This window comes from Chiroxiphia lanceolata, chromosome 15 (genome assembly GCF_009829145.1).
Source record: "Chiroxiphia lanceolata isolate bChiLan1 chromosome 15, bChiLan1.pri, whole genome shotgun sequence".
Taxonomy (NCBI): Eukaryota; Metazoa; Chordata; class Aves; order Passeriformes; family Pipridae; genus Chiroxiphia; species Chiroxiphia lanceolata.
The window spans coordinates 7230243-7350160 of record NC_045651.1 but is presented as its reverse complement, the minus strand read 5'-3'; the positions used below and the strand labels follow the sequence as shown (position 1 = coordinate 7350160).

General features: G+C 50.9%; 3 protein-coding genes across 9 annotated transcripts; 2 read left to right on the top strand and 1 right to left on the bottom strand.

The window, feature by feature from the left end:
* Positions 1 to 6644: 6644 nt before the first annotated feature.
* On the top strand, positions 6645 to 7995 carry POU4F3 (POU class 4 homeobox 3). Its single transcript, XM_032703045.1, has 2 exons — positions 6645 to 6800; positions 7069 to 7995. Exons 1-2 carry the CDS (start codon positions 6681 to 6683, stop codon positions 7927 to 7929), a joined length of 981 nt encoding a protein of 326 aa, XP_032558936.1. The 5' UTR covers positions 6645 to 6680; the 3' UTR covers positions 7930 to 7995.
* An 11793-nt stretch (positions 7996 to 19788) lies between these two features.
* On the top strand, positions 19789 to 49605 carry TCERG1 (transcription elongation regulator 1). Of its 6 annotated transcripts, none has more exons than XM_032702642.1 (21): positions 19789 to 20028; positions 20774 to 20806; positions 22696 to 22848; positions 23004 to 23247; positions 25802 to 26044; positions 29620 to 29682; positions 30918 to 31118; positions 32388 to 32503; positions 33636 to 33721; positions 34714 to 34874; positions 35692 to 35758; positions 36719 to 36854; positions 37641 to 37730; positions 38453 to 38571; positions 40550 to 40700; positions 45000 to 45164; positions 45865 to 46047; positions 46524 to 46703; positions 47585 to 47668; positions 47927 to 48027; positions 48408 to 49605. In XM_032702642.1, exons 1-21 carry the CDS (start codon positions 19804 to 19806, stop codon positions 48607 to 48609), a joined length of 3003 nt encoding a protein of 1000 aa, XP_032558533.1. In that variant the 5' UTR covers positions 19789 to 19803; the 3' UTR covers positions 48610 to 49605. The 6 variants fall into 6 exon arrangements, with proteins under 6 accessions (XP_032558533.1, XP_032558532.1, XP_032558534.1 ...); XM_032702641.1 differs by having other exon boundaries at positions 33633 to 33721; XM_032702643.1 differs by lacking the exon at positions 20774 to 20806 and having other exon boundaries at positions 33633 to 33721.
* Positions 49606 to 51018: 1413 nt separating this feature from the next.
* On the bottom strand, positions 51019 to 117299 carry PPP2R2B (protein phosphatase 2 regulatory subunit Bbeta). Of its 2 annotated transcripts, XM_032702648.1 has the most exons (10): positions 117181 to 117299; positions 116972 to 117049; positions 68751 to 68848; positions 67066 to 67231; positions 65767 to 65879; positions 58807 to 58984; positions 57531 to 57695; positions 54184 to 54353; positions 53551 to 53642; positions 51019 to 53021 (listed from the first exon to the last, which is right to left on the bottom strand). In XM_032702648.1, the coding sequence occupies exons 1-10, from the start codon at positions 117188 to 117190 to the stop codon at positions 52742 to 52744; spliced, it is 1350 nt and encodes a 449-aa protein (XP_032558539.1). In that variant the 5' UTR covers positions 117191 to 117299; the 3' UTR covers positions 51019 to 52741. The 2 variants fall into 2 exon arrangements, with proteins under 2 accessions (XP_032558539.1, XP_032558540.1); XM_032702649.1 differs by lacking the exons at positions 116972 to 117049; positions 117181 to 117299 and adding an exon at positions 96907 to 97134.
* Positions 117300 to 119918: the final 2619 nt, after the last annotated feature.

Here is a 119918-nt window from a genome sequence, read left to right as displayed (position 1 = left end):
CCAGCTGCTGGGGATGATTTAAAAGCCAACCTGGCTCTTCTGTGCTGCTGAAGAGCCCCTCCATGACAAACCTGTGGCTTTGGGACATTTTCTCAGTGCCAGGAGTTGAACTTCAGAGTTTTCCCCAGCTCCCTTCTCAGTCCACAGCCACCAACCAGCCTCATTCTGCAGGAGGCAACCACGTCCTTCCAGAGATGGGTCCTGACACAGAGCAGGAAAGGTTTGGCATCCACTTCAAAGCACTTGCTGCATCCTACATGATCAAAATTCATTTTAATGGAAAAAGGGAATATAAAGAATGTGGAAGGGGAGTAGCATCTGTCTGTCTTTGGATGTATTTTTCCCCCTGGCCACTCCGAATATTATCTGAGAGTTCCCCAAGCCCAGCAGGGTGGGACAGTTCTTCCCACAGCCATGGGCTGGAATCCTACCAGGAGCCTGTTGGAAAGAAGCAAATGTCTACAGGAACTATTTGAAGTGAACAGACACATGAAGGTAAGTTGTTGGTGTATTCGTCGGGCCAAGAATGTCTTTATTGTCTCCAGTCGAGGCTCTGTGGAATACAGCATTGACTGTCTGGAGAGGGTTCCTGAAGGTGGGAATCTAATTTTAACTCGTCTCTGGAAATGTGGGACCCAGTTCTGTCCTGTGGAGCAGGTTGTGTAACATGCCTGGGCCCTTACTGTCAATATCACTGACACAAGGGGGGTTGAAAAGGGAAAAGTAATTTGATGTTTCTCTGGAGGTTTTTATGTGCTGCCACTGCTTTGTTCCATGACAGATTTACAACTGTGATGATCAAAACCTAAATGGATAAACTAGAACTCCTAAATGGATAAACTTCTCTCTCCTTCCCCAGGATCATTCCACAGACAATTTCCAATGGCTGCTTGGTAATTATCAGGTAGACTGATCCCTATGGGATCCTGGGCATGTGGAGCTGGACAGGGTGGGGGTAAGGCCTTGTGTGGAGTGTCCCCAGATGCCTCCTTCTTCTTCACCTGGAGCTTCCTCCTTCTTCCCACAAAAGAAAACCAAGTTTCTTTCACTACTACTTAATGGCATCCGGCCATTTCACTTTTTTGTCAGAAACAGCTTTTGGATTTGAACTTCAAAAAAACCCATTTTATTTGGTCAATAAGCTGCAGCCCAAATGGAGCTGTCACTGCTCAGTGCCTCCCGCTGGGGTGGAGGTGAGTGACCAGGGCCAGAGGAGAACTCCCCAGCAGGAATAGTGGCAGACACCCTGTCAGTGCAGCAGGGACCCCCAGCAGCACGTCAGGGACCCTCTGCCAGCTGTGGGTGATCAGGGACAGGCGCCCCAGTCCAGGTCACATCTCCCTGCAGAGCCAGGCTCGGTCGGGCGCTGCCACAGCTACCGGGAGCTGTGCAGTGGCACTGCCGGGATCACCAGCGCTCCCAAGTGGAAAACAAGCACCCTGGACCCCAGGGAAAAGCCCCGGAGCACCAGGGGGTGGGGAGGAGCCCAGGGCCGGCAGGGGGGACACCTGCATTGCCCCCAGCTCAGGGCTGTGACTGCTGTGGTGCCATTCATCCTATTTTTAGGAGCCGAACCCCTTTTGTACTCCCTGTCGCTGAGCCCTGGTGGTGTCTCGTGGCGCCGCTGGAGCAGCTCCGCACTCCCTGACGTGGGAGTTAATTATAGCCCGGCCCGCGCATCCTGCGCCCGTAACCTTAAAGCACTTCTGCCAGTGATTTATTTAAACGCTGATAAATTATACATTTCTGGCACTTTAGTAATTCATGTGAAAATTATTTGGAGTCAACTCAACATAACATACCTCTGTGTGCTCTCTGGTGGAGAAAGCTCTGTCAGACAACACTCAGACAACACTTCCATCTGCTCTTCCTTTTCACTTTTTCACGTGACTTTGGGTTACCTGTGGGTCGCAGAATAGTGAGGGGGACTCCTGTAAGAAGCTCACTCTCAGCTGTTGGGAGTGTTAAGGGAGTTAACTCTGACTTTAAAAAGCCTGAGCTCTCTCTGGCTTTGGGAACAGGTGGCACCTTCCCTCAGTGTCTGCACTTCCTGGATCATCCCTGGCCAAACCCACCTGTCAGTGTCCCTGGATGCAGGAGCAGGGTGTGAGGATGAAGGGATGCTCTTATGGCACCGCCAGGAAGTGCAGGGCTGGGACTGCTCTCACTCCCACGCTCTGGGTTCCTTTGGCTGGGCTGGAGACAAACACACCTCAGTGAGTTAGAGGGTGAGACTTTGGGGATAGTCCATGTCAGCATTGTTCTTCTGTCCCCCCAAAGATTGCCCTGACAGAGATGCAGCTGTTTCACTTGTTGATTAGCAAAAACATTAGCAGACCTACTGTTTCAGGGCATGAATAATTAATGTTTGTTCCTCATTAATTTCTTGTGGCACAGAGTCCTTGCATATAGATGTATTTCTAGAACTAGGAGCAAATGTAACAAGGAAGAGATGCCTGGCAGCTGAGTGCTCTGTTCCACCCCTGGAAAGCATTATCCCATTGCTCCCACCCTCTCCAGCAGGAGGGGAAGGGGTTTGTTCTGAACAAGCACTGATGTGTCCTATATTACAATTTTAATTTCAGGGAATGAGACTAGAAACAAGTTGTATAATTCATACACGTTACAAGTGAGTACAAGGGGCACTGTAGCCAAGGGAGAATGTGTTCCTGGGACCTCAAATCAAAACCTTGTTTCCTGAAAAATTAAAAAATGAGATTGATCAGCTTTCCACCTGCTGCTGCTGGACAAGGCTGTTTGTCCTGCCCCCATTATCCAGCACGGCAATGCTGCAGGGCAGCTTCAGGTGCTAATGCCAAAGGCTTTTGGTTTGGGTCTGGGATTAACACCCCCAAACACCTGGTCAGCCCTTGGAGCCCCCTGTGGCCAGGGACGTGTCCAAGGCTTTGCTTGACTAGAGCCCCTCTGCAGCTGGCAAAGCTCTGCTTGGATTTTAATTACAGAAGAGGAGAGGAGAGCGAGTGCTTCTGGTTTAATCACAGAAGCAATGCACAGAACCCAGGCGCTTCCCCTTCCCTCTCTTTGGAAGGAAGTTCAGCAGCTGGCCCAGTACTCAGTCCCTCTGGAGCTCTCTTGCATTGGGTGTCCCTCACTGCTGGACACGCAGAGGAAGCCTGTCCTGGACGAGAAGCCACTGGCAGCTTTTTTCTCCGAAACAGTTCCCATCCCGCCCCCACCTGTACTAAAAACTTCCCAAAGTGATGGGCATCCCGCCCTCGCCCCTCACTTTAACCCTCCAAGTTCTTCTTCAAAGCTCCATTTCAGGCCTTGCCCACAGTCCCACACAAGTCACGGGCAGAACTCAGCACATCCTGCTGCTCTCCATAACCCTGTTGCTCCCAACCCTGTGTAGGAATGGGCTCTGCAAACCCGAGAGCTCTGGGGGACACTGTGGCCTCGGGAAGTTTCTCACTGCCAGACTCCTTCCTTTGAAATCCTGACTTGGCCCTGCCACCCAGCAGCTCCTGTAACTTAGCAACTTTTTCCTTTGTTTAGGTGCGTTCTTCAATCTCCTTAATGAATAAGAGAATCAGGCCAGGTAATTGATGCTTGGCTGTTTAGCTGATGAATAATTGACTGTCTGGGTAACCCTAGATATTTCCTCAATCAGATTGTGCTGTGCAATAGCCATATCATCCAGGGTGCAGCACAGCCCATGCTTTTGGGGTGCTGGAAATGTGCTGTGCAAACCCAGGGTCTGCAGGAACCTTCCAGAGTCAGTGCTCGTCCTCTTCGCCACACGGATCAGGCACATGAGCTCGAGCAGTGGGCCCATGGGAACCTCATGAGGTTCAGCAAAGCCAAGTGATGATCTTTAAAGATCCCTTCCAACCCAAACCACCCCCCCTTGATTCTATGATTTTGATAACTGGCTGCATCTCAACATGTCATGTGAATCTTGACTCAGGTCTGGAAACACGATTTCTTTTCCAGATCCACAGTGAAGACAAACACGGGGGCTCCACAATGAGATCTGGCCAGGCCTTGTGGTGGGCTGGGGAAGGGAGTGAAGGCTCAGAGCTGGGGCAGAGGGGGGTGCAGGTACTGAGTGCCCCGGGAAAGGGGAAGTGTCCCAGTGTGAGCTCTGTGTGCTTTAGCTGCCTCACGAGTCTCAACTGCAGTGGCCTCTTCCAGAGGAGCTGAGCATGCAGGACATTGTGTAGTTATTTTAAACGGCAACTGAAGAACACTTAGTGGGGCACATTCAACACTTAATGGGGCACATTCTGCTGGCTTTGTGATTGTAAAAGACAGTGCTGCTCCCAGTCCGTGGCAGAGAGGATATCAGCATGGATTGGGGGTTAAATAACTCGTGGTTTTGTTTCAAACTTCCCATCAGTCAGCCCTTCCCTGTGTCAGCCTGTACTGTATATTTTTTAAACTAGATTGAGTTAATACAATGAAACCAAGAGCCTATCAACACCACTCTGTGATGGGCTTTGAATTAAAATCTAAATAAGGACAGAGTATTTTGATGTATTAGGAAAATGGATAACAATCTCTGAACTGTGACAGAGGATAAAATAGCACACGCTTTTAATCTGACTTTTGCCTCCAGATTTCCAATGAGTCACCAGCGATGTTTCATCAGGGTATGGGTTTGGTGTTTTTTTTTCTTCCAGAAATGCCATTAATTATTTACCAGTAGGTGAATGATCTCTGAAATCTATTGCACTGACACCTTTGAGTCTGCAGACAGTTTCTGATGGCAAACCATCTGGGCTCCTTTAACTTGTTATTGTTTATCCTTTGGACTCCTCTCCCCTGGCTGTAAGGTGTAATGGCAGCAGACAGGGCCAGGAGCATCAATATTTTACAGCTTTAATTAAAGGGAGATCAGCAGCTGCATTGCCCAGCTCGGCTGCCTTCGGGAGGGGAGGGAAGGACCGTGCTTAAAGAAGGCGGCCAAGAGAGGTGTCCTGTGGTGGGCTGGGACAGGGACCCTCTGAGCTGTGACAGCAGCCCCGAGCCCAGCGCTGCGGTCACACAGATGATGCTCGGCTGTGGCAGTGAACGGTCCGCGCAGTGACGGCGGGACCGGGGGAAGGAGGGTGCGGGGTCCCCGGCAAGGAAGTGTGAGGGGTCCGGCAGCCCCTCCTCTCTTGGAAGGGAATGAAGCAACAGCAGAGAGGCGGGGAAAAGCTGCCAGCCCTGTGCGAACGCCATCGGAGTCGGGGCGGGGGAGCCGTGCTCGGACGAGCAGGCGCTAATCGAGCTCTGCATCCAGCCTTTGCATCCTCTTATTTACTGGAGTTAACCAGACAGCGCTAAATAAAATTTAAACCCAAAACCAAAAGAAAGACCTGAAATTTATCCCTCTATTAATTACTTCCAGCAATCAGGGCCGCCTATAAAGCGGTGCCACTTCAGATAAAACTTTCATGCAGCTATTTAGGGCCTCTGAAATATAAATGATTTCCTTTAAATGTTTCATCATAAATCAGGGCACGGAGCTTCTCCACAACGCGCCGGTTTCCCCCCGGTGGGAGGGAGCTGTTCGCCCGGCCCGGAGGGGGACCCCGGGGGGCGGTGTGGGAGCGGGATGGGAGCGGGGTGGGATCGGAGCGAGTGCGAGACAGGAACGGGACGGGGGCGGGGGGCAGCGGGATGGGAAGGGGCGGGAGTGGGAGCGGGAACAGGACGGCCGCATCTCCCTGCCCTGCGCGCCCCGGCGCGGGCGCTGTCCGCGGTGCTGCTCCGCGCCGCTGCCCCCGCAGCCCCCCGAGCCCCCTCCCGCCGCAGCCGCCACCCGTCCGGGCCGGGAAGACCCGAGGTGCGAGCGGGGAGAGAGAAATGATCTTTAAGGTCCCTTCCAACCCAACCCTTCCCTTGATTCTATGATCTTTGCTCTGTGTGTGTTTCCCCAAACGAAGCCGTTTCACCACAGCGGTGCCGTTTCTTTTCTCTGCCCACTATCTGAATCAGTACATTTGTCAGGAAACCAGAGAGCAGCTCCTTCGGCTCTCGGTCCGTATTTATCGAGGCTCACAAAAGTCTTGGGAACTTTAAAGCTCGAAGTAGAATTTATTTTTGTTTAAGAACTTCGCATTTTTCAAAATGTTTGCATCCCTAGTGCCTCAAAACCCAAAAGTGTCTGAAGATGGGTCAAGACTGGGAGAGCAAAAATTAAACGGCCGCTCAACTGTAGAACGTCGCCAACTTCAGGGCTGTTTTCCCTTGGGGCGGGTGTGTGGACATCTGTCCATCTGGTCCAAACTTCAGCCCGTGGGTTTTACGCACGGAGAAATGCCCGCTCTCCCTTATTCCCGACGGGGAAGGGCGGAATTCGAGCGGGAGTGGCGCGGGGGTTGCGAGTCGCTCCCTGCCCCGCGCGGCAGCCGGACCCCGCGACGGCGCGTCCCGGCCCCGGGTCCCGGGCGGGGGCTGCGGGCGGCGGGGCTGGGGGGGTCGGGGGACCGAGGGGTGGGTCGAGGCGTCCAGCTGCCCGTGCCCTGCCCGTGCCCTGCCCGTCCTGCCCGGGCGCATCACGCGTGCGCGGCCCGTGTGCGGGCGGGCAGCTTGTAAGATGAGTGAGGGAGCGGTGGGGGGGCGGGCGCCGGGGGAGCTCTGCCATCGAACACCGCTCACTCGGGCAGTGCCGAGGGCAGAGGCAGCCCCGCGCCCATGCCCGGGGCCTCCCGCCCGCGGGCCGCGCGGAGATGATGTCCATGGACGCCAAGCAGCCCTTCGCCGTGCCCGCCGCCCTCCAGGAGCCCAAGTTCCCCAGCCTGCACGCCGGCGCCGACGCGATGCGCAGAGTTTGCCTCCCGGCCCCGCAGGTACGTTCGATGCAGCGCAAATACCGCTCTAAGGCACATTTTCTGACAGGCACCGGGTTAATGTTTTTTTTATGTCGGCAGCACCATCGCGCGTCGCGGCCCCCCCCTCGCCCGCCCCTGAATCCGCACGATGCGGAGCGGGGCCGCTGCCTCCCTATTAATTTTTATGACCCGAGCTCCGGGGAGGACCCGCGGTGCCGGGGCCGGTTTTTCAGGAGGAGATGACAGAATTCCCCACTGACCCCGCCATGCGCGCTCTTGCTCGCAGCTGCAGGGCAATATATTCGGGAGCTTCGATGAGAGCCTGCTGGCCCGCGCCGAGGCGCTGGCGGCCGCGGACATCGCCCCCCACGCCAAGGGCCACCACCTCCACGCCCCGTTCAAGCCGGACGCCGCCTTCCACGCCATGAGCGGCGTCCCCTGCGCCGCCGCCGCCCTCCCGCACCCCGCCGCGCTCGCCGCCCATCCGCACCCGCTCCCGCACCCGGCGCTGGACGGCGGCGACCTGCTGGAGCACCTCTCGCCCTCGCTGGCCGTGGCGGGGCTGGCCGAGCCCCCGGCGCTGCCCGCCCCGCTGCCGCCGCCGCCGCTGCCCGCCGCCGCCGCGGGACCCCTGCCCGTGCCCGTGGGCGCCCCGGGGGGCCCCGCGCCCGCCGCGGACCCGCGGGAGCTGGAGGCGTTCGCCGAGCGGTTCAAGCAGCGGCGGGTGCGGCTGGGGGTGACCCAGGCCGACGTGGGGGCGGCGCTGGCGGCGCTGAAGCTGCCGGGCGTGGGCTCGCTCAGCCAGAGCACGATCTGCCGCTTCGAGTCGCTGACGCTGTCGCACAACAACATGTCGGCGCTGCGGCCGGTGCTCCAGGCCTGGCTGGAGGGCGCCGAGGCCGCCCGGCGCGCCCGCCCCGCCGGCCCCGACCCACCGCCCGGCGCCGAGCGCAAGCGCCGGCGGACCTCGATCGCCGCGCCCGAGCGGCGCTCGCTGGAGGCGTATTTCGCGCTGCAGCCCCGGCCCTCGGCCGAGAAGATCGCAGCCATCGCCGAGAAGCTGGACCTCAAGAAGAACGTGGTGCGCGTCTGGTTCTGCAACCAGCGCCAGAAGCAGAAGCGCATGAAGTATTCGGCGGTGCACTGACGGCCCGGCCCCGAGCGCCCCGACGGCGCGGCCCTACGGACCCCGGAACGGGACAGACGGACTGCCCCGAGCGCCCCCCGCCCCGCCGAGCCAGCCCGGTCCCGGGACCGGAGCCCGGCGGGGAGCGGAGCCGGGGAGGGACGCGGCGGGGTTTCCGCGGGTTCCCCCGAGCTCCGTTGGCGGCGGGCGGTGCCGCGGGGAGCGCCTCGGGCACAGCCACCCCCTCCGCGCTCCGCCATCCCGCCCCATCCCTCCGCGCCGGGCGAGCCCCGCGCTCCCCCAATAAAGCTTTATTTTTCAACCCGCCGGGACGTGTCGTTCCTCGTCGCCCCGCGCCGCAGCGCCGACGGGGATACCCGAAATACCCGCGATCGCCACGAACGCCCCTCGGCGGAGCGACCCCCTGCACACGGGACTGAGCCCCTGCTGCCCCCGGCCCCCACCCGGCCCCGGCGAAACGCAAACATCCCCCCACCAAACCTAATGGCGGGTTCGTTTCTGTAGCTATTCAGGAGGGGGGGGAAAGGGTTTTTATTTACGATTCCCAGAGGCACCTTAACGATTAAAGATTAATGCTCGAAGCGCGAGCCTCCTCTGAATATTCCACTTTAGCATTTCAATGAGTGACAAACACCGAACCCGAGAACCGGGTCGCATCCTTTTCCCCCATCAGGGAAGTATCTCACGAATCCAGCTTCTCCTCTAGGGTCCCCGGGAACGCTCCCTCGAGCGGCGTTTTTCCAATCAGCCCCAGTGATTTTTCCCCAATCAAATGTCCTTTAATAATAAATGCCCTTATGCCATTACATCGTATTGTGGGCTCAGAAAATTAAGAATAAGGGCGATGCAGTATTAATGGCCTTCCGCGGTATAAGGAAGGCAGCTCCGACGGCATCTTTCCCCGTACCTGCTCTCCATCGCACGGCCCCGGAGCCGTCGGGTTTTTTCACAGGTAAGAGGCTGAAGAGGCTGGGCCGGGGAGCGGCGGGAGAGGAACGCGGGGCCGGGGGCTGGGGGCATTTCCTGGCACAGGAATGGGGATCCACCCCGGATCCCTGGTGGTGCCGCTGCCGCGGGGCACCGCAGGCTCAAGCCTTTTGTATTCCAGCATCCAGCAGAAACAACCTAAAGCTCCTAACGCTGCCCTCCGATGGGATTAGTGTCCTGCCCGATTTGGGTTAACCCAGCCTGCGTCCTGCCGAGCTCCCGCTCCTGCCCGACAGTGCAGGACTCCCTCACAGCTCCGGAGCCGTCACCTCTATCCCCGTTCGCCTTTGGAAGGGAGATGGGACAAGGCTTGTTCCTACAATGGCAAAAGGGCCCCTGCGGTTTTATTTGTGGTTGTTCTGATGTTACCTAGATCTGTCGTTTTGTGACAGTTCTGCGTTTGTCCCTCTTGCTCAGCCCCGGAGAGTGGCTTAAAGATGTAAAAAAATCCTGAACGAACTTTTCCAAACCTGGAGTTACTGTCCCTGGAGTTACCGTCCCAGAAAACAGCTCCTGTGGGCTCCTCCTCCCCTCCAATATGTTCACCAGGGAGATCTGAAGTCCCTGGACATTTCTGCTCATCCTCCCTTGCTCCTTGATCCTTTTCTCCCAGCAGCGCTGCAGGGGCTCTTCCCAGATTTCACTTTCCCAGTGAAAATACCGGGTTTATTTTCACTGTACATGTGCAGGTTCGTGCCTTGGTCTGCCCAGATGTCACATACAGGACCTGACCCCTTCATTTGAGTTTTACTTTGGAGATCAGGTACGTCCTGTTTGGTCCTCACTGGTGCCTTAGTCTGTTCCTGGGTTTGGCTCCCCAAGATCTGATGCCAGATAAACCCACTGTGATACAGGAAACTCATCTGGTGTTCCTGGAGCTGGGGATTAACTTCCTTCGATTTCAGTGGGAATAATTCAGAATTGGTATTTACTGCTGAGGAGGCACAAAGAAGCTGCCCACGTTTTCCCCTTGGAATAATGAGCAGCGCCCTGGAGTCAGACGGCATCGCCAAGGGGTGGTGGGAAGCAGGATGAAGCCAGTGCTTGGGATACCGAATTTGTGATATCCTGCCACCACAGCACAGCCCCACATTCCCTCCTGCCCCCTCAATCTCTCCAGGTGCCTCAGGATCAGGACTCCCATTTGTCATCAAGGTCTGGGGCTCCTTGTCCTGGGCAGTAGTTCTGTAGGTCCCACCCTGAAACAATTAATTCTTCAAAACACACCTTCTGCACAAACCCACTTCCCACAGGTAAAATGAAAAATGCAGGTGAAATTCGCTGAGAAAGGGAATTCCCTTTCAGTGACAACCCAGGTAAAGTGGAAAGGGAAACCTGCTGAACTAGGAAATGCCCAGTACATGCATGAAAGGCTCAGCAGGCAAATCCCTTTCTGTGGTTTCTGAACGACTAAAAATTGATTTATTATTTTTTTCTCCATTCCATGCTTGTTCCTTAATATCCTGCTCTCTGTCTCCCGGGCCCTGCACACAGAAGATGAAAGCAGAGAAAACCAAACAAGCCATTGGCGCTGCTCACTCAATTGATTTTTACACAAAATTTGCCTTCGTGCACTAAGGATGGAAAAATGATCCCATTAATAATGAATAACAAAAACAAATGCAGAGAGGAAATCAATAGCAGCACATCTGATATCACGGGGGGACCTGGGGCAGCCCCCAGATGTACAGAAGCATGTGTGTGGGAGAGGCCTCAGGATGGGGCACACGGGGACACCCGGCACGGGTGGGTTTGGGGGTGCAGGAGGGAGGTAGCAGGTGCTGCAGTGCAGACAGGAAGGGTTGATGGCCTGGGAGGAGCCTGTGTGTGTGTGTGCATCCCCATCAGGGCATGTCCCATGTCCCACGGGAGCAGCGGGACCCCCTGAGGGTCCCTGGTGGTGCTCACCCACACCTGTGGTGGCACCGGGGGCTGGTCCAAGGAGCAGCCACTGGCAAGGGGAGCACAGGCTGGAGCAGGGTCCATGCCACTTCCCCAGAGAAAACGGGGTGTTTTCAGCTGCAAAAATCCCAACGTCCAGTCTCTTTTTTTCTCCATACTTTCCACACTCAAGGTTTCCCTTCTGAGTTTTCAAGGATGTTCGCCCACCCCAGGAGACACATTCAGTTTGGGATGAAAAACCTTCCTTAGGACAGTGGCTTCTGCTGGACCCCAGGCTTTGCTCCAGGCCCTGGGCTGGGGGCTGTGGTCACTATGGTTGGAGTGAAGACTGGCCTCTGCATCCGGAGATGTGGGACTCTGGGATGAGGGACTGCCAGGGGCTGGGAGCCTCAGCGCTCCAGCACCCAGCCCAGCCCAACCCAGCCCAGCTCAGCAAGGAGCAGTGGTCAGAGCCACTCCAGGACAGTCAGACACCTTCGAGCAGGGCTCCAGGGTGAGAGAAGAACACTGAGAAGGGACCCCAAGGAGCTCAGCACTCAGCCCTGCACAGAAATGGTGCTGCACCCTCCACCACCCACCGGCTTGTGACCAGCCCAAGGGTGCTGAGAGCACGTGGCCGTGGGCTTTGGGTGGGCATCCACAGCCAGGAGCTCTGTGGAGACCCACCGAGGCACAGAAAGTCCCACTTTGCACTGGTACAAAGCAGAGGGAGCTCACTCTGGTCATATAGCCTCAAGAGTTATTTTCAGAATAGTGTTTTAAAGCCATTAAGCAAATTTGTCTCGAATGACACTCGCTGTGCTTTGCAGTTTGCCTGGAAAAGTTAGATACAAATTTATTCCATCAAGATCACTTAGACTTTGTTTCTTTAAGCAAATTTAGAACTATGTATGCAGAAACATGTCACAACAGTTGCAGTAGAATTTTATATAGGGGAGTAAAACAATGCTCAGAGGAAAATGAAATGCTGTGTTTTTAAATCCAAATAGAATTAAGAATATACAATAACTCTAAACAAATCTAGATTAGTTGCTGCCAAATTGTACTGACACTTGGTAATTACCTTCAACCTGCCAGGTGGAAATAGCATTCCCAAATGCTGAGTGCAAAGCAGAGAAAGTGTCAGAACTGCTGGACCTGCACAGGACCCCTCAGGCAGCCAAGTCTGTGGATGCTCAGGGTTGGCTCAGTGCCTGACTGTGTTTTTCACTGTCCATGGATTGGGAAGGGCAGTGCTGGAGTCACCACGGGGGTAGGGCAGGCCACGGGCGAGGGGGGCAGCCCTCAGGAGGGCGGGGAACAGCCTTGCCAGCTCCTGAGCACATCCAGCGCTGTGCTGGTCCCAGGACCAGCCCCCTGGCACCACCAGCTGGATCCCAGTGTGGGTCATTATTTTGAAGTGTTGGAGGAGTGTGATCTCTCTCAATTTACTCACTGTCATAAGAGACGAGCCAGGAGTGAAACCAAGGTATCATCCTCCAACAGAGCTCAGCATTCAGAGCTCAGTGAGGGCAGTGAATAGCCCAGAGCCTGTTTTGAGTGGAGAGGTTTGTGCTTTCAGTGGAATCATCTTGGAATCATGAGTGGATCAATCAGTGGAATCATCACTCCCCATATCCTTGTCCTTGGAGGAGATGCTCCCACCAGGCAGGTGAGCAGAGCTTCTCTTTCCAGGACTGAAAGGAGGAGGGAGCAGATGGGGAGGTGAATCACAATGCCAACATTTACTTGCTTTTAAACTTGCATGAGTGTGGAGCTGAAGTGGAGAGAGTCAGAGGGCAGGTGGATGGGCAGGGAAACCTCTGGTTTTCCTCCTCCTGAGGCTGGTGTGTCTAACGCCCACCTGTGGGCTTACCAGGGCCCTCAGTCACCCCAAGAGAGCCCTGACACTGGATCCCAAGGCCTTGGGGATGTCATAGGGGAAGGGACCGTGGCACAAGGGAAAAATCCTCCCCTGGGTGCTCCCCTGGGCAGGGCCAAGGGGCAGTGCCTGTGCTGCCCTGGGGGAGACACACCATCCAGGCTCCTCTGAGAGCTGCAGCTGTGGAAAGAGCACACCCAAACACTGCAGTCCACACCAACACCAACACATGCAGGAGGTTAGAGGACAAACGCACCAAAAATCAGGACATTATTTGGGTAGAGGGACTACATTTTCAAGACGTGTGTGATGCAAAGTAACGAAGGTTCAGCTGGGCCCATTTGCCCAGAGCCTCAAGTATTGTTCAGGTGCCCGAGCAGGTCTCCCCCATTGCATGTGGTGTCTCCACAGCTCCCCACAGCCCTCCCCTGGGCCCTGCAGCCCCCTCTCAGCCCCCCACAGCTCCCTGCAACCTACGGGCTCTGCCGCCAGGAACAAAACACACCAAGGATCTGAGTCAGAGATGTAGTTAAAGTTTGATATCTCAGTTGTCTCAGAATACATTTGTTTTTCCCCAAATGTCAAAACAAATTAGTCTGCAGCCACTGCCACATCCTGGTCTGAGTGTGGATCTCTGCTAGGAAAACTAGCACAGCTCAGGGATCCTCCTTCAGGTACTGCAGTGAGAACATGTAACAGCCTCTGGAAAACATCTGAGCGTCTGTTCTTTGCTTGGTTGGTTTTACACCCTGTGACTCCCCGGTTGACAGACACAGCTCCAGGCACTCTCGAGGGAATGGGACACACAGGCCCCTTCCTGGGGAGCAGAGGAATGAGCATGTGGGTCTCCTTGGAGTAGAACAGAGCAGGAGGTTTAGGGATGGGGATTCTGGGCAGGTAAGAAGGGTGGATTCCTGGATCCCTTGCTGGTGGAGGAACCTCCAAGGCAGTTGCAGGGGTAGCTGGGGCCAGCTCTGAGAAGGTCACATGGGGAATGAGTTGACTAAGTTCTGTTGCTGCCAACAGGCTGAAATGCCTCACAACACAAAATAACTCTCATCTAAAGACAGAAGAAAATATTTAGGAAAAATTTTGATAATCCTTTTAAAGGTGGACTTTTCAAACAGAGATTTTCTGCTTTTTTCAGTATTTTTTTAGTGGGGAGGCAGAGGAGGGGTAGTGAAGGAACCTGAAATATTTTAAATAGAGCAAGTGTCTTCTTTGTCAAAGACACTGGGGTAAGAGGAGTTGTTTGCTTCCTCCTTTAATGAGGAAACCCGAAATATCATAAATTTGGGGTCAGCCCAGGCCAAAGCCGGGTGGAGAAGCGCAGCAGCGGCGACACGCGCAGCCCTGTCCCCTGCCAACGGGGCACGTGAGCCAGTCATGTAGTATTAGTGGCTCCATGTTGCAGTCAGGTTGGATGCCACGTGCAGGCACATTAACATGGAAAACACATTAGCCCCCGCCGAGGAAACCTGAGCAAATTGGCCATGAGATGCAGCGTCCTGGGATTTCACACCAGTGCCATTCCCGGGACAGGGTGGCACAGCAGAGCTGGGGCAGAGAAGGAGTGGGTTGGCTCCAGTTCAACACAGTCCCAATCAGCCAAAGGAGCACCGGATTGGAGGAGCCCTCTGGAACGGCACAGATCCATCACCTGACGCAGCCTCCCCCGTCCCTGGCTTGAGCCCCCGCACAGGGATAGCGGGGGGTGGCTGCGGGTACCACCGCGACCCTCCCGCACCCTGCGGGAGAGCACGTCTGTCCCGTGCCTCGGAGCCAGCTTCTGTCCCAGCACCTCATGAAATATTAACCCCAGAGCCGGAGCATTCCCGGTCTCTCTGGGGAAAGAGGCACATTTGCAACGCTCCGAGGATGATCTCCTCTCCCGGACGCCCCGTCACGCACACTTGCACCGGGCTGGCACGTGGCCGCCGGGAAGGGACACGGAGCCCCGCCGGGAGGGGACACGGAGCCCCGCCGGGAGGGGACACGGAGCCCCGCCGGGCTGTCCCCTCAGCTGACCCTGCCGCGATCCCCGACGGCCGCCCCGACCCCGCTCCTGGGGCACTTCTGGGGGTGACCCCGCTCAGTCCCCTCTGCCAGACCGCGTGTGCTCCGAGCGAGGGAGCCGGGGGAGAAGCCTGCGGCAGTGTGGGCTGGAGAAGGGACCCGGGGGGAGCACAAGCCGTGGTCAGAGACTCGCAGGAGCAGGGAAGCACACGGGGCATCACCACACTCGCGTGAAGCCCCCGATGCGCCGTTTAGGAACCTCGGTCTGTGCCCCAGCACCGGCACCGAGGTGTTCGGCTCTGCCCTGGGGACACGCCAGGACCGAGACCCTCCCGGGCATCCCCTCCTGGCAGCCCAGCCCCGGCCCGACCCAGCTGCGGCAGTGGGAGCAGCGTGGAGGAAACGGGAGAGCAGTAGCACCTTGGCACATCAATAATTCATAAAATGCCAGCAGCAATGAAGGGAGAGAGGGACCGGGAGCAGAACACAATATCACACAGCTTTTTAGTGGTCTTTTTCTATTAGTGTCAGCTCTGTAGCTGGTTTCAGTGAGGAGAACTTTCCCTGGATGCCCCCAGAATTTCGGGATGGGGCCTCCTGGCCAGGGCCTCCTCCCAGCTCTGTGGTGGCTGATGCAGTTACAGGACTCTGATAATTTCAGAAGGACTCACAGGGCACTATCCTGGCCAAGGAGCTGCAAGAGATGACACACTGCAGGCAGCCAGGCTGGGCTCGGCTCTGCTGTCGCCTCTCCAGCCATCACCTCCAACGAGCCCTAGTTTGGGTGACCCCCTGCTCTGGCTGACTCAGGACACCTCCCAGACTTCCCACCTGTCTGCTGCCCTTGCCACAGCTGAGCCTGCACCTGCTTCCCTGTGTCAAGGGGAATCTGCTGACTCCACATGTACAGAGAAAATGGGATTTTTTCATGTAAAATACAGGGAAAACCTTGGGCCAGACTGGGGAGCTCCGTGACTGGGGCCTGCATGAACCATACTGTGCCATGCCATGCCAACAGATGGGGACATGCCCTGTTAAATTCCAACAATACCCAGACCCACCTGCTCCCCACAATGCCTGGATGATGCCTCCCATGGCCTTGGAACGGGCTGGCCCAGCCCCACCACTGAGCTGGGCCACGGCACCCATGGCCCCCACGGCACCCAGAGCACCCACGGCACTCACAGCACTCAGAGCACCCACGGCACTCACAGCAGGAGGGGGCAGGGGTTCACTCCCCCAATTTGAGCAGTGAACTGCAAGGCTGAGGGGAAAAGGGGGAGACTGGGGAAGCAGACGCATCACTGTGCCAGCAGGAGCCTCCCCCCCCTCTGACACGGGACCTGGGGGTCTCCCCGGCAGATGCTGGCACTGCAGCAGCCCAGAGGCCCTGCAGACAGCTCAGGGCAAAATTTTTAATTTGGCATCACACTTCAACCTGAAATCTGAAAAAAAAAATTAAAACAGGATGACAAGATGTCAGCGTCTCTGAGGCAGCACAGCCCCACTGCTGCCGCAGCTCCACGGCAGGGGCCAGTCCCAGCAGCTCCAGGGCTGCCACACTGTGCCAGAGGGAACCTCGGTGCTGAAACCAGCTCCTGGCACAGAGCTGCAATGAGGATGGAAAAGGCCACTCGCCTTGGACCGAGGAAACATGAGAATGTGGGCAGGAGCATCCAAACTACAGGATTTCCGGATTACTCCCTGTATGTCTGGCAGAGAAGTCAGATCGCGTCAGAAATAGTCTTTTAAAAACTACAGAAATCCAAACTTCTGAAAAGGTTCACAGTTCAAAAACCTCCCTGGGAACACTCTCTGGAGCAGCAGCAGCAGCAGCAGCAGCAGCAGCAGCAGCAGCAGCAGCAGCAGCAGCAGCCCCGTGCTGGTGCCTGGCACAGCATAGCCAGCAGCTTTCCAGCCATGGAAAAAAGGCCTGGAAAGGATCGGTGAGAGCGAGAGGGGAACCAAGGCTGCAGTGGGGGCCCCAGCCACAGACTTCTCTGGAAAAGTGCCTGGATACCCTGTGTGCCCCAAAGGCGTTCCATTTACCCGATCCCATCAGCAGATCCAACAGCCCTGGATCTGTTTGGGATTCCCATGGGTGTGGGTTTGGACCTGCACCCTTGTCCCTGCACCCCCAGAGCCCACTCTGCTGGTAATCGGGGAGGGTATCCAGGCAAACAGCGAGTTGAGCTGTTGGAATTCTGTGTTTTAATGAAATCCAGGGAAGCGTGTATCAGTCACAGTAAACTGTACTGTTGCCAAGAGCCACGTCCTGCGGCACAGGGAGCTGCCAGCAGATTCGTCGAAATGACTCCTGTTTTGCAGCTCACCATTAACTGCTCCTGAAGGAGCTGCAGTCAGAGCATTCCTGGCTGGAATGTTTTAAGAAAACAAAGGTGAGGGCGAGGGGGGCTGGGGTGCAGCAGCAGTGCCAGCCCCCCTCCCCAAACCCAGGAGAGGGCCCTGCAGCTGCTCTTGCCTGCCAGCCTGACATCAATAAAACATGGAGACAAGCCTGGAACAGGGAGATGAAAAGGGGATGAAAGATGTGTGGAAGACAGACAGCCCCACTGTGTGGGGAGGATCTGAGCCACAGTGGCCAAAACCTGATTCAATCTCTGCCGTAGGAAAGCGCTGGTGAAGAGGTATGTGGGGGGCACACCTGGCTCCTTCTCTTCTCCCCTGGCAGAGTGGAGCAGGTGCTGTGCCCCTCACCCCAGGGGAAGAGCCAGGCACCAATCTCCATCTCAGAGGCCATGGAACAGGGAGGGCCACAGCTCCCCAGGCTGCTGCCACCCAGGTTTGGGGCTAGAACAGGCTGGGGACATGCTGGGATGGAGTGGGACACACTGGGATGGAGCTGGGGACACACTGGGATGGAGTGGGACATGCTGGAATGGAGTGGGACACACTGGGATGGAGCGGGACATGCTGGAATGGAGTGGGACACACTGGGATGGAGTGGGACATGCTGGGATGGAGTGGGACACACTGGGATGGAGCGGGACATGCTGGAATGGAGTGAGACACACTGGGATAGAGCCGGAAATGCTGGGATGGACAGGACATGCTGGAATGGAGCAGGATATGCTAAGATTGAGACAGGGACACACTGGGATGGAGTGGGACACGTTTGGATGGAGCAGGACATGCTGGGATGGAGTGGTACACGCAGGCTCCTGGGGGAGCCCCAGCACCCACTGACCTGCCCCAAATCCTCACAGTGGCAGCGACTTCAAGCAAAACCCACGAATAAAAACCCAGAGCAGCAAACTCACAAAGTGTGTGAGGGTCTCTGTGGCTCACCACCGACAAAGGGCCCCTTAGCACTCCCCTTATTTTCATAATTTAATAAAAGACAGATGTTTTTATTGAGAGCCGGAGAGGAACGGGAAATGCGGGATCACAAATCCAAGCCCGTTAGACACGGAAGAGCGCGGCGGCCCAGCGAGGCCGGTGCAGGACCCGCGGGGGATGGAGCTGCTCCAGCCGTCCGGGCTGTTCCTTTGCCAGGACGCCGGCGGGATCCAGGCAGTGTTCGATCCGCTGCCCCCGCCCTCGAGCTTCCCGTGCGGTGCGGCCGGCGCTGACTCCGGCGGGAGAGGGGTCCCTTCCCCGCCGCGGGGTCCCTTCCCCGCCGCGGGGTCCCTTCCCCGCCGCGGGGTCCCTTCCCCGCCGCGGGGTCCCTTCCCCGCCGCGGGGTCCCTTCCCCGCCGCGGGGTCCCTTCCCCGCCGCGGGGTCCCTTCCCCGCCGCGGGGTCCCTTCCCCGCCGCGGGGTCGCTCAGGACTCGCCCCCGCTCACAGCGCCCCCTAGTGGACTCCTGACTCCCCGCTGTAGGCCCGCTCATTGGCTGCGAGACCCTGTGACGTCACGGGGTGGGACGTCCCCCCGTTCGTCTCCCCTGGCCGGGCGCGCGCCACCGCCCCGGGCCCTGATTGGCTCGCGCCGTCCCGCCCGCTGATTGGGCACCGCGCCCCGTCCCTTCTCCCCCCCATCCCCTTTACGACCGAAAATCACTTCCGGGTTCTCCCCCGCGGGGTGTCGCGCCCCACGTGACGCCACCGTCCGCGAGCGGCGCGCGCCGCCCGCGCGCAGCCAATGAGGGCGCGCCCGGCTCCCCCCATTCAAAGCCGGCGGGCGCGGCGGCCAATCGCGGGGCGCGCCCGCCTCCGCTCGAGCTGACGGGCGTGCGGCGCGGCCAATGGGACGCGTCGGGGGCCGCGCGCGGGGGCGGGGCGGGTGCGCGCGGCGGCGGCGGCGGCCATGGCGGAGCGGGGCGGCGGCGGCGGAGACGGGGAGGCGGCGGCGGCGGCCGGGGAGCGCTTCGGCACCGACCTGCGGTACCGCGGGGCCGCGGGGCGGGCCGCACCGGGCCCGGGCAGGGTGGGGATGGGGTTGGGGCGCGCAGGGGCCGGCGGGAGCGCTCCCGCCTCCATTTCCCGGCCCCGCGTGCTGCGGGACGGGCCCTGTCCCCGGTCCGCGGGCCGGGGCCGCCCCCGGGCGCGTGTGCCGCGGGGGCTCCTCGCAGTGCGGACAGACCGTGTGTGTCGCCGGTCACCGTCTCGTAGCCCATGTTGTTCCCGGTCCCGGGGCGTGCCCGCACTGCTTTCGGGCAGTGGGAGCGCTCCCGCGGGGCAGCGCTGGCCGGTCCCTGAGGTGACGGTGTTTCCTGTCTCGGGTGCTCAGGGGCCGGGCCCTGCCGCGGGTCCCGTCCGCGGGGGACACGGGAGCCCCTGGAGCGGCAGAAGCGACCCCGCCCCGGGCACGGCCGGAGGGCCCCGGGACGGACCAGAGCAGCAGAGCGTGTTGAAGGAGCTCTGGCAGGTCAGGATGCGCTTCCCTGCTCCTGCCCGCCCCATCCCACCTCTGGGTGTCGGTTCCCGCTAACAGTTGGGGACTAATAACCTTGAATTGCGAAGGAGAGGAATCTCTTAAAGTAGTTGCAAGCTTAGCTTTACGCGCTCAAACTTGGCGGTTTTTTCACACCCATTTTTGTGTCTGTCGGTGTTTATCGCTGTTCACGGTCGCCACTGGTTTTCCCGCAGCCCAGCAGCGATCGGCGGTGACCCGTGTTCCCTGTATCCCTCTCTGTCTCTCCCCAGGATGGCTCAGCAGCAGGCGCTGCGGTTCCGCGGCCCCGCGCCCCCGCCCAGCGCGGTGCTGCGGGGCCCCCCGCCCCTCCTGCGGCCGCCTCCCCCCTTCGGGATGATGCGGGGACCCCCTCCGCCCCCCCGACCCCCCTTCGGCCGCCCCCCCTTCGACCCCAGCATGCCCCCGATGCCTCCCCCGGGGGGGATCCCCCCACCCATGGGGCCTCCGCATCTACAGGTAAGGAACGGGGGTTCTCCCGGATGGGTTAAGTGGGATTTAGGGATTATTCCTGTTTGTTTTCACACGTGGAAATGTCTAATTCTGGGCCACTGAATTCGGGAAGGACATTGAGGGACTGAAGTGTATCCAGAGAAGGGAATGGAGCTGGGGAAGGGTCTGTAGCACCAGGAGCATCTGAGGGAGCTGGGGGGGCTCATCCTGGAGAAAAGGAGACTCGAGGGGGGACCTTCTCTCTCTCTCTAACCCCCTGACAGGAGGGGGGAGCCAGGTGGGGGTCGGGCTCTGGTCCCAGGGAACAAGGGACAAGAGGAAATGGCCTCAAGTTGTGCCAGGGAAATTCAGGTTGGACATCAGGAAGAATTTCTTCATGGAAAGGGCTGTCAGACATTGGAAAGGCCTGCCCAGGGAGGTGGTGGAGTCACTGTCCCTGGAGGTGTTCAGGGAACAACTGGACGTGGCACTCAGTGCTCTGCTCTGGGTGACAAGGTGGGGATCGGTCACAGGTTGGACTTGATGATCTTGGAGTTCTTTTCCAACCTCAGTGATTGTGTGATTCTGTGGCAATTGTACAAAAAGGGACATTAAAATGGGTGATGGAAGCAGCGGGGCAGGACAGAGCACAAGGCTCAGATGTGGTGTTATTTACCACTGCATACCTGTGGTATGCAAATGAGCTGCTGCACAGCTCCTCGAGGCAGTGCTAAACCGATGGATGGTTTAAGGTCTTTTGTCTACTTTTCAGAGACCTGGACATTTTGGAAGGGACAAGACCTTTGTGAGTGAAAAATGGATTATTTTAATTGCCTTGTGGGGTGCAGTGCTGTTGTTTATTTGCCTTGTGGGGGTGTGGTGCCATTAGGGCAGTGTAAGTGCTCCGTGGGCTGAGGAGCTCAGTGCTACCACGTGCTGTAAATAATGGATTAAATCCACTACTTGTAATTGCAGTTTGAAGAACCAGCCAGAGATACTTTGGATCCCAGGCCCGGCTGCTGGTATCTCTGGGATTTCTGTGTTTCATTTACATCCTGAGGGTGCTGCTGCTCCCGGTGTCACACAGGGCTGGTTGGTTGTGCCAGGCTGGGAGCTCCACAGCTCCTCACCAGTGCCAGGCACAGCTGGGTGTCCCAGGCTGTGCCAGCACCGTGCTCTGCTCCGCCCTGAGGTGAGGGGTTCATGGTGGGAATGGGGAAGCTGTGCTCGGAGCAGGGCTCAGGATGTGCTGGGGCCCTGGCTATGCACCGGGCACCAACTGCCCTCATGGTGTGACTCCTGCTTTGGGGAAGGCAGCAGCAGTAGGTGAAAAGTGAGCTTCACTGTATCCTTCACACAGGTTGTAGAGCAGGAAAGCTCATTGTGTGGCAGGTGCAGATGGGGGGAGGAACAAGGGAGGAGAAGGCAGGCTGGAGTTGCCTTGAGGGGTTCATGTATTTGTACAGAAGGCTGTCCATGCACTCTTGGCTTCCTTTATAGTAGTGTTTTTAACACAAATAAGTGTTTCTGGTTTGGTACATGGATTTAAAGAGCAGTTTAAAATACCGCTCTTGGAGCAGAAAGTTGGATCTCGGGGAAGCTTCCAACAAAAGCCAAATGCAGACAGAAGCCAAGGACATGGCAGCACTGGCAGCTGCCAGGGGCACAGCTCCAGTTCTGGGTGCAGGGGTGCAGCTCAGGGCCTGTGTGTGCAACTTGGCACTGAGCCACCCCCTCCCTGTGCCACGGGATGTCCTGGGCTGGCCTGGCCCCAGCAGAGCCCTCGGGGTGTCCAGTGAGCATTCAGCTCAAGTGTGTCACTGGAGAGCAAAGCTTCTGAATCACAACTTCATTTAGAGCTGGAGTGATAGAGGTAATTAGGGCTGTAGTTGTAGGTGTTTGCAGAGTAAGTTAAAAGAGCTCAGTGAATTTTGTCAACTGTCTTTTTATAGGGAAGTGTTTGTTGTACTTGTGCACGGGGAATTTCAAACAGCACAAATGAACAAGTAGAATAAAAGAACTGAATGTACTTTGAATTACAGACAGGTGTTGAGGCTTTCAGGTAACTGTGGAATGCAGGGCAGGTTGGGATTTCTTATCATGAGGCAATAATGAACATGTAATTACATCTTTTTACTTTTAATTGGCACTAGTTAGAAATTTAGTTAATGGGAAATTGAAGAATATAGTGGATTGTAATGAAACCCACTGCTCAGCTGTGCTATCAAATTGGGCCCTTACTTATAATTTAAATTTTTTTAACATTTCTTCCCTGGGAGGGTCACTGGGTAACTGTTCAGTGGGGTATTTGGGTCACAGGTGGGGATGTCTGAGCAGAAGCTATTTGGGAACAGCTCTTCCATTCTTTTTCTTCCTTGCATTAAGATATTTTGTCCTTTTCAGGAGAGGACTTTTCTTTCACCACACTTCTCTTCATGTCACCATTTTCAGATGCATTGGTGCTTGCATCTCAGAAGTGAAGTGCTGGCAGCTGTTCTGCTGTAGATGGGGGGGTTGGCAGGAGGCACATTCCCTGAGCTGGGAGCACTGGATTGTTAGAGAAGCTCCCAAGCCTGGCAGAGTTATCCTTACTGCCAATGTACTGTCTGTTGATGCTCTAAGAAAGGGAAACTGCTTGGAAATTATATTGTTGTTGTTGTCATTGTGATCATTATTGTTATTATATGCCTTTAGAGACCACCATTTATGCCTCCTCCCATGGGTAGCATGCCACCACCTCCTGGTATGATGTTCCCTCCAGGAATGCCGCCGGTCTCCGCTCCGGGAACACCAGCGATGCCCCCAGCTGAGGAGATCTGGGTAGAGAACAAAACTCCCGATGGGAAGGTGAGATGGGTGCCAGGGTGGTCCTGCTGTGAGCCCCTGGCCACGCAGTTGGGCACTGAAGCCACGCTCCTGGCTCCCCCCGTTCCTTGCTGTAACACTGGAGGAGCTGGGCCGCCTGTGGCCGAGCCGTGGTGACGGGGCCGCTCTCCCCTCAGGTGTATTTCTACAACGCGCGGACGCGCGAGTCGGCCTGGACGAAGCCGGACGGGGTGAAGGTGATCCAGCAGTCGGAGCTGACGCCGATGCTGGCGGCCCAGGCACAGGCCCAGGCCGTGGGGGCCTCCACCCCCACCACCAGCAGCCCTGCGTCCGCAGCCTCGCCATCCACCTCCTCCAGCACGCAGTCCTCCACCACCTCCACCACCACCACGGCCACCTCAGTGTCCCAGACCAACTCCAGTGAGTACCCGGGGGTGTCCCGGACCTCGCGATGGGGGGAGCAGGTGGTGGGGGTGCTGCATGGGGAATGGCAGCAAAAACTTGGTATCCAGGAGAAGGTTGTTTCAGCATGAAGTGGAGTGTGAATTTAAAGTACAGTGTTTAATCCAGAAGGACCTTGCATGCAAACCTTTTTTCCCCCCCAGTCTCAAAGAGTTCTTCAGGTCTTTGTATATTTTTCTCCTGCTGTTATCACATCATCTGAGAGCTATTACGCATCTATTTCCTTTTGACTTTAGATAGAGCTGAACTGTTTTAAAGGTGTTTCAAAAGAAAAGTTGACCTGAGGTAGGAGTTTAGTTCTAGCAGTTTCCTGGTGGTTTTCTCCATGGCATGTGTTGCTGTAGGAGGTTGGGTTTCTGAGAGCTGCTGGGCTGTGAGTATTGGTTGATTGCAGAATAGAGCTACTTTGGTGTGTTACTTTTATTAGTATTATTCTTCTGCCTAAGCCTCCTCAATTCCTATTTTCTAGAGTTGCACAAAGAGGAAAAAGAAAGTCCTTAGAGCCATTATCGTTCACTCATGACGTTTGAATAATAGTCTGGAGATTAGTGCTGCTTCCATGGGCTGAGCCTTTGCTTGTAAGGGTTTCCCAACTGAGGGAAGGGAGCTGAATTTACACAGCAAGCACATAATGCATGACTGTGCACCAGCAGTGTGGTTGGCACTGCACTTTGTCTCGTGTGTGCTACCCAGGAGCCTCGGGTGCATCTTGACAGAGAGGTGTGTTATGTGCTGTGGGTCTGTTTGCATGTGAGTGTGTCAGCAGCAAACTGAGTGAGGTCACTCCCTATGTCCAGAGCGAGGTGTGTTGGGGAGGGAGCAGATCAGAGAGCATCCTGTCTGCATGACAGACAGGCAGCACTGGTGCTGAGCAGGGATCCAGCACTGGGACAGCCTTGGGTGTTGTAGCTGCTCTGGCTCTGATGTGTTCACTGAGCCAGGCCAGAGAGTGTGCAGGAGATGAACTGTTCCAACTCCAGCAGGGAGTAGAGTTGCAGCCTCTGGAATTGGTCTTTTCCCTGTAACAGGGGAGACAAATCAAGCTTAACTCGCCATTTAGCCCAAACTTCAGAATCTGTGTATGAAAAGGAGTCAAATTTAGGTGACCCTCAAATTCTGTTTTTGTTGAGGCCATGGGAGGACACATCATTAGAGCAGCAAAGAACTTGTGTTGCTCAAAGCATTTTAGGGCTTTTGTTTATTTTGAAAGGTAACTAAGTACTGTGTTCAGCAGCTTTGTTGAGCTATGGTCTGCTCTAACCTAAGGGTTGTGCCCAGTAACCTCGGGTAGGAGGTGAATGTTAGCTCCTGAGGCAATGCCAGGCTTGGGAGAGCTGATCCTGCTTTGGTGACAGCACTTTACACACCTTCTCTGAACTTAAATTTCCTAATATCGAACGCTGAGAATCTCTTTCACTTCTGCCTGTTCTATCTGCTAAACTTTGTCTTTGCTTTCAAGAACTGTTACTGTTGGTGTCTGTGCCTAGGTGATGAAATTTTATAATTGAAAATAATTTTATAACTCTCAGAATGTAAAAAATACTGGGACTTCTGGCTGAGCTTCATTCTTGCCTGGTACTGATTTGACTTAAGTCTTACAAATCAAATACTGACTGTCTGCTCTGTTTCCCTAAATGTTAGGCACTGCTAAGAACTTTCACCCTTTCTGAAGTGCTTAACGAAAGATCAGAAATCTTTGTTTAAATATGCTAATACTGTTATGTTATTTGGAATGTTTCTGGTAGTGTTAAAAAATGCATGGTGTGCCCATTGGAATATGGCCATAAATTGGTGTGGTTTCTTTTTTTTTTTTTCTTTTTCCTTCCTTCCCTGCACCAAATCTCGCAGAGTGAATCTGAAGTTTAAGCAGACTTGTCTGTAATTCCTGTTGGCCCATGCTGTGAGGTTGTTTGCTCCCAGTTAAGGACTGGTTTCAGTCATGCTGCAGGGATGATGGAACTAAATGCCAGTCGTGTGTTTTCCCACTGGGAGGCACTGAAGACCAAGAAAGTTCTTGCAGCTGCTGAACAAAAGTACTTTCCTTTTCCTTACTTATTTACACATATTTATTGATATTTTCCTGTTCTGGGAATGCAGCCCAGCATAGTTTTAGGCAGACTGCTCTCATGCAGATGCTGCTGTTAAAAGCAGAAACTGTGTTCACGTAACACAAGGACAGTCTGTTGCTATGGGAAACTCTCTGTAACCTTCCTTTTCTGTTTCTCTGAACAGGAATACAGAGTAGAACCTCATTTCAGGCTGTATTTGTCCTTTGCTACTGCTATAGAGACTTGTTAGGTGCAAAGAATGGGACAAAGTGAAATTGGAAATTGACTTTCTGTGTGAATATTTAATGTTCCAGAGAAGGCAAAGTATTTTTTGTCCAGGAGTGTCTTCCTGCTGGTTATACCGAGCATCTCTCTTATATACCGGGAAACAGAGCGCCAGTATGTTTGCAGCAATATATTGCAGTGTCTAAGATACAAGGTGTTCTTTTGTGTTTTTTTATCAGCACCTACCACACAAGACCAGACCCCGAGTTCGGGTGTTTCAGTTGCCACACCATCAGTCAGTGTTTCAACCTCTGCTCCTTCTGCTACACCTGTGCAGACTGTACCCCAGCCAGTCCCACAGACATTGCCTCCTGCAGTTCCTCATGCAGTACCTCAACCAACTGCAGCAATTCCTGCTTTTCCACCAGTAATGGTACCTCCATTTCGTGTCCCCCTTCCTGGCATGCCTATTCCACTTCCAGGTAAATTGGCAAACTGTAATTGTCTTGTCTGCTACATGTCCATGTTGTCAGTTGTTTGCACTCATGTGTCCACTGTGTACAGAACTTGCCTGGATCCTCTCCTCAGAGTATTTCTGAAAGAATTCAGGGTTAGCAGACAGACTTTTTAATTAACAAAGAACATAAAATTTTTTGACTTCTAGTTCTTTGCTATTCTTAGCAGAAAACAGCTGCATTTAAACATATAATGTTTAAATGAGAATATTGAGCGCTATATTTTACTAATTGCAATATTGCTATAATTTTTTTCACTTGCTTGATTTAGACCTTAAGTCACAAATATTTACTAGGGCATGGATGAGCAGGAACAATTACCATGGAAATCATGACCCAGTGATGTCAGGTGTTCCCAGTTCTCTCAGGCTGCAGCCGTCAGGTACAATGCTGAGTGTTGAGGTGTGACCTGAGGACCAAGATAAGGCATTCAGGGTGCCAGGATGTTATTCACAGGCTTTAGGTTTAAAGACCACTGAGAATGAATCTTAGGTGGCAGCACAATGCTTCTGGGTAAATCAGTTTCCTAAGTTTTTATGAAATATTTAGATACCTAAGGAAGGAATTTTAGGCTGGGGAAATGTTGGGCTCACTTGCTCTCTGTAGTTGCTGCAGGAGGTCACTAATGCCACTTAGTGCTTACACACCACGTTTCATTTGCGTGGATACAGTTGAGTTCCTGTTCTAGTACAAAATCGATGTGTTTCAGTGCACAGTAGCACTAAACATACACCACGAGCTGTCGATTTGGTGTTGCAAAGGAAGGTTGGAGACTGCAGTTGTATTGGATCCAAGCTGGTTTCTGATTAAGAATGACAAAGAATCATCACTGTGTTTCTAACTCTTGTACAAGCTGAGGGAGGTGACCTCCCTGCTGTCCTCCTAACGCAGCCACCCAGTGCATGTGGAGGGAGGCCTTTACCTTCCATTGAATTGGGTGGATGTAAAGTAACCCTTCAGAACACTCCTTTGCTAAGGGAAATAAGCCTGAAAGCAGTTACAATGCTGACTGGAAGAGAGCACCAGCTTTTAGCTGCCCCTGGTTTTAGAACAGTCTTTTAGAATAACTGAGCAAAGCTACTTTAATCTGTATTGGCCTGAAAAGGAAATCGCAGTGTAGGACTCGTTTTAAGCCTGGAGACAAATGGAACATGATATTCAAGTCTGAACAAGAAATGGATAAAGAGTAGAGGGAGAAGTCCTACATATTTGTGAGGAACAGTAAAGTGGGTTAAGCCTTAGAGGTGGGCAGCTGAACATGCTGAACTGTGAATTCTGATTCCTTGCTGGCAAGGTCAGCATGGAGTGAAGGCTCCTTACACACCTATGAGGGATAAAATCTATTCAAGTGTGACCTGTCAGGTAAAGTGGGGATGGTCAGAGCAGTGGAGAAGAGTGCCAGTGGAAATGGAGACACTGGGTATGTGCCTGGGTTGGGCTTTTTTGTAAGCTGTCAGTCAAAAAGTTTTTGGGAGTAGTGCAGTACAGGAGCAAAGGCAGAGCAGGAACATCGATCTCCTGAAACTCATTTTTGAGAATTACTTTGTTTAGAACTTCCCTGATAACAAGTGTGGGCTCTGACCAATTCTCCCAGTGAGCTGGGCTCAGGTGGAACCCACAGCATGTAGGAAGAACACCTGACAGCAAAGTGCTGCTTCCACTAGTGGGTCTGATTTGTCAGTTCACATGATTACAGAGTGAAGTCTTGTCCGCTTTCAGCTAATTCTGACTGGAGTTGGTTGTGAGGGTTTATAAACACTGTAAAAGAGAAGGAAGCCTTTAAAAGCTTTCACAGTAACAAGAAACAGAAGAGAAGTCAAAATTACTTCATGACAGTATTGGGTGAAGTCAGAAGGTCTTCTGAAGGTTAGACTGTAGATGTTTGGAATGTTCAGCACTAGGTATGGTGTCAGCCAGAGGATTTGAAGTTAGAGGGGCAGAGGTGAACAATGCCACTGTCTAGTAATTTCAAAGTTAATCTCTGTTACACTGCAGTAAGATGGAGCAAGGGAAGTGTTGATTAGTGATATCTCATAATCTCAGATCTTAAAAAGTAAGTCTGCTTTCTCTCAATTCCTATGTTCTAAGTCAGTTTTATGTTTGGGAATGACCTCGGCAGAGGAAACAGCTTGGGTGTTTGCTCAGTCTTACCTGTGCTGCAGCATCCCTAACTCCAGCACCCTGCAGATAGTGGTGTTTATACTGACCCACGTTGGAGACATGCTGTAACTTCCTTAACAAAACGAATTTGCAGATCCACTGTCAAGTACACAACATGACCACCCCCCCCCCCCCGATTCAGATGAACAGTCAGTGCTGTTTGAGTCAATGTTTTTATGTCTCAATTTATAAGTTTTTAATAAAACTAGTTTGGGATTCTCTCATTGAAATTATTACTACAGAACATTACAATTCTAATCCTGTCTTTTTAAATAAATTGACAGTATTCGTGTATGCTTTCCACACTATATCTCTAATGAACAAATCCAGAAATTACTTTGGTTATAAACACAGGGGTTTAATTTCACTTTCCACTGGAGCATTTCCACCTCAGTGATGAATTGAAACCCTTGAAGAGGAAGTTTCTGGAGTATTTCAGTTTCTGAGCATCCAGACTGGACCAGCCAGAGAGAATTTCTATAGTTGCCTTCTGCACCTAAAATGGAGGTTTTGGAAATGCATTCCCCTCATCCCTGTCTAATTTCCCGCTGAATTTTGGTCTGATCAAAGAGGACAAGCTACTTTTTCTCTTTGTACCTTTCTGTGTCATTTCTTACTGAACTGGAGAGCAGACCAGTGCATGGTGCCCCCTTTCTGAGGGCGAGTTATGGCTTTTAAAGTATTTTTCAGCTTGTCCCATTCTTGATAATCAAAAATAAAGAAAATTTGGGCTGCCCCTGTGCTATTGCAGCTTTGTGTACCTCTGTCTGCAGCTTCATTGCTTTTTACCCCCTTTCTTCCACCTGCAGCCTTTCTGTAATGACCCTCGTACCCTCAGCTTTCCCTCTGGGTTGCACTTGGCTGTCACTCCGTCTTGCTGCTCTGAGTAGTTCAGATCTGTCCTTCCAGCCTTTCCCTGCTCTCTAAGTGCAGCAGCAGACTGAGGACAGCAAAGCCTGTGAGTTTCACTGTGCTGCTGCTCCCCATGGGTCTGTCCCAGCAGAGGCTGCCTGTGGAAGCAGCCCCAGTAATGGGATATTTTCCCATGGTGCTGCCCTACAAGGAGAGCTGCATTCCCCCTCAGATGAACTTAAACCCCTGAATCTTCGCTGAAATACCTTTTTTTCTTTTTAATGACATCCCAATAACTTGCTAAACAGCTGGTTTAACGTAGGCAGAGACCGTTGCTGCAGCTTAAAATTAGGTTTTTATTTGATCTGGCGTAAAATGTTGGAGCAAAAGTAATTCACGTTTTCTTGCTGGGAGGCTCCCTCCCTGCCAGCTGCAAATGGCATTCCAAATTGTGGCAGGAAGTCCGTAGCACCCCGTGGTAGCTGACATCCCATGGCAGCTTTCCAACATGCTTCCTATCCGTTTTGCAGGTGTAGCAATGATGCAAATAGTCAGCTGCCCGTATGTAAAGACAGTCGCTACCACCAAGACCGGTAATTTCCAAACCCATCCTAGTTCGTTTTGTCTGTAAGTTGGCATGGTAGTGAATGTGGTTGTTTCTTTTATTTCTTTATTTGCTTCCCCACTTGAATGACTATATATTACTTTATTTTCAAAACCAGTATAAATGCAAATATCATATTTGGCCAGGAAATAACTTCCCAAATAACTGTTAGTGTCAGCTTATTCTGTACCCAGACTCCCGTACCAGTTTTCTGTAACCATTGAGTTCTGTAATGACTGTGACTCTCATGCCCATACTTAGTTCCTAGTTTCTTGTGTGGATTTTTGTTTTCCTGCTCCACATGTGCAGTGGCTGGCTGTGCTCGCATGTTGTGTGCGTGTCTGTGCGTCTGAGTGTGAACTTCCATATTTCAACTGTGGATTTAAGAACAGTCACTCACTGAGAACACGTTATTGCAATGTGTAATGTGTGCTTTTCCATTATTTAAAACAAGACTTTTTCAATGTCAAAGGCTCAAATTTATGATACTGTAGTTCCAATCCTATCCAATTGGTTGTTCTAGAACTTGTCGTTCCAAATCTGTTCATTATACCCAGTTTGTTGGGATGAGTGGAGAGATAATAGGATAGTGCAGCATTCTGGCTTTCTTATCTTTGGATATTTGCTTGCCATTTTACTTTAGGATTTCAATAAAGTGGGTTTTTTTCAATCAGTTTGCAGTACTAAACAAACCCAACAATCTGATACTATTTCATTCTTATCAGGTTCTGTCGAAGACTCTGAATTAATGCCACTATTTAAGATTTATCAGAGTTCTACTCTTTATTCTATAACTCAAATTCAAGCCACTGTTGCCTTTTTTTAAGAGCAATAGACTATCTCTTACAGTGATAGCATAATTAAGAAGTGGAGTAGACTTAAAAAATAGTTATTTGCTACAGAGATCTCGTAAAGACTTTTTTAATAAATAGAGCACTTAATTTTGAAATATAAAAGCAAATGTCTGAAAGCTAACAGGCTTTGTGCTCTGCAGAATTACACATTAATTAAAATTAAGAACCATCTGATTTGCCTGGGAATGGGCATTACTGATTGCAAAACACAGGAAGGAAATTTGGTAACAATGCCTTGCTTTTCCAATTTAACTTCGAAAAACAATCTCTGTCTGTTTCTATGGGTTAAGGTGGTAAGTTGGGTCCTGCTTTGTCACTTACTGGTTTGTTTGTTTGTTTTTTCCTTTTTTCCCTCTTTCCCTTTGCCCAGGAGTCCTGCCTGGCATGGCCCCCCCCATCGTGCCCATGATCCACCCGCAGGTGGCCATCGCCGCCTCCCCCGCGACGCTGGCGGGAGCCACCGCGGTGTCCGAGTGGACGGAGTACAAAACAGCAGATGGAAAGACTTACTACTACAACAACAGGACTTTGGAGTCCACATGGGAAAAACCCCAAGAACTGAAAGAAAAAGGTACTTTCGGTTTGGTTTTTGTTGGTTTGTTTTTTTTTTTTACTATGGCAGCGTACCGGGAACATCGCTCGGACCTTTAGTGATTGTGTTTGAAAACGTGAGCAGGAACGTTTCTAATCCCTGATCTCCCTTAAGAATGTTTTTAAGTTCTAATTGTAAGTATCCACGTGAGTTGGTCTTGAGTCTGAAAGTTGCAGTTTGTTTCCCACTGTACTGTCAGAGTGTTTGGTTCTAGAGTTGCTCCTAAATCCTGTGCCCTGGGTAAATGCGTGTTCCTGTGCCAGTAGAAAGTGAGTACTTCACGTACACATGTGTTTGAGAAGGTTCCAGTTGCAGATAGAAAGGGAGGAGTAAAGTCAGTTATTCCAAGGGCTGTAAACCAGGAAAAAATGAAGATCGTTGGGCTGAATTTCAGATCTTCAAGAACATATAAACAGATTTGGAATATGAAGTAACATAATATCATCTCCCCCTGTCCACATCCCTACATTGTGTTCCACTCATCTTCTGTGACATGTGTTCACTTAAACACTCTTTAGATCCATGGGGGCTGTCATATGGGGGGGGAAATTTTTCTTGTGTCATAAATAAGAAGGAAGGGGCAAAAATCCTGTGGCTTTTATTCAGTTTATGAAGTCTTTTAAGAACACAGATCCAAATAGTTCTGTCTTTTATTTTCTCCTGAATTTTTAGTTGCAAGAAATCTTTGCTTAGGCAAATGCAGGACACTTACACTGTTAGTTCAATTAATGCCCATCTTCTTAATAATTCAGAATAAATAATAGGTCTTTTAACTGAGATGAAAACATCTAAGACAGCAGTTTTGCTGAGAAAAGATTATGCATTTTATGCTTTTTTGAAATGAGTGCAGAGGAGTCCCTGGGCGATTCTGCATTAATTGTCTCAGATCTTTCTTTTTTTTTGTCCACAACATTTAACATCTGAAAGTGGTCTTCAGTGTTGCACTGTTAGTTGATATTTTTATTGGTGTTTCAGCATTCCTGTTGGGGTACCCCTTAGTCAGCTTTTTAGTATTATAGCTGCCTCACAATATTTCATTTTCCAGTGCCAAGTAGATCTTGGCACAGGAGATAACCATGACTTTATAAGCAGACACTGCAAAGCCTAAGAGGGACAGAAAGTGGTGAGAATACATTCAAAAGAAGTTTTGGGTTGGTGTTGTGCTTGGAAAATTACACCAATAAAAATAAATTTGTTGTGGTTCTATAATGATTCCTTAATACTCAGGAAGAGTCTATCTTTATTTAGAAAAAATGGAAGAGAAGGTCAAAGAGCCAATTAAAGAACCCTCGGAGGAGCCTTTACCAATGGAGACAGAAGAAGAAGAGCCAAAAGAAGAACCTATAAAGGAACTGATAAAAGAGGTAAAATACCTTGAACCCAGTAGTCAGTCTGGCCACTGAGTCCCACATCCCACAGCTGTGGCTGCATGTCAGCCCAGACAGGTTGGCAGGAGCCATGGTTAATAATTTGAGTTCTGAAATTCTGTAGGGGATTTTGAAAGCCTTCCTTTTTGAATTCAGACCTTTCCTTTTCCCATTATTTTTTTTACATAAGGAAAAAAGGTCATTTAAAAGAAAGATACAGAGTATGTGAGTTAAGAAATTAGTAAGAACATGGGGCAAAAGTTAGCTCATTACATAGATGTGGTGTTCTCTCACTGATTTTAAGAGAAAATGAAACTTGTCCTGAATGTTTGAAATATTTAATAGCTTTTTCTCTATTTCTTTACTTCATTATTTTGAACAGTTTGACACAAAGCTCACATGTTTTCCATGTGCTGCAACTGCTAAGTTTAGGCTGTTAGGAACATTTGTCCTAGAATGTGTACTGTAGTGTTTTCAGTAAACAAAAGTAACTTCTTCCTTGGAACATGTTTTGTTGTGCTGAACAGGATATTTCTTGAGGGTGCTAAGGGGTGTTTGAATAAAAATTAAAACTTTTATCCTGATTTCTGTGAACTTCAATGTAGTTTAGTAGGCAAAAGCACAGAATTCAGTGTCTGGGTTTTGTTGCCACTCCACCCTGTTTACTTCTGAGGTAGTTGCCAGTTTCTGTGGCAATAACCTAAGCTTATTTCTGCTGCAGAGGTTATTGCAGGTTTTCTCTGTTTCAGACTCTGTGTCTCGTTTTTAAATAAACGCATTTTAAGAATAAATGAAAATTTGTTTGTCAGAAACCACACCCTTGCCCCTGTATCCTGGCCTTCCTGGATTTCCAGGATTCATGCAGATCTAGGAAGGCATTTAAGTCAGGTTTTGCTGAAGTCAAAAGTTAAGAAAATGCTTGGAGGTTTTGGAACTGATGTTTTGGAGTAGCAGCTGCTGTTGTAATTCCAGTGCTTCTGTTCTGGGCGTGGATGAAGTGTCACTGTGAGCTGCTTGTCAGCACAGCTTCAAAATACGTTTGCTTGTTTAGAACAAGTTAGTTACTGTATAATAAATAGTTAGCCAGCTGTCATTGCCTGATCCTCTAACTTATTTTTTCCTTGAGGAGCCAAAAGAGGAAGAAATGACAGAGGAAGAGAAGGCAGCTCAGAAGGCCAAGCCGGTTGCCACCACCCCTATTCCAGGCACCCCATGGTAGGTGGCTGCTGCTGTGGGACTGACAGGGCTGGTCCTGGAGCCACCAGGGGGGCTGCTGGGGGGGTTAGAATAAGTGAGAGTGTGCAAAGAACCTGTACTTGGTGTGCTGCTGTCCCAAACAGCACCATGTTCCTCCAGCCAGCGCTGCTCACACGGTGCCAGTTCTCCTGGTGCTCAGTGTTGGCTCTTGTGCCACTCACTGCCTGCAGTCCCACTGCCAGGATTTCATATCCCAGCCCATTCACCTGCCACTGATTCCTCCTGATCTGGTATGATATACTGGCCAAAAAAAAATCCTGGGCTTCTCTTGGCCTGTGCCTTGGGAAACAAATAGCTGCAGCTGCTGGCCAAAATAAGCTTTTTTTTTAACTTAGCCTAGAAACTGCTCAGGTGCCTGTGTGGTGTCAGGAGGGTGACTCCTGCTGTAGTGTATGTAAATCATCTCTATGTGTTTTCATGACAAAGGTAAAAATCTTCCTGATGGGAAAGTGATATTGTTTTCATTTTTGCAATTTAGCTATCGCTGTTTTTTAATAATGCTTGATATTTAAAACTGTCTCCCTTTAAATTGCCTCTGTGGTTTTTTTATCCCATCACATACAAAAATCTGGCAAGATCCTGAGGTTGCTTTTTCTCATAGTCTGTGGGGCATTGAAGAGATGAGGTAATTTTATCCCAAAATCTGATTCCACTCTCTAAAACGTTTTTCCAGAGAAGAACTGAGTCTCCTCTTAAAAAGCTCCTGATAAAAAGCACTTTTAAAATTGCATTTCCAGTGTCAAATTTCAATTACTGCATTTTCAAATCTGCCAGCAGAGAAAAGGAGCAGTTCAGGGGGTCCCAGCTGGGCAGTAGGAATGTCTGGCAGTTGTGCAGTCAGTGTAACCTGGGTGTGTGTGTGTGGCCATTGTGCTTCAGTCCATGAACATGGTAATGGGCACATAGTGAGTGAAGACAAGGTAATCTGAGCCCTCCTGTCCCATCCCCAGGTGTGTGGTGTGGACAGGGGATGAGCGTGTGTTCTTCTACAACCCCACCACCCGACTGTCCATGTGGGACCGACCCGACGACCTCATCGGGAGAGCTGACGTGGACAAAATCATTCAAGAACCTCCTCACAAAAAAGGAATGGAAGAAGGAAAAAAACTTAGTAAGAGCAATCTTGTTGCCATCTGTAGGAAGCCTGAGTATAACTTATCACTTGTTTTGTGTTGATTTCCATAGCTTGTAACATTTAAATAAGTGACAGAATTGTAAGGACACACTGAAAATATGTGTAAATGTGCATTGTAAGAGGCTGGTGGGAATGCAGATTGCAGAGTCCTCTGGGGAAAAAAACAGCCCATTTGAAGAAAGTAGATGCTAACAAGGTTAATTGTTCTGTGAAATGCCAACAGGCTGAAAAACCCCACAGTTTTTACTGACTAAAAAGAGGGAATGTGTTCATTTTATAAGCAAGAGGCCAGAAAAGATTGATCATAATGTACGAATGGGCTCTCACAGAAGAGGAGTTAACTTAGAGACCATCAACCAGAGTAGAGTTTGGAAACAACTGCCAAGAACAGAGAACATTCAAGGAGCTGCTGAGATGAGATTTCTCTCTGGCCTGAATTCTAGTAAATGGTCCTGGGATGACATGTGGATTTGGTAGCCGGAGGAGAGCAAAGTGCAAGTGTGTAATCAGGAGTTCCAAATGTGTTTCATTAGACTGTTTAGCCTGAGTTGTTTTTCCCTGGAAATAAGAGGTCAGTGTTTGTCATTTTAAATCCCGAGCTGATCCCAAGTCCACTAGTCCTGCTCCCCAAATTCCCCGGTGTAACTCCAAAAGTGACTGAGAACCACGTGTCTCCCATTGTGAGAACACGATTGCTGCACACATTGTCCTCAGTTTGTGCACGAGCCTTCACTCGTAAATTACAAACCTTTCATCAATACAGAATCTAAAGTGTTATTGAAATCTGTTACAGTTAGAGAAGAGCACGAAGCTGCAGAGGAAGCAAACGAAGATGAGCCTATTAAAATAAAAAAGCGCAAGTAAGTTTTTGCTTTTTCAATTCCAAGCAGTCTGTGTAGGTAAAATAACTGAAGTTTGTAACCTGAGATGTGTATGCTGTGTCCAGCAGAGCAGAACAGGAACTGAGAGGGTTGGGGAACACAATCATCAGCTTTCTGCTGCTCAGCAGCTCAGGTATTTGATATTTCCCTGAGATAGCTGAAACGTATGCAGAGAGGAAATAGCATCTCTTTTGGAAATAAATGGTGTAAGTTGGTGAAACCAAGGAATATTTTGAGTGCAGTTTGTCTTAAATAACTTGCTTCTGTTGTTTGTTGATTTCTGGGCACAAGACTTTGTTGCTATGATTTTCATAGTGGTTTCTCTATTTTCACTCTGTTACAAAGGTTTAAGAGTTTGGTTTAGGTCCTTTGGTCTGGTTGCCTTTTGGAAGTGATATATGTGATATACTTACACTGTTTTGCGAGTGGTTTTGCCATGTTATTTGTTATTACATGTCATGTATTCTTAAGGACAGTCATGGAGCTGTTGGCAGTAAGGTCTGGTTGTTGTTTGGGGTGAAGGACCTTTGCTCTTAATGAACCTGAATCAGCAAACAGCTCACTTGGCCAGAAGATTGTGTGGTGTTCCCAATCTGAACAAACTCCTTTAGTGCCTTGTGGCCCTGAAGAGGAGATCAGAAGATCAGTGCTGTTGATGTAAAATCTGCTGCACGTCTGGCAAGACCTTTGAATGCAGCCAGGGTGTTCTGATGGCTTGGAGTCATTTGTTGGCACTGAAGTTATTTGGAGCACCTTGGCTCCTGAGCTCTCAGTAGGAAAGCATTCGTATCTATGTCTGAGAATGGGTTTCATAGACTGTAAGCCTGTTCTTGTGGAGCAATGGGTGATATCCATCCTGTCCTGGCACGGTTTGTTTTTTGACCTACAGGGCTGACGTTGTGCTTCTCAAATTACGCTTTATGTTTGGGTTTTTTTCAGGAAAGATGATATCAAAGACATCGATTCCGAGAAGGAGGCTGCTATGGAGGCTGAGATTAAAGCTGCTCGGGAGAGAGCCATCGTCCCACTGGAGGCTCGGATGAAGCAGTTCAAGGACATGCTGCTGGAAAGAGGGGTCAGAAACCTCTGTGTGTGTGTGTGTGTGTGTGTGTAAGAAGGCAGAGGTCTCAGTTCTTGGTGAATTCCAAAGCTGCGATGTTTTTGTGTAAGGAAACAATCTCGTCCTTCCTCTGATGAATGGATGCTCTTGGTACAAGGCTCCAGATTTCAAAGAAAGATACAATTACAGCACAGTTTTGATTCCTTAGTAAGTGAAATGAAACAAGGTCAAGACAGATTTTTTTTTATTTTTTTATTTTTTCAATTTTTCCCCAAGTTAAGTAATTACCTAATTGGAAGTTGCCGTTGAAGATAAATAGGGCACACGAAGGACATATCCTTAATGTTTTTGGAAATGGTCCTACTGAGAAAAGCAGCAACTTCCACTCTAGTCTGTGCAGTCTTATCCTTAAATGGGAGACTTTTTGCTATTATTTAACTAAATCTGGAATCTACTTGATGCCAATCAATTTTGATGAATAAATTAGGCTATTAGAATATAAATTTGATAGTAACTGAAAAATGGAAGTGGTTCCAGCTGCCTGTGGAACACAACCTCTCAAGGCTTTCTTCCAGTGTACTTTTTGGTTTTAATGTCACACAGCAGTAATTATTAAGTGTGTATTATCATTTAGAAATTTTCAGAGCTAATTAGTGTTGAAACTTTCTGTGACAGCCTCGATCATCCACTAGTGATAAAAACTCCAGGATGAGTTTGTTTCCCTCATTTCATCAGATGTCTTGGAGTTTTCAAGCAAAACTGTACAACTTCTCTTGTGTATTTGTCTTCTTTTAATTAAAGGTCTCTGCCTTTTCAACATGGGAGAAAGAGCTGCACAAGATCGTGTTTGATCCTCGTTACTTGCTGCTCAACCCGAAAGAAAGGAAACAGGTAAAAAAGTCAAATTCACTCCCCATCCAGACACAACTACTGCAGATTTATCTTAATCTTCAGTCTGTTTTTGTTCCTGCGAACCTTCCAGTGTTGCAAGGGATTTTTGTCATGATTAGGGTTTGTCTGGAAACAGAAGAAGCCAGCAAGGGAAAGTGTTGATAGTTGTTTTATTTCCTGTGGTCAGAAGATCTCATACCTTAATACAGTGAAAGTTGTACATGTACAGAGAGCTGCCAAAACCTGAATGAAATGGTGAGAGTCATCAGTATCTCTTCAAAGTACTGGCATAATGAATAATCCAGCTATTTATTTTTTAAAAAAGTGGTCGTGAGAAAGACTAAAGTGCATTTTTATTGTTAAGCAAATTCTCACTTCAGCAGCTTTTTTTGAGTGGATATAGGGAAATGGAAAGCTTTGAGAACACAGGAAGTGTCTGAAACATGGGACCCAGGAAAATGTTACCTGGAATGTGTAAGGAACTTCTTCCCAGGTCTCAGATGATGTGTTTGGTAGAGCACCATGCATGTGCAGCAGCTTGGATCATTTGCATATTGAGATACAAAGAGTCCCTAACCCTTCTTTCTGCCTCATCTGTGTTAGTTCTGTGGTGAGAGGAAAGGAAATAGAGAAGGAAAGAAGTGGGATTTTTCCTCCCTCTTACTTAGAGCTTCTGTGTGTCACGTTTGGGTGTTTGCTGTGGGTGACTGGTGTTTCTGTAGGTGTTTGATCAGTATGTGAAAACACGAGCAGAGGAAGAGCGCAAGGAGAAGAAAAATAAAATAATGCAGGCCAAGGAGGATTTCAAGAAAATGATGGAAGAAGCAAAGATTAATCCAAGGTAGGAGCTTCTTTGTGGTTCGTGTGCATAAGCTGTACTAGAACGCAGGATGTTGGGTTGTACTGGGTTGATTACCTTGTTCAAAACGGGCAAAGAGGAGAAAAATCATCAGATACTGTTGAAATCTTCTTTTATGTGCTTATATTCATCTAATCCATGGAATAATAGAACTTGTGATTTCTGATGATTTACATATTTCTAATGACTTACATATTTATAGTGATTTACATATTTCAAGTTGAAGAAATCTGCAGCGTGCTGCCTGGATTGTGAGAAAGGCCTCAGGATCCACCACAAGTTTCTTTAATAACCCTGTTCCTTCTTCTCTGAGAAGTAGTAGGGAGGTTTCTTGGGTTTGGAGGGGGATAAAGGGATGTTTCTCTGGTTACAAAATATGTTAATGATAATATGATAGAATGTTCTGGTTGCTTTAATACAGCAATGATTACACACCCCTCAGATTCAGACCCACTACAGTGATAAGAGCGAGGGGATGACATTGAAAGTACATTCAAGATCTCATTTCTGGGATTGTTTATTTCACAGCTTCCTCATGTAGAGGTCATGAGATGTGCTTATGTCACCAGACGAGCTCCAAAGCATCCTCTTTCAGCATCTCCTGGCTCTTCTGGCATTAATTCTTTTCCAGTGAAATAACAGCTCATTTGTTTCACTTCAGCTCAGTTTTTTCCTGTGACTCGTTTCGGAAATCTGGTGACGGTGTTATGTTAACTTTTAAATTGCTTCAGATCTGACTAATAATTCAGTAGTAGGCTGGAAGAATGGAGGCATGGAAATGCTTTAAGGAACAGTTATGTTGGCTTTAGTATCCTCAGCTTCCAGCATATCTCCAGTATGTCATGTTGGGACTGATTCTTTGCCTGATTATGGGCTGGGGTGGGAAAGAGAGTTCCAGCTGAAATACTGTCTTGTTTAATCTTATCCTTTGTCTTCTGGTTTCAGTGTTTGTCTAAAGATATTGCTGTACTTCTGTGAGTGCCAGACTGGTTTTTTATCATCTATCTCAGTCCAACATGCTCAAGAGTTTGTCTTCCACTTCACTTGAGCAGCTCTTGTTCTTCAATCTAGCTGTACATTCACTTTCTAATCCTTTTGAATAAGCTACCAAATTCTCTTCTTGTTTCAATTTACCCTACAGCAACAGTAGGCTGGATTTTCCAAGTCTAATTATTTCCATGCTGTGATGAAAACATTCCTATGATTATAAGTGTCTCACGTATTCTTGGGGCCAGATTTGCATCAGAGCTTGGAAAAAGCACAGTAGTGATTTTTTTCCGAGGTAAGTGGCAGTACTGTACCTACTGCACAGGTTGGAATCTGGCCCTGGAGGTGAGAGAACGGTCAGGGAAACGCTGTGGGATGATGGGTCAAACGCCCAGGATTGTTGCTGCTGCCCATAGTGTTTGAAGGGGTTTCAGCTCTGTGTGGTTTAAGCTCAGGCTCTGCACTGAAGGGGGAAGAATTGGTACAGCCAGTGTTCCGTGGGGACTCCTGCCAAAGAGTGGTTTTCCTGGTGAACTCTTAGCATGGTTTGGCTGCAAGTGAATGCACCTGAGATTTTTGGTTTCACAGCTGTGAAATACCTGGACAGACTGGTTGGTGGCTGAACTGCTAACCCACAGAAAAGAAGAGTTTTGTAGACAACTGAGTTTTTTTCATTTCTTCTCCTTGGTTGCACTGTAGTCTCTCTCTGCACCTGCCCATTCTGCAGGTGGCTGTATCTGAACAAACCAACCCACCCCTGTAAGTCTCTGACAACACCTCTCGTGTGAGTGCTGGCTCCTTTTATAGAGTTCGTTGGTCAAGCAGCTCTGTAGTGAGACCATAGGATTTGCCTTTTGGGAATTTTTAAGTTGTGCTCTGGCATGTATTGCAGCAGAGGAAGTACTTCCCTGCTGAACCTGCCTCCCAGCCCAGACAGCTCTGCCAAATGAGTTCACTTGCCATTTTGTTGCAGAACTACTTTTAGTGAATTTGCAGCCAAGCATGCTAAAGACTCGAGGTTCAAGGCAATTGAAAAGATGAAAGATCGAGAGGCCTTGTTTAATGAGTTTATCACAGCGGCAAGAAAGAAGGAGAAGGAAGACTCGAAGACCAGGGGAGAGAAGGTAAGGGGACTCTTGAGTTCCAGCAGTGTGAGTGGTGTGAATGAGATGGGACAGAGCCAGTGCTTGGCTTCCCTGAGCCTTCCCTGAGACATGGGCTTGCACTTTCCTACAGGCAAACACTTCAGTGGTGTCCCCTTGGTCTTTCTGAAGTATTTCAAGTTTGCAGTTTACTGACTTTTAGAGTATCTAGAATTGAATTGTGTTTATTTGTGAAGCTGAGTTTGCTTAAATAATGACATTTTTTTCATTTACCTGAGCAAGTAACATTATCTTCTTAACCTGAGTAATGCTTGATTTTATTTTCTTTATTAAGTTCTATTATCCTGAAGCATGAAAAGGAAAAGGAGTCGTGTCCTCTTTGGCTATAACCCCAGAGCTTGCCATTACCTCTGTGCTCCCTCAGTGGAGGCAGGCAGGACTTGCAATTCCCTGAGGGTACTGCAGTTAAATTTCAAACAGTTCCCCTATCTTTCCTTTCCATCTCAAAACAGACACTTAGGGACTTTCGCAGTAAATAGATCTTGTGTATAAACTGCTGCTGATTAGATTTAAAGGTCAGCTATTACAGATTAATGAACTCCCAGTGTCATGTGCCCACACTGCTGCTGGTGGGGAGCAGCTCTTTCCCCTGGAGAGAGGACATCAGATGGGGTCACCAGAACCTGGGGCCACTTACTGCCACGTCCCTGTGTGTGTGTGAGTGGAGGTCACCTCTGAAGGCCAATCATTTCGGATATTTGGAAGTCTGCAAAATGTTTATTTTGTAGTATGAAGTTATTGCAGATTTCCCTACTTGGAGTGCTTTTGGGAGAGAGAAATGCTGGGGACAGATCTGGGGACAATTTAATTCTTTAGGAAGCTTTGCATATTTTTAAAATCTGGATGCTCTGATCTAATTTGTTCTGTACTCAATTTTCACAAATGTTGCCTTATTGCTGCTGTCTTCAGTAAATGATTGTGCTTTCAGAGGGGAACTGATGTAGTTCAAAACTAGATTTTACAAGCTGCATTTTGATTGTGAATATGGAATTTTAAAGCATTTTTGCAGCTTAATAGTGCAGTTGAAGACTTAAAAGAATAAATATTAGCTTGATTGTTGTTGCATGATTGTTCTAAAGTTGAAAAGTTAAAAGAAGAGAGATTGTATTTGTTTGCTTTGAATAATGTTTTTTTTTTCTCCAAAAGCCTTTTGTAACCATTTTATGTATTCTGTTTTATAACAAGTGGATAGACTTTACAGTTATGTGCTGTGCGGCCTGTCAATCAGTTCAGTCTGACAGCTGTCAATCACTGACACGCAAATATTATGGGATTCCCTAGTGAGGAAAGCATTGGTATCTCTGTGTGGTGACTTTAGCCTCCCGCAGTTCCGGTACTTTACATTTTTTTAGTTTTTTTCCTTGTGAAGTGATGAGAGTTGTACCTGCAATGTGTTAACTGCCAAAAAAAAAAAAAAAAAAGACTTCTAAATACACCTGAAATGTTTTCAGCCTTATTTTCCTTTGATTTTGAAAGTGCTTAAAACATAAAAGAAAATTTAAGGCATTTAACCTGAAGCTTTCTCAGTCTGTCGTAAAAGTCCAAATTCTTTATTTAGGGAGGATCACCTTTACAGAAATCTTTAACGTAAGGGTTTTAGATTATCTAATGTTCGATTTTTGTCTCATGGAGTTATGGCTTACAGGATGGGATGGTGGAGCCAGCTTTATTTCACTGGTTTTATTTCAGTGAGTAAATCTGATGCCAACACTTCTTGGATGAGAGAGAGAGGGAATATGGGGGAGCTTGGGGATATCAGGAAAGGGATTGTGGGCAGATAACGGTGACCAAGCTGATCCTGTGCTGTCCCAGGGCACGGCCTTGTTCTGTGTTCCCAGGATGAGCCGTGGCAGTGGATGAGCTTGACATCCCACTTTACAGACTTACTGGAATGTTGAGCTGCAGAAGCCCTGCAGCCCTGTGCTGGTGGCTGTGTCCCCTGTCACCCGCCCCATGTCCAGAGCTCTGGGTGATACTCGACTTGGTCGAGTGAGTCCCTGTGTGCAGGCACATGGAACTCACCATCCAGAGCTGGGGTCTGAAAAGGTTATTCCTTGGTGAGATGTTTTAGACTCAATTTTTTGAGACATTTTCACCTTCTTTTTTAAAATAGAAATGACGTGGCAACACCTGTGCTGTGCACAGGGCACCTGAGTGAAGTGTAAGCTGTGCTTTAGAGCACTGAGACCTGAAGTGCCTGCCGTTGGTTTTTCTGGGGGCTGGAGAGGGAACAGCTGGTCCTGCTGGCAGGTGCACAACCAGGGAGGAGCTCCTGAGGGAATGAGGGAGTGAGGGGTGTTACTGGTGCCCACACAGCCAGGCAGGAGCTCCTGAGGGAATGAGGGGTGCCACTGGCAGCCACACTGCTGGGCAGGAGCTCCTGGGAGACTGAGAGTTTGCTGCTGGCGGCTCCCACGGGAGCACCTCCCTGCAGCCTGTGGTGGTGGCCTCAGGCAAGGGTTTGTGTGGCTGCTCATGCCACAATGCTCCCAGCAGTGTGGCAGGTGTGCAGTCCTCATCCTGTGGAATACATCCATGCACAGGTGATTTGTGCAGGAGCTTGGAGTTACCCTTACCCTTACCTTAGAGACTTCTGTGGTAACAGCTGGGAACTATTTGGTTTCTAACAAATATTTCAAATGCCATGGCTTAGAAAGCTTCATATTTCAATACTGCATGCATGTTTTAAGATGTTTTGAAACAACATTCTTAATTTTACGATGAATAAACAGTTTGCTTAGCATTTTGTTGAGCTCCTGTAAGATAAAGCAATAGTGCTGTAGCTGTAGCACAACATCCCACTGGCACTAACGGGCTTTTCTCTGATCTCTGCTTTACTGTCTTAGTCTCCTTTGGGATAGTAAAGAAAGAGCCTATAGAGCCTTTTATATTTATATGTTAATATTGCAAAGAACTAAAATTATTGGTGGGCAAGGCTGCAGACTATTGGTGCTGATCTTTCTTCAGTTTCTGCATTCTGTAGCTAAACACATTTTAGGGGATGGGGATGTGCCAGGTCTCTGGCAAGCTGGAGCCTGCTCTGTCCATCTGCTCCCTTCCCTGAGGAACCTCAGTGTTCTGCAGCTAAACTGCTTCTGCTGGTTTCCATTTTTTAAGGGATGAGGAGGGGAGATAAGGAGCAAATAACCTATGGCCAGTCCTCCCGGATTTGGGGTTTTTAATTCCTGTACCATAAAGCCAACTTTAGTTTGCATCCCAGCAGGATGTGGGGTGCTATGGAAGGCAGCAGGGTGTGGGGAGCTGTGGAGGCAGAACCCTTCTCCCTGCCTGCATGGCCCTTGAGCATTCCCTGGCCCCTGGCGAGCAAGGTGACCCAGCCCCTCACCTCTGCTTCGGGGAGGGGGAGGCTGAAGTGCCAAACCAGCCTGCCAGGGATACAGTGGTGACCAAGGACATAAAGTGCAGCAGGAACAGGGAGATAATCTGCCCCAGAAACCAAAATATTTAATAAAGGCACAGTAGTTGCCGTTACAATTGCTGGTTCTGGGACTTCAGATGAAAACATGTTTCGGGTTGTGTTGAAATAAAACCTGCCATGATTGATCCTCTGCCAGCCCTTGCTATGGCAGTTGTTGTGGGCAGAGTGCTGACATGCCACTTCCAATTGACAAAGTAGATTAAAATGTTTCCTTAAACTTTTATATAGATGTGCATGTCCATCCTAAATATAATTTACTTAATTCTAGATTTTACTTAATTTTAATGTGGGTAATTCTTTATTGGTTAGATCCATCTTAAGACACTGCTCTTTGTCAGCAGATCCAAGCATTCACCTCTGTTCATTGTACACCTGGAGGATGAATCCATAAATACCTGATTTCTCTAGAGCCCTGTTGCAAGCTGTATGGCTTCTGGAGTACTGATGTGCAAAATGCTATTATGCAGCATCAGTAACTTGTTAATTTGATATATATAAAAGCTCAAAACCAAGCTTAAATTGGAGGAAAATAATAAAAACTCTGTTGGTGGATTGCTCTTTAAAGAATAGAATTCATCTAAAGTGTAGCAGATCACCTTAACGTATCTGCTTTGGCAAAATTGTCCCAAGGGACAGTGAATTTGGGCTGCAGTTATGGCTAAATTCAGAGTTTTAGTGATTTCTCTAAATTGCAATGGTATGTAATGTTAATATGCTCCCTCTGATGGAGGTAAGTCGACTCCTTTTTTCATAAGAGCAAACCGTGGGATATCAAAGTGTCTTTCTCAAGCGTTGTCTTTCTGTTTCTGTCTGTACAACAGATCAAAATGGACTTCTTTGAGCTGCTGGCAAACCACCACCTGGACAGTCAGTCTCGCTGGAGCAAAGTGAAGGACAAAGTGGAGACTGACCCACGGTACAAGGCGGTGGACAGCTCCTCACAGAGGGAGGACCTGTTCAAGCAGTACATCGAGAAAATAGCCAAGGTCAGCAGGGAGCACGGGGAGCGTGACTGGGGTGTGCTGTGGGCAGACTGATCCTTGCTGAACAGAAATCAGTGCAGAGTCACTGGGCTGGTACCCCAGCATGGCAGCTTGGAACTTAGAAGTTCTGTCCCTGGTGGGGTGTGCATGGAACCTGCGTGCACATACACGATATCTGGGAGAATTTATCCCTCAGAGACTCCTGTGAAACCACTGGTTGTAAAATTGGCTGTAAAACTTCAGAAACTACAGGCACCACATTGATTACTTCCTCCTAGGATGGGCAGTGTTTCCCTTGCTGTGATTTTTCCCTGTGAGCTGAGCTTCCTTCAGGGATATGTGTTCATACATAGTTCTTTCACTGCTGCTTCTCTCTTAGTCCAGTATTCCTTCCTTTCTCTTCCAGGCAATTAATGGTTGAGTATGTAAAACTAGGCCCTGTCCCCCCTTGTTCTGAGTTTGTTGCTGAACACAATGTGCTTCTGGGAATAGTTCTATGACCAAGCTTGCCTCTCCCCTGTGTAAACCCTGTAATGCTACAGCCCAGCTCTTGAAGCAAAATCTTGTAATCCATGGATCCCAAATCCCTTTGAAGTATTTCGCTCCAAGCTGCCTTCAGTTTGATAACCCTTTAGTTCACTTGCCTGTCTAACGAAAGGTGTCGTGTTGTTTTTATTGAGAAAGCTTTGTTCCTGCATTTCAGAACTTAGATTCTGAGAAGGAGAAGGAGCTGGAGCGACAGGCGCGGATCGAGGCGAGCCTGCGGGAGCGAGAGCGGGAGGTGCAGAAAGCGCGCTCGGAGCAGACCAAGGAGATCGATCGGGAGCGGGAGCAGCACAAGCGGGAAGAGGCCATACAGAACTTCAAAGCGCTGCTCTCGGACATGGTGAGGCACGGACAGGCCCCTCAGCTGGTCAGGGCAGGCTTAGATTGGTGCTCCCTGTGAAAGCCTTTTGGCATTTGGAGCTCAGCTTATACAGAGATGGAATCCCACTGAGGTTTTTGGCAGAGCTCCTGTTGTCTCTGGAAATAATAATCTCCGAAGCTGCCTTTCCAAGCACTCTGGTGAACACAGGGTGTTATGCACAGAGGAGAGAGTGCTGGAATCTTCTGGTTTTGAGGATGCTCAGCCAGGTCAGTGGGGCATCTCCATCTGCTTCAAACCGATGCAGAGGGATTCCTTCTGCCACTGCCTGTTCAGTGTTAGTGGGGCACCTGCTACAGTTTCCTCTTAAAAGCTGGGGGTTTATCTTTCATTTTAACCTTAACTTCAAACAAGATAAATAATAAAAAAATAAGGATTTAAGAATTATCAAGGAACTTCAGAAAAACTGGTCTAAAAGCGAATCATCTCTGGCTCAGGTGCGCTCTTCAGACGTGTCCTGGTCTGACACCAGGAGGACCCTGCGCAAAGATCACCGCTGGGAGTCGGGGTCCCTGCTCGAGAGAGAGGAGAAGGAGAAGCTCTTTAACGAACACATTGAGGCACTTACCAAAAAGAAGAGGGAACACTTCAGGCAACTTCTGGATGAAACTTCAGCGGTAAGAGCTGCTGATGTTCAAACTGAAAATCTTTGCAGCCCACTGGGGTTTCTCTTTTTGTGTTTTTCTGTCCCACAGTCTGATTGGGTTTACTTCCAGGGTCTCTTTGCTTCAACACTCTCTTTTCTCCTTCATAACAAAGTCTGTTCATTATGTTTCCTTACCTGTTTCTCTGGAGTGCCATTTTGGACACACAGTTGATTTTCATAGAAGCTTTTAATCAGTGATCTTTTCATCTTTTTAGTTCTTCAGCACTGAGTTATTTGATACTCTTCACTGTCTGGCTTCTGACTTTCAGATATCCAGGGTGTTTGCTTTAGTGACCATCAGTATAGTCTTACCCAGTTCATCTGTTTTGATCTCCTGCTTTATCTAGTGCTGCCAAACATGAACTTTTACCCTGCTCATGCTGTGGAATCCATCCCTGTTTTTGTGCATTTGGGGGTTTAGTGAGGCTTGCTTTCTTTTAGTTCTGTGCTAACTTCAGGCAGCTTTCACTTAACCTGGAAGTTTTTACTTCATTTTTAATGCATTAGTTAATTTAGTTTAGAGGCAGATTTTCTGAAGGTAACTTTTAACAACACATTCATATACATGAAAATGTGCTAGAAAAAGACTTTTTGGGAAGTAAATGATATTTGGAGGACCTTGACCTGAAAATGCCATCTCAAAATACAAAGGAAAAACCAGTATATACAATCTACTAGTTAAAAATACAAATGTAAAAGTATGAATAAGCAAAACCCAACACTTAAATACAGCAGCAACTTTCTCAGTGGACTTGGGAGATACTTAAAGGCTTCAGTGGTAGCAGTGTTTGCATTCTGTATTCTTAGAATCTGATTTTCTTTTAATTTAACTGTTTTTGCTTCTTTTGAAAGATAACTTTAACATCAACATGGAAGGAAGTGAAAAAAATCATTAAAGAAGATCCAAGGTGCATTAAATTCTCTTCGAGTGACAGGGTAAGTGGTTTGTGTTGTTCTTGCCAGCTTCCAGTGTGGTGCAGGGTACAGAGAAGTGAGCTGGTGGCTGCTGCACAGGGCTGTGCTCTGTGTGAATGCAGGTGTTAGTAGTTACATACAATTTGTGAAAAATTAAAAATGTAAAGATAAGGAAAAGTGTAATGAACATGTAATTAACATTGCTGGTGTTCAGTGTGTTCAGTTGCAGGAAGTACTGGAGCTGCATTCAGTGATTTGATTTTAACTTTTATCTTCCAGAAAAAGCAAAGGGAGTTTGAGGAATACATCCGAGACAAATACATCACTGCCAAAGCTGACTTCCGGACGCTGCTCAAAGAGACCAAATTCATCACCTACAGGTGGGGACCGTGATGCCAGCGCAGGACTTGGCTTTTTTTGTGCTTTACCATATAAAAAGCAGCAAACTGATGTCTAATTTGATAACTTAGTTGATGAACAAGTTGATGTCCAAGTTATTTGAGTCTTTCTTGGTGCTTAATTGACGCGGCACAAGTGTAGGCAACGGGCCTTTGTCTCCTGTGCCCAGAGCACTGCTACGTGCCTAGTCCCAACCTAATGGGACAACTTTCTAGCTCAGAAAAAAGCCAGGTCCCTGCACCCTTCCCTGCCTGACCTGTCCCTGTGCTTCCTTATGGTGGGGCAGCTTCCCTGAGCCCGAGCTGGGGGATCCTGGTTTCCCCAACTGTGCTCCAGTGATAATTCTCTCTCTTGCTTTCAGATCCAAAAAGCTGATCCAGGAGTCCGATCAGCACCTGAAGGACGTGGAGAAGATCCTGCAGAACGACAAGCGGTACCTGGTGCTGGACTGTGTGCCGGAGGAGCGGCGCAAGCTCATCGTGTCCTACGTGGATGACCTGGACCGGCGCGGGCCGCCCCCGCCGCCCACCGCCTCCGAGCCCACACGGAGAACCACGAAATAGTTACGGAATGCTCCTAATCCAAGGGTGTCTGTTAAATCCAAACGCTTGCATGAGCCATCTGTCAGGTTACACACATCCATTGCCGTGAATATATTCAAACATCTGAGGAGCAGAGGCAGGAGCAGCTTTTGTGAACATAAAATGGTCTCTGGGGAGGGAAACAACAACAAAGCCCCACGTTAAAGGTATTTATGAGTTAATTGGGGCATGACTGACGAATCCCAAGGTGTGGGGCTGTTTGGTGACTGCAGGTCTCGGGGCGGGGTGTGTGAGGTGTGGATGTCTGGTACCTGGGGCTTTCCTCTCAGCACTGTCATGCGTGTGAGTCCCAGGCGTGATCACGTCGTGGTTTGAGCGTGTCCTACGTGTGTGCCACAAGCTGCCTCATGGTTCCTGCAGTCCCTGGCTGAGGAGGTGACATGCTCTGATAGCTTAAATTATTGATCACAGCCTGCCCTGGAAACACCGGTCCCAGTTCTCTGCTTCCACCCTTGGGAATGGAACTAAATCCGTTAAAGCCAGGGTTAGAGCTGAGCGGAGAATTGGGACTCAGAGACGAACCCAGGTTTGTTCACAGGCTGCTCTGTTCCTGCTCCCAGCCATCAATTAGCAGCAGTCAGGTTGCTCTGCCCAAGTGAAGATCTGTCTGATAACTTTTGCTCAAAGCTGGAAACACTTGGTGCATCCCAGAGGTGACCGAGCAGGCCAGGACGGTTGTATAAACACATTTTTATTTACGATAAAGTGATCTTTACATACTCTGGATTAGACTGTGGATTCCCTCTCTGGGCAATTCTTGTAAACTATACTCCTGTTTTGAATGTTAAACTTGTGTTTCTAAAGTTTAATTTTGAAAATGTTGGGATTGTTCAGTTTATGTATTTGAACTACAATAAACCAACCCTTTTTATATATGGATTGTACAGGCCTAATCCCAATTTCTGTTGAATTTTGCTGGACTTGTGAATTTATGAGTAAAGCAAACAACTGAAGTGATACCGCCTACATTCTTGGATGTGTTTGGCAGAACAGGGCCCGTGGCACTGAGCAGTGCGGGGTCAGTGTGTGGGCAAGGGAGGTGAGCAGAATGATACTCTCCTTTAGTTCTTTCATCTGTTGCTTGAACGTGAGCTGACAGGGCTGGCAGAGCCAAAGTTTGCTTCTGTGTTTGATGTGGGTCTCTTCCCCTGGCCGAGGGCTGGGGAAGGAGCCCCTTCTTCCCTGAGAAAGTGACTTTTTTCTTTTTTTTTTTTTTTTGTCAGCAGTTGGTATTTGTGGCCAGGGGTGGGACTTGCAGGCTGAACATCAAGAGAGAAGGGTTGTTGTTTCACAAAGACTGGGAGAGCCTGGAGGGATTTGTGCTGCTGATGGTGGAACATGGGAATGGGATTTCCTCTCACTTGGTGTGGCCCGGCAGGAAGCCGTGTGTTTCTTATGGCTGTTTTAGAATATGGTTAACTCATTAAATGAATGAGATGGCTATTAATTTTAATTGATCTGGTTTATGGAGACCAGATGTTCATTAACATTTATTTATCTGCTTATTCTGTGGATAAAGCAATCACACCCACAGGCTGGGCCCCAGGGCGGGGGATGCTGCTGCTGGAGGATGTGCGGGTGATGTGTGACACCACAGAGCTGGTCCCCCCTGGCAGCCCCTCAGGCAGGGTCCCCTGTGTCCCCAAAGGCAGGGACAGCCTGTGGGAACCTCATTCAGAGAGAAGACTGGGTTTAAAGGATGCTGGCAAATTTCCTAGCACCATTCCTGTCACAGCCCAGCAACTCCCCTGGCTGGCCCTGCCCTTGGGCTGCTGCTGTGGCCAAGCACTTAGAGCAGGGCAGAGGTGAAATCCAAGCGAGCCTGAGGAAGGAAAGAAACTCTATTTTTGAAAACCAGACTTATTTCTGCCTTATGGAGCAACCAGGATCAGCAACCCAGGACATGCTGCACCCCACAGAGCAGAGCCAGGGCTGGATCTATGCTGCTTCAATTGGTTAAGGTCCCATAGATAATGTGGAGGTAAAAGAGTGTCTGAGGAACACGTCCCTGACAGCACAGTTTGTGCCCTGCAGCTGCTAATTAAAGGCTGCTGTTTAAATTCATCAGCAGGAACAGCCCAGAATTAGGACAGGGATTGTGGGGGGACCAGCAGCTCCTTGCAGGGCTGCGCGTACCGAGGTTTGTGCCGTTGAGTGGGGGAGGTCCGGGTGCTCCCACTCCCCACGTTCCACAGGGCCCCACGTCCCCCACCCTCAGAGGGACCCAGAGAATCCCTGGGGTCTCAGGGACCCCTCAACCATCCCTCATCAGCACAGGACTGGCAGCCACCCTCAGACCAGGGGCCCTTGGACCCTGCAGAGCCACCGTCCCCCGCGCGCGAGAGGCACAAGTCAGTGACTCCACACAGACACGTTTGGGACAACTTTACTTCTGACACCGCAGCACAGGCTTTCCTTACAGAACCAAAAAAGAGCATTTTCTTAAAAAATGGTTCATTTGCTCTTGCTATTTTATTTTATCATTTCATTTAAAAAAAAATGTTACTCCTGAAATCCATCCCTTGGAATAAATCCGTAAGCCAGTGCACTTTGTTTTTGCCTTGGGATGGTTCCTCCAAAGGTGGTGTGCGGGGCCAGGACACCCAGCAGCTCCACATCCCGAGGGGTCCCTGCAGCTGCCCAGCTCCTGGTTTTCCAGGCAGTCCGTGCGCTCCATGGGTGTGCAGCAGTTCATCTCCGTGGTCGGGACACTCCAGGATCCTTGCAGAGAGGCTGTCCTAGAGGCACCTGGCCCTCAGCGAGCCGTGTCCCGGCCCCTCCAGGCGATGGGTGCTGGGGGTGCCCACTGCCCCCACAGCAGGGATGGCAGCAGGGTCGCCCCTGCGGAGCCACTGCCAAAGTGACGGTGTTGGATTTTGTATTGACTTCATTTATTCATTTGCTTCTTGCTGCAGGAGCAGTTTTCTGATTTACGGAAAATCCAGTCGTCTTTTTTTTTGTTTTTAATTGAACAGTTGCTCAAGTAAAAGAGGGACCTGACCGATCTGTAGAGTAGAAAGAGGCAGCCTCGCCATGCAGAGAGAAAGAGTTACTGGTTTTATTATTATTATCATTGTTATTATAATGTAGGACTGCAGACAGCCTCTCTCTGACACAGTCAGGGGCTAACAGCAATATACGGTTGGATTCTTCTTTAGAAGGTCATAAATTAGCAACTTATACTTTATCTTTTAAAAAAATTGAATAAATAAATAAATTAATTAAAAAAGAAAGAGAGAGAGAGAAAGAGAGAGAGAGAGTCAGTCACGACATGCAAGAGCTCACAACAGAATGAGGAAAATGACCAAAGCAAAGCCCAGAACTGCAGCAGAGCCCAGGGTCGGTTTGGTTTGCGATCAATGCAGGTCGGAAGCATCGTTTATAAAGGTATTTCATATACCAAAGAAGGCACCACAGTATCTACAAAGCCAAATCCTCAGGAGGGGTCTGGGGGTGAGGGGGCAGCCTGGCTGGAGCAGAGAGATCTGAGGGTGCAGCACATCCCCCCCCCCCTTAAGCTCGTCCATTGCAAAACTGAACTTCTCCATTTTACGTTTGGTTTTGCTGTCTCTGTTGTTAAAACACAAAATAATTGTAATAAAAAGACAAATGTGGAAAATGGCAAAGGGAGGCGACGTTCCAATCTTCAACACAAGAGGTGGAATACTTCTGGGATCAAGTTTAAAACAATTGGAGCAGAACCACTGTCACCAGAGCTGCCCAGGGGTCACGGTGTGTTAGCCCCACGCCCTCCTCCCCAGCCAACAGCCCCCCCTGCATCACCCCCTCGGCCATCAGTGGAGGGTCACTGCCACCCCACTGCTGCCTGGGGACATGGGATAGCCGGGCCTGACACTCCCAACCACATCTCAGCTCTCCTTGTGTAAATCTGGTGTCTTGTGGGGTGCCCCCCGTGGCCCTGGGCCGGGGTGCCCCAGTGCTCCTCTGCACAACCGCGATCTGCAGAGCAGGAACTGAACAGAGAACAGGAAGGAAAGGAAACAAAAAAAAAAAGAAAGAAAGAAAAGAAACAGTTGAAACCATGTGTTTACTGGTATCAGTACATGAGACTCCTAAAGAACACCTGGTCCTCCTAGTTAACCTTGTCCTGGAATATGTACAGGTTGTTCGTGGCTGCCACGGCGATGATGTTCTCGGAGGGGTGCCAAGCTGTGTGCAGGATCTTTTTGCTAAAGTCCAGACTGTCCACGCTGATCTCGTCTTTCCTGCGCTTGCCGCCCACGCAGACCTTGCGGGGCTTGAGGATGGCGCGGGGTTTGCTGTTCTCCCGCGACGCCTCCAGCGTCACGTCGCGCTTGGTGTTGCGGTCGAACATGCGGAAGAAGTTGTTGTAGGAGCCGGTCATGATGACACTGTGAGGGGGAAGGAAGGACAGATGATTTTCACACCTTCTCAGAGGCAAACTGCTGGTGACCAAGAGGCAGACTGAACATTCAGAGGCATAATGAGATCTGGTAAGAGCTGGAATTTGGCTCAGGCCCAGTTGCACCTCGTCAGCTCGCTCTGATGGCTCAGACAAAAAAAAATCTGTCAGCCCTGCCAGGTCGGGCAGCCTCGAACGCTTCCTGTCGCCTGGCTCAGTGTGAGTCACACCTGGATACTCATCATCCCCAAATTTTGGCACTCTGGAGCTAAACTTATCACCACACTTCTCCAGCTGTGGGAGACAGCTGATCCCATCCAGGAGAGAGTGGGACCCTCAGAGAACCCCAGCAAGACTCACGTACAGCCTTGCAGGTGCAGGTAGTCCCTGTTGCACCTCTCCAGACCCTGCACCCAGCGAAAGGCCAGGGAAGGGGATGCCAGGGGCTGTGGAACCCCTCATCCCACCCCAAATTGAGCATCCCTGGGCCGGACGCAGCCCCACCGCCGCACACTCACCTGTCGGACCCGTTCCAGACGCACTCGAACTTGTCGAAGATGCAGTCGTTCTCGTAGAGCGAGCAGAGCTTGCTCCGCAGGTAGTCATGGACCTGCCAGCAGGAGGGATGGGATGAGCTCCCCACACTGACCAGCACAGCACAGTGACTGGCAGACCCAGCCCTGAGCTCACTGGGAGCTGATGGACCCAGCCCAGCCCCACACTCGCCACAGCCAAGCTGGCAGTGTTGGGCACTGCCCGGCACCCTGTGCCCTGCCACAGCCACCCTCCTCCTCTAGAAAGCTCCAGCCACACTCCACATATGGCTTGGACAGCACCGGGCAGTGGGACGTCCCCTGGCAGAGGGTGGCAGGACAGGGCTATTGCTCTGCACAAGGCCTCCCACCTGGCTGTCCCAGCTGCCAGCACCTGAGCCTCCTTACCCACCTGCAGCCTGGGGATGTGCTGACAGCTCACCCAGCCACTCAAGCTCATATTTAACAACTCTTCATTTGCTTTCTACCATCTAAAGGCACGAAGCTCCCACCCAGCAGGTGTGTACCTGCCCCTCCTAACGTCAGCCCAGGCTGTGGCTCAGGAAGGAGCTCAGTGGGTGTCCAACCGCTGCAGGTGCCTGGCCGTGCCACACTCACCTGGTAGGTCTCGATGGGCCGGTTCTCCATGTTCAAGTCCCACACCTTGACAGTGAGGTAGTCCCGGGTCATGATGTACCTCCCACTGTGGCTGAATTTGACATCGGAGATTGAGGAGATGATCTCAGAAAAAAATGACCGGTTACTTGGGTCTTCAGGCTCTTCAAAAACTGTGGAAGAGGAAAGGACAAGCCTCGACATCAGCCGAGGCAGGAGCTCCCTGATCCCAGGCCAGGGACTTGCCACCCTGTCTCAGCACCGCGGGAAGCTCCTGGAAGGGAAGCAGGTATCCCTGGAACTACACTGCCATATGCAGGAAGGATCATTGGAGGCTGATCCTACGGACAGCCCAGGAGCCTGGGCCCCTGGCACAGCACCTCTGCTCTCCAGGAATTGGCAGGCAGCATAACTGACATCAATGTAAACATTTTATAGCCACTGCAACCTACAGATTTGATCTGATCAGTCTTTGAATAAATCACAGGTTGAAGGAGATCAACAAAGTTCCAAATGAAATACATTTACAGATTTGAAAGTGACATCAGTGCCCTGACCAGGGTCCCAGCACACACACAGGCAATGCCAGGGGTGCCAGCACACACACACAGAGGTGTGTCAGGATGGGGGTCCCAGCACACAGGCGGTGCTGCCCAGTCCCTGGGTGGGTCTGTGAACCAAAGCTGGCAGCCAGGCAGGGCAGGGGCTTGGGGCAGCTATTTTTGCTTCGAGCTGAAGGCTTTTGTGTGGCTTTGCTCCTGCTGCAGAAGCAGATCTGGGCTGCTGAGCTCATGGAAAGGATTTCTGAGCACTAATTCTCTCTTACACAACGAACCTATTTTCTCTGGCACCAAGCGGGCGCTGCCCTGCCCACTTTGGCTCCCTCTGCCAGCCCTCCCTCCTTCCCAGCCCTCTCTCTGTGGCGACCTGATTGAACCCTGAGATGGCCCCAAAGGGCTGCATGGCCCGTGGAGTGATCCTGCTCCTCGGGGGACTGACGGCCTCTCCATCCCGTGCCTGGGCAGCAGCAGCAGTGTCGAGTGTGGCAGGGGCTCCCCCAAAGGCAGCCCATCGACGGGGACGGGAGGAGGGATTGTGGCAGGGACACTCCTGCAATGCTGGAAAGTGAAGGTGCAGCTGTGAGTTGCCTGATCACAGCAGCTTCTTATTTCTACCAGAAGCTGAAGCTGCTTTCAGCAAAGAATAGCCGTTCAGCAGCGCTGCAGCAGCGCAGTCAGCAGGGCAAGGATGAGGCAGAGCAGGTCCCGAGGGAAGGGGGCTGTGCCTTGAGCCTGCGGTTCAGGAGCTTGGCAGGTACAATCACAGGTGGCTCCTTAAAAAACAAGTGCCTGATGCCTTTTGCTAAAGGGAAATAACCGTAGAACCCCCAGCGGGGCTTTTCCTCACTTTCCCACATCCTTTCCAAAAAGGATTGCTTTTGCTGGCATTACCAGCTGCTCCTGGGATCCCAGTCTCCCCTCTGGCTTCCCACGGTGCTTCAGATAATGCACAGGACTCCCATGTGCCTGGTGAGCCAGGGCAGGTATCCCCTCACAGGGCCACTGCTCCTCTGAGTGCTACAGCACACGGCCCTTCACAGAGTGTCCCCACAGAGCGGACATTCCTATCAGCCCCTCACATCCTCACGGAGTGGGCGTTCCTATCAAAGCTGCTGTTCCCTCAGGCCAGCTCCACACCTGGGTAACACAGATGTCACAGAGGAGCTTCAAATAATGTGGGCAAACAAACCTTAGTAAGAGAAGCACCAAGTCAGAGCTGCCCCGAGCAGTGACTGCACCATCTACATAAACCTGACGGGACGTGCAGAGCAGTTTTATTAAATATTGACAGTTATTAAATGTCTCCGTTGGAGGATTCGCTCTGAAAACCAATGTTGCTTTTCATTTTGAACTTTGATGAACTGTCTCAATTTCGACTCCCACATCTGCTAAACCACAATTGACTGCAGCTGATGCTTTGGAGGGATGGAGGGGAATCAATCAGGAGATGTCACAGGAGAGGTCACACCGAGCGGGACACACCACCACCAGTGTGCTGCCGAGGGCTGGTGGGACCAGGCAGTGCCCAAACAAAGGGAAATGCTGGGGGCTTCTGCTGCTCAAGTGTCAGGAAAATGAATTTTGTTTGCTCCTTAATTGTATTATGATTTTCAGCTGGGAACCATTGCTGTCAGACTGTGAGCCATGGCTGGGAAACACAGGGACAGACCAGGTGTGTTTTCCTCAGCATTTGGGAATACTGCCATTCAGTATTTCCCAAACTACCACCAGCAATGTGAGCTTTCCTCTGTCTGCTTTACTCCGGGTTAAAAACAGGTATTGGACTGCAACTGTGGCTCAGGATCCCAGAAGCAGCAGCTGGGGTGTAATTCCCTACCACACGAGGAGACCTAAACCCAAACACAGCCAGGGGCTTGCTGGAGGCAGGTTGTTAGTGGGGAGCTGCAGTCAGCTGCACCTAGTTTGTGCATCTTGTCCTTGTAATGTGATCACACTCTGAATACTGAAAGTCTCCTTGATTTCCCATGGGATACTGGCCACTTTCTGAAGCAAACTCACACAAGAAGAGGAGACACAGGGGTTTGGCTGCCCAGGGATGTAGCACGGTGGCCCAGGGCTCTGTCATACCTCGTTATCTCTAAGGCAGGTACCAAATCCCTTCAGTCTGTCCCATCTCTGTGTCTGATTTTTCACACTGTGCCCAGCACGAGATTGCCTTCCAGGAGCTGCCAGGGCACAATGAGCAGCAGCAGGTATTCGCCAGCCCACCCATGAATGCCATGGTGTTCATGCCTATGTTCCACTGAGCAGTTGCTGACAAGGAGAATATTCCCCATAAGCACCACCTGACACATGCAGGCTGAGCCAGGACCGGCTGTGCTGGACGCAGCAGCTCACCCATCCCCACAAACCCCACTTACTCCGAACTTCAAGGGGGCTTTTCTGCCCCTCCTGACCCCTGTGGCATCAACCATAGCTGACAACAGGACCTGGGGCTGTTCAGGCAAACAGCCTGAAGGAATACAGCGATCCCTGTCTCTGGCATTGACAGCTCAGTAGTTGCTGTGCACTGACATTCCCGTGACCCTTTGAACCCAAACCATCACCATGGTGGTTTTAACCTGCTCCCCGAAAGGTGTGGAGCCAGGACACAGGGGAAGCTGCTCTTCCTGGGGACAGGCAGGATGTGTGAGTGTGGGTGGCCATGGGGACCGGAGCCTGGCAGAGCAGGGGGAGAAGGAGACAAGGTGGTAGGGCAGACCCAAGCCCAGGTGGTTCTCCACACTCCCTCTTTTGTGCTCCTTTAACCCAAGGGGCCCCCGCACTCACACTTGGCGTGGCGGTCGCAGAGGGCGGCGGTGCGCATGTCACACAGCCGGATGGTGCCTTTGCTGCTGCTGTACACGAAGGTGTTGCAGTGGTGTGGGTGGAACTCGGCGGCCGTGATCACCTCTGTCAGCTCCTCCATGTTGGCGGGCTTGATGTCCACGATGTCTGGCAGGGCGAGTCAAGGAGCCCACGCAGCCCAGCTCAAACTCCACTCCTCCCATGTGGTCTCCTCCTGCCCCTGCTTCTGCCAATGTCCCTGGGCACGGGGGCTCCCCCTTGCCCCAGGCAAACCGGGTGTGCCCGGGTGGCAGCACCATCCTGGGCTGCAGCACAGAGGGGGCCCAGCTCCCACCAGTGCAGGGGAAAGCCAACATCCAACACATTTTCTCTTCAGCTGGGAACCCCAGCTCTGGTACCACAGCCAGGAGACCCTCTGCGGGGCACGAGACCTGATTTGTCCATTCACCCCAGGCCAGAATAAACATCTTTTACTGCAGCGTGGGGGCTCAAAACCCAGGGCACAACAGCCAACAGAAAACCCCTTCTAAGTCCCTGGGGCCATCTGAACTCCCTGAGGACTGACCCAGATTTAGTTCTTCTCATCTTCATCTTTGAAAAAAAGCAGGCACTGCAGCCCTACTTTCCCACACCCACTCTGAGCTCCCACAGCCACACGCCTGTGACTGCTGAAATCCTCTCCAGCTGCCTAAACTGTGCCCCAGGGATTTCTCGGCAGGAAACACCATATAAATATCACTGATGATTAGTGCCCCGTGTTATTATTTCCAATGCAGCTGTTACAAGGGTGACTGGTACGACCTCATTTGTACGGCGGTGACTGGCAGCCTGTCACCTGCTGCAGGGTATAACGGGGACCGCACCATTAGTGTCTCCATCTTCCCCAAGGCATCTGTCTCCTCCACCACCTGCAGATCCCCCTCCCTCCACCCACCCCACCAGACCCTGCAGGTAAATTCAGAAATGTGTCACCCACACGGCAGGTGACAGCAGCAGTCGTGGTGATGCCAGCAACGACTGGGACTGGGGACCTCGGGCACTCTGCTGCCAGGTGCACAGCAGGCAGCACTATTTCATACTCCTGAGCCCAGGCCAGCCTCGCCAGAGGGTGAAGCTCCTGTACTGAGGCACGGAGACCGGGTGAGGAGCCAAGCAAGCCACTGCACTGCCCAGTCACTAACCCCCACAGGCACGGGCACAGCCCTGGCCCTCCCCAGAATCCAGGGCTGTCCCCAGGGCCATGTGCACCAAAGGATACTAAAACTTTGATTTGTGATTTCAAAATTCCACAGGTTTATCCTCAGGTCGTCCGCTGACATGTAGGTCTCGTAGTCGCTGTTGACGGAGATGGAGTTGATGTGGTAGGTGTGTGCGTTGGCAAACACCCTCCGGGGAGTCGCCTCCACCATCAGGTCCATGGGCCGGAGCACGGGGACCTGCAGATGGGGAGCAGAGCATCAGCACCAAGGGACAGGGTCTGGCCGTCCCCCCAACTCACACCAGCACCCGGCATGGGGGGACACCCCCACAGTGTCCCACAGTGTCCCACAGTGGCTGCCAGCGCTCCATCCCACCTGCCTAACAGACTCTGTCTAGGAAAACCTAATGCCTTCTCAAGTGTATGACAGAAGGACAAGCAAAACCAAAAGCCTTCTAATTTTGAGAGAGGCTCCAGGATGCTTAGACCACAGTGAAGCAGCAAGAGCCCAGTAAACCAGGCTCTGATCTCGCTGCAGCAACTGCTCCAGCTTTGAAACAAAATAACAACCAAAAAACTTCTGCCTGGTTTTATCACTGATAGTTGGGACCTGATATTCCTGGAGCATTTCTAACAGAAACACATTTCTTGAGAGAGCCAGGTCAGCACAAGTTTTCCTTTAACCTTTTTGCATTTGCCTCACAGCAAACTGACTGAGGTAGGAGATGAAAAGGGACAGAGCGAGGGACACAAAGGCAAGGGTAGAGGGAAGGACCAGGGACAGAGCTGCCTTAAGACGAATCAGCATAACCCAGAGGGGATGGGGAGATGCAGTAGGGACCATGTGTGTGAGGAGTGGGGTCAGTAATAACTTCGGACACAACGCTCTGAAGGAAACTTAATACACCAGGAATGTGTCAGTCTGTGCTCCCGCTCGCCAGTGAGCTGTTCCCTCCAGCTACTTCATTACTTTTATTATCTGTGTGCTGCCTGAAGAGATTTCCCATGGCTGCAGAGGTGGGGATGGGAGTGACAGCCAGCTCGAGTGACACGAGAGCACTGGCGCTGCCAGCTCAGAGCCTGAGCCTAATGTGACGAGCCTGCCTGCTAATTCCACCTGACACAGCCAATGATGCATCGTTTGCGCTGACGGACTCTGCTCAGCCAGCTGGAGACGGGGGACAGCGGCTCCAGGACCACAGGGACCGGCTGTCAGTCTGACCGTCGGGAACACGATGGTTGTGCAAAGAGAAAGGGTTCGGCAGCTTCACCGAGCCTGGCTGGACACGAAAACAAGCACAGAGAAGGCTTGTCAGGGGATTCTGCTCAGCGAGATGGCTCTGTGAGACCCGGTACAGCTCGTGGTCAGACCTGGGCTGGTCCCCATCCCCAATCCAGGCAATCCCGGGCTGATCCCAGCATCATGGGCGCCTGCAGCTCCCAGTGCCCCAGCACAATTCCCTACGTGTTCCTACATAGCAGCCACTCAACCACAGTGGTACAACAAACTCCTCAGCCAAGAACATTCTCCACGTTACTTCAGAGCCAAATCCTGGGGAGACTTCTTTTATGCCTGAGACTTGGCCCATCCCCAGATAAAACCCCACAAGAGCAACAAACCTGGTCATGCATGACTGGTTTGTTAAGGCAGGGATTTTTATCTGCTACAGTGGGAAGAATGTGCACTGAAATATGGAAACCAGCACACCCACATGCTGCAAGCTTTTGCTTAAGGGTATCAGCAATCCGGATTTAACCCTGAAAGCACTTTGAGGTAGGAGCAGCCAGGAATGTGCCAGGAGCACACATTGGTTTGAAAAGCTTGTCCCCCAACAGTGGGATCCCGCAGCGCAGGGAACCCTGGCTTGGGATGGCTGAAGAGAGCAGCTGCCCAGCTCTCAGCTGCAGTGGAGAGGGAACATCAGCAAATGGGGCAATGTGACAGCAACTGGAACTGGGTCTTTTTTGAAGCAGGCACAGGCTGAGTCAGCGTCTGCCCAACCAACCTGACTCTATCAGCAGTGCCATGGCAATCCTCAACAGCAGAGGCCTCCTCACACATCCCTGTTCCAGCTCCAGAGCCCACCTCAGGGCAGGCTCTGGTGTCACACACACCCATTATTAAAGGGTAATTCAGTGTAACAAAGCGCATCAAGTACACAGAAAGACTGTCAAATAAAATAAAGCACTAATAAATTCAATTACTTTCTCTTTTCAGGAAGGGGGGAATTCCAGTCATTTTTCATTTAAAACAAAATATGTCTTAATTTTTCTTCCTGCCATTAGCAGGCACCCCCTGTAGAAGAGACATCCCACTCACTCCAGGCACTCATGACACTTGATCCCTCTCCCTGTGTCTGGCAAAGGCTTCCCCGAGTTTATGAGACACTAACCCGCCCTTGAGCTGTAAAACTCATTTTCTTGGTGGCTGGGATGGAGGGAGCTGGCCTTCCCACCACTGCTACTGTGCATCCTCCTGCCACCTCCAGCCCTGAGCAAAGGACCACAGCGCCGGGGATGCGGTGTCAGTAATTGCCCCTGTCCCCATCAGGCTTCCCCTTTCACTGTCTGTCATGTCGGCTGTCACCGGATGCTCCCTGCGGAAAAGCTCCGCGTGGCCGAGCTCTCCGTGTCATCCACAGCGCTGTGATGGACGTGGCCTGCAGAGCCACAGAGATTTGGTGCTTCTCAGGAATGCCTTGTCCTCCACCCAGAGGTGCCACGTGGCAGCAGCGTTAGCAAAACACAGGTCAATACATGGGGGAAAGGATCAAGGGTTCAGCTCTCGGGACAAACAGTCACAAACCTCCCAAAGCCCACGGCCAACATGTGCCAGGTTTGAGCTACTGGGGGTCAGGTGGGGACATGGACCTCCCACACAGCCCCACAGAGGGAAGGAACCCAACTACCCACATGCAAAGGGAAAGCAATGCTGTGAATCCTCATGGGATGCACCAGAGGCCAGGAATTCCCAAAGGGTGTGAATATGACATGACTGAGTGCAGTGGGACCACCTACCCATTTCTGTGCAATGGAAAGGGGGGTTTGCTTCTGGTTACCTCCATGGAAACCCTACACTGGACTTACACTGAGAGCCCAACCTGAACCTGAGCAGTAGGTCATAAAAAAATCCCAACAAATAATCCATTAGGTGTCTGCCCAATCCCCACCTTGCCAGGGTGACCAAGCCCAGCACCAGCTGCAGCCATAGCTCTGTGGTTCCCTGCCAGGTGCAGCAGGACCAGCTGCAGGCAGCTCCCCCTGCGACCCTGACAGGCACAGCCATGCTCAGCTGGGCCAGCTGTGCTGTGAGCCACTGGGGAGAGCTTTTCTCGCTCCTGCATTTACAGCAGGACACACATCCCTCTCCAGTGAGAGCTGAGGGTGGTGGTGCCAAGCCAGCACAGCAGTAGTGCCAGATCAGCCCAGTGGTGGTGCCAGATCAGCCCAGTGGTGGTGCCAGATCAGCACAGTGGTGGTGCCAGGCCAGCCCAGCGGGTGACTGTGCAACCCCACTCCCCCCAGCCCACCCCCCTGCTCTGCACCAGCACGGCTGGCACCCAGCTTGCTCCACAGCCTCCCACAGGATTTGGACAAGGGGGATTAGTCAAACCGAAGCCTGGATTGACCCCAGCCTTGGGTCTGCAAGAAGGAAACTATAATCCAGTCCCTGGCAAATCAGGAGCAGAGCGAGCGCTCAGGGATAAATCCAGTGAGTTTTCCACCCACCCCAGCAGCTGAGCTCCCCCAGGCACACTCCCCATTCATTTCCTGCCTACACAAGGCGCATTCTGTGACTGCCCAATGTCACCTCCAGATTAATATTTTGCAGACGAAATGAGCATCAAACACTATTTTCATGGCAGACCGACAATTTCATGCTCCTCAGGATTTTGTCACATAAGACCTGCCCTGTGATATGTGGAAGGGACCTTCCTGTGGGAGGACAAAGCCGCTGCCTCACTGCTCATCCACACAGCTGATGGAGCTGCTGGTTCCATCTCTTGTCCCCAGACATGACCCTCACTGCCCAGCACTGCACTCACACTGCTCCTTCTGTTGCCTGTCCCTGAGCCTGTTCTCAGACATGGGCATGGACTTGTTGCCCACTAAAGACCCACCTGAGTCTGCAGAGACTTCAGAGAACAAACAGAACATTTTTCTTATCTGAAGTTAAACCCCTGAACTCCTCATGCTACTCCCATCAGAACCCTTAAAAGGTGATGGTTTGAAAAGATGTTTTTTAACTTACTTCTCCCACTGAAAAATAGCCCGTGTCAGTAAAATCCCACCAGGCAGTTCACAGTTTCCCTGCTTTTCCAGGGAGGAGTGTGCAGAAACACAGCCATGTTCCCAAACCCCATTCACAGTGATTCAAACTCATGTGATAACCCTGCCTGGCACGTTGCTGTTACAGCACGTCTGGACACAGATACCAGCAGGGTCATTGCTGTGGAAAAGAGAGGAAAAACTATCTGAAAGGTCAATGACTCTGAGCCAGTGCCCCCCCAGCAGCCTCCCAATGTGTGGTGGGGAGCCCAGAGTGGACAGAGTGGCCAGGCCCCCAAAGGGGACAGAGTGGCCAGGCCCCCAAAGGGTAGCTGAGCGTGGGGATGTCACACCCTGAGGGGCTGGACCTCAAAGGGCAGCCAAGTGTGTGGATGCCACACCCTGAGCTGTTCTGAGGCACTGGAAGCAACTAATTAAAACGGGAAAACCCTTTTTGTTGTTTTTTTTTTTTTTAGTTTCCATGGCACCTGCTTTGCTGACGAACATTTGAAATTGATTAGTTCTGCCATGTGCATTTTATAGCCAAAAAAAGCCAAATGGCCCACACTGCCTTGCCACTTAAATGCTCTGTGGAATGTATACGAGGAAAAGAGACAAATCTTTTTGCTGGAGCAGAAAGGGAGCAGCAGCACAGCAGCCCTCCTCTGAGGCATCTGCCATCACAGCCACTCTGGGGCTGCCATCGGGGGGCACAGCACAGCCTCCCTGGGAAACTGCGCACAGAAGCCAAGAACTCCGAGTGCGTCGGCAAAATGGGAGATACAAACCAGGCTTTATGATGGAATTTGCTGGAGAGTTTGAAGTGGCAGCTCTTAATCAGAGAGGGCTGTGTGACAGCTACAAACATGAAGAATTAGGCACACAACGGCCCTGCCCATCGCACCTTCCCACCAGCAGCACAGCCCACATCAAACGCCGGCAGCACCCGGTGCCCACCGGCTCCGTGGGACAGAGCACCCAGGGTGTCACCACAGACTGACTGTTCTGTGAGGGACCAAAGCAAACACATCCTCTCTTTGAAAAGGTTTAAACCCTGAATATTACTTGTGTCAATTATCTCTTGCACACATCCCATGGCACAGGTACAGCGAGCGGCACTCAGGAGCACGCCGAGGTTATTATATGAGGCTGAAGGGCTGCAGCTATTAGACCTGGGGCGATTCAAATCAGCAGAGCTCTTCTCCTGACAGCAAACACTTCACACCCTAAGCAGAGTTAAATATTCCTTTTGCACTATGTGGGTTAGAAATTCCTCAGAGGATGATGCTCATCAAGCGCATTTAAACCATTAAGCCAAATGGGTGAGAAATGACTGCAGCAAGGTGGGTTTAAAACCCTTTTTTGCTTGTTTGTGGTTGAAAATTAAACCATGGATGGAAGTGGCTTTACTCCAAAGCACGAGCATCACAGGACAATTACATGGCAGAGATACACCAAGCTGCAGCAAAATGGATACAGCTATGTAAATATCTGTCTAAGTAAAATCATCAAAACATTAGATCAAACAGAGCTGGCAGAAGACTCCTCAATCCTCTGTCCTCAGGGACCGCAGGCACTACACAGCAGATACCAATAACCATAACACCGAGCACTTACAGCGTGTTTTACCTCCCGGTGCCGCGGTGAAGCAGGAGCTGCACGCTCCTGTGGGGCCACTCACCGGGAGCAGGAATGGCAGTGCCTGATCCCAGTGCACTGGCAGACACCAAACAGCAACTCCTCCAGCCACACGGCACCGAGCTGCTACCAGGAGTGAAAAGGGCTGAGAGTAAAACAAAAGCCGAAACTTTCAAGGCAGAGAGTGGACTCCAGCAGTGTCCAGTTCTCTGATATTTCAGTATGCCTTTCTGCAGGGGAAAAAGAAATCCTAGGACCTTCTCTAGTGTGTTTCACCATGGAAGGAAGCACTACCTGGGGTAACACCCTTAACCCTTCTGCTTTTCCAAACCCTGCTTCCTGCCCACTGAGGGCTGACAGCCCCAGCTCCAACAGCTGGATGCCAAGCAAACCTCTCCAACGGGCTGTCAGGCAATGCCACGTTAGGCTGGAAACGCTGCCTGAACAGCAGATACACATCTAAATGAAACAAATGGTCTCTTGCTCTGTAAAGAAAAAGGCTGCCCCAGGAGCAACCCTGTACAGAGACAAGAATTAACCACCTGCCCAGGGTTCTCAGTGGCATCATCCACAATGGAACTGGGAGTCACAGAGTGAGGCCAGGGCAATCACAGTAACAATTTTGTATTATAAAACCCACAAGTGCTCACAATGCAAATTCTGATAGGATGATAATAAGTTACAAGATGGTCTGGTCTGCTGTCATGACCAGGAGGAAAACTCTTGTAGAGGAAGTATTTGTGCTCCCGCAGCAGCAGCAGCTGCACATGTGAATGCTCCAGGATAGGCAGGCTCATGTCCTGCCTCCTCACTAGGACGGGCACGGCCTGTGGGGTGGCACAGCAGCACTGGGATGCCTGACAGGGGACAGAACGTGGCACTGGTGGCACACCTGCCAAGAGCTTGCACAGCCCCATAGCAGCTCTCTCCTCCGTTCCCAAGCCCGTTCACTATCCAAAGCACTGGCCTCCAAACAAGGATGCCCTCTGACATCAACCGACCACGGCAGGATGGCACTGCAGGTACCAGGGCACACAGGTGACACCAGCAGCGATTTTCATCCAAGCCCCTGCAGTAAAAGGCTCCTCGACAGCCACAGTTCCCCACACTCACCCGTAGCATGGTGATCATGGAGGGGTCTCGGAGACGGCCATCCTCATCCTTGAGGTTGTATCCCTCCGGTCTCTTGTCCCGCTCGCTGACCTTCCATAGCTTCACAGTCTTATCTGGGGGAGGAGAGAGGAGAGTGTCACCTGAGCCACACACTGATGGACACACCAAGACCATGCTGGCTGGAAAAATCTGCTGTCCCCCAATGCCACATGCTGGAAGGGGTGACAGATGTACCTGTCCCCACAGAAAGCTGCTCACGTGCAGCTCTGCAGAGGAGCAAAGACACATGGGGCATTCTGGACACACCTCAAAGGACGTGACAGGGTTTCTGTAGCTCGCTCAGAGTCGTCCTGACTTTCCCTACCCAGAACTGTGCACAGCCCAGTACTCACCAGGGACCAAAGGCAGCTCCAACCTCCCCCACAGTTCCCTGTCCCCTCCCAGCATCCCATCCCCTGTGCCACAGAGCCCCTGGGGAAGGAACCCCAAGAACATGTGGGGTTATTCTGAATAATGGTGTTTTCTTTGCTCCCTCCTAGCAGGGACTCCATCCATAGTTTATCATCACTTCCACCAGGTTTCATACACAATCCCATCATCCATCTTCATTTTCTCTCTTACACGGCAACTCCAATGGAGCACCATTAATTTTGTTTTTATTAACCTGCTCTACTTCAGGGGGTTCGATATAAAATGTTAGTGTAACAGTAAGAACAAAAAGAAACGGCATAACACGGGAGTATTTCCAAAAAGAATCATTTTGATAACCTGCCTGTGTATGGAACACCATCCCACATGGAAGAGTAATATCCCTGTTAATCAAAAAACTATTTAAAAACTCAATTAACAGAACATTATGCTGTATAATTAATCTTAATTGCATTTCAGTGATTCTCCCCTCAAATGAGTTTAGTAAGTCTTTGAATTTTATTACAATGATCAATAGAGTCAATTCTATAACACAAAGTAAAGTTGGTTATGGAAGATGATTAGACCCCTCCTTTTCCCCTGAAGTAATTAAGTCACATCCATCTTAAGGTCCCATTCATCCCAAGTAATATTCCTGGATCCTCATGATATTTATCAGAACATAACATGGAACTGCTGAGCTGAACGGAACTGCAAATTGAAACAAATCAGCTGCAGTTTGTCTTAAAAAAAAAAAAAAAGGAAAAAAAAACTACAAGAGTTCCCAGGATCCAAAGAATAAAAAACAAAAGTTGTCAACAAGGAAGAAGTCTCCCTCCCTCCACCTCCTGTTCTCTCTCAGCCCAGGCACCCACTGCCGTGGGCACTCACCGTTGGTGGAGAGCAGGAAATAGGCCGCGTTCTGCTGCGGCAGCCATCGGATCTTATTGATCTTCTCCTCGATCTCCAGGCTCTTCAGGTAATCGAACTCCGGCTCGTGGCTCTGGAAGGTGCTGTAGACATTGTACTCTCCCCTGCGGTGGGGCTGGTTCTTGCTCTGCAGAGGGAGAGGCAGGAGCTGAAGGCGCTGGCAGCGGGCTCGGGGCTCTCCAGGGTTTGTGAAGCAAAGCGAGAGCAGGGCTGGACACCCCGGGATGGCCTCTCCTGGCACCAGGGCTCCTGGTGTGCTCAGTGGGAACAGAGTGGGAACGGAGCAGGAACGGAGAGGGGACAGAGGAGGATCGGAGAAGGAACAGAGTTGGAATGGAGAGGGAATGGAGCAGGAACAGAGCGAGAACAGAGTGGGAACGGACTGGGAACACAGCGGGAATGGAGAAGAAATGTAGAGGGAATGGAGTGGAAACACAGAGGGAATGGAGAAGGAGTGTAGCATGAACAGATCCCACTGCACTGGCTGTCCCCAGTGAATGGGTGGGACCAAGCTTCAGCTCCTGCTGGGTGCTGGACTCACCACAGAGGAGCCACTGGCAGCAGCCACTGGTATGGGATGGGCAGTGCCTGCCCAATGGGTCCATGGTTATAGAGCAAGGATAACACAGCAAGAAGCAGGACATGGTCCCCGTGGGAACTGACACTGTGCCCCAGTTCAGTGCTTGGAAGACACCGTGTATCTGCAAACACCACAAATGAACCAACGGCACCGGGCTCCAAACAGGGCTGAGGTAATTAAATAAAACCACCATGGAGATGAACCTTCCACACACGAATGGAGCATTTGGGGGGGTGAAGTCCCACATGTCCCCTGGAGCAGGAGCTGAGCGGATACACCCAGAGTGATGCTGCAGGCTTAAAGTTCAAGAAAAGCAGCAGAGTAATGAAATGAGAGGGAAAGGAGAAATGAAGTAGTGATGGAAAGGCTGATGACTGTCTACACATGCAACTTTTAACCACTGGGTTCTCTCCAACCTGAAGAGAAATAATTTTGAGGCTTTAACTTTGAGAAAAATTTAAAACTATGACATGTCTCATGGCCAGGTCTGACTCATCCCTCCCTGGGGGAGGACGGATCCCACCAGCTCAGCCCGGGCCAGAGCAGCAAACCAGGATGGCTTTGGAAATGGTGGGGACCCTCCCTGGTGGTGGGAGCCAGCACAGCTCCTCCAGCCAGGCTGGCAGGGGACCCACCAGCACTGGGCCATGCTGAGGGCTGAAGGTCAAGCACACACCATGCTGGCAGGCGTGACCTCCAGCTTCCAGCAAAGCGTTTGCTAACAATTCCTGGGCAAGGTTTGGGAAGGGAAATGCAATTGTTGCATCCATCTACACTTTCCAGAATTTTGGTGGTGTGAGGGGGCTCTTGGGGTGGTGTCACCTCTGAGACACTCAGACCTGCTGCCTGATCCCCGTTACACTTGGAACAGAAGGATGCAGGAAATGTGACTTCTGGAGGGTGTTTGACAGGAGGAAATCTGGCCCTGCTGATGTTAATAGTGGCTTTTCAGCTTGGAGTCTGCCAGGAGAGCCCTGAGGTTAGGAGTGACACAGGCGGATTAGGAAACAGCAGGACGCTTCACTTAAAAGGATAAAATGGGCATTTTGCATTCACTGGCACTTACCTCCTGCTCACGCTGAAATATTACAACCCGGCCCCCCTTGTCCCCTGTTGCCAGTAACTCTCCAGTGTGGTTGAACTCGACCGTGGAGATGATGTCAGCTGAGAAGGAGAAGACAAAGACAATTTAAGTAACTGCAGCCTGGCTTCCACAGGCATCCAGAAAGCGCCATTCCCCATGCAGCTACACGCCCTGTCAGTGCTCCATCCCCTGTGGCATCTCCATAAATCCCTGTTTTTCTATTGTCTCTAACACTAAACGGACCCGGCATTTTGGAACTATGCTGTCATGAGCCCAGACCTGCCTGGTGCTCCTGTCCGGTGCTCCTGCCCCCCTGCCCTGGCCTGTGCCCCAACACCGGACCCAGGGGGATTTCCAGGCACTGTGCCTGGAAAATGCAGCCTGGGGACTAAATGCAGCCTGGGGACTGCTGCTGGCAGCACAGGCGCAGGGCTGGGTGGCACAGCATGGCATGGCACAGCATGGCATGGCATGGCACGGCATGGTCCCCCTGGGGAGTGCCCTAGGGAGTCACCCCATCACTTTGGGTGACACAATTGATTCCTGGGACCTGGCGAGGGCTCAGTGCCGCCAGTGCCCCAGCACCTCATCCTGGCACCTGCCATGGCGCCTGGGTGTTGGGCAGGTCTCACTCCCATCTGGCCCTTCTGCCACCTTCTGTCTGGGGTGGTGGTTTGCCTTCATCCTCAGAGGAGAGGGCGCAGATGAATGAGGACACCTTTGTCCTCTGCCTCTGAGCTCTCCAGGCAGAGCAGCCCAGGTGACCACATCCACACCGCTGTTTTCCTGTGCCCGTTGCCAAATCTGCCATCATCTACCAAGGTAAATTAAAGTGACGCCTTTCAGCCTTCCATCAGCCCAAAGGCCACCATGCTCACATCACTCCCTTTCCCCACAAACCAAGGTGCCATCTCCAGGGTGCTGGGCTCAGCAGTGGGAGAAGCGAAGGGGACCTGTAACTGCAAACGCTTTAATCTGCAGTGTTTACCCTTCAGGCAATGCGGACGGGAGCTGCTAATGATTGGATTTATTGGGCCTATTTTTAGAAGAATGTCAGAGGTTAATTCCACAGCAATTACTGCCCAACTAGTGCTCACCCACTGCCTGGGGAGCCACACTCTGCCAGCACGGAGCCAGGAAATGGGAAGAGCAACCGCTGCCTTGGAGCCCCAACACTGGGTGCAGGATGAATTCTGCGATGAGCAGCATTTGGCCATGACAGCTGCCAGCTCACTCCTGCCATTTGCATTCCCTGTCCCTCTCATTTCTGCAGCACCAGGACTGACAGGGCTGCACAGCCCAGGGCTGCAGCCCCGCAGCCCCGGGAAGGGGCAGACCCCAGTGTTGGCACGGCTGCAAACACTGGCTGTGCACACAGGCCATGGCACTGCCCAGGCTGCAGGCACTGGCACATCAGAGCCTCTGAGCACTGCTGTGGCCCCTCCTGATTATCAGCTCTGTTGTGTACCAGCAGAGAAAGCCTCAGAACAATATAACCTCAGTTGTCCCTTTTCCCTCCCATATCCCTCTCAGATACAGATTAGAAAGTTACAAGAGTAGATGAGAAAAGACAAACGCAGTGACTGGCCCGGGCTCCTGGTGTTGCTGGGACCACTGAGGATCTGTCTTCCAGGACACCAGGCAAGACACCATCCCCCAAACACACGCCCCACGCTGTGGCATCACCCAGGCGAGGCATCTCAGAGCCTTCTCACACAGGCTCCCCCAAAACCACACTCTTCTGCCCTGCCCTGGACACCATCTCAGCTGAGCAAGTGACTCCAGGTAGATGTGGGAGTTAGAACAGCCACCCTGTCCCGGTGGTGTAGGGCACTCACTGGCACACACCAGTGCTCACCACACACACCACTGCTCACCAAACCCACCAGTGCTCACAGGCACACACAGCTGGATTTGCTGGCACTTGGCTGGAGAGCTCCAAGGCAAAGCACTTTGTTTGTTCCCTCACATGGAACCTGTGTGCCTCAGGCACATGGATGCCAGGAAGGGTTTAACCATCTGCTGCCAATGCTCAGGAAGGCTGAGGAGCACCACAGAGGGGCTCACACCAGTGGCTACAGCCAGGCACGGGCAGCACCTGGCAGGGATGTCAGTCTTTTTGGGTTAAAGTTATGGAATGGATCCTGAACTTCTCTCTTGGTTGGGTCTGAACTATTGATTAAATATCATTCCCATTTAGCAAAGTCCCACAACCACTGGCAGGACAGGCATTTTTAACGCCTGTTAGAGCCTGGGGAGGGACACTGGAGCAGAGAAAATCCCATTTGTGCTCCTGGAACATGCCCGCCTCACTACAGTATGTGAAGGTCCTGCAGAGCCACAACACAGATCTGCAATTCTGTGGAACAGTCATTGGGTCTAACACATAGGAGAACAAACACATCCCTGCGAAGATAAGCCAAAGCCGTCTCCCATTCCCACAGTAACTGCAGCCACAGCTGCCCACAGGTGCCACAGCAAAGTCAGACACCTTCAAGCACTGAAACTCTATGTTTGGCATCAAGTCTGGCTCAGTAGCTTCAGCTCAGCCCCAGCTCACACAGACATTTTCCTTCCTGCAGCAGGACCCCCACCCTGGTGAGTGTCGCTAAGACATCATGGGCTGAGCCCAGTGTCACTGAGGTGTCACGTGGAGAACACGCTGGGGATGGGCTTGGAACAGCCACCCCAGCAGCAGCCAAGGGACTGGCCAGGCAGTGGCCATGGTCAGGCAGTGCTAACATGCACCCCTCACCGAGACATGCTTCTGCCTTCTAAAATTACTCAGCTGAAAATGTACCTGTTTTGCACTATTTAATCCTCTCCATCCCCAGCTGCCGGTTTTAGGTCATTCCCTTTTCAATGAATTAAAAATAACTTTCCATGCTGCAGCGAGACATTTTTCAGACATGACCTAATGCAAATGCATCACCCTGTCAGCAGGGCTGTGGTCTGAGACACCAGGGCAGGGCACCACGGGGACCCTTGTGCCACCGCAGCCCACCCACCCATTTACACTGCACCCACAGGCACGGGGGGCTGCAGGTCCACATACCCTCCCAGACCTTCTGTTTACTCATGCTCGCTGTCAGGACTTGAGACAAGGATAACAACAGAGCCTGGCTAACAACAACTTTCATGCCTTAAAAAAACGCCCTAAATGTTAAAAAAACCATCTTGTGAGCAGAAGTATCCAACCCAAGCCCACCACAGTCAACAGGAGCATCATTCCCCAACGCCCCGTGGGCTGGGTGCCGTCTCCTCTCCCGGGTATCTCCAGGCAGTAACTGCAGCCTGGCACGGCACAGGAGAACATCCCGAAGGGAAACAGAGGGGTTCTACAGAGGTTACAGCTCGGGAGCACAGAGCAGCACCAGCTCCTTTCCAAAGGTGTCTCTGGACAAACCTTGGCCCCTCCAGCACTGGTGGTCAGTCACGGCTGCTGCCTGCACATCCCACCCACCGCCCTCGAGAGACATGACAGGGTGATTATTAATTAAAACGCACATGTATTCGCGCTGAGATGATCAATAATTTATGCCCATTTCTCCTAAGGTTCCTTCAGCAGTTTTGTGACAACAGAAAGGAAAAAACCTTCTCTCTTTTTTGCTTTTTTTCATTTCCTTCATCACCTCCTACACGCTCAGTGCCCCGAATGCGGGAATTTAAAGCAAACAGTTTCCATGGAGACTCAGCCCCGCCGTCCTCCCTCCCCTCCCATCCTCCCTTCCCTCGGCATCACTGCATCTTCACGCTCTCGTGCTAAAAATATCGAAGACGGGATTTGATTTCCGCCGTAGAGATACAGTTTTATGAGAAAAATAGGAAATTTACAATACACCCCCCTCCCCCTCTCCCAGTGTGGAGGAAGGCATGCTCTCCACCAGGAATGGGGAATGACTGTTATTAAAAAGAAAGGAGATAAACCAGGGAAGCTTATGTCGGTGCTGAGACCTGGATCCCTGGAGCAGCCTGATCCGCAGCAGGGAGCTGTCCACACAGCCATCCCTCTCCTTCTGATCATCGGGGCAGGGGCCTGAGTGCCCTGTCCCTGCTCCTGGAGCATCCCAGGCACCTCATCCTTGCTCCCAGAGCATTCCAAGTACCTTGTCCCTGCTCCCACCACATCCTGCCTGCCCCAGCTTTAGCAGCAGCTCTATGCAAAAGGGCCCTGGCACCACCTGTCTGGGTGGGGAGGCCATGGGACACCACACATGTCCCACCACCCCTGCCAGGAGCACATGGCCACGACTGGCACAGGATGGCATGCCCAGTCCAGCCCGTGAGGCTCAGGCAACAGCAGGAGTCGATGGTGGCAGGGGCATCCCTGGACTCAAACCCACCAGCCAGAGGGGTGTCCCCCAGCCCCCCCAGGGGCTCTGCCTACTTTTGTGTCCTTTCCCAGTGGGACACGTCTCCTTTGGGATGGGTAGTGTAAGCAGGCCTCTGACAACATAGAATCATAGAATTGTTTAGGCTGGAAAAGCCCTCTAAGATCATTGAGTTCAACCATTCCCCCAGCACTACCAAGGCCACCACTAAACCATGTCCCCAAGTGCCGCATCTCCTCATCTGTCACATGCCTCCAGGGATGGGGACTCCACCACTACCCTGGGCAGCCTGTGCTAGGGCTGAACAGCCCTTTCAGGGAAGTAATTTTTCCTAGTATCCAACCTAAACCTCCCCTGGTACAACTTGAGGCCATTTCCTCCTGTCCTGTCCCTTGTTCCCTGGGAGCAGGGCCAGACCCCACCTGGATCCCCCCTCCTGTCAGGGAGTTGTAGAGAGCAAGGAGGTCCCCTATGAGCCTCCTTTTCTCCAGACTGAGCTCCCTCAGTCGGTTCTCATGAGATTTGTGCTCCAGACCCTTCCCCAGCTCTGTTATCTCTGGTACTGGGGGATGGGAAGGCTGTGAGGGGCATTGGGACCACGGCGCCGGACGCCCCACTCTCTTTATTATCTGTATAAATCACTCGGTGGACGGCACCACACACAAAGCCTCCAACTGCAGATGACAATAAATTGGGAAGCACCATAAATAACAGCAAACCAGGCTGCCAAATGAAGGATTTAGATCATTCAAATCCCAGGCTATGAGTTGCCAAATCCAGTTTAATGCTGATAAGTGCGAGATAATAACTCACCACAACCACGTCCCTCCCCCTCCCATCAGATCCCCAAAGAGAGAGAGGGTTGTGGGGGTTTGCTGAGGGGACAGGGATGCAGCCCCAAATCGGGACCATGACCAAGCCATGGCACAACAATCCACTCCCAGCCTGCTGCTCAGCCACCGGGGAGAAAGCAAGTGGGACACCAACAGGTCCTGTTAATGGAAAACAAAACCTACATCTGAAACCACTCAGGCGGATGAAGAAAGCACAAGGAGATCATCAAAAATTAAGGGGTTTGGGGGAGGATGTCTGGTAATGGGAGAGCCAGAGCACAAGCCCACCCACAGATCCCCTGAGGGTGGCTCAGTGCATCCCACTGTCTCTGCATCCCACCATGCCTTGGCAGGAGGTGAACCCTGAGCTCCAAAGGGGCTTTCAAGGAGGACACAACCCTTTCAGTTTTCACTGAATAACTCTATACAACCCTCAGCCTCCCGAGGAGGACTCCTGGGTCTGTCCCTCAGTGACAGCCTGTGGGTCTTACACTGCTCAGGAAATGGGGAGACTCTGCATTTCACTGTTTAAAAGAGATCCCTTTGGTCTCCCTTTCTGTCTGCCTCTCTAAAAAAAAAACCCAAGAAAAAAATATATAGCAAGTTGTTTACTCTGAAAGGCACATGCTGTCAGCAAGGAGGAATTGAAGCCCATGGCAGGGCTTTACATGCAGTTTGATGGGAGCTGTAGACACACCAATGCTCAGGTCAGAACACCGCAAGGTGCCCTGAAGGAACCAGGTCCTGCTCTCCCTTCTGTCAGGTCAGATTTACCCCAGCACCACGGGCAGCTGCAGCAGGGCTGGACCCCCGTCCCCACCCCAGCAGGCAGAGCAACAGGCTCATCCAAAGACCCAAACACAGTTTTCTTCCCTGCCCATGAAAAAGTGTCAGTGAGGAACCGAAACATGGGGGCTTCAGGGCTCCTCAGGTACAGAAAGGACAGACTATAGAGGAATAAAGCCTGGGCAAGGCTATGGAGTTTGAAAGGGACAGGGAAGTGCCACTTCACTCCCACAAGAATGGGGCAAGGTGTGACGTGCAGGGTGATATTGGGAGCCTGGGCTGTCAATCCCCCCAAACTGTGTGGTCCATGGCAGGGGGGGTGTGAGGTGGGAGGGCAGAGGACAGCAGAGGTTAAACTGGGATCTAATTGCAGGCAAAATCACATGTGATTGATCGGCATTGATTCTCCCCTGCTGAGGTGAATGATAGCCCGGGAAACAGAAATCAATTCCACTGCATTAAGCCCAGTAAGGATCTTGTAGCATCAGCAAAATACCCCGAAACACCACTGCTCGCCAAACACCGGGAAGCGAAGCACAGCGCGGCACAGCATGGCACAGCATGGCATGGCACAGCACAACATGGCATGGCACAGCACAACATGGCATGGCACAGCACAACATGGCATGGCCCAGCATGGCACAGCACAACATGGAATGGCATGGCATGCCACAGCAAGGCACAGCATAGCATGGTACCTCCACCTGCCTGCCTGCAGCCAGGCCAGGGCTGTGGTGGAGGACAGGGTTTATGGAAGAACTGAGCCTGAGCACCTGCAAGCCCTTGGGAAAGCCCAGGCCCATCCCTCTGCCCATCCTGAGTCCTGTTTCCTGCCAGGATCAGGCTGGAATCATGGCTCAGATAGGACCTCCTGGCAGCTTTGGGCAGGGCTGGATGCACTGCTGAGCCCCGCTCTGGGTAAGGCTCCTCATCGCGATGATGCAGTGCTGCAGAGCCAGCAGCAGCTGCTCCTCTTCCCCAAAATGGAATAACTCTCCTAGATTGAAGTTCTAAAAATACTGGCACATTCCAAATTTCTCTGCCCTTGTTACAGCAGAGAATAATTTCGTGCTACCGACCTAAACGAAAGAAACTTCCATCTGGCAGCTCCCCCTGTGCTGCTGCAGCACCCCCACCACAGCGCCCATCTCAGAGTGCTGGTGTGCAAGAAAGTGAATTTACATCTCTTCACCATCCTGGCCAGGTGGAATTCACTGGAACTGCTGGAAAGGAGAGTTCATGAGGAAATAATGTCACGGAAGGGTTTGGCACAGAGACTCACGGGGAACAGTGGCTCTCACGGCCACAGGTACCTGGGTGTGCAGGGTAGGGCTGTGAGAGGAGTGGGGTGAGTGCTCCTCAAAGCTGAACGCACCAGCAGAGACCATGTAGCCTCAGGATGTAATGGTCAGGTCATCAATAGGAGGGTGAAGAGCAGCTTTCAGGCAGAACTATAACTTAGCCCAGCTGCAGAGGTGAACAGAGCAGGGCAGTGTTGGAGTTGCCTTTGGCCAGGCTACCTTGGCCCTTGGCACCCGGCCCAACCCAGTGCCTGCACCTGCCCACCAGCCCTCACTGGTCCTGGGTTTGTACATGCAACACAAAACTCCTCTTTCAGCATCAAGATGCACAATTCAGTAGCTCTTGGATTAATGACAGCTTTTAATTGGTCAGGCTATGAACACCTTATAGAGCTGTTACACATCACACCTGTGATGGAGAAACAGCATGTTAATCATGACAATTAGCATGGGACCTGAGAATCTCTCTACCAGTGCAAACAACCCTCACTTTGTGAGGAAGACCAACAGCTGGTTGAGGGTGCCCCAGAGCACCCTACTACCAGGAGACCTGGAGCAATCCTGCTGGGCAATGGGAGCTGGCAGGGAAGCTGCACTGCATCGCCCACTTGAGGGAAGAAAACGTGGCCCCAGCTCTGTGAGGAGAAGGAGAGGCTCCCAGATGCTGCCTCAATTGACAGCCCAGGCTGTGGCAGGACACCTGAGGTAACCACAAACCACGCTCCCTACAGAGCACAGCAACTTCAAAGCAAACCAATTGAGAACTGGGCAACTACTGAAATCCATCCTCTGCTGAATTATTTTTTTCTCTTTTTACTGTTCTTTTCTCCATTATTCCTTTGCATGCATGCACGCACACACACGTCAGGGCAGCCCTCCATGACACACCAGTGTTCCCTTTGCCAGAGGCTCAGAGGGCAGTGCTGGGGCAGAGACTGAGGCTGGCAGAGCCTGCCCTCCCACTGCCCACAGCCCATGTCTCCCCCAGCCCCACGCTCCGGTGCCTGTGCTGTGCTGTGGAGCTGGCTCACACTGCCAGGAGCATCCCAGGCGACTGTTCTGTGCCTTGGCTCACTGCAGGATTTACGTTGGGATCCCTTTGCCAAGAGGCTTAGCGGCACAGCAGACACAACCTCCTCAATATGGCTGATTTGGGCTTAGGAACAGTGATGGAAAATCCAAGTCCATCTGCAAAATCTATCCTTAAAATAAATGAGATTCTGTAAAAAGCACCTGAGCATCAATCAAGTCCTCCACCCTTTCCACACCTTTAAAAACTCCAAGGATTTCTACAAACCTCGGGCTCTCTACCAGGACTGTCTGGGATTTCTCGTGCATGTGCATAAAGGCATAAGCAATGCAAAAACTCTGGTTCCCAAATACCTCTCCAAAACCTGTAATTTCCAGGGACATCGCTGGTTGCTGAAACCTGAACAGCTGACACAAGAAGCAGGAACTCACAGATGCTAACAACACCGAGCTCTTTGTATTTACAAGATCTTTACTTCCAGCAGGAACACAAAGGCCGCTTTCCTCAAAAGGCAACACTGTGGTGACCACTGCAGCACCAGCTCTGACCCTCAGCACATAGGTGTGTCCCGGGAATGCCGCTGTGCAAACCCAGGAAACCCTCAGACGTGCACCCCCCATCAGTCAGACTGTTCTTACAGCCGAAGGGTCGGTGTGCAGACACCGGGATGGATGGATGCTTTCCAACACATTCCGTGTGCCATGCAGTCTGTCTTTCTGGTCATCTTGCTGCAGCCATCTGTTAGCTGATCAGCAAAAACTATTGACTGTTTAAAAATTTTAATTAGAAGTACCCAAATGTCAGCTAAGTGGGTAAAATTTGGAAGCAGCAAGCCTTCCTCTCACGTAGAGCAGCTGTTTGCAGCTTATGACCGAATTTTGCTACCATCTTGCTCTGATGTCATTCTCTGTTGCATTATTCCAGTTTGGTGCCCCTGGAACAAGCCCCTCTGCTGAACATAGGCAGCACAACAGGCACCCACTGTGACAGGAGCTTCTCACCGGACCCCAGCACCAAGCACTCAGTAACTGGCACCACCTGCAGAGACCTATTCCATGAAGGATCACAAAACGCAATACATAAGTGGAGATTCCCAGTAATGTGTGCCCATGGGCAAACCTGGGCACGGGGTGACAACATGAGCTGCCTGCAGCCAGGTCAGCTGGGGAGGTGGCACCGAGGCAGAAACATAGGTGGGTCAGCAGTGAGAAGCACCAGTGGGTCAGTGGTGAGACACAATGGGCCTGGCACATGATGGGGAATGAGAGGAGGCAAACAGGGAATGCAGTTGATGGAATTTGAACACCTTCTGCACGGGGCAGCTGACCCTTCTCTGCCATAATCTGCCTCTGCAGCAAGCACCCACAGAGGCTGTGGCTGGCAGAGTGGTGGTGGTTGAAAGAATGTGCTTAACGCCCCAATTGCAGTTCTAGGGGAAAGCAAACACGCTGAATGCTACGTGCAGACAGCCCCTGGCATTTGTTGCATAGATTTGAATTTAATCAGCTAAAGATGACTTAATCCAACATCTGGGGCTGTATCGAGCAAGACGGCAACACAAAGGGACTGGGACAGGTGATGCCACCCAGAGCACTGGGCTGTGCCGCCCCACCTCAGCACCCATGTCTGGGAAGATGGGACATTTCAGCCTGACATCAGCCACCACAGTGCTCTGCCAGCAGCATTTCCCCTGCCCCTGTCCACACAGCCAAGTCCCACCACCCATAGAGCCCCTCTCTGGGAGGCAGCATGGCCTGTCAGCACACACCACTGCCCTCCCAGTGCCTTCAGGGACCAGTGCCACTCGAGGTCCTCCCTCCAGGGTGTGCTCTGTCCCATAGCAGTGACACCCACACTGTCAGGCTCTGCCACCACATGTGGCTCAAAGCTGCTGCCCAGCACAGCCCCACTGCTCCTCACCAGGGTACAAACCCCTCACGAGGCACTGCAAGAGCTCACAGTAACCCAGAGCCCCTGCACGGCGCGAGGCCACAACACACATTTTGTCTCCTTGCTCTGAAACTCACCACAAACTACATTTTCTGCCTACTTCAACAGCTCTTCCCACGGAAGCCTGGTGCCTGTGCCATCATTTTCAATCTGCCCCTGGAAGAGTTTGTCTCAAGACATTTTCCTTGCAGTATTTTAATTAAACTTTCTTTCTTTCAATTTAGCGTTGGGTTCATTAAGTGATGTCCTGAGCCACTGAAATGAATTGCTTAAAAGTGATTTGTGCAGCAGCTGAAGGAGCAGATTGCAGCTATAAATGAATCTGTCTTTGAACTTTGGGGTTTTGCTGCCCCGGGTGTGGAAAACACCCAAGTGCCACAAGCCCCTGAGGGAGGCCCAAGGTCTGTGTGGGCGAGGCAGCATTCCTGCCTCCTGCTGGTAAAGAACAAGGTGTGAAAACCACTTGGTTTATAAACTGCAAGTGTAAATAACAAATATTTGTGTTTGAAACTGATCAGAAATTCCACATAGACATCTATCTTTAGTGGAAACGGGCAGAAAAACTTTGCTTGTTACAGGGAATAAACACTGGGATGTAATATGCTTCCAAATGGAAGCATGGACATTCATTAGATCCAATGAAAACCCTCTCCCAGTCAGATGGGATTTAATTAAGTTGATTCTGACAGGGAATTAAAGGTCTTTGCTGGGAGGTCTGTTTCTGGTGTCGGGGCTGTATCACTGAAGCTAAACATGGCGCTTCCCCAGGCAGGATCACTGCAAAATATTTTTGACAAAACTGCTGGACTGAGATAATCTTGACATTGTTTATCCACACAGTGCAGGGACTGGAGTCAGAGCAGGACCTGGCTGTTCCAGTGAGGTCTTATCGTTAACACAGCAACACGCCAACATCAATTAGAGCGCATGGAAAACTGATTAGTCTATTCTAAACTAGTGGCAAATGATGAGAGAAGTACAGAAAATGCTCCTGCACACGAGAGGCCGGGCAGGGGCAGGGAGCTGTCACTTGCCCAGACGTGGTGGCCGCTCTGTCAGCAGCTCCACGAGCAACACAACAGCCCCAGCGACGTGCTCTGTGAAACACCCAGTGCTCAGGTCTGTCTGAGTGGCACGTGATCCTGCTATGAATCTATGATCCTGCTGTCACAGGCTAGGAGTGATTCTGCTTAAAGTGACTGTCCACCTGGCCTTACCACATGAGTCCATGGGGAATGGGGGCTCTCGGCTCCTGCCCTGGAGCACAGCAGCTCCCAGGAGGCTGCAGCATTGGGCCAGGACATGGCCAGCACAGGACAGCACTTTGCATAATGCTCTGGTTAGTGGTGAAGAGCATCACTCCACTTATATCACAGGTGAAACGTGGCACTGCAGGAATACTGATCCGGAACACAAACCTGTTACTGACACAAGAGGAGTGGGGTGAGTGTGAAAATGGCTTGGATGCAACAGGAGAAGGATTAATGAGTGTGTCTGCAGCACTCTTGGTCAACACCCAACAGACATAACTTTACAACATCCAACGACTTCCACTGAAAAGCCTCATTGACAAACAATACATTCTCTTACAGACCACCTTCAAGAAATGAGGTAAGAGCTGTGTCCCTCATCTCTATTCCTCCACGTGCTGTCAGTGAGAAAGCAGGTTACCAGGTATTACCAGACGTTAGGCAATGCTGCTTCCATACACCATCCATGGCCTGCCCGATGCTTATCCAAAGACAAGGCACTGGGCTTCCCTCTCTAACATTCCTGCCCTCTGAGGCTCCTCAAGGAGTGAATCACGTTGTTTGAGTAAGACCGTAGGGCAGATCTAAGCCCTGACTGAAGCCTGAGTCACATCCAGCCTCGGTTCAGAGCTCCCCACCCAAACACCACAGCGTCACCCATCTCCGGTGACTCCGAGCGCCACTGCCAGCCCAGTCAAGCCTTTGCAAGTCTGGTGGTGTCCTGGAACACTGAGGGATTTGGGATAATCTCTGCTACAAAGCAGGGTCAGTGAACCACGAACACTCGCCCACACCCACTCAGGTGGGATGAGGCAGCATCCAAACATGGTGCTCGACACCGGCTCATGCCAGGCAGGAAGAGCAGCAGTTCCAGGGAAAGGTGACACGCTATCCATGCAACATCCTCCCGACACAGGTACAGCCAGCATCAGCTGTAAGTGTTTGTGCAGGGACAGGAGAGCTGGGGAATCAAGCAATGGTATCATATTCTGGAGCAACACCTGGGGCAGATCAGCTGGCTGCTGCTGCCACAGCGAGACAGTGCTTCATCCTGGGGAGGGGGGACACTGTGCAGGGGGACAAGGAGCAGCATCACTTGCCCAAAACAGCCATCACAGCAAGAGCAACTGCAGGACACTCAACACAGACACTGTCCCTGCCCATACACCCAGGTGCACGCTGTGGGTAAGGGTGTGGATTTTAGCAGTTCTGCTGGGAAGCTGCTTCCCACTCTGATGGACATCTGGGGATTACTGAATTAAAAACAGGAAACAAACTGCACTGTGGGCTGTGAGCACGTTTGGGCCTCGTTCAGAAGGAGAAAAAGTGAAAATACTAATTAACCCCAGTTGTTGGAAGAATGCCCTGCAGAAACGTAACTCAGAATGGGTCACAAATCATAAAATAATAATAATAAAAAAGCCACAATGCTCTGGGGACATTAAGCGATTACAGAGAGTTGTTATTTGGCTGATTTTCACACTTCATTAGCATATGCATAATTTAACAAGTGAACGTGCTGAGGGCTGGCAAGACATAAGAGCCACTTCCTTGAAACACGAACTGTAAATTGGGACACCACAGTTAGGGGGGTTTGTTTTAAATCATGATGGAAAAGTGACATCAATTCTAGGCCCTCGGCAGAAGGAACGGATGTTCAGGGACAGCAGGCCAAGCAAAAAGCTGCCATGGGAAGGCAGCTGCCCCTCCGGACGTGGCCCAGAGCGCCAGGCTTCACGTGGCTGGGAGCCACCTCAAAGCCTTTTAACGAAGAATTAGGTAAATCTGGATGAAAACAACACAGTGTGACTTTCCACCTCTCCCATTCGCCCGGCGCTCACCGCAGAGCAGTGGGGCTGGCACTGAAGCAGAGGGCGGACAGACTTCAGGAGTTACCATCAGAGCAGACAACCTTCCAGCACACTCATTCCCCTTCCAGCAGAGAGAAACGAGGGCAGGAAACAAAGACAATTCATCAGTACCAAGACAGCTACACATCCCATGGAAGGGGCAATGCCAAGACGTACCAGACCACCCGGGGCCCCCGGTGCTGCCAACCCTCGTTCGCGCCGCAGTGGTCGGCGGCCCCCAGGCAGCCCACTCCAGCAGCTGTGACACTGGGGGACCAAAGGCTCCACAGCCATCAGCCACAGAGAAGGACACCCCAGACCAGCAGCCCAGGGCACACTCTGCCCACCGTAGGCTCCCACAGCACCCAACAACGCTGGGTGGGCACAGGTGTCCAGCACAGCTGAAGTAGAGGGATGGTTCAGATGGGGGAGAGACGAGCCCTTTGCAAAACATATAAATCTCTTGCTCCTTTTTCTCCACAGCCTGTGGAAGCCACATCTCTAACCACCATTCCAGACTGTAATTTCCCCATATTTTAACAGATGTTCTGTTTATGAAACTGCAAGAGGATTTAGTACTTATGAATAATGCTATGAGGTCTGGGAGATGTTTCTTTATATGATTAACTGACCACAGGCCATTTGTTTTACAACAAAGAGGCTCAATGATCCGTGCACACTGATTTATTCAGCCCCCATCAAATGCAACGGCTGACATCTCCCTGGTACCCACCATCAGCATCCGCTCAGCGATGGGAGGGATGCAGACCATGAGAGCACATGCCCAGTGCTCTCCACGACAGTCCATTAGGGACAAAACTGATGGGAAAACCAGATTATGGTGGGGAAACCCAACAAATGGCACATCAGGTTTCACAGTGAAGCAGGTTTGGCAAAGTCCTGCTTTCAGGTTCTCCCTGGCGCTCGGCTCACTGGGGCACTGCTGCACATTTCACCCACATTTCTGATTTTAGATATAATATTTGTTGCAAAGATAATGGGTATTACAAAATAAACTGGGGGAAGCAGCGACAGACCTGTCACATCGGACACCCCTGACATTGTTTGCTGATGAAATATTGCTGCATCAAAACAGTGTGTGAGAACTGGCAAGTGGGTTTCACTCTGAATAAAAGTGGAACTGACAAATGTACTATAATTGTCCAAATTAAATAGCTGATGGCAAGTACCTGGCATCCTCCAGGTATCACATATTTTCTCTCCATAAGCACTTGATTTTGATCAGTTTGAGTTCCAGGAAAGGCTGCTGAAAAGGTTATCTTCATTCTGACTTTGGCTCTCAATAAATGAACAGGAAATGTTATGACTATGGAAGAACTCTGAGTTTCTCCATCCAATGAAATGCAGCAATGCCTGGATGGCACTTAATGTTGTTTTGTTTTGCTGCACATAAATAATTAGGAATGAGGCTGCAGTACTTTGAAGTTGAACTTAGGAATATGAGTAAAGCTACAGTGAGAGTAATAAATTATGCAAAACTATTTGTGCTCAGAATGTCAATGTTTCAAGATGATGCAAATAGGCACATTTTGAACCTCTTTTAAAAACCCAAAGAAGCCTTGGGACCAAACCATATGGTTCAAGTCAGCTGCCCACAGTAAGCTTAATGCTTCCACCAGCCAGCAAGGATTCGGGCAATTAGTTTATTAATGTGTTTATGCAAACACAGAAAAAGAGTTGGGGAAAGTCTCCTCCACTTCTCTCTGCCAAAGTTATTGAGCAGCATCAGACTGAGAAATCATAAATCTAAAACAGTTTAAAACCCAACAAAGCCTCAGTTAATCCCAGCACCCCAACAGGCAGAACTGGTGACCCCATCGGGCAGACAGGGCATGAGCAGAGCAGTGTCTTAGCAGAGTCACAGGGGAAACAGTCCCTTCCAACCTCGAAAATCTATGAAACCTTCAGCAGAAAGCTGACATATCACTTACAGTTTATTATTATATATCCCTAGCTCAGGACAAGGAATATCTAATTATCCTAATTGCTTCTGCTTTGGGAACAGGCCCTTTACACTTGGATAAAGGTGTCTATAAACAACAGTGTTTCTGCCTGCTCAGGCTGCGGGTCAGGTTTTATATGCTCTGAGAAGATTAACTTTATTCCTGGTGAAGAATTTAATTACAGGAAGCGATTAGCTGAGTGCTCCCAGTCAATACAGCAGCAGTACAAGCTGCACAGGAGTGGGCGCCTTTGCTCCTGCAAGGAAGCCCAGGAACAGTGAAATTGTAGCAAAGCCATTTTGGGTTTTAAGTGACACCAGCCAGACCTGGATCTCCACAGGCCAATTACAACATGCTGACTCAAGCAACATTCAGCAGGGCTGGGAAGGAGGAAACCAATAAAAAGACAGCAGGAGACTGGAACTCCATTTTAAAACACAGGAATACACTGGTTTATAGGCTTCTTGTTTTCTAATTGCAACACTGCAAAAATCAATGGCTTTTGGAAAGTAAAAGAAACACACACAGTAAACTGCTTGCAAACCCTGCTAGCCAATAAACTGTGCTTTCTGATAAATGTATTGTTTTCCCTGTCATTTGGAGGAGGATGGGACAAAAGAATGCCTCGAATACTTCCCATCTGCTGTAATGCTTTTCACTACAGGTTAATAACTGTACCAGCAGCTACTCGCTAAGCAAGAAAAAACTGTAATTAAATATACCTAAAATAGCCTCCCAGCCTCCAAATAGCACTGCCAAGGACGTAACAAAGGCTAAATCCGACAAGCCAGCCAAGCTGCCTGTTAGCGCGTTCACTCGGGAGGCAGCCGGCGCGATGGTGGGAACACGCTGCTGTGTGTACCCAGCACCCAGCGGGGGACAGCTCGCATGGACGATATCATGGGGCATTTTTCTACTCCTAATTACCTCCTGCATCTCTCTCCAGGCCTGCACATGCACTGAGAAGGTACCACTGAACCCACGGGCCATGAGACCACCATCCAGGCAGCCGCACCCGGGGTTTTACAGGGGGGTGGTTTCATTTGAGGGCCTGAGACTGCATATGCAGAGAAAAAAAACCATTTTCTGGCAAACCCTAGTCCACTGATTTTCATCACCTCGTCAATAACTTCACACGTTGTCAGAAACAGATTGTAAGGAAAGAAAGAGGCTTGGTGAGGCAGCAGCTCTCAGGAGATCAAGAACAAAGTGCTCCCAAAGGCAGGAATTCAGCTGTATGGCAGTACCTCTAACCAGGGCACAGCACCTGTCTGGAGTCAGAACAATCATTCCCAGCCAGCAAAGTGAAAACCACACATTCCTCAGCCTGGCTACACCATCACTGTGGGACAACACACCGCAAGGCAGAGCCGGCATTGCAGTGGCCCTGTTTGGAGAGCAGCCCTGGCACTGGCCACGCTCACCACAGTCATCGCTCCTCAAGGCCAAGCCATGGTCTACAAACACACTGAAGACATCAGGCAAGATGCTTTGCCCATCCCCAGCAAGTGCCAAGACAGGACAGGACCCCCAGCCCGATGGGGACAGATGCCTCCTGTGCATGGGAAAACGAGCATCCCTACGGAGATGCATCCCTCGGGAAAGCACAAGGAGCAGTAAAATGAATCTCAAAACAGCCTTGCAGGTTCCTTTCTCAAGAAAAAGCAGAACACTCTCTCAATTAAAGAAACAAAGACTTTAAGAATAGGACTCTAAAGCCTCTCTGGTTCCCAGGGCTGCATAGGTCCCTGGCAAGGGGAAGCACACCAGACGTGAGCACAATTTGGAGCAATTTCTGGCAGTTCTGTGAAGAGTCTCTCTGGCTCACCCTACACTGCTCTCCTACTGCTCCCCCATCTGCAGGTCCATGGCTGGACCCACCTGACCCACACGAAGATGGGGAGCCAGGAAAGGACAGGGCTGAGTGAAGGAAAAGGGCAAGAGTCATGACTCCAAGCCGAGCACGCAGAAGGGTCACTAGTGGTAGTGACAAGTGTGTGTGTGTGTGTGTGTGTGTGTGTGTGTGTGTGCAGCCAAGCACACAGATACACAGAGTGGCAAGTGAAGGCACAACCAACTGCCTGCAGCCATAAGGGCTGTTGGATTCACAACTGCTTATCCCTTGAGAAAGGGGGTCCCTGAAATGCCTGTGAGCATTCCCCTGCCCTTCTGCCTCCTCCCACGGGTGGAACACCCCATCAGAAAGGGGGAGATGGCTTCTGTCTGCCAGACAGAGAACCTTCATGCAAAGAGGGCACCTAGTTTTTCGGCTGGTTTTGGCTGTTCAAGGAGGTGGTAGGACAGGGGCAAGCTAAAGCCCTCCTGAAACGTAGACAAGTGTAGAACCACAATGCTCCTGTCCTGCTGCTGTAAACCACATAGGACATGGGGACCACACAGCCAGAGATGTCGGGGACGGGATCTTACACCTGTATTTAACAGACAAAGCACCATGGCTGTGTCTGTAACCAACAACATGAGCAATGAGGGGACGTCCTGGTTGGGATCTACAGGCCAGGATGCTCCCGGGCAACCTTTACATGGAAAACTGAGGGTGACATTTGGCCCCGAGAGCCTAACTTAGAGTAAGGCTAATTGTATTAAGGACCACACAGCGTATTGCTTTATTTGTAATGAGTTTTAGGCTTCAGAAGCTGAGAATCCCATCTGCAAGAGCAGACTGTTGCAGGATTCATCTATTAATAGCCACTGGTACACACTTACTTCCAGCTGAGGGACACGAGGGGGGAGGAGACAACCAGATGGAGATAATGCATTAGGGTGACACAAAGCCAAAAAAAGGATGATCCACTTCCCCATATCCTCACACACATCTCAGGCTTGCAGCAGGGAGCAAACCAAGTGTCACATGTGATTAACTCATAAACATCCTAATTAGAAAGTTCTTACATTAGATCAAATGTCCAAATATGACAAGATTTCAGTGTCCTCCCCAGAGCCCTGTGCAGACGAGGTAACACCACAGACTTCAGCTCCAGCTTCAAAGCAGGATCCATGCCCAGCCTGGCAGTGCACTACCAGGCAAGAAGCAGCAAATACATTTGTAAAATACTAGCAAGAAGCCCCATCTCATTTATGAAGTGCTTTGAAACCTGCTAGTGAAGGAGTGCTGGATAAGAACCAGGAGCTACTACTCTCCTGTCAACACCACAGCCAGATGCAGATTCCAAGCACCTGAGGCTGATCTCTGAACCAGGCTGGAAGCACAGGCTGTTGCCACTGTCAGGCACCACAACAATGGGGAACTCCAACCACCTCAAGACCCACGGGAAGCATGAATCTGGCTCCACTGACACCAGAAACATCCCCAACTACCAGGTGATCTCTGCACAGCATCATGAACACAATCTTGGGTGAACTCAAGCAGTCAGTGCCACAGGTACTGACCTCTGGCTTTGTTTTTATGCACAGTGACTAATAAAGGATGCTGCTGCTTTACTTCCATTGTTGAAAAAAGCTGAATACCCAGTCGTAGCTGGAGATGCTCTGTCAGTAACACCTCACTTCTGCACTTTGCAGGACTCTTAATGAAAACATCACATCAAGGTGCCAAACCACAGTATGAAATGGGATCCACAGCCAAAATGTTCTGCTGCAGGGAAACTCGGATAGAGCTGTACAGGGGCAGAAGGGCTTCCAGCAGATACCTCCAGGATACTGGCAGAGTGACAGCCTGCCAGCATTGGGTTTTCTCCATCACCACAACACATTTGCTACCAGCAGTCCGGAGGCTCCTCACAGTGACTGTGCCTCCAGCTGTCTCCCACCACCCAGCTCCTGGGCTGGTTTCCACTCGACACAAAGAGCACAGTAGAAGCACAGCTCACAGCTCAGAGCACCACTTTCCAGCCCAGCAAAGCTCCTGGGACTCACAGGCATCACCGGGGGCAGGCAGGGCCCCATCATAGCAGCCACATGCTGGAGACACAAATCATGCTGGATCTGATGGCTGCACAAACCCCCAGACCAGACCAGAGCCTCCACCTAAGGCCAGGGTAGAGGGACACTGTCACCAAAACTCAGCTGAAACACAGAAGTTCGTCATTGCTGGGAAAGGTGCAGGTCCCCATTCACTCCAGTGCCTTGTAGCAGAGAAACTCTGAGGAAGGAAACTGCTGCAGAGACACTTGCAAGGATTCCAGTGGGACTCTGGCTTCTGCCAAGAAATCAGGCAAACAACCCGAGCACCCCTGGATCCCTGCATGACTCGTATCCTCCAGCTGAGAGCGTTACCAGAACGGATCTTCCCAAGCAGAGGCAATCACAAGCAGACATCTGGCACACTGCTCCCGCTAGCCAGAAATTTTCAGTGGGGAATCAGTTACAAAGCAACACTGTTCATGCTGTTATTATAATTAAGGGTCTGTCAGCCTGCTGCAACTAAGGCCAAGTTTATTTAGGGATTGTGAGGGAGGGCTCTCCAAAACAGCCTCTCTAATTCTCTCTCTTTCATTCCCCTGATCCCACAGAGACACGTGTTTCCATGGACAGCTTGCCAGCTGAGGTTAAAGCAACCTCTACTTCTGCTGACATCTAACCTCCAGCAGCAGACCCCATCTCCTGCTCCGAAACAGCAAGTGCAAGGGTCCCCCCAACCATTACAGAGGCTTCCAGTGAGACTGGGAGCAGCAGGCACGTGCCCTATCTGGAGGCAGGGGTAGGTAGGTGGTTGAGCTGTCACTGGAGTTCCTCAGCTGCCTCCAGGGGCAACACCATGCACCCCACGTTCGGGACAGCACCTCAGGCAGCTACAGAGCAGGGGCCCACAGAAGCCATGGTTGTTTTCTCACAAGCATTTTCATGCTGGCTGAACAGCCTCACACCCACACACCTGTGGCTCTCCAGACACCTTCCATAGGGCTCCTGTGCCCCTGGAACACCATGCATGAGATGGGCGCTCTTGCCAGCGGCAGGACTGTGCAGGAGTTGCACCTCGAACACCCAAGGACAAACACTTGGTGCTGTGCATTGTGCATCTGAGTGAGTTTAATGGGTAGGAGCCAGGTGTTAAACAAGCTACAGCCCCCCCCAACACCAGTCAGCATCTGGCACCATCAGTCTGAGCTCCGCGGTGAGACAGACTCATCAGTGTGTACTGAGAACAGCACGAGGTGCACGGGCTGCTGCCCTGCCCGCCCTGACCTCCTCCCCTTCTCACTCGGTAAAACTGACTCAGCCTGCAAGGGAAGCGATCCCTCACCCCCAAGCACCAGCTGCAGCTGCTCCAAGGCAGGCATGGGAATGGGCTGTCAGGTTGTGGCACACAGTATTTGGTCAATGTCTGCACTCCTCAGAGAAGTTGCTGTTTATCAGAGTCCAATTGCTTTTCCTTTACTCAGAGAGCTAAGAAAGAGAATGCAAGAAAATATGGGTAACTTGGCTCCGAAGCTGCCCTGCTCATTTCAGGGCTGCCTACTGACACAGCAGCACATGGGCAGGGGCCCAAGCACTGCCCCCAGCTCTGCCAAGGCATCCAGGGGCAGCACCACCACCATAACACAGTGGGGGCCGACCAGGGGACACCCAGAGCACCTGGCACTGGGCACAGAACACCAGTCTGGAGCTGGCCATCACCATGAGCTGTTGGGGCAGGGCATCACTCCATCCCTGACAGGGGTCAGGGTGCCAGGGCAGGGCGAGGGCAGGGCAGGACCCCAAGGGCACTGACTGTGGAGCCACACCAGCTCATGTCACATGTCAAATCACAAGTGAGACACGTCTCTCTTGCTGTCAACATGTATGTCACTGAGGGCTTGGATATCAAGGATGAAAACACCAAGATGAAGCTTAGAAAACCCAATGGTCTTCCAAAGTCTACAAAACCTTGGAAGGGAACACATCTGGGGAGCCCCACCTGCAGGGCTGGGTTCACTGAAGCCACGGCTGAAACAGTGGCTGTTTTGGGGTCCAGGGCACCTCCTGCTGATGTTCTTCTCGGGGAGCTCGTTATCAGCATTTGGAGAGGTTCCACTTTGATACCCCTGCACTAAAATGAGTTGCAGATCAAACCAGGCAGCCAACAGAATTTTTAAATTAAACTACAAAATTACTTAAAATCCCCTTTGAGGATGTTATCACAGGGTTAACACCCACTCTTGGCTTCAGATAATACAGCAGCAATAAATGGTAATGTGCGCTATGGAACATGATTTATTTTTGCTGAGCAGGCTTGGCATTATAAATCTCAGCACTCTTAACATTTAAAGTTGTTATTCCAATGACAAAATAGACATGAGGGAGATAACAGTCTTTATCTCCATTACCGTTTTATTGTTGTTCAGAGAATATGGATACGGACTGATCCAAGGGTAGGAAAATCACAGCAATTTGTTTGCATACTGGGGAAGCTGAGATAATGGTTGTGTTTTACGACCACACCAGGGAATCAGCTGAAACGCGGGACAGAGAAGATCGAAACGGGAGATTAATCGGCTATTTTGGTTTCTGGTTTCTATTCTGGTTACCTTTCCATTCCCAGGACCTGCCTTAGTGCAGCGTTCAGAGAGACGGTGCCACGCGCGTGGCTGAACAGCTGACTCGTGGCACCCGAGTGAGCGAGGAAACAGGCTTTAAAGGAAACAAAAAGGCTGCAGAACAGTTCTGTGCAATGCAGACAAACAACACTGCCACGGAGGCAGGATCCTTCTGGATACTCTGCTGCCTGGAAATGACTCTCCTCTTTACCCCAGACCCGCTGCCTGGGCTCCTGCAGCCCCCCGTGGGGCCGCGACACAGACCTCCTGATCTGTCTGGCATTTTTCCTCCTTCCCAAGGGACACATCGCACCTCAGAGTACCACAACACCCTCTGTAAGCTGAGCCTCAAACAGTGAGCTGGAGCTGTGGTAAGGGCCATGCTGCAGAGGGCTTAAGCAGCTAAAGGCTGAAAAACAAAACAACAGAAACCCTACATAAACCACCCAGCCAATCTGTCCCATCCCAGGACCTGGGCCAGGGAGGATGGCCCTTTCCCCTCAAGAAATCAGGCTCATGATGCATCAAGAGAAAACAACAACCACTGCTGGAACTGCCCTAAATGGAGACATTGACTCCAACAGCTCAATTATGCCTTTACTGGGGAGGATGGCACAGTGGTGAGCTGGACACAGTGTTCCTGACAATGTACAAACAACGCACCAGTGTCCACACGTCCGGGTTCCAGTGGCCAGGAGCTGGGACAGGTGGCCACTGTGGCATCTCACCCTTTAGCAGAACACTGGGGACGGGCCCAGGCCAGTCCCGGGTTCACTCCGTCCCAACCTCCCTTTCCAGGGCAGGGCAGTCGCCAGCTCATGAGGACTTTGGGAGGGCTGTGAGGAGCTCAGGTGTCACTGCCCAGGGATGCTGAGTGTCCAGGAGTAACGGCAGATCTACACAGGGACGCTGGGACGAAAAGTCCAGAGGTCTTTTGGTGTTTACCCACCAGCTCCAGGCAGACTGGCTGAGTAGCAGCTCCACCAATGCTGGCTGCCCGGACCCCTGGCGTGTACCCGCTGCCCAGACCTTCGGTAGGTGCCCACACAGCACTGCCCGGGCGCTCCCCGTGGTGCCCGAACCCCGAGCCAGCCCTGGTTGCAGCTGGGGCTTTGTGCCTGCTCAGCACATCGGCGTGAGCGCTGCCAGCTCCCGGCCGCAGCCGCACAGCCGAGATGGGGAGGAGCAGGGAGGAGGCAGCCGCTATTTTTAACCTGCCTGATCAGCATCCTGCCAGGTCAACACGCCTCGGCTCCGCTCCGTGTGCCGGCTCTGCGGCCTCACCTCCGCGCCAGCCGACACCGACACACACCTCCCACAGTGGTTATGGGAGGAGGCACCAGCCCGCACCAGCGGCACTTCCAGAGACCCAGCAGCTGGGGCTTATATTCCCAAAGGATTTCTTCCACAAGCATTTATTCCCCCAGCCGATCACCACCGAGCAAGGCTGGACTTAATGATCTTGGAGGTCTTTTCTAACCTTAATGATTCTGTGATTCTAAACCTGCTGGCAGGGGTATTGCCTCTGCTCCAGCAGAGTTAGGGAAGCTGGTGATTACCTGGTCTGCCATGGCATTCAGCCCTTCAACCTGCTGACCTTCCAGGCACCAGATCTCGCCAGCTCTTTGGGGAGGAGGCATCAGGGTTTGGCAGAGCCCTGCAGACTCCTGTTCACACAAGCAGCCACAAGAACCTTGCCCGGGAGCAAGGACAGGCTGGGTCAGATCAGGAGCGCATCCAGCCCAGCATCCCATCTCCAATGGGCAACAGGCAACGCATACAAACAGGGCAACCACGCAACGTTTCCACTGATATTCTCCCACCCTCTGCAACGTTCAGCTCAGGAAGATCCTTAGCCAAGGTGGTCTCTCTGCATTTAGTAAACCTCGACCATTTCACTAAGTCCTACAATTCCATTTGGAAACCTGAGGGTGGGGCTGTCCTGGCTGGCACCCCAAGGACTGCCATGCGGGCACCCACAGCATGCCCCAAGGTCTTGGGCTCAAGGGAAAGACCAGTGCTGGGTTCTGATCTGCTGCAGCTGGTCCCCAGAGTAGGAGGACCCCACAGCAACAGGGACTGGGGCAATACTGCATTGTAAGGCCACACCACTCCATGTTGCTGTTGGTGCCTGCTGGGAGTGACCCAGCTTTCCCCAGCATTGGAGAGGGAGCAGCTCCCAGCTTGGTCCTCAAACAGAGATGAGGAGGAGGAGACAGATGCAAGCCCCCCAGATGCCATCACCAGTGACCAGGCATCCTCGTTACAGCCCATCACAGACCCACAGCAGTGGGTCAGTCACATCATTACCTGCTCCCAGTCCTCTCAGTAATCCCTAGATTACAGAGTCCTCAGGCACATCTATTCTCTCATTAATCTCTGGATTAAAGTATCCCCAAAGCAGCTTTGACGCAGTGCACTGCAAACAGCTGAGTTACGTTTTGCTCCCGCAGCGATCCTGGATTAGGCAGAAGGAGACGTGTCCGTGGGTCCTCCCCACCCAGTGGAAGCACAGGCTCAGGGAAAGCAAGGGAGTTCTAAATACAGTATGTGTATAAATAAAAAGCAGAAAGGATAGGATTGTGTTTCGTAATCAAAGTACTTATCTGATAAAACAACTTCATGGAGGTTCCTGGATTAATTAAATCTCAATCCAGATGATCTCCAAACAGCAACTCACATCATTTGTGACAACAGAAATATCCAACAGCTCTTGCCCTAACCCAGAACCGGGAAATGCCTCACTTGGTGCTTTCCTGGGGACTACCTACAGATTTTTAAAAAGCCATCTCTGTACCACAGAGAGCTTGAGACAAACTGCCCTGGCATCAGGGCCCTTTCCTGCAGCAGGATGGCAGGGCAGGGATACAGACAGGAATGACAGAGAGGCAAGGGGGTTACAGAGGGAATAACAAGATTAAACCAGGAAAAGGAAATGAAGGCTTAGTGGTAGATTTCTCAACTGCAAAACCTATTCATTTTGGGAAACACTCCTCCAGGAGATTAAAGATTCACCAGCGCATCAGCCAGTGCCTGGGGAAAGGGTGTGGGAGGCAGCCACAGGCAGCCAGGAGTGGCTGCAGCGTGTCATGACCATCCTGCCCAGTGGGCATGGCATATCCCTGAGGCTACACAGCCCCAGAAGGGTCAGCCCCATGCCTGCAGGGGAGAAGGCCATGACTGAGCTCCTGTCCCACCTAAATCCGCTGAGCACACAAGCTGGTCCCATGGCTGCTCCCTCAGGGCAGGGCTCGTGGAAAGGGGTGTTCATGCCATTCCTCCCATTCCTCCCTCATTTGGAGGTATTTATCCAACTGTGGACTCAGAGATGGCCAGGTGGACAGAACTGCTGCACAAATAAAGTGACACCCACAGCCTGAAGCCTTCAGGAGACAAGCATTTTGGATCCAGACACTGAAATGGGCCAACTTGGGGCTGGGGGGAAAGGGGGAGGTGCAAAGGGCCCTTCTACATCTCCAGCAAGCATGCCTAAAAGTGGAAGCTACTCCAATGGTTGTTTGTATTCAAGTGTCTCAATTTGTCCTACTTTTGTCTGGGCACTCAGCAGAATTGCCAATGAAGACAGATTTATGCAGCAGAACAAACCAAGCATATTTTCTGGACATTTTTCACATGAGATCTGCCATTCTGGGGCAGTGCTCTGAGATCTGAGCCAGCATCGCCCTGGAACCCACTCACCCCGCTCCCTGCACCCGGCAAACCCCATGACATGGCCGGAATTGTGCTCTGCACCTCAGCACCTCCACGCTCCCTGGCGACCCGAGTCCAATTAGCACTAGGGCCGAGTTCCTTCTCGGCAGTACTTGGAGCCGCACAAGAACAAGGCATTCAAGTGTGCACTTGTGAAATACCATCCTCACCCCACATTTGCATGAAAATACAAGACCTATTTAAGTGACAACACCACTTCACTAAACCAAATTACATAACCTGGCTTGTTCTCTCAGCTGACACACCAGAGACACCTTCATTTCCAAAGCAAGTCTGCACCTGCTGCACAGCGTTTGGAAGGATCTTTTTCTTTTTTTTAACCAGAAGACAGATTACCAGCCACAGCGTTTTAAGAATATGCTGCTTTCACATGTACAAAAAAATAAAACTGAATTACTTAAATTTTTTACCCACTAGCAAGGTCTACCATTTCAAAGTGCACTCAGCCTCCCTCTAGCAGAACCACTGCATGGAGACTCAGGGGTCCTACACAGCATGAGGTGAAGAGAAATTCATAGCTGATACACAGCCATTAAGCCCCTCCCGTACTTCCCCCCGCCCCGCCACCACAGCAGGGACCACCCCAGCCGAGTCGGTCACCAACTGCACAAACGCCTCTGGCTGTTTCGTTTCTACGGAGGGGGATTGCTATAGTTCACTAGTAGATGCACAAGGCTCTTCTGAAAATGCAGCATACAGCCATAGATTACCAGACAGACTGGATCATATCACTGAAACCTCGGGTTGAAAAATCCCCAGACCTCCTGGTGTCACAGAATCGCTGCGGGCTCATCTCAACCCTCCATCCCTCTCAACCAGGAAACCCAAGTTCTCAGCAGGGCACAACCAGGTAGCTACAGCCTATTTTTTATTTACTGGCTGTTGCAGCTGCCTTTTAGAATGCAGCAAACGGCAAACTCGTTCCACATGGTGATGTGAGCCAGACGACTGCGAGCTCAGCCTCATCCTGGCCACACCACCCTCCTGGAAGCACCGGCTCACACCATCCCTCCCAGCAGAAACGTCCTGCCAGCGTGGCGTGGCCTCCACAGGTCCATCACAGTCCCACGGTGGGTCCACCCACCCCCTGGCCCCACGGTGTGAGACACCCAAGGGGAGGAGCAGAGCCACGGATGCCCCCGGGCATCACCTCTCCTGCCTCGGGGGCTGTCACACCGAGCACTCACGTTCCAGCTACAAATAAGCAACACGAACGATCATTTTCTCACCAGGTATCCAAAGCTTTCCATTACTAAATCAAGCCAAAGACTTCCCACTAGGTAAACCCTCCTTTAGCCATGTGCTGGAGACATAAAATTCCCAAAGTCTGATCGTATGTTGGCTTCCTCTAAGCCTCAGGAGAATGACACAGTAAGGGAAAGCCTCTTTGGCTACTAATTAAGCTATGAATAAGCCTGTTCAGACCCTGCTATGGGGTCTGGTTTTTGAAGCCTCATTGAAGGGGTCAGCGCTACCGGGAGGGATGGGGGGGTTCGGTTTTGCTTTACAGCAGCGTCACTTTCCTCCCGAAGCGAGGGAGCAAAGGGAGGTTGTGACAGAGCTGAAGTCGACAGCTCTTCGGCTGCCAGGGAGGACAGCAGAGGCGGCTGCAGCTCCCTCCCCATCCCTCCTTCACCCCTCGCTGGTGGAGCTGCCTTTGTGGCGGCTGCGGCGTCATGTGCCGGGTGAGCTCACGTTCCGATGCCTGAACCGAACATGGCCACACCGACTCTTCCACTCCCGAGCCATTATGGGAAACCACTTTCAAATGCACCATGAGCCTCACCGGGGCTGTGACATTATCCATGTCCAACAGCCTTGGCATCTACTCGCCTCTGCAACGCACCAGTCAGGATTCGCATTCCTTCCTGCAGCGGCTTGTAGGGAAAACAGCCCCGAGACAACTGTTCCATTCGGTGACGAGACCTGCCACTAGCGTTTGCCGTATTCCCGCACCTCACAGCGCGGCTCCAGCCACCTGCGGCACCGCGAACGCCCTCAGAGACTGAGAAAACCGATCTCGAACCGCGGCCGCCGCCCGCATCCCTCTGGCTTCCAGCGAGCCCCGCATCCCTCCGGCCCCGCGGGCTCCGCTCCAGCGGGAAGGGGTTGCGGAGGGGCCGGGACTCCCCTCGCTCCCGGAGCCGGAGGAGCCCGGCGAGGGCGCGGGGGCTCCCGGAGGGGCCCGGCGGGGCTGGGGGCTCGGCAGCCGGGCGGGAGCGCGGGGCTGCGGCCGCCCCGGGGCGGGAGACGGGGGCGGCTGCGCCCCGAGCGCTGTTGCGGACGGCTCTCGGGGCCCCGGCTCAGCCGGCCCCGCGCCCGCCGAGGCACCGGCCCGGCCCGGGGGAGCCCACCTGGCGGCACCCGGCGCTGCTGAGTCACCGGAGCGGCTCCGCCGCGCCCGCACCGACCCTCCGGGGCCGCCGCCGCGGGGCTGCCCGGCCCGGGCGGGGGCAGCGGTGCCGGTCCCGGGACAGCCGGGGCGCGGGGAGCCGCGGGGAGCCGCGGGGGAGGGAGCGGGGCGATGCGGGGCGATGCGGGCGGGGGCCGGGGCCGCTGCGGGGCGGCCTCACCTGCTGCAGGCGGGCCGGGGCCGGGGGCTGCGGGCCGGGCTCACCTTCCGTGGCATAGCTGTGGTCTCGCAGGAAACTGCTGCTGATCTTGCGGGTCTCAGCGTCCTCCTCCATTGACGGCGGGCAGGCGGGCGCGGGGCGTCAGCAGCCGCAGCCGCGGATCCATCATCCCCCCCCGCGCCCTGCTCCGCGGCGGCGGCCGCCAAATGCGGCGGGGGGGGCGCAGGGGCGGCGGTGCCCGGTGGCTCCTCCCATACGGCACCGACCGGCACCGCGCGGGCGGGCGGAGCGCGGCGCGGCTCAGCCCCGGACCCGGGGGACGCTCCTGCCGGGGGACGCTCCTGCCGGGGGATGCTCCTGCCACGGGATGCTCCTGCCACGGGACGCTCCCTCCTGCCCGGAGACGCACTTGCACCGGGGACACTCCTGCCCGGGGGATACTCCTGCCCTCGGACGCTCCCTTCTGCCCGGGGATGCTCCTTACTGCCCGGGGAGCCACTGCCCCTGGGGGAAGCTCCTCCAGCTCTCAGGCAGAAGGACCGCTGCTCCCTGACCAGCCTGCCCCAAACACAAGATTCCAGCCGCCGGATGGCACCAGATCGTTTTTTGGCAGGACCACAGCATGTGAACTCCGGGTGACCCAAGACAGGGGATGCAGCAAGGGCCACGGGGGGTGACCATGCCAGCAGTGCCAAGGTGTGTGCCCACGGGCACCTGGCCCAGGCTCACCCTGTCTCGGCTGTGGAAGGGGGCGGGGATGCTCAGTGACTTATGGCTGTGAAGATCAGTGTGGGTGGGGGGATTGGTGGCATCCAGGGAAAAAGATGAGCACAGGGGCCATGGGAGAAGGGAGGGCTCTCCTGGTCAGAGCATACCAGGGCTGTATTCTGGACATATCATCTGGTGCACGCCAATTGTTCTTTGGGAGGGTTTTGTGTCTTGGCATAGTCCAGGAAGAAGCCTTGGCACTGGCTGAGCCACTGGCAGACAGGGAGGAAACTCACAGGGAGCAAGTTCCCTCAACTCCTGCACTTGAAGTTGGAGGTAAAACCCAACCTCAGTGTCAGGGCATGAGATATCCCAGCCAGGCAGCGATGTGCACATGGGGCAGCTGTGGGGGAACGGGCACAACACCACACTCTCACACCAGCACCCAAACCAACCCACAGTGCTCCCTCTGCCCCCCACTCTCCACTCCCCAAACAGCTGCTGAAGGGAAACATGCATGGACACAGCCTGGGGTCTGACCCAGGCCTCCACCCCACAGCACACCCCTGCCCCACACTGCTGCCAAGACCCACCTCAGCACTGCCTGGGTTCACTCTGGCCAGGAACACCATCGGTGCTGGGCACTGGCTGTGCACATGGGCACAGGCCCCGTGGCACCTCTGCACTGTGTGCCCACCTGCCCAGCACCCTTCAAGCCCCCCACACCATGGGGCTGGGGTCAGCTGCAGGAACTGCAGAGCTCAGAGTGCCATGGCACAGGAGCTGCTTGACAGCCCAGGGCCACATCAGTGGGGAACATTACTGTTCATTGAACTGGAGGATGCAGAGGGAATGGACAAAGATGGTGGATAACATTGTAAATACAGTGGTGCACTGCAGCTCAGTTTCCTCTTACAACTGTAGTTCCACAACTAAAATCTCATTAGGAAGGTGCAAAATTTTGCAGCCTGTGTTACTATTCTGCTGAGATTGGGCTGACTCCTTGGGGCTGCTTGTTTCAGGGGATGTGCAGAGAGAGCATCTCTGAGTAAGAAGGCTCAAGGACTCCAGCACATCCAGTATGCAGGTGTTGGGGCCATCACCCTACACTGCTGCACCACCACACACCCCCCTCACCACACCATAGCACCGCCGCACGCCTTTTGGAGGAGTGTGTGGATCCTCTCAGATGAGAGGCAAGAGAGAGGGAAAGCTCATTCTACCCATGTCATGTCCTTATGAGGGAAAGGTGAATTCCCAGGCCCACAGCTGCCTGCCTCCCCAGGACGTTTTCTGACACGCTGTCACACGGGGGTTGATACAAGGCATTGTAAAATTGCACCTTGGAGAACTCTGGCAATTACTCATATGCATATGCAACTTCAGGATTTGTCAGTCAACCACAGCACATCATAGGCCACTCATTAATACAGGGATTACTGATGTGACAAGCCAGAAGCATTCATCAGACAGGCATGAGCTTGAAGTCTCCGTGCCCAAGCCTTTACTGAATTATGCTGGAATGTGAGTTACTTGCTATAATCACCAGGCACATGTGTAAGTCAACCAAACACATTGTGTCTGAGGCTGAGGTTGCTCTCGGCGACAGTGGGTGAGAGCCACAGGTTACTCTGAATTTGCTCCCTGTGACAAGGCACAGGACCTGGCCGTGGTTTCACAGCACAACACAGCACAGAGACGTGTTGACCAAAGCTCTCCTGCAGGCCAAAGAGAGCCACAGCATTAACACTGTGCTTGACAAATAACGTCTGTGCTGCTGACAGCTCCTCGTGCATGCGACAGCACAGGGGACCAGACCTGAACATGACACCACAGAACTCAGAACTGCTGCTGGCTTTGGGCAAGTCAGCTGACACCTCTGTCTGTGGTCTTCTGTCTCCCAAGGGAGAGGAAAGGCATGGACCTCCCACAGGGAAAGAGAGAAGGAAAAGGAAAATTCAAACCACACCACAACGCTACCCCCAGGAAATGGGTTCCCTCTGCCTACGAGGTGTGTTTGCCCACAGGTGTCCTGTAAGGGACAGGAGCAACTCCAGAAAAGAAAAATAAAGGTGAATTTTGAATAAGGAGTTGTTACCATATCACCTCCTCCCGTCAGATCTCAAATGGTAAACCCCAGGCCAAAGGCAATGCCCAGGTGAGTAACAAGCCCCTGCAACACCCATGAATATCATAAACAGAACCAGTGACCCCCTTCCCTTCCTTTTCAGCAGATTCTGTTTTCAGTGTATTTCCATTTTAACAAGTGCCAAGTCCTTTCTCCTTTTTAACTAGAAAAATTATTCTCCCCATTGTGCATGAATTATAATTATGTATTCATAAGTCCTGCAAAGTTTTTTAACACACCATATCATTTAAACACATCCACAAGCCACCTGTTTTTTATGCAATGTGCATAGGAGCTGCATCATGAAATCCATTTATTCTCAGCTTTTTAAAATCCAGGAATGAGCCTTTACAATAACTAAAAGCATTAGCTGTCCTAAGCAGGAATCCATTTGCAGATTAAATTCGCCAAAGGTCAGCTTGTAGCTGTCACTGTTTTCCAAACCCCCAGGTGTCCATCATGTTCTGTACTTTGACATCTCCTGAAGAGCCAGGACACTTTCCACTCCAATGATTTTTGCTTCAATTAGAGGTTTAAGAGCTCCATGCTCAGGTTTCTGTGGGATCTAAACTGTGTGTGAAGAATAATTGAATCAAACCTCCGATTTTATGCTCGGCGCAGAACTTCCTTCACCTCATTTATTTTACCCTTCCATCCATGAGCACTAAATCTATTTTCCTAATTACTGCTCTGGGTTAGAACACTACCCTCATCTTTTAACCATTATATATAGGCAACAAAATTTCTTTTAAACCTGTAATAATTATTTCTGTTAGTTAACTGGTCATTAGCACAGTGCCATCAGCAGGGTGCCAGCTTGTTGGACAGTGCCAGAGGTCAACCTGCCTGGAGAAACACGGCTGACAGCCTGTGCCCAGGGCGTAGGGGATAGGGCTGGCAGTGAAAGCCCTGGTGTCCTGTCCTCTGCCTGCCACAGGTATGTGGGCAGCACAGTGACCTTGGGCCATGGGCAGACACTGCTGCCCTGCCTCTGCCTCTTCCCATGGTTGGAACATCCTCCTGCTCCAGGGTGGGACAGGGAACAGCTCTCTGAAAGTGGTACATGCTGCCACCCTGCAGCATGTCAGATTTGTAGACTTATCAAACTGTGGACCAACACAGGTGGTGGGCAGCTCCATCTGCACTACCCAGGTCTGCAATGCTTTCACTGAGAGCCCATCTCTGTGTGGGAAGGGAAGCCAGGACTGGTGTGACACTTCTCAGCATCTCGCACCAGAGCCAGCACCTGGTCTGTGATCTGGGTGAAGGTCATGGCACACAATTAGTATTCTGAGAGGAAGAGCACTTAAAGCCCTTGTACAATTTCTCTCATCGTGTCCAGTTCCCAATGTGTTCCGAGTCCTTCAGCTCACAGATTCTAGTAGACACAGCACTTTGGCTTCACTAATCTGAGAAGCTAATTATGCAGCAAAAATGCGTAATTACACTCCTACTCTCCCACATGTAATCAGTGTCAGCCAGCCAGGCTGGTGGCTGGCTGGCCCATATTCAAGGGACAACCCAAAAGGGAAAGGGCTGCATCAGGACAGAGCCCCCCATGCTGCACACACTGCAGGGACACAGAGCTTCTCACCATCCCCAGTGCTGAACACATCTGACACCACAGGTGCAGTGTTCCTGGGATGGCCAGAGACACAGATAACAGGTCAGGGACCCTGCTCTCCAGAGGACCACAGACACTCGAGTGCTTCATATCTGGTGGATAAATATTACCCCAGCAGCAGAGCTGAGAACCCAGAGAGACCAATGCTCCTCACTTCCAGCCCAGGGAGCCTGGGGAAGGCTCAGGAAGGGCACCAGCTTGTGCCAGCCAACAAAGACCATTCCCATCCAGCCATGCAGGGTGGGTGAACCCACTCTAGATGAGCACTTTCCTGGTGAATGCCTTGTGTGGGAGGACAGTCTTCTTCCCCCACAGACAGAGCACTGGGCTGCTGCATGGGAATATCTGCAACCCCCACCACACGTTACCATCCTCACTGAGCCCCTGCACGCTCCCTACCACGCTCTGGAGCCCTGCCCTTGTGCTCCTGCAGCACAGCAAAAGAGCTGACTTCACTGCACTAAGTCAGTTTGCTTCTCATGTTTTCTCCTGTAAATCACATAAGCAAGCTAAAGAAGCCGTAACCCACATCCAGGGTGAAGTCCCAATCACAGGAACCTTAATTAGCATGACTTGAGGAAGACCAATAATTTACCAGATTAAACCAAGATCAAGAAAATTAGGAAGCCAGGTTGCATGCAGAGGGCAGGCTGAAGCCTTCTCCTTCACGAAAGATGGAGAACAAGGGTCAGGACCTCGGGGCAAAAAAGGGAAGAATCAGTTCATTGAATGCAAAGTAGGCAAAGACTTCTGCCTCCCAAAGGTTGTATGATAAATTGATCTACTTGGCCTTGACCCCTGCTGCACTGTTACGGGTGCTGGTACAAGCTGTACATGATTAACAACACACCAGTAACGAGCAGCGCCGCACACCCAGCCCCGCTCAGGGAACAGCTGCTCCCCAAGGGCTTTCTCTCCTGCCTCCAATTACACCAACCAGCTTCTGCAGCATTTTAGCAGCCCTTTCTTCAGATTCACTCTTTCCCTACTAAGCGTTTTAATGCCGGGCTTTTCTGAAGCCCAAACATCATCTTATTCACTAGATCTCTCCTATCATGCAACTGTGCAACTGCAACACAAACATGGTGCTTCCAGGAAAAACTTGCTATGAATTATTTCTTACTCTACTCCACAGACAATCCAACCATAACATACTCATGTCCTCTGTATTATTACTGAATTATATTATTGCTAAATACACTACAGAACACAAGTGATACCCCAAAAATGAAACGAGGCACAGAATATTTCATGAGGGTCTGAGACATCAATGTCTTTTAAAGTATACAGTGTAAACTGTTTGTCACATGTTCCTCACATCAGAGATATAATTAGCTTAAATACTTACACTGTAAATAGGATTTGCCACTTCTGAAGATTAAGGCCACATGCTACAGCATCGGAGCATCTGAACCAGAGGAGTAAGTTTTTGCTTGAAAACAGCTACTCTGAGCAGTGCTACAAGTAAGGCCAGTCCATGTGGGTGTTCTGCCTGCTCCTCTGGGTTTGGGTTTTCCCTGGAGTAACAAACACCACCGCAGGTGACAGTGGAAGGCCAAACCTGACAGGCATTGGTTGGGTATCTGGGAGTGAAACACCATCGCAGGGCACCAGTGCAGGTCTCCTGAGGAGCACTGGACACAGAGCACACAGCCCAGGTACAGCCACCACAGCACACACACACACCAGCTCCTTGCACTAAAGGGCTCACAGGCTGCTGCAGCTAAATGAGATACAAGGGGTAAAGAAGTTGCAAGAGGACACCGGAACATCATTCGTGAGAGAACCATGAGTGGAAACCGGGGTTAGGCTGAGTGAAGAAAAAGCGAACTTTGTCATGCAGTGTATTTACACTGGGCGCTCAGATGGGATATTATTTGTGCAAATAACTATTTAGCATTTATTTCTGTTAAATTAGCAGTTAATATGCAAAATTTTGTGTGGCCCCAAAGATGGATTTTATTTGAAAGGATGTATATCCATGAAACACCAACACATCCAGATCATTGTGAATTGTGTTTCCTAAACTGCAATTACTCCATGGCCTTCAGTTAATTTGAATGTGTCCCACATCAAAAAGTAATGAAATCATAATATAAATTAAAACTAGGGCTGCCCACATCTTGCAACACAAGCACAGTAAATTTTACAGCACTGTGAACCTGGAGCTGGGATTATTACTTTACAAAAATCATCGTTCTCTTCCTCAGATGTCACCCAGCAGCAGCAGAGTGAAGCACACACAGATGCAGCCTGGCCACCCTCACAAAATGGAAAGCACAAGGGCTAATCAGTCAGACAGGATTAATTCCCCAAAGAAAAGGAAACTGGGTGACTGGCAGAGCAGCACAGGTTGGGAGGACAGATGGGGACCCAAAACCAGGCTGGTGGGAAGTGCAAAACGGGGTATGGCAAAACAGAGCCACTGCTGGCTGCGATGCTGAGAGCCGGGGAATGGAGAGCCCATCAGGAGTGATTGACTGGCCAGCTGTTTCCACATTCACAGGAACTTGTCAAATTTTAGTGGTACTTCACAAAGCAACAGCAAACTCTGCCCAAATAACCGGGTTTCCCCCATGCTGCCCTGGCAGAGGGGCCCCGTCTGTTGGCAACATCCCACAACAAATCATGTCTGGAACGCAGAGAAGCGCTGGAGAGCCAGCCCGGCTCACGCACGCCTCGGTTAACCCAGAACATGTTCTGAGCATGGAACCATTTTGGCATGGGGAAAATCACAAGAAGTCATCACACCATGCTCTGATTCACCCGCTGCTCTGGTACCTGCAGCCACAGGTCCCACGAGCACGGTGCCACAAGCGACAACAGCCGCGGTACCAAGGGGGCCCGTGAGCCTCCCTCCAGACCCGGGTGAGCCCAGGGAGCAGTGTGGGAGCACTGGGCAGCTGCAGCCTGGGCTGGGGGCCGGCAGGGTAGGGGTGCACCATGCTCTCCTCACGCCTGCACTCTCCATTATGAGATGATACAACACACTATACAAGATCGTCCTACAAAACAGAGCTCCCAAGGAGCGAATCTTTCAGCTTAAATTGAGTTCATGTGCAAAGCATCCAAGCATTAATGGAGCATCAGAGAGTGTTATGCTGATCCTGTTCAACATTTCTTGTGTGCACATAGTCCTAGGTCCAGTCAGTAGTGCTACTCCTCCGTGACTCAGAGCCGAGAACAGGGAGCAGCCGACATGGGAGTGCCTGTGGCCCTGGCTCTGCCCTGCCCAGCCCTGCCCTCCACCTCACCCTGGGTCAGTCATTCATTTGCTGTGAACACCTGAAATTCAGCATTCCAGCTTTACCCATCACTCCCAGGGCTGTGCCTCCTCCTCCATGGAACCTCCAGGTGCCTTCAGCAAAAACAGCAGCTTGGGAAAGGCAGCTCTGGGATTAACTGGGGTCCCCATCCCTAGATGGGCCCTGGGACCTGCTGACCTCCTCCTAGGTAGCAGATGGGGCTGCTCCATCACAAAACAAAAATATACCCCCTTTTTGGAGTCTCAGTGCAAGGGCCAGGTGTGACCAAGGTCTCACCTGTGCAAATGGACCTTGCAGAGCCCTGCCCAGAGCTGCCAGTCTCCTGCTGCTTCCCAGGAGAATTGAGCTCCTTTCTCCAGGCTCCTCTTCAGACACCAGACAGGGAGAGATCCCAGGAACGGCCATAGCTGCAGTGAGAGAAGTTTTCTCTCCTGTGTGGTATACAGTCTTCATACTCGTTTACACTGACTCCCACTTCTGGAAATCTCCAGGAGAAAAGATGGGATGTATCACACAAATATAGATATAGGCTGGAAGAACACTACACTGGCAGGATAAATATACAGGATGGCTTAGGGCATCGGCCAGGTCTAGGCTTTCCTTACACTAATGAGAGACCAACCTTTATCAAAACACAAATCCAACTGTGCTACCAGAGAATCATCATGAAGTAAAGCTCAGGGGAGGGGAAAAATAAAAACAAGAGACACCATGGGGAGCCTCAAAAGTTTGCACAACTTCTCAGAACACCAGTGCTGTAAACCTGATATTTGTATGTCACTAATATTTACATATAATCTACCTCATGTCATTTGGAAAAACAAACCTGGAAAAGTGCTAATTAATAAAAGATATCACGTCTTATTAACGTTCATATAGTAATTACGAAAACCACATATCCATCTGTTAAGCAGTCAGCAAACAAGACAAATGACTGTGTTATGTTAAACAGATTATAAAATGCCTGAGGGAAGGAAATTCAATAGCCCCAGCCTAGCCATGAATCAAGCAGCAGCACCCAGGCTCCAGCACACACAAACATATGCATGTGCCTTTCCCAAGCCCTTTTCCTGAATTACATATAACAACATCAGCAATGAGGTCAGTATGACATTAGGCATAAAAGTCTACATTGAAATGTGATGATGTGATCATTAAGATTTTATGGTCCTTTAAAAAAAAATTACTTCCTCAAACAGACAACTACTCCCCCCAAGATGAGACTGGAACAATATGCAAAGTAACATTAAATCCAATTGCCTCTGTCCACATGGGAATCCAGCTACTTTAATCCAATTGAATAAACAAAACTGATTTCATTCCTGTCATGTTTGTGAGTGATTTCTGAACATTTAAAGGGAGAAACATTCACGCACGGAGAGTAATTGACTCATTAGCATGAACATGGTCAATCTGTCCGTGTGTTCTCCGGACACCCAGCGCAGCCCATGGAACTCTCTCCACAGCCATCCTTCATGCCCTGTATGTGCATTGCTGGGTGCCAACTTGTAGCAGTCTTACCGTGATTGCTCACACAAAACAAGTAATTGTGCTCATTAAAAAGAGGCATTTGAACAGTGTGTTTCACATGAGGTGTATTTCACCCACATCAGCAACTCCCTCCTCAGCAACAGACACGGCACTGCTGCAGGATGCCCTGGACAGGAGACAGTGCACCCCGCTCCTCCCACACGAACTGCAGGCTCCCCCAGGAGCTCTTGGTCCCCCAGCTTGTCCTGAGCACCTCCCACACATCAGCTCCCTCAGCCCTTCCACTCCAACCTCCCACAACCAACCAGAAAGAGTTAGTTTTCATCCTGCTGACTGCACAGTCTATTTTAGACCTATCCACACACCATCATATGGGCTATAGCAGAGAGGCTTCAGTGCTGCCTCTCTGAGAGCCAAATTTATGGGAGCAGAATGTCAAAGGTGTAACAGCAATGTTCCCCTAACTCCTGCCCTCAAATAATTGGTGTCAGAAAAATATGGGCATGACAGTCCATCAGAAACATTCTCTGTGGCCTTCCCAGACTCACACACGTGAAAATCCATCAGTGTGAATTTTATGGCTTTTAAGTTTCGACAACACAGAGACTGATTCAAGCAGAGCAAACCTGCAGTGCCTTTTCTCTCAAGGACAACTACCCTTGAAAAATTACAAAGCCAGCACAAAAAGAAGACAAAGATTTGAGGGCAGCCCAAGCAGTGGGGGACTACAAATGGGCTCCTCTGCAGGCAATGCCTTTGTCGTGTGGCTGTATGTGTGTTCATGGTCAGGACACAGCACCTCCAGAAGATGGGGAGATGTCTGCCTCCAGGGAAGGCACAGGACCCCCCAGGGGCACACAGCAACCTTGGGCAACCTCTGTTCACCTCTACACAGGGCCAAATCCCACTCCTTGCTCTACACCAGGTGTCCTTGGGTCTGGACCCGCTCGTGCACCAGGAATTGTCACTGCTGTCCTGCATCTCTCCTGAAAATGAGCAGCTCTCAGCAACTCTAGACACTCTCCTCCCACAAACTACAGGGCACCAGACCCTCAGGGTGGGAGCCCTCCTGGAGTGCCCCCAGGACCCCATCCTGGGGACACAGGCTGCCCCACCGCAGGGAGCAATGGCCCATGGTGGTGCTCATGCCTGTGGGGACACCACAGACAGGAACCATAGCAGGAACACAACTGCCTCATGTTTTCTAAACGCTTTTGCCTCTTGCTCTTAGGCTGCTCCTGTTTTTAATCAGTTGCATTATTTGTTTTCTTCTTCCATTATTCTGTCACTTAAGACTTCAGATTAACAGTGGGGATGGAGAGAAGCCTAAGCCGCTATTAGCTGAAACAGGCAAGTCAATTAGCCTCCTTCAACAGAACAACATCTGACTATGTGGCAGCGGGTCAAAAAATGCACCTTGATGGTTTTTCTTCATGGGTTAGTGTGGTGGGTTTGTTGCCATCTGCTTGTGAGTTGATTACTCTTTCATTTCAGCTGAGGAACACTGAATTTAAAGGCAGAATCAAGGCAACAATAAAAGGGAAGCCTTCTCATCAGCTCCTGCTTTTGAACACTTGGGTTTTGTTGTAAAATTTCCACTTCAGGGAGGTTAGTGAGAAACCAGATTAAACAGAAGTAATGCCCACCAGCAGGCTTATATTGGCAGGGTCTGGACACGTGTGCCTGCCTGTTTGCCTGGATGTGCGTGTGAAAATCCTGAACTCTGATGGCCACACGGACATGTGCTCCATGCAGGGTCCTACAGCCCCATGAAACTGAGCTAAAAGTCACACTGTTGTGCAACGCTGCACAGAAAGGAAAATAGCAGCCAGCAGCACTGGAAACATGCAGGGGCAAAAACTGCTGATGAAGTCCACAGAAGCTGGTAAGAACTCACTAATGTAAGTGCTTAATTATATTGCTGAATGTGCATTGTCCAGACAAGAGGTGGCCCGTGGCCGTGGCCAGCTGACCGCTCCCAGATCACACGCTGGAAGAGGAAACACAGAAAACAGAGTGCTGAGCTGTATACTGGAAAATGTATTACTAAATGCCACGAACTTGCATTTGAAAGGAACTGCTGATTGTGAATAAATCCACCATATGGCTTTACAAAGCTGAGTGTGTTTATTTCCCAAATATAGCCAAATCAGCCCCTGACAGCCTGGTTTTCTTTTACAATCCACATCAGAAAATTATTTGGAGTGTAATATCAAACGCGATTTGTTGGGTCACTGGTGTAACAGAAGAAGTTCATGGTGAGAGCTGGGTCTCATGTACAGAAATCACACCTGTGCAGCTCCACTACAACATCAAAACATTTAAGGAATTTCTGAGACCTTTTGGGTGACCTTGTTCTACAAAACTGCCTGCAGAGAAAAGAAAAAAACCCTATTGTTTTGTAAACGTTTTCACTGAGTCACATGTGTGGCCCTATGGCCTGTGACATTCCTGGGTGGGGTCGGGGGAGATGGCACCCAAAACCCGAGGGGCTGCGGGCTGTCTCTGGGTATTTCCCACTGGGTCTGTCAAGCCAGGACAGCAGCTAAACATGCCTCTGGGTCTGCCCAGAGGTGCTGAGCTGTGCTCATGGCTGTGCCAAACGATGGGGGTTCGCCCTCGCCCTTGCCCTGGGAAGGAGATGGTTTTGGCAATCCCACCACTACACAGGCAAAGCTGCTCGTGGTGGGGACAACAAGTAGAGACAACTTCTCTTTTTTTTCTTACAGGTAGGTCACCCTGACCACACTCACCATCCTGCCTTCCCCAAGAGCGCCTAAAATAACTCCATTTGAAGGCAGCCCGAGATCTGCTCTGAAGCTCAGCCCCCGCCAGCTGCTCTCCCCTCTCACTCAGAAGCATTTCCCTGCAACCTCCATCAGGTCCCTTCCGAGTGGGAGGGATGACAGAAGGCACCTTTGTGCTGATTTAAGCACTAACTAAATATAGACAACAGGGGAACGCTGGGAAGCTACAGCTGAACCCATCTGTAGTGAGGGAAATACAGTCACAGAATGGAAATATATCCAGAGCCTTGGAAACGTGCTCTTAATTCGGCTTTTGCTTTTGTTGAAGCCAGTTTGACATGAAAATCGCAGGAAGCCTGAGCTCCAGGCAGCCTGAAGAGACCTCCTGTCACACGGGACTGGGATCAGCACGGGAGCGGGACGGGGAGCAGCGTCCCACCGCAAACTGCGGGACGCGAAAAATCCTTCTCAAAATCCTCCGTCGCCAGGGCAGAGCATCCACAACTAAAAGCATTTTTTTTTATTAAAACAAACAAAAAGCCCTCAGCGACATTTTCTGTCATCGAAGACGAGCGCTCGCCCCGCGGGGCAGCGCCGGTCCGGGGTGGGGCCGCCCCGAGCATCCCCCGCAGGACGGGGGTCCCGAGGGGAGCGGCGGGGAGTCAGAGCCGCGAGGAGGGGCCAAAGGACGGAGCCAGAGGGGCGGATACAGAGACCCCCCCAAGGGCACCGAGACCCCCATCGGCACCGGCACCGATCCCGGCACCGAGCGCGCCCCCGCCCGGTAGCCGGCGGGAGCGCGCCCGCGGCGGGATAACGGGGCGGGATAACGGGGCGGGATAACGGGGCGGGATAACGGGGCGGGGCCGGGCGCAGGTGGTTCCAGGTGTATTTTCGAGCACGGCCTCCCAGCCCCTGCCCTGTGCAGCAGTGACACCTCCCCGTAGGTGGAGCTCGCCTCCTGCGAACAGGTTTGATTTTTTTGTTTGTTTGTTTTTTAAGATAAAATCTGCAGCTTTGAGGCCTGGAGACGAAGCTTTAGCACACAACGCCCTCAAGGAGCTGTTTAAGCAAACCACACGCATCCCCCGTGACCCCCCTCCTAGCAGGGCTAATTGAGAGCCACCATTTCAACTCTATTAATTAAAACTTTGAAGACTCCTAACTCAGCAGAATTACCTCCTGCTCGACATTCATTCTCACTCTCTATAATGAACTCTGTGGTCAGGAATTTTCCCTTGGCCATCAAGCACAAAGAAGTGTCCCTAAAGAGCAAAACCTAAAAGGACTGACTGGTCCCAGTTTCCTCCACACAGCAGCCTGATTCCAGTCAATCACTACAAAGTCTGATCAAAGACAACCCTGTGTTACCCACACAAGTTCTGTGGCCCTGCCCACTGCCCACCCAAAGGGAACACCCCAACAACCCCCTTGGCGGGGCTTACTCAGATGCTCAGAAGGGTCACAGGGGGATGTGAACATTAATTCATTTAAAACAGCAGCTCAGTGTCACGCTCATGAGAATTTAAAATCAAATTCAACCCCACTCTCTACCCAACATATTTAAGAAAACATAAACGAGCTCATGTTTCAGCCTGGAAAACTGGTGCAAAAGCACAGACTTTTGAAACAATTAAAGCTGATCTCCAAGTCAGGCCATACCTGAACCTATGAGTTACCAGGCTTTTTAGTTTTTCCTCTTTTAAAAAAAAACTCTTTCAGCAAAGTTCTATCACTTCTAGCTGTAAACTTACAGTAGTGTAAGATCATGTGAGTGATCATGGCCTCAATATAGAAATGTTTATACTATCAGAGCTCACTTACAGACACAAAGCACTTTTATGTGGCATTAAGAGGTTTAGAAATGCCACTCACAAGAATTAAAAAATTCCACCCCGAACTGATGCAAGCACAGAATGAGCTCAGACCTCCATCCCTGTTTATCCAGCTTTCAGCCATGAGCTCCCGGCTCGGAGCCCAGTGTCCATAAAGGGATGGGACCCACTCGTACAAGGAGCAGCAGCAGACACAAAAATGATATTTGTTTTTTTTGTAAAAGGCTTTGATATGGATACAGTAAGAAAAAATGCAAATCAGTGCAGCCAAGGAAAAGTATTTCCAGCTCCTGAGTTACCACAACAAAAATACAGGTGCACTGACCATCCCCAATGGAACAAACTGACCCACCTGCATCACTGCCAAGCCCAAACACCAGTACCTGAGCCTGGTAACAGTGGGTTGGGCATCCTGCCGGGTCCTGAGCAGCATCCCTGCCATGGCAGCTCCCTGCCGTGCCCAGCCAGGACACAGCTCATCATGTCTCACATTAAAGCTGGCCAACAACACGCCTCTCCCATCCCTGCTGCAGCACATCGCCCGCCTCACACCGGGAACCACCACCAGAGTGGGGCCATGCTCTGGGATTCACCTCCTTCAACCAAACAGGAATGAAAGAGGAGAAATGGTTGTCACAAAAACAAGGCCTTAAGCTCACTGGAAGGAGGAATAGTTTTCACACACCGTGCTGCTTCAGCTTGACACTATGCTTTGTATTTTGGATAGGGAATTTGCCCTTTTTCCCCAAGCCACAATCCAGTTCTTTGTGACCACACAGAATTAACCTCATTTACTATTGTGGAACAAACTGACCAAACAGTTGGACTCCTGCACATGGTGCAAGTCCTGATTAATGTAAGACCTGAGATTAGAGCCGGTCTGATGTTCTTCACTCAAAAGAGAGGGTTAATGTGGCATTCAGAATGAGACACTGCAGAACAGCTAAATCAGGAAATGCAATTATTGTAGAAAGCTCAGTCTTAACTTGGTGTTCTCCTCCATCAGCCTTACACTAATGGCCTCTCTTCATGTAATTATAGACTATTCCTTACACCAAACCATATTTGCATACTTACACAACCATACTGTACCTCTAATTCACACCATCCTGTAGGATTAGTGCTGCTGCAAACTTAATTTATGTGGGTTTCATTCCAGGGTCATTCAGGACTTCAGTGAAGCTTCCAACTGCTGATGCCCGATTAACTTGAGTCAGAGCCATCTGAATGGCTCACCAGGAAAATCAACCCACTCATGGTCAACACAGCAGGAACAAAACTGACAAGTTGGTAGTAAGTGTGAGGGTCATCATAATAACAAAGGTAAAGTCTTCAAAACAGAAAACTGGCTATTTTTGGCTATTTTTGGCCAAGGATTTTGTGTGAGAGCTCTCCATGTGAACCAGAGTTTGCTCTGTGACACACCATGCAGGGACCAAGTGCAGTGGAGGAGCCCATCAGCCACCAGCCAGCTGTCTGTCCCTGCTCTGTCCCACTGACAGGGTGGCACTGGGGACCAGGAGCTTTGCAGCACATTTTAAACAGTTCCCAAATAGACCTTCCTTCACATTGTGAATTGGCCTGAACACCTGAAACCTGAACACACTTCCTGCGGTCACCCATGGAGGAATCTTCTGTCTGGAGTGTATGAGGACATCATTATTACTTTTTACATGTATCACTCAAAAATATTCCAAAGGCCAAAAGCTTGGCCTAGAGGTGCCCCCAAGGCAAAGAGCTTAGTTTTAAGGTGCCTCTGGCTGAGCTTTCATGTTAAAGACCCCTACAAAGCTAACCCTCTAGCTTAAGGGCACCTTTGAGCTAAGCTTTAATATCAGCTCTAACACAAGTGATTAACATCCTGGCCTTCATGTCACCTCCACTGGAACCTCCAAAACGCTGGCCAAAGCCTGGTTACAAGCTGAGAAGACATGGAAAACCAGAAATCTGTAAAAGGCTTCAGAGAAAACAAACAGAGAGTTACCTCAGATCTACTGAAACAAGGGTACTGCTCCGCTCTTTGGAGCATTTGTAAGCCAGGAAACTACTCATACAAATGCTCTGGGAATTATCATAACTTCCAAACAGGAAAAGACACAGGAGCTACAGAAAAGAGAGGAGCTGCTCTGACTTATCAAGCAGCAGAGATCAGAATTCATCTGTGCCCTCCCTCAACCCTCCAGATGCAGTCTGTAATTTGGAAGCACACGTAATTCCTGAAGATTAAATGTAAATTCACTTTCTGCTTGAACTGCTGCAGGACAGACCTGAACTGCTGGTGGTAGGAGAGCTCCCCGTGGCCGGCCGAGCTCCCCGTGGGCTCACGGCTGGGGCAGCAGCAGTGGGCACCACGCGGGACGGGGCCAACAGCCCCGCTCGTCCTGGCGCCCCTCGGGACAACACCGGCGGCTGTGCCCTCCCTCGGGGGGTGCCGGAGGTCGGGCACAAGGACTGTCTGTCCCCGGGGGCAGGGCGGAGCGGGGCTGCACCGCCGGCCCGTGCCCACCCTCGCCACGGACAGTCCCTGCCCTGTGCCTCGCTGCAGCTGCAGCCCCGGCGTGGTGCCAGCCGTTCTTCAGAGGCCTTGAAAGAAACACTCATTGTCAAATACATAATATTTACCCCACTGATTTTTTCAAATCTATTTATTCAACTGCCTTTTCCGGCAGGACAGAGCTCTTACCTGGGTTCTCCTCTTGGTTTTGCTATTGATTTAGCCTGGAACAGGCTAAACTCTCCAAACCTCAATTTCACCCCAAGTTTATTATATGCATTTGATAATGGGTCTAAGAAACAGTTCTGTTCAAGTTTCATTCTTTCTATATTGTTTGCAATGGAGAAGAGTGGATAGCACACTGATGTGACATTCTTTCTCTAACTCTTTTTTTTTCCTCTCAGTAGTCTCATATGACCTCCCCTAAAACAGCAAGGTCTGTTTCTCCACTGACTTACTTATTCCAGTACAAAAATCCAGAAGTGACTTATTCAGGATATCTTAAGAGACTGTGCCTTTGGACAAAGTCAACATGAAAACAAAAAGAAATCTTCAGAGAAATTTTCAAAGAAAGAACTTCATAGTTAGTTATCCATTGGGATAATTTTATCTGCTTAGAACTTCAGAGAAACTTTAAAACAACAACAAAAAAGTCTATACTGCCTGCTTGCACTGAACTACAGAAACCCCAGCTAATGTAATAACTTAGCCTGGAGTGTCATCACCTGCTGCCAAGTGCGCCCTGCTTGCCCCTTTCACTTCACATCCCTGCAGCGTTCGCTTGGATTTTCCTCTCGGGTCAGGTTGGTTCTTCAGTCACGCACACAGACTCATGGATCTGCAGAAAGCTGAGTGACAGGGTGGTGGTTTTCCTCATTAACTAATTTTGTTTAGGACGAATGTGGAAAGCCGCCGCGGTTCCACAGGGGGAGCAGCCCTGCTGGGAATGTAGATCCCGCGGAGCTGTTCGGGGACTGCGGATGATCCGCAGACCCGTCCGGCAGCTCCCACACCGCGTCAGACGGGGATGAATCCGCAAGAACGGGCTCTCCGGTGGGAGAGTCCCACGGAAGTCTCGGCGAACACACCCCCGGTACTTTGCATTCCTACCTTGGAAACGCAAAGTTCAAACACTGCTGAGAACAATTCCCTTTCCCCAAATTGCTGCAAAGCTGTTTTCGCCAAGACCTGGAAACAGGCTCTGCTGGTGGAGGGAGAGGTCTCGGGTAACCGGAGGCGGGCAGAGCACGGCAGGATGGTTCCATTTCCTCGGGAATATCCGGATGCATTGAAGGCCACATCTACAAGCTACACACAGCTGGAGCCGTGCGGCACCGTCACCGCAGCTCCCGCGTTGCCGGCGGTGCCCGCCGGGCCCCCGCGCCCCCCGCGCCCCCGCGTACCTTCCGCGTGGCAGCTGGCGGAGCGCAGCGCGCCGGGCGGCCGGAACAGGTACGGGAGGTACCGCGAGAAGCATTTCATCTTCCGCCCCGGACCGAGCTAAAACACCGAGCGATACCGGCGGGGAGGGCCGGTCCCCGGGCTGCCGGCCCGGCCCCGGCCCCGGCGGAGCGGAGCGCTCCGGCCCGGCCCCACCGCCGCATCGGCTGCGGCGCGGCCGGGAGCGCTGACTAAGCCCGTCCCGCCCGCGAACACACCCCCGGGCCCCGCAGGAGCCGCAGGGCCCCGGGCCGGGGCCGTCCCAGCCCGCCCCGCTCCGCCGCGGCCCCCCCCGGCCGGCGGGAGCCGAGCACCGGGAGCGCATCCCGGGGGAGACGGACGCGCGTCCCGAAACTGTCGCGCTCCCGGCACCGGAGCCCAATGAGCAGCCCCGAGGAGGTTTCACCTCTTGGGTTTGCGGTTTTCTACACTAGACTGCTAATTATCAATGTATCAAAATAGGGAAAGATCTCTAAAACTTGTTTCCTTTTGGCAGTAAGGAAATGTAGATCAAAGCACTGTGACACCACCACGGCAATCAGCAACATCATGTACTTCACGTTTAACACTGAAATCAGTGTTTGAGCAGCTGAAAGATGTCCCAGCCTCCCATGCATGCACAAGGGAGCTCATTCATCCCCACAGTTGCGTCGGTTAAAGGATCCATTACACCCGTGGTTTCATCGGGACAAGTACCATGGACTGTGGTACCATTCTTCAAGTTAAGGAAAGCAACAAACAAGGAAAGAACAAAATTAGAAAGTTTGTGTAGATCTGTTCATGCGGCTTCACATGTGTGGAAAAGAGCAAGCATTGAATTAAAGCAGAATTATTGGCAACATTTGAAGTATCATTTGAAAACCAGAATGACAGTCAATCCTGCTGAAGGAGGAAGGCTCTACTACATTCAGAGGTGCAGAACATTGTAAACATAACAGTAACATCTTTCACCTGACTGTACACAACTACATGCTTTCTAAATACTAATGAAATCACCTTGTGCAAATTCGGGATGCTTGGATGTTACCAAGAGTTCTGAAGGTCAAAAATGTGCCACAAAGACTCACATAACAGTAACAAGTTATGGATGAACTTCTGATGAAGGTGAGGTATCTGTGGTACCACATCTGTGACTTAATTAATGTGTGTATATACATCTGTAGCCACACACATGCACATTGAGATACAAACACAAACCAGCACAAGAACCAAAGCCCATCCCACATCTAACACTCTCCTAAACTTCCTGCTTAGTTATGGTGATATTATTTGTACCTGTTGGCCAGACTCAACACACCAGTGGTATCACCTTTTCATTACTGGTTTCACTGAATACAGCTTTTAAGTGTTATCCATCAGATAAAAATCAGAATTTACTCTTCTGTGAGCCCGGGTTACCCCAAGAAAAAAATCACAGGGGTTCCTTCCTGTCGTCATGCCTCTGGATTCCTCCAGCACTGAGCCTCCAATGGTTAAAAAAGAAAAGTTATAATCCTCAGCTGATAACTGGTTACATTAAGAAAAGAATAGTGAGCAAGAAGAGGCAGCCTTACATTTCATTAATCCTAAAGTAGCAAACAAGTACTCCTGCTCATGTACAAAGATCTGCAGATTCTACAGTAAAAGCTCAAAACACTTGGAAACAATTTGGGGAAAAAAAAAGTAAAACAGTATTTTGGCTTTAATCACTGTGGTGGGATTTTTCTCTAGAGATTTAATAAATAATTAAATATTTTCCTGAATGTTGTGCCCCACTGCAGTCTCCAGTGGTTACAGAGTGAAAACCTCTTCTGCAAAAGCAGCATAACTGAACTGCCACTGAAGTGGGATAGGTGACAGTGCTCCAGGAAAAGCCACATTCCCACCAGAAGTCAGAACTCTGCTGTCAAAGGCCTCGGCTGACTCAGTCCTCTTAGACTTACAAGACTGTGCTTTTAAGGAAGTCATCACACTTCATGGATCACAACAAAGTAGAAGAAATTAATCTAATGGCCCATGATTTTGTAAATCTATGATTCTTTCTCAGTTCCAGAACTGATTCCAGTAAATGAGGTTATAGTGGGAGAGGCTGTCTTGCAATTCCCTGAAAAACTCTGTGAATAACAGGTGAAAACCAAAAGGAATTCTATTTCAAAGGCTACTGATATGATTAAGCCATAATGCCTTCAAAATAAACTCTTGGTTCAGCAGCTACTTTGAGAGACCCATTTCTTTCAGATGCACAAACACATAAGGAGGGCAGAAACCAAGGAGTGTAACCGAACTCTGTGCCAGCAGCTCCCAACGACATGGAACAACCTCCCTGCACACCAGCCAGGCAAGATGTACATGACAAGTTATTTTTGATCGCAGCAACAAAAGGAAAAATAAACTTACCTTCTGTCACCCCAACGTCTATAGTTCCTTTTACTTGACTGAAGCACCACAGCACATCCTGCATGAGGCTTCCAAATCCTACCAGGAAAACACACGCGGAAAAAAGGTGTGATCACGCTGGTGCTTCACCTGTCCCTTTTTAAACAAACACACACACATGCTCAGACAAATGTCTGCAATCCCTGCACGAAGATAAGTTGTCTGCTCACCTGGTATCATTCTCCCATGCAAAGTGCAAGGCTAACACTGCGAAGCTGAGAGCATCGTGCCCGCGTTATGAATCGCCCGTCTGTTCTCTCTGTGCCAGGGCAGGGCTGTTGGGAAACGGAGCCATCGGAGTCAGTCCCCTCCACATCACTGGCAGCAGCACAGCAGTCAGGAGGCCCTGTAGTCATGGGCTTTGTCACAGCCTCTCTCCATCTGAATACTAATGTCCCCAGTCATTCCCAGCACTGTTAAAGAGGGAGTGAAACAGGGGGGAAAAAAGAACTACTCCTACTACCACAAGAAATTTTTTTCCCCATTTGGGGTCAGTGTAGTTGTGAACTGCTTGGCAATGAATCCAAGCAGCATGGAGCTGCCTTACAGCACATCATAATGCTGTAAATCAAAATCTGCCTGGAATCACAAGTGTCCTGTAGCTGCTTTAAAAAAATTACTACAGGCGTTTCTATTGCAAGGCCTATTAAGCTGTAGAGCTCTCACTTGTGCTTGCTGTTGCAGCAATACTCTGTGTTAAGACTCTCTGAGAGAAATTAGGATTTTATCTACTGTTGCTCCTTGTTTTCTTGACAGCTCAGCAGAATTTCCCTTTCTGCAACACAGTTTTTCACTGTTCAACAAAAAATCCACTGCCTCAAAGGACAACTTGCTTCCTTTCATCCTAACGCGTGTTTTATGTTAAAGCATTTCCAGACACGAAGAAAGCAGCACAAGGGAGCCACGAGGACAGGAAATATCATCTTACCTGTTTTACACTCAGGTGAAAGGTGTCACAGAAAATGGAGGTGCTTCACAGTCGGCAGGTGTGATACTGGGCTCGGCCAGGGGGTCGTGCCATCGAGACTTGTTATTTCCCTGCAAAAGAAAAGGAAAACATGGGATTGGCAGACAATGTCCAGCAGGAGATACCACCGAGTTATATGGACTATGCCATGGCCTACCTGAATGTCTTTGTGAGATTTCTGTCTGATTTTATTTAATTTTTGGTATATTAATACAGGTATATATTGAAAGTAATGTAACCATCTTGAATATATAATAGCTACAAAGTCAAAAGTGAGCTTTATTGGATGATTCAAGACAAATATGGGGGGAAATGAAGCTTTAAGTGTATGAAAAGTTCTGGAATCTGAGGGTATGAGGAGATCAGATTGTGGAAGATTATTAAGTTTAGTGAAATTTCTAACTTGAGGTGTCTGAACAGTGGAAACAGCTACAAAATGTGACAGGCAAATGCAAAAAAAAAAAAAATTACATCTACAAAAACAGGTCTTGCCAAGCTCTTGGTAAAGTCTGCTGCCTCCCCTTGACTTCTCCTCTTGAGTAATCCCCAGGTTAATCTGAGCCTTTGACCGTGATGTTTTTGCATTTCTAACCTGTAAATGCCTCACACTGCAGCTTTATTAATATCAGTTTAACATCCATGTGTGTAATGAATGTCTAATATTTTTAATGCTGTTCAGTTACTAGTGTTTTGCAGAGATTTTTGTGCTTATAAACACATCTGTTTCATTTTATGTGATTGTTTTGAAGAAACCACAAACAGCCATGTGTTTGATGACATTTTCTTCATGTTTTCAAAGCATTTCTCAGGAACAGCTGCTGCTGAAGACATTAATGAAGAGGTTTTGGCAGTGAGAATGTGAAGTTGTACATCTGAATTCTTCAAAATACTAAGCCACCTACAAAAGAAAATCCAGGTATATATAAGGTCATAAGTACATGATTACACACACTGCTTTTACAGCTGAGATGTAACTGCCTCACATATATCCAGGACATAGAGAACAATTATCCAGAACTCCTGGTTTCCATTTTTAATCTCCGTCTGCAGTGGCTTGGCATCCTGCCTTCTCTGGGAGTTGAGTCCTGACAGATACATGCAAAGTGCCCTGAATAACAGAATCAGCATCTTCTAAGTTTTTGCTCAAGCAATCCTTTCTGGTTGGGTGTATGCTTGCCAGGAATTTTGCTGTGGGCCTAGAAATAACATGAGAGCTGCTTGAAGATGCACCAGCAAAGCTTTATTAATCACTGCCAAGAACTGCCTCCCTTAGTCCACAGCAGTGTCCTGAAAAAAGCCTCGTGTTCGATGTTGGAAAAAAGTACCCCTGAAACCTGGTGCTGTCTGGGCAGCCCGTGACAGAGAGGGCATGGACCTCTCAGACCCTTGCCAGGGGCTGTACCAGTGCTGGTGGCACCTGCCTGTCACCAGGGAGCAGTGCAGTGCAGTCACTGTCAGGGTTCAAGCCCGTGTAGTTAACGTCTGGGTCTGTATGGGAGGAAATAAATCCAAGGGAAAGCTGTTTGTGGGGAAGGGGGGAGGGTGAGAATGAAATACCACATCCAGGCAATGGGGAGATGACCGTTTTCCAGAGGCTCTGTGGTGCTTTTTGCAGCTCAGGCAGAAGCTGTGGTAGGAGTGACAGTGAGTCTCTGACATCTGAGCAGTTTGCAGGGCTCTGTCTCAGATCTTTGCTGTCATAAATGTTGTAGCCCAGTATATTTTTTGCCCAACAGACTCTGACAGGATCTGTACCACTGCTGTGGTTCTCGCACTGACACCAGGGATGGTTTATTCCTGCTTTGAGCTGGAAGTGCTGACAGCAGCAGACAGGGTTTCTCAGCCCTTGGTACCCCCAGACTCCCAGAGCACAAACACTTCACTGCTACAGACACCAGGCTGGGAAAAAGCCTATAATAACCGAGCCCCTCTTTGATATGT

Excerpts from the sequence above, each read along its gene's own strand:
- POU4F3 (XM_032703045.1), top strand. The coding sequence starts at position 6,681 with ATGATGTCCATGGACGCCAAGCAGCCCTTCGCCGTGCCCGCCGCCCTC. Across the intron at positions 6,801-7,068 it reads TTTGCCTCCCGGCCCCGCAG|CTGCAGGGCAATATATTCGG; the intron begins GTACGTTCGATG and ends TCTTGCTCGCAG.
- TCERG1 (XM_032702641.1), top strand. The coding sequence starts at position 19,804 with ATGGCTCAGCAGCAGGCGCTGCGGTTCCGCGGCCCCGCGCCCCCGCCC. Across the intron at positions 26,045-29,619 it reads CATGCCTATTCCACTTCCAG|GTGTAGCAATGATGCAAATA; the intron begins GTAAATTGGCAA and ends TCCGTTTTGCAG. Across the intron at positions 46,704-47,584 it reads TTCTGGATGAAACTTCAGCG|ATAACTTTAACATCAACATG; the intron begins GTAAGAGCTGCT and ends TTCTTTTGAAAG.
- PPP2R2B (XM_032702648.1), bottom strand. Across the intron at positions 53,643-54,183 it reads GGCCCATCGAGACCTACCAG|GTCCATGACTACCTGCGGAG; the intron begins GTGAGTGTGGCA and ends TCCTGCTGGCAG. Across the intron at positions 53,022-53,550 it reads GTCTGGAACGGGTCCGACAG|TGTCATCATGACCGGCTCCT; the intron begins GTGAGTGTGCGG and ends TCCCCCTCACAG.